The 144,179-nt window shown below is 39.2% G+C and overlaps 4 protein-coding genes across 4 annotated transcripts; 1 reads left to right on the top strand and 3 right to left on the bottom strand.

Annotated features, from left to right (window-relative positions):
* Positions 1-78,996: 78,996 nt before the first annotated feature.
* On the bottom strand, positions 78,997-89,204 carry MAT2B (methionine adenosyltransferase 2 non-catalytic beta subunit). The gene is made up of 7 exons (XM_069869069.1): positions 89,118-89,204; positions 86,614-86,808; positions 85,730-85,844; positions 85,272-85,424; positions 82,697-82,890; positions 81,596-81,709; positions 78,997-80,598 (listed from the first exon to the last, which is right to left on the bottom strand). The coding sequence occupies exons 1-7, from the start codon at positions 89,178-89,180 to the stop codon at positions 80,428-80,430; spliced, it is 1,005 nt and encodes a 334-aa protein (XP_069725170.1). The 5' UTR covers positions 89,181-89,204; the 3' UTR covers positions 78,997-80,427.
* Positions 89,205-93,258: 4,054 nt separating this feature from the next.
* HMMR (hyaluronan mediated motility receptor) lies at positions 93,259-107,298 on the bottom strand. The gene is made up of 18 exons (XM_069869070.1): positions 107,259-107,298; positions 106,108-106,206; positions 105,815-105,891; positions 104,913-104,993; positions 104,293-104,481; positions 103,938-104,024; positions 103,339-103,439; positions 102,064-102,138; positions 100,919-101,097; positions 99,962-100,110; positions 99,446-99,660; positions 98,744-98,860; positions 97,777-97,935; positions 96,165-96,305; positions 95,955-96,054; positions 95,554-95,730; positions 94,857-95,019; positions 93,259-94,214 (listed from the first exon to the last, which is right to left on the bottom strand). Exons 1-18 carry the CDS (start codon positions 107,296-107,298, stop codon positions 94,195-94,197), a joined length of 2,169 nt encoding a protein of 722 aa, XP_069725171.1. The 3' UTR covers positions 93,259-94,194.
* Positions 107,299-107,640: 342 nt separating this feature from the next.
* NUDCD2 (NudC domain containing 2) lies at positions 107,641-112,290 on the top strand. Its single transcript, XM_069869082.1, has 4 exons — positions 107,641-107,853; positions 109,646-109,694; positions 110,527-110,678; positions 111,579-112,290. Exons 1-4 carry the CDS (start codon positions 107,665-107,667, stop codon positions 111,660-111,662), a joined length of 474 nt encoding a protein of 157 aa, XP_069725183.1. The 5' UTR covers positions 107,641-107,664; the 3' UTR covers positions 111,663-112,290.
* A 219-nt stretch (positions 112,291-112,509) lies between these two features.
* On the bottom strand, positions 112,510-117,886 carry CCNG1 (cyclin G1). The gene is made up of 7 exons (XM_069869080.1): positions 117,776-117,886; positions 117,282-117,545; positions 115,891-116,144; positions 115,210-115,288; positions 115,031-115,129; positions 114,596-114,790; positions 112,510-114,047 (listed from the first exon to the last, which is right to left on the bottom strand). The coding sequence occupies exons 2-6, from the start codon at positions 117,543-117,545 to the stop codon at positions 114,599-114,601; spliced, it is 888 nt and encodes a 295-aa protein (XP_069725181.1). The 5' UTR covers positions 117,776-117,886; the 3' UTR covers positions 112,510-114,047; positions 114,596-114,598.
* Between the last annotated feature and the right edge of the window lie 26,293 nt (positions 117,887-144,179).

Genomic DNA, 144,179 nt, shown 5'->3' with positions numbered 1-144,179 from the left:
ACTTCTTGATATGGTAGTTAACTGGGGAAAACATCTAAAGGTTTCTCAAAAACATTCAGACCTTTGCTAACTCGAGAACTTTGTCTTTCCCAGGAGACTGCTCTGAAGGGCTTTTGTAAATAAGATACTAGTTTTATCTCTCTCACCTACCTGCTGGTAGAGTTATCAGAGCGCAAGCAGGTGCCCTTGCATCAAGTTCTAAAGTCCTTGTCTCCGCAGCCTAATGACATCCTGCCCATGTTATTCTCTCGGGGCAAAGCTCATGTAGACAAAGCAATGTCTGCAAGGAGCAGGTCTGTAGTAAGTCAGTAAGAAACAAATGCAGAAGAGGAAACAGGCAAAAAGCACAGAAAGATAGAGCATGCATTCAACTAGTTTCCAGGTCACACAGCAGCCATCTCCAAGCAGATGGATTCCTTGTCCAGAAAAGGATTTTTTCTTTCTGTTTGCTTTCACTAAACTTTAAGGGATTTTAACCTGTTAGTTTTTGGTGGTTTGTTTGGTTTTTTGTTTGTTTGGTTTTTTACTCCCCGCCTCAACTGCCTTTAATTACTATTGTTTGCTCTTACCTTGAATTGATCTTTGCAGAACAAAGGTTCCCTTGCTGTTCCAGTTTACCTCATTCCATAACCACTCACTCACCACACTGACAGAACAGAGAGAGATGCTGGATACTTTTTCCAAAGAGCTTTGGTGCACCCTGTTTTCTACGTCTATGCTTCCCCATGCCTTACACTGCTTGAACAGAGTAAATAGAACATTACTGCCTTGGTTTTTATCCCCTCATATTCTCTACTCTGTACATTCTCCTTTCCCTGAACTCAAACTACTGAAAAATCTTTGTAGTAATACATTTGCACCATTCAGCAAAACCCAGTAAAGATGTAAAGATGTACAATAATTGCTGAGACACTTCTCACTTCCCCAACCCCCCAACAAATGTATTTCCTGTCTGCAACCTGCAGATCCTCCCTCCCCACTGAGTCAGCGCACTGTGATAATCACACCACTAACATTCAGATAGAGATTAAGTGATGCAGCTGACTATCTCAACTCTGACTTTCAAGTTCACATTGCTCTTGGATGCACATATTACTGTCTGAGAAATAGAAAGCCATTTTTCCTCTAATGAAAATCATTTTTAGATAACAGTAGAACTAGCACAGATTTAGATAGGGAAGAAAGAACTCCAATTCACCTAAACATGGGGAAAAGGGTGAAATTCTGCTAGCTGTTCACAGGCACAGGTCACCTCAAAACATGCAAAATAACCACCCAAATTAATTCCCACTGCGGCTATAAATACATCACTTAAATGGCAGACATTTCCTAGGATTTGACATCACAGAATCCAGTTCACCTAATTCTCATGCAAGTGATGATAATTTCATCAGGTGGTGCATTACTACTCTGACCATCTATTTCATAACAAAGGTCTTGCAATTCCAAAGAAAATTTCTAGTTGTCATTCTTACCTGTGAAATGCTTCTACAGGGACAGTCTGTGGAGCTGCACAAACTCCGTTCTGCCTGCATCAGATTTATGGGGACTAAGCAATAGTCTCCATGCTAGTGTGAAAAGTCCAAGTGTCTACCTTCATAACTAACAGAGGCCCAGGGATTTATAGTCAGCTTTCCCCCTCATCTGCATGCATGTACCACTACCATCAGAGCAATTACATTTTAGATCGGCTAATGGCTTTAAGAAATGAACTGAAAGACTTCCCAGGGAACTATCTTCCCCCACTGCCTTCTTGAAAGCCTTCCCAATACTGGACTCGTACTCTTACAAAAAGCAGTTCTGTCTTGTTACCTACACAGTCAATAACTGAAGACCTACAAGACCACTACTGCGTATGTCAAATATTCAGAGGCTACGCAGAATGGCTATGACATAGCTAAACACAGGTACACAGGAACACATGTCCTGAAACACAGAGACTAAACTTGGGGTTCCCATTCTCATAATATCTGACTTAAATAACCTGACAGTGAACTTACTGGCTCTGTGCATTTTTACTTTAAGTCTTGCTCTATCCTGAAACACTTACTGAAGAGGGAACATTTGGGTTTGTTACTAAGAATACCAAACTAAGGGTATAACTTACCTTTCATGGAAGTTGTGTGCGGATACCCATGACCACTACTCTCATGGTCACTTCTCTGAATTTTAACAGCAAAGATTTTGGCGATTCTGGAACAGCTCACTGACAATGAAGTCCTTGGAAAAGCAAATACCTATAAAAAGCTCTATTGACTTCAGAGACACTGCTTGTTTAAGAATCAGTTCTATAGCCATGATTAATATGAAAAACATACCAATATCCTCTGTTTCTTCTCTAATTTGTAATAGCAGTTCAATCTGCCAACAATCACACCAGTTACCTAACACAAGCTCAAGTTAAGATACATCACCTTATTTACCTTATGGCTACAATGGTTTTCTTCATGAGTTGCCATGGACAGAATTCCAGGTTTCCTTATAATCTACAATCAAGTGGTATAAAATTGTATTCATCCATCTCATGCTGCTTTTATTGCTATGAATACTTATAAAGTGTCAGTACACTTAGAGCCAATATAACCCTAAATGAAGAAACATATCAACTTGGGCTTCAAAGCACAGCCTGTGCCCTCTCATTCACTGCCTGCTCTCCCTTTGCTATCATATAACAGCAGAAGCCTGGCTTCTAAATCAGCTGCTGAAACAATCATGGCCTGATGTAGCAGTGAGAGAATGAGGGAACCAGCTCTCCCTCTAGAAATCCAGTCAATTAAATTCTGCCCAGAAGGGATCCAATCTAATATCAAAGATGCTGCCAAAAGGGCAAGTTCCCTGGAGCACAGGGTTAATGATCTAGAGCGTGTCAGGCTGGCCTGAGGCACTGGAAATGAAGCCATACCTAAATAAATAAATAATGCATAAGGAAACAACCAAAACAAATACCTGCAGTAATTAAAAACAACAACAACAACAACAAATTAAACCAAAAACCCATGGAAACATACTACAGTAACTGGCACCCCTTTTAAGGGATATTCAAATTTTCCTGAAATCCCACCTTAATGCCTGAATATATTATTTCCCAAGATCACTGAAACCTAAAACACCAAGGAGTCTCTTAATACCCATGAAAAAAACAGGCATAATTCAATCATCTCTGAAAGTAAATGCAGTTCCTGCTAGGAGCAGGTGAAGAAATATTTTTACATTCAAAACAGAGACTGCAGGTTGAATGTCTTCTTTGCAGATTGTGATTCATCCTTATATATACACACTGTCACCAGCATTAAAATACAAGAAGTCTCATAGTCTCTGAAGTATTTATCCCTGAAATCACAGTGAAATAAAGGTGTCTGGTGATATGAAGATTCAATTTTTCTAAACTTAATATTCCAATCCCAATCTGTACAACTTACTGCAGTGAAGTCCAAGTGGGAGGGCATTGTTTGTTTTCTTAGGGTTTTTTTCCTAAATTTTTATTCCTGAATTTGCATTATTCTCACTGCAAGTGCCAGACAGGCATCTATTTTTTATAAATACAATTAATTCAGTATGCAAATATTAATACTACATTTCTTATGTAAAAGCCAGTACATGCCAGTTGTTGAATAATATTATGCTAGTTGAGGTTACTTTTAAGGCAAAGTCTTCCGTCTGTCCAGAGGGGAAAACTGTAAGGAAATAGTTTACAGGCCAAGATCTAAAATAATACAGTCTTGGATAGCTCCTTCTGAACCACAGCTGAGCAACATCTATGAAAACTACTGTTCAGCCAAACAGCAGCCAAGATGAGAATCTTTATTAGAATCATTACAATTCAATGCACACCTCCAGAGGCATAAAAGATACTGTTTTGACTTAGGTTCTGGACAAGATCTCACAATTAACATTTCTCAGTGTTCTAGTTCTCCATCTAGAAAAACAGGATTAAAAAATAGTGTCAAGATATTTTTGCACGCAATAATGAAATGCACATCTGCAAATGTGGATTTGGTAACATCAGTTCTTTGGAGTAGCAACACGGAACTGCTACTGCAGCAAGAAGTATTAGCTTTTTTAAACTGTCAACTCGGTGCTTAAAGGAGATCCTCAGGATACAGTAGAGTCACCCTGACCTTTTTCTTTTCTTAGGAGAGATGATTCTACCTCTCATTAAAGAATCAAGTGCTGCTGCACTAAGCAATGGATCTTGTAGTCTCTCCCACAGGCCATGCTCTGCTGTTAATAAATGAAAATTTATAATTTCTTTTTGAAAAAGAAACCAACAAACCACAAAAAAAAAAATTCCTTGCCCATACACAAGAGCAAGTTGTTATTGATGCAACAAGAAATGCTTCCACTTATCTCTCTTTCTTTCATTCAAAATGAAACATTTCTACTTAGGAAAAAAATGAGGGCTTAGCACTATCAAATAAATAACAACCAGGACAAGCTTAGAGAACATAGTGGCTCAAATCCTCGGCCAGAAAAACTTGTCTGCCCCTTTTCCATTTGTTCCAAACTCAGCTGCCAAATCAAGAGAGTTTTGCTCCCCAAAACCAGAAGAGAGTCCTCATTTTTCATTTTGTGAGCATGACTTGATAAGATGTTATGGTAAGGAAAATTTACTCTTGAGAGCCAGAACCATCAAAAGATTTGAGAGGTTATTTTGAACTATTGTAATAACACGTGAATGATTACTAAAGCAGCAGTAAGAACACACTGTACATGGAGTTCATGCCTATTGCAGTAATACCAGAAAGAGACAGGGGAATCCAAGGAGCTTGAACTATTTCACTAGAAGAGAAGAGCAAGTGACATTTTTAACTGCTGTATTTGAAGCTTATATGCAGTGTATCATTTATTTGTACATATTTTAACTTTTTTCCAAAACTTCTCCAACATAAACTTTAAATACATTTTGCTAAGAACATTTAGAGAACTATGGTAATGTTATCAAGTTTAACTAGAGAACAGCCATGGTTCTGCTGGCCTCATTCCAGTTAAATTACCTTCCTTTTTAGAAGGTGCAGCTACTAAGTTAACTGAATGAGTGGACTTAGTTTCCAAGATCATTAATAGACTGTGTTAAAATCGTCCAAATGAAACTCTCGAGAGTTGGACAGGTTTATGTTCACAACTGAAAAATATCTGTACATTTTGTCAAATCAGTTCCATCATATTTCACAGGAATACTGGATATTTTAGCTTCCACAAAAAGTATCCACAAATTTATAATTAGATCTAAACAAACCCCCTTACTTAGGAAATCCCCATGCTACAATTTGTACATTTTGCTTTCTTATGCTACTCTGTAGTACCTATTATCTCAGTATCTCAGCGCTCCAGTGCAGGAGAGTGTTCTTGTGCCCCCCTTATGTCCAGGGCGAGGTATGGAACCAGTTCAGAGAAGCTTCTAGTATGAGGTCAAGGGCCTGAACACGTGGCCTCCATAAGGTGAGAGCCAAAGAGACTATATTTCACCCAATACACTTGGAGAATAAATGTCTAACAGAGAACTGTTAATTAAAAACAAAACTTTCTTAATGAAGGACAGGACTTCCTGACTTCTCTTTGTTTCTGACTGACATCCCAAGCCGGATCCTCTGACATAAACAAGAAAGACAAAGCAGGGCTTTTAGATACTGTGAAAGAATGTCTGATGGTAGAGTAAATCAGTTCTATGATGTTAAGGTGAATGAACATGGTGGTGATGGACAAAGCATAAGAAAAAGAGAAGTCAAAACAGCTACAGAACAATCAGGTAGATAGATACTTGTTACCGTGGCAACCACAGGGCAGATGCTAGAAAGCTTATATGTTATTAAGAGCCTCTGAGAAATTAGAAGGAGAAATGAGAGAAACTACAAGGGTTTCAGCTACGCTAGAATTGAAAAGTAGTCCTATTTTGTATCTGCTAGTAAGATCATGACATGCAGACCATAGGACTCTATGTTACCTGATGACTAGGTTCTTTGGGAGCAACCACAGTACAGGCAACTCATGTTTGTCAATAAAGTCATGGTATGAATGAAGATGAAAAAAGAAAGGTTAAGGTTAATTCCCAGTTAAGACCAACTGTTGCTGTATCCCATCTGATTTAAAAAAAAAAAAAAATACAAACCTTTCTCTGGGTCTATAATGGGTTCTGCATATTAGCAAAAACTACTCATGTCTATTGCTATGGTAGTGCCAGACTAAATCCCAATTTGTAACCAGGTAACTCCTGTAAAATCTATGTTTAGTGTCTAGTACATGGAAGATAGAGGATAAAGATCTACTAACTAAATTTTCACCCTCTCTTTAAGAAGTCAGACAAGCTCTGCAGACAGCACTTGATGCCTCTATGAAGTGTCAGCAAGGAGAAAAACTGCCGGTGAGCTTAGTAGGACACTGCAACCTACATCACCTCAAGTCACTTGAACGCCCAACTCATTAGCCGCTCCAGGTTTTGAACCTCTGATCATCCAGGCATTTTAGCTTTCTAGAAGTAGTCAAATAGGCAGAACTTTTATTACCTCTTCCTTTGAAAAGGGGGAGAGAGAGAAGGAGCAGCCAAAGGTCCTTTGCTTTCAAGCACTCCTTCAGAGTTGAATATTCAATGTTGCAGTCATACTGTAAGCTCATTCCTTTACAAAAAAATCCTAGGGGAAGAAGCTATAACAGAAATACCAGCTGAAATACCCTCATCCTTAAGGTTAAAGGAAAAGCTATTCTTCTAAGCTCAATGAAAACTGTTCTGATGGATGCAGAAGCGAAAAAAAGTTGCCTACTGTATAAACACCTCCCAAGTAAATAAAACCCTTGAAGAGAAATGACAAAGTTAGAGTCAAGTGAAATAGCAAAAAGATAAATTATCTAAGAAAGCCAGATTCATTCTGTGCAAAAAGTCAATAACAGGACAAGAAAAGATTGGAAAGGTTTTAGTAGATCAGAAAAAAGGATGAACAGTCTGACCCAACAACTGTGCCTTCTCCCTCTAAAAACAAACAAAAAAAAACCCCAACAACAAACAAATCAAAATGACTTAAGACAAGTCATTGTCTTGTATTGCACTAACACTACAAATCTAATGACTTCACTGAGCATTTTAGATCATGATACTTTTGACAGGGGGTTGGAGGTGCTCATTTCGAACTCACACAGCAGATTAACATCCCACTTGAGAAATTAACAATGTGAAAAAAGGAGCAGAGTAAGAAAAATCAGCACAGCGATGGGAGAGAGCCACTAAGCCTAGTTCTCTAAAACAATAAAACATTTATTTGGACTGAATTAGTCTGGATTTACAGTGCCTACCTGAATGACGATAACCAGTAGAAATACTCCAATTGCAATGAAAATAGCTGACAGAAAAAAAATGAGTATCACAAGAGTTTGCTGTTGGTGAGGAAAGTAAACACCAGAAATCTTTCTGTTTCGGTGATGATACACAATTCTAGACACAAATTGTTAAGGAGATTATTTAATAACAGTATATAATTCATGGAAGCCCTGTTTTATTATTATACCCTGCAGCATTATTTTGTATGTAAAGCTGTATGGAGAAAAGAGCACTTCATAGCAAATACAGCGAGGCACAGAATGAGGATTCAGGACACCTGGTTTTTTAACTCTGTCACAACCTCCCTTTCATTAACCTCCATTTCCCTTTACATGTATTTCACCATCACCATATCCATCCCTCTGGACATATCCTAGGTACATCCCACTGTAGAGATACCCTTTGAGTATTCACTAAATACTTTGTGGGAATTTCAAAAGCCATGCCATCTGCTAGGAGGTTTTCACCAGAAATGCTCTAAAGGCAATAGCACTGCTGCCAACATAGCAGCTCTGTTCCCGTATACACCTCTACGCCTACCTTCACTCAACCCAACCAAAGACTAAGAGGCATTATCAGCATAAGTAACGCCACAGGTTGGTACATGGTAGGGTCCTCAGAGAACACTAACTTTCTGGGGCATTTTTCAAGTGCATAATGAGACATCAGTTCTCCTGTCAGGAAGCTGTACAAGATGAGGAGCAAATGTCACCTTTTGCTTCTGTTCTAACCCTTCTTAAGTAGTCTCAAAATTCTCTTTTTTAATGCTATTAATATCTTTAAATCTCCTCTGCGTTTTGCAGAGCTATCATGGCAATGCACAAGACAATCTTGTTCAATACTTACCAGACTTGTGATATGACAGGATTTAAATAAAAACAGCTCCTTCCGGTTTCATTTGAAAATATGACAAAGTCTGTTTATCAAATACAACAAACCCATCTATCACCTCCTAATTAGAAGCCTTTTTTTTGCCAACATGCCTGGTGCCTCGCTAATCTGTACACAACTTAATAGGGAAGTTAATAAATTATGCAAGAGAACTAATTATACCTATTTGTCAAAAGATGAGATAGTTAAACTGAGGACTTAAATAACAAGAAACAAGCATTTTATCCTAATTAGTTTGACCTACACTTGGGGGACAGGGGAAAAGAGGCATAAGTTTTTCTGACTCATATCCAAGTAGTAGGAGCTATTATGGTATGGGCAATACAAGGCCAAAAGGGCTACTGTTTTGTAAAACAGTGAAACACGAATTTGTTTCAAAACATAGTGTATCAGTCTGAAATGAACCTCCCCAGCTGTCCAATCTGTTTATGATAAAGTCCACAAAAGGAAAAGTTAATATTAAGCCATTTTATTCTCCTCCGCTCCTTGTTATTCTAACGTTGTTTATACACCAATCTCAACCATCATGAAAAGCAGCATTAAAGCCATTTTAACCCATACAAACTACATCAAGTGTGTAGCTGCAAACACATTTGTAGACTTATTGATTCTTCAACATTAGAAATCGGCTATGCCTCATGGAATATGTCAGGATCACACAGGAGAGTAAGAGTCACTACATAAATTAAAGATTTTACTCAATTTAATCATGAGGAGCTAGGCTGACTTTAACAAAATTCTATTCAAAAACTTACAGAAAATCTACATTGGTATCTTCCATTTAATCTCTAAAAACACTAAGAGATAAGAAGTGAATTACATTCTTCATTAAGAAAAAAATCACCTACTCTAAGCACATAAAAGACAGCTCCAGTAAAGAAAAAGTATCTGAAACAGACTTCTGCACTGGGACAGAAAAGATGCTGACCAAAAATAAAATGCAAATTACAGAACGTGTGACAATCCACTCAACATTTTTCCCTGCATTTGTTTTTACCTGCTGACTGCTGTGCTCAGATCAAGATAAAATTCTCTCTCTTCAGGTTGCATCATCTTATGTTCCTCCCTGTTCCTATGCTCAAGAGGCAAATCCGCATAAAAGACACCGATAAAATCTGCACAAAATTCCCTTCTCAATATATGTATTTTTGAAATACAGTTCTTATTTAGGTGACCTCTCTTCACTACAGCTTTGCAGCATGGGTACTGCATACCAAGTGATCAATTTAGAAAGAAGGCTAATATCACTTTTGAGGTGAACTCGGATGTTTTAAAGGTAGCATGTGACATCTGTGGTTCTCTAGTTAAGTATCTTTAAGTGACAAAAAGCAAGTTATATCCCATACTCCAAAAGAAACTTATAATTCAACATTTTAGTATTAAGATGGGCTAGCACCAGAGCTACTATTAACCTCTTTTACATGTCTATGGCACACCACAATCTTTTCAAGAAAGACTGTTTGATATCATACTTAATTCCTACACTTTTAGATAAAATATCAATATAAGCCTCAGAATCCTAAGAGTCTCTGTTCTAAGCTAAACCTCTAGAAGTAACTTTTACAAGTATGCAAAAAGTTGTTATTCATTGTAAATAACAAGGGTGTGATTTCCACAAGGCCAAATCAAGAGTGACACAACTTTTTGGTTGAATTAAGCTTCCAGCCACATCCTACAGACTGTTTCTCTCGAAATCTTGCACCAAATAGCACTACATACAAGAAGTCTGTTAACATCAGCCACCCGTTGCACGTGAGTATTTACAATGGAATTGGATTCTGCACAACCTACAATAGTGCATACAAGAGGATTTGAATGCTAAATCTCTACTAATCTCTTTGTTCTTCAATTAACTATCTTATTAGCAGAAGCATTTCTAAAAATATGTACTTCCATAATCTATAGATACTGTTAAAAACTACGTAGGGAGTAAAAAAGACATGCAAAAAAGCCTGAAGACCTGATCCAAGACTGCCTGAAGTTGACAGTTGGTGCATTTAACTGAAAACAGAGTTTCAAGAACACTTCCAGACAGTCTGAGGCACCAGTGCCACCAAAAGAGGTAATTTAGTCCCTTTACCATCAGTCTTGTTTCCATTCCTGTCTCATCCAATCACTTGTCCTGGCACAATTATTTGCTCCATGCAGTGAAGCCCAAGGGACTTAAGTGGCAGGAACAAACACAGAACTGAAGATGCTGAAGGGATGAAGAAGAAAGAAAAAGTAAAGGTCAGCTTTAACTACATTGAGTATCTCGCAGATATTTCCCTCTCTAATAGAGGAGTGTGAGGACAGAAACAAAGTGTAAACTGCAAGGGAGGAAACCCTAATTTAATCCTGCAGACAGTAAAGGGGCTGTTGCAGTCTTACTAAGGACATACCAGCCTAATTTTGTGAATGTTGCTATTCTGTTTTCCTACAAAACACACATTTACATATTATTCCATGCTGTTTCTTACAACCAAAATCGAGAAAAACATGTCTATATGTGGAATTTGAAGTAAATGCCCGATTTTGCTAGCAGCAAAAGGTATAAGTGCTTTTAGAATTAAGTGCACAAGTCCTTGCTTTCTGTCCTGCTGTCCAGTTGATTCAAAAGAACGAATTGTTGTAATTGGTTTCAGACCCAAGAAGGAGGAAGCTGCATTTCTCTCCCTTCTCTCACTACACCTTTCGTAAGCTGTTTTTCGATCTTCACTTCTTCTGGCTTACCAATTTTACCAGGCAAGTCTACATTTAGTGTTATGGAGCTGTTTCTGAAAGAGATGAGAGAACAGGAGGAAAAGGATAGTATTTACTGCACAATTTATGATTCACTCAGGATTGACCAAAACCAGTCACCTCTGGAGCCAGGAAGTATATGAAGGTGTTGAAAAGCAAATGAAAACGTCTTGATTTAATTCTACAAAGAAAATTCTCCCAGCATAGATCATCCATGGACATTCTCGACCCTGAAAGATGGGAAGTTTCAAAACTTTAGTAGTTATAAATGCTGGTGAAAGGTTAGAATAGAAACAGCTACTGTAATTATGACCCCCTATGCTGTTACAAGCATATTTACATGCAAATAAGATCTTTGACTGAGCTGATTTTTCTTCTCAATTCCGTTTTTATCTCCTTCTTCACTGGAAAGCTAAATTAAACTGACTTGCTTGCCTTTACTTTGAGTAGTGAATCGATATAGGCATAATGTTATAAAATTTGAGTCCCCAAAAAAAATTTGTTAAATTCAGTCTTCCTTTTTAAAATGTCTTAAGGAACAAGCCTCACTAGGACAACAAAGTAAATTTCTAACAAACTCCTGTCCAGCTACTGCAGATACTGTTTACTGGATGGTCACTACGATGAAGATTTAATTCTTGGCAAGTCCCAAACACCCAGAGATGGAGATGTTACCTTAAGGCAGCTGTACAGTATCTAACCCCTGTTCTTCCCTTATTATGTTATTGTTCAGGGCTGTCCTATAGATGCCAGAGCAAGTGACTCAGCCCTTACACAATGGTTGTTGATTGATTACAACAATCGTAAGTCTGAGTCTCTTCTTTGCCAAAGATGCTGTGGTTTGAATATCAATATTTAGCTGAGGTTAGCTTAAAGGTGCTTAAAAAATTTCATTCGGCTGATCCTAATGGAAACAATAGTGAAGTATCTGCATTAAGGACATCCTGATATCAGAGACTAAGATCTAAACCATCTGAGATAAATACAGCTATTACACTTAATTAGACTAAATTGCCTAAGCCAGCAAAAGGAGTGAGTGCCAAAGATCCGAGGCAATTATCATACCTAGTAGAATGCCTGTATGATCAATAAGCACAGAGACTTCCTTAGAAATCCGAAAAGAGCATTGGGCTCTTCAACATACCTGCTTTAAGAATACTTCTTTAGGGGTATTTATTAATAAGGACCATACTTATATAATAACTAAAACAAACAAAATCACCAACAAAATAAGCCACGCTAATTTAAGTATCAATTATGTTTTTAAGAAGGCCATCTCTCCTTCTCAGAAAACCTAATCTGTCCAGCATGAAATATTCCACTTGACCCTCAAGCCTCCCTCCAAAGCAGAATGTCTACTTTTTGATCTTTTGAAAGAGAGACAAAGGAAACCAACACTCCCCTTCAACTAATTACTAAACAGAAAGACAATCTCAGTTTTTTCTAATTTCTCTTTTCCAAACATAGGCCACTCACCCCTTGTCACAGGATCTAACCCCACGCCCTCATCTCTACAACTGTTACAAGAAAGGCACTTTGCAATAGGACATTTTAATATTTCTGGAAGCTATTACATATTGGGTATATAGGGTAACAATTATTGTCTGTTGCTTAATGTAGAACTAGTTACCACAGCCTTTGGGTTTTGACCTTACTACTCCAGCAGGCAGATGCATTTTTCTTACAAGCAGAATAGTTCCAGGAGAGACCAGCCATGCCCCACCTAAAACTTCTGCAAAATGCCTCTCATTCTGACTTCCCCCCAGAGAAAGTTGGAATATCACAAGCTCAACTTAGAACAGGAATTTAAATTAGTCTTGCATTCCTTAAGTATCTTTTCTCACTACCAGTTTGAAAATATTCCAAGTAGTCTATAGAGCAAATCAGTGGCAGAGTAGCAAAACTACTCAAGGCTGTTTCCACCCATTTTCTGCTACAGAAGTTCTGCAATGCTACTTACATCGCATACTAGATATCCTTGCCAAGGTATCTGCATGCTATTTAACAAAATATCTTCAAAAGTAAGTAAACAATGCACAAAAATTGCTGTTGAGTGTAACAATTCTCATTCTGTAAGAGGTGAAACACTAGTTTACCGCACTCAGCTGCTACAGACCAAGGATAGCTGGGAAAGACAAATCTTTGTTTACACTAAAGAGAGCAGAGTAAATCAGTAAACAGATTAATAAATAGTTTGCCTGCATATTGCATGTCATTCACATAGAAGACATAAAAGGGAGAGAAATACAGAGATAATTTTGTCCTCAAAGTGAATTTTAACACCATACTTCACTGGAGCTTGTTTCTCACTGATACACAGTCCTCCCGCTTCTGCAGACAGGACTAAAAATAGGTAAAAACTATTGAGCCGTTTTATTAAAGATCTGTTTTTACAGTCTACTCTCTCTATTAACTCGCTGGTAGTTAATTCTTTCCTATAAGCTTAATTACAACCAGTTAAAGAAATATCGTGCAAGTCTGTAAACAAAGCTTGGTCAATTTGAGGTAATGGGTAGTTGAAGCTAAATGAGATTTGTATTCAACTACGGTCACATGCAGCCTGTTCAAAACGTTCAAGATGACAGCAGGAGGTTCCAGAGGAACCTTGAATATTAACTGCCGAACTGGTACCCATAACAATCCATAAATTGGTACCTGTTTAGATTGACAGAACAAACAGCGTTGTTTAAACAGTCACCTTAAAGAAACCGGTAGCAGCTATGTGATCGGCTCACACGGCTGTCCTATAAACACTTCCTCAAATAAAACAGACAAACCTGGGCTCAGTTAAGGTGAAGTTTCCCTCCATATTATCAGAAGGTCATTCTGATCCAATAAACAAAGTATGTCTAAAGATAACAAATTACATCAAGACTTTTCCTAAATTTATAAGAGGAGGGAAAGCGACAGGCATCTGTTGTGAAACAATTTGAGAGCTGCAGTGAAAACTAGTCTTTATGGAAACTCAGTTCCATCAGCTTTCTGCTGTTTGAGATCCAACTCTAACACTCCTGAGTTCTCTGGCCGTGTGAATTCTAAAAGGCAAACGTAGCAGCAAGAGGCAAAGAACTAAAGGAAGGAGACAATACTTCGAAAGGCAAGGACAGGTTTCCTGAAGTATTCGCACAGTAAACAGCATTAGACTGTCCCTACATTTCTGAAGGTTCCCTGCCAGATATCTCCTCCTCACACAGTTCTGGGGCTCTACATTTTATTACATTCATGACCTGTTCAAGATATAATGCAGTGAAGGCTAAAAGCTTATCAAGTCCTACTGAGGGGCCGATTGTACTTTCACAGAAAGCAGAGCTCACATTCCAGTCCCTTCCTTCACTGCTATTCCTTTCTCTACTCACCCTACAGCACGTCCAAGCTGCACTGGCCTATGAAATTAATAGCTCACACTATTTATTACTATTTACTGCTTCGTTTTCTTGTCTTTAGATCAGATAAAAATACTGTTCTCCCAATGGCTCTGTTTGAGTTCATATGTACCATTTCAACTTTGCCTTTGGACAAGCCTAACATGCTTTAAAACCATGTTACAAAACAGATCTTTCAATGTAACCTACATAATTACTTTCCAGTACAGAAGTGATTTCAGTCTTCCTTAAATCCACGTGTATCCTTAAGCAATTCAGCTAAACAGAATGAGTTTGAGAACTGCAACCACAGTTCTCTGTTAATCCCAGTGTAAACTGATAAGTAGAGAGCCTGGTCAGTAAAACGTGCATTGGTCCAACGATTCTTCCTCAAGAGTAAGACTGCTACAGGCACTGTTGCTTGTAAAAGGACACAGTAAAAATTGAATGTCTGGTGATTAGTTTCCATTTATCAAATCAATTTTGTTCCCCTACAACATACACAGTTAAATCCTGAGGAATTATTCCATTACTGTAATAATATCCCTTTCAGACCTTTGTGGTGAGATACTTAGAGTCAATGTGCCAGCATCATGTTTCAACATTTAAAATCACACATTTCCCATTAATCAATAAGTCAACGGATTACTAATACATTTTTGATGTTGAGCAAACATTAATGCCTCTATTATAATGAGACCAAATACTGAACTATTTGTTTAAGAGCCTACCTATGAGAGCTGAAATCAATGCAGGTCAGAGAAATGATACAAAGCAAGTGAGAGTGCAGGAAGGCAATATGCATGGCACACCCTGAGCTTTGTACACTGCCCCACAGCCTGCTCCAAAGGCACTCATTTTATTCTAAGTTAACCTTGTGCTGCAAGAGTTCAGAACACAGCACCTTACCACTGCTAACAGGGTTGCTGGAGCAGAAGGAGTCTGACAGGGCAGTTGTTTCAGCTTGTTTTGTGCAGTGAAGAACTGCATCATTCCAATGGTTCCTTCAGACAAAAAAAAATAATAAAAAGCCACCTCAAAATTATTTGCTCCAGTTCACCTAAGACATTTATCCAATGTCCTGTGTTAAAGGAGCTTGTTGATGTCACCCTGCATGCAAAAACTAAGTTCCCAATAATATAAACAGCTGATACATTTTATTATTATAAAACTTATTAATAAACCAAACAATTGGGTTTTAGATGTTAAACTACTTCTTCATAGATCATCACTGAGTTTTCTTTCAAGTCTTGGCACATTTCCAGGAATTCACCTTTGCTGGCAATTTATTATAACTATTTAGTTGCAGAAGTTTTTCAAACAGTATTTTTCTATCTGTCGTCTTGTTTAAGCCCTGTGAGAACCTTTTAAGGTTATTTTTCAGTTGTTAAGATCTGCTGCTTCAAGTGTCTCATCACCAAAGCCTTAAAAAGTCAAACAGACTTGATGACTCCCTTTGGAACTTCGTCTTTTATCATCAAAAGCGCATAGTGTTATATATATATATATGCATAACATTCTCCTTTTCCCCCTGAAAGTTTGTAATTGTCAGCATCGCAAATTCAGAAGTGGCTTGCAAAACACCATCATAGACTTATTTTTAAGGCTACAGTAAGGATTCCATAGAACACTAAGGATACAGGTAGGTGGGATGAATGCAACAGTTAGACCAATAAATTAAGGCCATTTAGAGCCTGAGCCTTCTGTTCATCTTGCTTGAAAACTCATCTGCACATCTGTCTACCTAGACACACCCTCCTTCATGCATGTACTTGGCTTTGCACTAAAAGTCAAAATACAACTCAAGAAGAGGGAAGGAACAGATTTTCTTGTCTATGTATATAACTTCCATTTAGTGTGCAAAAAAAAAAAAAAATCACATTAGTTTAATGCAAACCAGTGCATGCAGGAAAGCAGCCCAGCTGTAACAAGATGGCAATGAAAGACAAATTCTGTCATAAAGACTTCTGGACTGCTGCATTAAAAAATTATTTCTGGTACCCAGCTAACCTCTTTAAAGTCAGCTTGTATGCAATTTGGAATATATACATGTTGCTAGTGTCTCTGTTGTAGGTTATTTCTGAAACCTACAGAGAAAAAAAAAGATTTACAAGAAGAAGCAGGATATACAGTTTACTTTTTCCATTACCATAAAAACATTCATTCCAAAGGACTACTATATTAATCCTCACTTAAAAAAAGGCCCAAAAGCAGAACGTGTTAACAGGACCCTGTAACTATGCAATATTAAACACTGAAACCAGATTCATGATGGGATAACACAGATTTCTGCCTCTGTGGTATCACAGCAACACCTACCCTTAAAAGTCATTGTGACCAGTTATTAAAGATAGAGTGGAAAAAAGGAAAACATTCAAAGCCTTGAAAATGCAAAAGAATAAAGCAAGCTGTCTTTTTTAAAAAACACCATACGTTTCCATTCCTTTTAACTAAGGGACATGAAGAGGGAAACAATCTTTTAAACAGTACTAACTTTACCTTAATGTATTAAAGTTCAGGCGAGCTGAAGTTTGCTTCTGCTTTTTTGAAAATAACTTGGGTACACATAGAATGAGAAACAGAAAAAAAAAAAAACCAGAATACCATCTCTGGTGTTGGAATATTCAAATTCTCTCTAGAAGAAATTCAGGGAAAGCACAGGATGGTACTTGCTTCTCCAATAACTGGCAAAGTTAAACCAGCATTAGGTTTAATAAAGAGGTTTTGTCTGACCTTTTGGTAATAGGGTGGGAGAAATATTGATAATTAACCATCTTCCTTAGGTTGATTCACCTTGTTGGCTTTTTCATTTTTTAAGAGTACACTAACATAGAACAAAGAGATGGAAAGAGTCATATGAGAGAGGAACAGCAACAGCAAAAGTCATTGCTATAATCAGCTACAGCTGAGGCCCATGAGATTAGCCATGCTAAAATCTTAGTTCAAGGTCACGGTGTAGCAAGGTCAAAAGCAATTGATCAAAGGATTTGGAAAGTAGGAAAGACAGTGAGAGCACAGGCCTCAAAAGCAGGTGTCTATTCATCGGTCATCAGGCTGTAATTCCCCCTGAGTGCTAGCCAAATGTAATATTTCATTCCTCTATTTGGCTCACTATGTAACTGACCTTGTGACACACCAGGCTGGTGTACAGCTTCTCCAGAGTGTCTTGCACTTCCTTGTGTGGACTACCCCAATGTAGCTAAAAATAATGACTGCCAACTTTTATAAACTAACTGGCACAACAACTTAACAGATCTTTACGCAACTAAGTGACTAAATCTAAGACACCATACTCTGCACGACATTTCTTTCCCTTTCTGCAACTATAATATCGTTTCAGGCTGGTATTACATGCAATATTAAATATAGGATAAGTAATTAAAAAAAAGGGATAACAGGATGCCAGATCCAAATGAAATAAACAGTAACAATTGAGCCCAAATAACCATGAGCAGTATCTTAGTAGAAAGGAGAGCGTGCAAAAGACATAAATCCTATAACAGAACCAGAAACTCTGACAAGTATCAGAAAAGGGTGACTGCAAACCAACACCTTTAGGTATGTGTTTTCAGTTTTGATTTCCCTATGCATTAAAGCTCGTTAGTCACATCTCCAGGAACAGAGGGGTTAAGCAGGTTCAGGAATTTGATTTTAATACCTAAAATTTTGTTGCACGAACAGCCAGATTCACACTTTTCTGCTTTAAAATCCATGAACAGGAAAGTGATATTTGTACAGATATTTGCTAAACACCTCATTAAAGGCTGCATATTAGGGAGCTGAAAAATTACATACCGTTATCTGTACGTGCCTGTCACACAAACCTTGTACTGAAAAAAACTACACTGTTGTAAAGTCATACACTTAAAAAGGTACAAGAAAAACTATAAAGTTATTGACAAATGCTTAGAAAAATACAGGCATTAGGGTCAGGTTTGCTGTCTTATTCAGCTCCTGTATATATTTATTTTACAAATATTTTACAGAATTCATTGCTTCCAGCTGCCCATTTAGCCACACATCAGATGCCAACACTTTGATCTGCAGCAAAAATAATTGGTCTAGATTCACTCCTCTAATGTTAAGCATGCACAAAATAGCAGTGCCTGCACAATCAGGGAGAAGGATGACAGAGTGGAGAGGACAGAGAGGACATACTGTGAGACGAAGTTAACTTCTTACACCAGGTCACATGCCTTTCCACAACTACACCTTGTTTCTCTAGAATTCCTAGATTCCAAACCGCAGTCTCATTTTCTTTACAAAGTTCTTGGCTCTGTCCCAAAGAGAGCATTCCACAGCTTTCTCCCTTTCCTGATCTCTATTAACCCTCTCCCATTCCAAATCGGTCATTTCTTGTCCAGTCTCATGGATCCTCCTCATCAACCATCCTATAATTTGGCTCCTCAGCCACTCAGATGGTGCAATTCTGCCTTCAACATGCAAACAAGAATATTCACCTTGCAAGAAAGCATTACCTTTTTTGCCATCATCATTCACAGAACCTCACAGGATGAAGAGCATAAATTCTCAGTATCAACATGGCTTCAGACTCTTCACTACCCTTTGGAAAAAACTATGCCTCCTTAGATATAATTGCATGCCTTTGGAAACAAAACCAAGATGATGGGGTTGCCTAGAGAGGAATGACCAACGCTGCACAACAAGTCTCAGATCAAGATCCCAGAGTCTAAGCAGATCGATGTGCTATGCAACAGTACTTAAATGGACCAAGCAAAAAAACATTCTACAGTTCTCTAATTTTTCTGCTATACCTGCAAGTACCTTCAACAGCTCTCTCCCTTCCTCTTAAGGAAGAGAACAGTCTCAGAGCAGTCACTGAAATGGTTTAGTCCAGTTTCAGGTTTGAGCTGACAGCAGGATCAAAAATCAAAAACCTGCAGTGCTTTCATATCCACATATTCTTTTTTAAATCCTTATCATAGATACCACCATCTCCTTTCCCTTCTGAGCAATATCAGAAAACTGTCCGTCAGCCACCATCTATTCTGACTCAGAGCAACAGAGCTGAAAGATGGTTGCTCAGAGTGCTGTATTTTAGACAGCACTTGGCAAACCTAGAAGAAGAAAGATCTGTAATTTTGGCGAGCCTGCAGTTCACAAAGCTAGAGTGGCACCAAGTGGCAACGGGCTGAATTTGGGTCTTCGGTCTATTTTTTCAGTCACACTACAAGCCACTTCTGACTTATTATGACTTAAAATAAAACAGCTCAGCAGCTCACATTTACTGGGGGATCCAGATTTATTAGAAATCCTACTTAATCCACACACATGCACAAATTAACAAGGGTTAGATCTTCCCACGGAGTAGTCCTCAGTGAGTGAAGTACAGAATTATTAAGTTGACAAAAAGCATATGAATGTTAGCAATGAGCAAGAAGTGAACAAAGGCATTTTCATTTTCATGATGAGATACAACCTCATCTTTACCAGACCATTTAACTTAGAACATTCAAGGCTACTCAATCCTCCATGCTGGAGTTGTTACATCTCTTACTACATTCTAAAAGGGAGCACCCTTTGTACTTATTTACCTCGTTTCTAGCATCTGTGACATGTACCACCACTCCTATTCTTAATATGTCCTGCATGTGTCTCTTCTCTTAGCAGCACAGAAACAAACAAAAACACACACACAAACCCTAAAACAAACAAACAAACAAACCAAGAACACTGTGTACTTTCAAAGACCATCTTAGAAAAAAAGATTTCCCCCTGTGGTTCAGAGTAATAACTGTACACATCTTTCCACTCCTTCTCGCCACAATACAATAGGCTTCTAATGAAATCTGGAGGAACAGAAAAGAAAGATGAGTATTTCTGTGAATAACAGTAAAGATAAATTATTAGCACCCACACCCTCCCTTATTCCTGTGCTGCGATTCTCAATAATAATAATAAAGAAAAAAACCAAAACCCTATAGCCATTTCAAGGGCACTAGCGCATTATTTCTATAGAAAATGAGAGATTGTTTTCATCATGCATTTGTACTGGCTAACACCTAAGAGGAGCTATTATTTATCCAGGCAGCTGACAAAAGTGCTCGTTCACATGGAACAAACTATTTGAAGTTAAACATTTGTTGGCTACTTTGGCCCAGTTTTTCAAGTAGTGAAAGGTAATTTCACCTTGTGCTTGGTATAACTGATATGTGGAGAATAGAAAAGTCATAGTCACAGGAATAGTAACTGAACCCAAAACTGACTGAATATCCTCCTCACAAATCTGAAAAAAGTAACTGATTACTGTCAGAATCAGACCCTTAAGAAGAGCACATGTAGGGGATGTGTTTGGAGGTACGTATAGTCAAAAAGCCAGTGACAAGGTCAGTTACACAGTTTACAAATTGTTTCAGTATTTATAGAAAAATAAGTTTTAGAGAAGTGAGGAACCGAAAAATGGAGCCCTATTAAAGCAGGTCTTTTTTGAACACACTGCATCACAGTAATGACAGGCGTATTTATAATATACCAGTAATGCAAAGATGACAGCCCAAGACTGCAGCTGGGGCGAGACTTCACTTAAGTAATTCAAAAATCTACAAAGTTCTCAGAGGTTTAAGCAGCCAGTCCCCGAAGCTTTGGACCCCTTTCAGTTGCACACGCCTTTAGGAAAATGATCACATTCCAACACAGTGAGGTTTTTTGCTTCCAAGTAGCAAGGCTCAGTCTTCACTTCAGAAGTCACATCACGCGTAGCCTGAGCTATGCAGATTTTTACTACAAAACAACATTAACCATCTCATTCTTTTTTTTTTTCCAATTTAAATTGAAGGTCAGATTGTTACATTCTGCATCTGAATGCCCCAACTGCAAATTTATGCTTTGTCCATGAGCTCTACTTTCTTTCCTACTTTTAACAGATGGTAGCAAGGTTGATCTACACATTTACAGCAACTGATTTCCAATTCCAAAACAAGTGAAATGATCTTTGTATCATTTCCCACTGAGAAGTAATTAATGGGTATTTACAAGCTGCTGGGAGATCCTCCAACAAGAGAATTTTTTTTTTGGGGGGGGGGGGGGGGGGGCGGGGTATTTTATTGGGGTTTTTTTCCTGTTGTTTTCGTTGGGTTTTCTCCAGTGCAGTGCAATTTCACAGCTTGTATTTCACAAAGTCTTCCACAGTTTATTTTGTGACATTTCAGTCTCTCATGCTTACCTTCGCTAAGCTTAGTTTCATTTTAGGCACCGTAACTTCACTTTCTGTCCCAGACCAAACAGCTTCCTTTGCCACAACTCAAAACCTTCTAAAAAAACCTAGAGAATAGAGACTGTGGCAGCCACACTGAGGCCCATTGCTTGATCACTTCTCTGCCTCCTCCAGCTCCAATTGACAACACTTTCCTGGTTTCATTACAAAAGACTTGGGACTAAGTGATGAGTTTCATGTAGTGTATTTGTACCAAGCACAGTAAGGTCCCAATCTAAGCAAATAGTAGGAAGCATGTGTGAACTTTGAAACTAACAAGGTAATATGACTGTGTTTCCCACAATGTCACAGGTGCCCTACTTGGTTCTATTTTGACCATTAAAAACAACGATGAGGGGAACACAGGAAAATATCCCAGTGTGCAATAAGGTTAGTACACAGTCATTTTATAAACTGTACAAGGACATCTATGCTTCCCTGGAGAAGTGGAAACATACAAAGCTTTACAATAGCACTCACCTCCTTGGAGATACGGCTACTGGTAGGCGAGTGCTTAAGAAAAAAAATATTACCTACCAATTTATTGTAAATGAGAAGATGCATGTTGTGCTTTATTTTGAATTCTCTCATAAATGAGCGTTTATCCTGGGATCAGTGGATGAATGGCAGACTAAAGTATCAACTGTTTTCTCAAAAGAAGAATTATCTGAAATCAGATCTTCTTTGTTGGATGAAACCTAAATTGCAGGGGGAATATTTAACCATCTAAGGAGAAAATCCATAGATAAGCTAACACAGACAGCAGTTAGCAGAACTAATTGTCTTTATCACTTCCTTTTTCACTTGAGCTTCTAATAGAATGCTTTCTCTAAATATCAAAATACAGTGTCATTAATACCCTCTGATGCAGATTTCTTGATAATTAGGCTTTCATGATAAGAAAGTACTAGGATTTGGACTGCTTAGCAGCTAAAACTTGTGCTTGCTCAAGAGACCCCTAGTTCACCCTTCTGCACTAAAGCAGAAAAATAGAACGTTCTGACAATAGCCCAGTCATTTTAGCAGCATTTTCAACCGCAGCTGGTAATACTGAGTAAACAAAACAGTAATCCTCATAAAGACTGATACATACTTCATCATGTTCGATGATGATTCTCTTTCCTGTCAGGCATATTATTTGGATATATTTTTGTTAACCTCTCATGTTCCACGATTCACATTAAAATGGTTCTCTCAAAAGCGAAGAGCACACATTCTGAGGCCACCACAGAGGGATTGTCAAGTGTATTCTAAAACATTACACATCTGTGCTGCATGTACTGTACACATCCTGCCTTTCGTATCTCCTTTACTTACTAATTACTGTGGGGGGGGGAAAAACCAAAACAGATTATTTGCTAATACCCACTTAGCACAGAAATATACAAGGCAAAGACTATAGGATATTAGAGCAGAACGGCTCGTTTCAGTCACTGCTGTCACATATGACCATGCTTGGTGTTATTTAATTTGCTTTCAGAAAGCATTACAACTGGCTGAAATATCAGAAAGGCCACTAATTATCCTTGTTGAAATAAAAGAATTACAAGGAGTTTCTCATAGAAGTCCTTTCACTTCTCCTCATTCTCCCTAATCACTTAGTACTTGTCTGCAAATGGATTTGGTCTCATACATAATAATAATGATGACAGATGTTTTTCTGCCAGTCAAACTTAACATTCAAACTTCACTTGATTATTATGAGTAATCTACAATTCCCTCCATAATTAAGGCTGCAACTTTGTTCCCATTAAAAAGTTCAATTTTGACCTCCCACTCACATCTACTAATGAAGGAGAACTTAAGTGATACGTGAGAATCGTGGCAGAAGAATTTTCCTTTCCTTTCAGAGTAAGTTGTAGTCCAATTGAAATTCCAGTTTATGGCAATGTATTATAGATACTGCCACCTGTCAGTTAACTGTCACATTATTGGAGGGAGAGAAAGAGGGAGAAGAAGAAAGCAACAGAACTTCATTGGACTCAAAGCATGTCCTCATGCACAGAACTGAAGCTGAGACAACAGAAGTCTGATTTTAAATGCAATTGACACCTCTTTACCAAGATCAGGATGGACTATGGGCTCAGAAATAACAGGCAACAAACAAGCACTATAACTATCTTCCCCCTACTTTTGCCTCATTAAAACAAGCTACCTTCCTCTCAGGCACAGAAATGCAAACACCATCAGTAAGTCGACCCAGAGAAAAGCAGAAAGTTTTCTGAAAACAGCAGAATTTATTTGGGCAAGCTGAATGTAGACCAATGATTACTGATTTATGACGTTTCAGTATTAGAGACAGTCACTCAATTTCTAAAAAATCTTCTTTGGGCAGCCTCTAACAGAGAGAGAAGGAAGGTGCTAAGACATAGTTTAATGGATTTATCTACTGAAAATCTAATGCACAGGGACAATGTTTTGCTACCCAGAGTCCAATTTTAAAAGTTATTAAGATTTTAATAGGCTCAGTAGATCGGTATGTTGACTCTGACAACCTAATTTAGGCTCACTGGCAGTTTCAGAGATGCTGCATTAACTGTTGGAGTTGGCCAGGTTAAATAAACTCCTTACTTCAGAACAGCCACAGACGAAAATAAACTCTTCAGAATAACTGAGGTTAAAGGATTTGAAAACAACAGGGGGACAGAAATAGGCAATACAGAGCCAGGACCCATAATGAATTTCTAAATAGCCCTGTATTTGTTATGCAGGACAGAAGACACAAAGGAATAGCCTTTTTGAACAAAGTAAGGGGAAAAACAGAAAGAAAAGAAAAAAAAAAAACCAACTTGGTTTCTCCTACTGCAAGAAAAACACTAAGTAGTAGCAGAAAGATTGAAATACAGCTTGAGGAAGCTTAAGATAAAGAAATTTGTTTTATAAAAAAAATGTTTAATTCCATAATCTGTGGTGACTCAAAAGGCACAACCATTTTTCAGCTGAAATCCCACAAACCAAAATTTTGATTACTGAAATGACTGCTACACAACTCCTATTTTTGAACAATAAGAAAAAAAAAAAGAAAACCTATTTTCTCTTTAAAGGCTTTATTGTCCGATATTTTACCTCTATATCATTTGTCTTTATCTAGTTAAAAACAAAAAAAAAAGAAGCGAGTGAAATAATATATAAGTAACAATATTTCACCATTTTGGTTTGTTTGGGGCTTTTTTTTTTTTTAATATTTATTGCAATGGAGACTTGGGACTGAGGACAATTAACTCCCTCACTAAAAGTCTTTCTAAAGGCTTGAGAGCAGCATGAGCGTTTATTTCACAAACTTCCCACTAGAAAAGAAACTGCCAAAACAGTCATCCGCTAACTTTTTTGTATCAGCAGCTGTGAAGTTTTCAATTCCAGAAAGACAGAGGATACATCAACTCATAATTATTATTACATAATACTATTCAAACATCTGAACCTGTTATTTGGACCTTTCTTTTCAGTACTTGGTACTCCTCCCAGACAGAACACTTGACATTCTGTGAACACACAGCACAGTAAGATCTTTAGGAAATGATAGCACAACCATTTCAAAACACTTACCAAAGCAAACAGTTGAAGCTTGCAGCTAATGCTGCACAGCAAACTGGGGAAACTCCCTGCTATCTTTTACACTGCACAAGAGATTATTAATAGCTACAAGTTGTTTGGGAGAGATTTATTTTCTGCAGTGTGAGACACTGAACCTGTTCAACAAATAATTCATGTTAAGGGTTCCTCGGTCATTTGAAATAATTCAGGAGCTGTCTTTTTACCTTGAGCACTTCAGTCTAACCCCATATTTACTCCAGTATTCCTAGTGTTTATGAGTCACTACAAAAACCTCAATTTACATTCCGCCGCCATACTTTCTGACCTTTTCCCTGCTAGTCGCTGCCACTGGGTTCACATGTCCACTAGTGGTTTAAGAGCATCTGCTTCAGAAGGTTTGTAGGTAACATTTGTTCACAGATGAAGTGAAGGAACCAGTATTCTTCTTTCCCTGGATGTCTCTGTTACTAGGTTATATGACTTGCCAAGGGAAAAGAAAATACTCATGCATCTGTATGATACACGAAAGGCTAAAGAGATAATCCGATGCTAAGAGTGGAAACTGATTGTTAGATGCACAGATGTCTTATTCCCATATTTTCATTTCATCACAGGCCAACTCTGGGTGACCTTGTCCAGCGAGCATTGCTTGGAATTCTGCTAAAACTTTGGCCTCAGTGAAACCTTGTTGCTTATTGCTTCATTGGCAATGCTCTCTCTTCCTCTTCAGTCAGACCATCGTGCTGTATGCTTTTCTTACAAAAGACCTGCTTTGTAAGGCAGGCTGAAAGTCATCCCTATATACCACCAGTACTGTCTCAGAGGCTTTGACTTTATATCATTTTTCCTTATTATTGCTTTGGATTTTTTGTTTTGGGCTGAGTTTTCTTTGCAATGCTTGTCTCAATGAAGACACATCACTGTCATTTTCTCCCTTGAGGCAGGAATAAGATGACAGTTCTAACATTTATATTCTAGATGGCAGAGTTCAAAGGAATGCCTGTCTTATCTGCTCGTGCTTTCTTGGTTGCTGCTACTGAGGTTTCTGCCATCTCTCAAAGTTCATCAGGCATATACTGAAATGTGCATTCTCCTTACTTCACCCATAAGCTCACAGGTGAATTTTATTCACTGCAGCATAAGATAGACACAGTTACCTAAGCTCCCCTGATTTTGCTATCAAAGTTGCTGCTTAACAAGAAGTCTACTATCAGCATGTGTCAGCAGCTGGTGAAGTAATGATACACAAGAAGTCCAGAGTCAGCTCCAGCCTGCAACATGCACCTCCACTAGATAAGACAGACTTTCAGTCAAGCGACCCATCAGTGGGACTGCTGCATTTATCACAGAGTAAGGAAGGACAGAAGGAAAGATTTGTGTCCCAGCAGGGACAGCACAGAACAAACAAACAAACAAATACTCAACCTGCTACATCAAATACAAGGATACACAGTTTCCCTGATGAAAATACACAATATGATTTAAATTAGTAGATGTCAGTCTATTCAGAAGCAGAACAGGCCAAGTCTATCTTCTCAGGTATAACACACACAAAAAAAAAAGAAAAAAAACCCACTGAAAGTCAAGCATTTATTCCCCTATTCACGATTTGATTCAATCTCGCACAAAAATTTCATGTAGCACTGTGAAGGTGCCCACAGTTTCTCCTGAAAAACAATAATTTGCATCTTCCACTTAATACACCCCATCCCTCTAAACAGAGCTGAGAAATCACCAACAAATTCAAGAGCTCTGTTAAGTCTCTCTCAACAGAGAACACTTTTACCTAATCAAGATATCTCTCCTTTCACACTCACAGTTCAACACCATACTTAACCATCCCTCCTCTTCTCAGTACCAAACCACAGCTATGGTCATCTTTGTTTCTTATCACTACAGCTAATCTGAACACAGCGAGCCCATTCACTGCAGTTCAAAGTAATTCACTTCTCCTTTCTGCAAGTGCTATGTCACAGGTAATAAAAAATCACACAACTAAAACCTTCCAAACAAAACGATGTAGCAGATGAATATGAGTCTGCTATCCTTAAACAGTCCTAACCCAGCCTGACAGGGCGCGGGCAGAAAGCTACGCTTCAACAGCGTTCTCAGGAAAAAGACGTGCAGACAAGCAAGCACTCTAAGTACTAATGACAGTTTTTAAACATCATACTGCTGCCATGAAACAATTAACAAAACTGCCATCTTAGGCTCCTAAGACAACAAGTAATATTAACATGGCTTTGAAATTGGTATTGCCCGATACCTAACTCAGAGATATCGCTTATTTAAGAAAAAGAACTATCTATGTGTGCATGACATCTTCAAAAACCTCTTTGTATACATCAGTGAGGAACGATGCCCACAATGTATTTTATCATCACCTGTGTAGAGTAGATCTCCCCAGCTGGGGAAATGGTGTATATGGAGCAGCAGTAGGGAGGTTCTGTTCCAGGGCACAGCAGCCTCCCTGCGTGGCAACAGCTACATTAAGGCAGGAAAGCTTCAGAGGACCGGCTGAGAGATGTCACTGACAAACACACGACAAACACACAAAAGTCTGTGTTAATCCTAATGCTTTAAGGATTCATTTTGTGGATTGGTGCATAAAGAGATACGCCTGAAAATCAAGTTCAGAACAAAACACCACTACCAAACATTTTAAAGTAGCTACTGACTACTCTGTAAACACCACAATAAATCTTTTGAAACCTTTACTTCAACAAAATAATTCATAATCTGTATCATCATGACGATGAAAATATAAACTATAACATATATTACACGCACAGAATATGTACATACAGATCTCCTTCCAAATCCCACACAAATTACCTGTCACAATTAACTCACTCAGAGTGAGGAGCTGATACACACACACCCCAAGCTAATTGTCTTGTGGGTTTTTTTCTTGTAACTAAGGTAATGGGCACGCTGCGGCTAGTGGGCAAATCCTGATCATACATTATACCATTTCCTAGCAATTTTGATGAAAACTACAGGTGGAGACAGATTATTATGGGAAGATCTAATTGAAATTCATCTCTGTTTTGCCTCAGAGAGAAGACATGCTGCTTGAGCCTTGAAACATATTCAATTTCATTCAAATGGTATGCAGATTTTAAGGCAAAACTGAATTAAAAAGTTTCAGAGTGTCCTAGAACAGTTCAGAATGCTTTAAATGCTTTATTACTGTATTTTCAGCATCTGTGTAGTCCTCTACCCCCACAGAAGTGCCTTACCAAGGCAGGCAAGAAGAGATACAAATCCCACAGAAGTCTATCCTTTTGATAGGAGTTTGACATCTTCCATTGACATGTTCAGTGTCACTTTGGGTCCTTGTGGATTCACTTGGGCATTAGCTGTTCAGTATGGTTCCCTTCAACACATTCTCATCAAAAAATAGACAAACCATCTGTCCTCTACCTTTCAAAATAATCTTGTGAGTCAAAATCGCAGCTTAGGCATTTGGTTTTGTTTTTCGTTTGTTTTTTTTTCTTGTTTTGGTGTTTTTTTAAAGTGAGAAGACTGAAGGCTGCCAGTTATACAGAAGATCTACAGAAAAAAAGCAAACAAACAATGTTTTTCCCCACCTCCATTTGGATACAACCCAGAAATGTACTACATCTTACAATAACAGTTTGCAGCAAACTCCACATTACTAATTGTCTAAGTCTGCATAAAGAATAAAAATACCGAACAAGAAGTTTGAAGCGGTATTTGAGGCAAACAGCAACTAGCATGGCCTTCCTCTTCCTGCTTCTCATTGATGCTATCTCATTTTAAGTTAAACTGATACGCAGCCTTCTCCATCATGCAAACTAATCTTTAATCCAATAACAAGGCAGAAATTAATAACCTATTGCTCATTCTAAGAATTTATCCTGAATTAAATTTCAGGGTCTGAACATGCCTTATGCTTAAGCATTTATTTTTTTTACTGCGTCTTATTTTGCTGTATACACACAGTGAGAGAGGAGTACTAAACATGCTACCCTTAGGAAACTATAGGTAACAGAGAAGCATTTGCTGCTATTTGAGGTGACAGTGACATCACAAACCAGCTTTCTATTACTGCTGTTTCAGAACAGAGAATTTCCCTTTTGCTGTTTATTATCTCTGAATTGATGCAAGATTACGAAAGCTAAACCTTGGTTTGTTCCCCTTCTCCTAATTTACAGAACAATCATTAATTAAAGCTGAAACACCTTTACACTTCATTTCTCCATACAATTTCTCATGAAGGGAAATATGTGGGAAGAGAAGACTGAGGAGTGTAATGATAACCGTACTTGCAACCAATTCTACCACACCCAGTTCAGAGGACAGAAAAGCTACGCAAGGTAGGGGCTAATAAGAACTACAGTTGTAGAACTCTTACACCTAGAAACAGAACTGAAATATATCTCAATTCTGGAAATAAAAAGAAAGAAGGAAGAAAAAAATAGTCAGACAACATCACCATATCCTAATCTCACTTTACACAAGGAACACTCCACCTCCAACCAGGATTCCAACTCATACTACGTGAAGAGCTGTACCATGCCAGGCCAACTGACTTAAGTGTCACAAGCACTGCACTCTGGATCTGAGAAAATTATTTTAAAAAGCACTTCTCAGGAGCTAGAAGAAGATTATTGGACAATTCCAAAGATTAAAACCCCTGGAACCTGGATTTCAAATTATGATTTGGCCACACATATGGAAAAATGTCATACAGTACATGCAGCCATCCAGCTGCACTGATGTGCTATCTTGAGCCATTTCTCACCTTTAAGAATTAATTAGCACTACAATAAATAAACAGTAATTATATAAGGAAAGGAGAAAGTGTTATTAAATGCTAGTTCCTGATGATACTGAGACAATTCAGTTGCCTATAACAGGTATTGGAGAGGCACACCTCAAAGCTAACAACGAAAAAATGTCTGATGTACCCGCAAGTGAATTATTGACACAGGGAAATCTTCTATACAAGAATCAGCAAGGATCTACTCTCTCTTGAAAGCATAAGCAGTCAGAATATGCACTAAACTGACCATCTGTTCCTCCCTGATAACACGTAATTAAGTAATTTATTTATTCAGCACTTAAACGCTCTCCTTTCTCGTCATATTAGTCAAGGATGATTATGCTAAATCCAGATGTAGTTAACATATTGTGCACTCTGGTGAGCAATGTCCTTACAGGCACATGACTTGCCTTCTGGCTACCCACCTTCCAAAGCTCAGCCGCATTGCCATGTACATCCTGCTTGTTACCCTCTTCTGTTCTCACTTGACCAGCAATTAGGGCACCTTGTATAGATTAACTGAATAATGCATAGAATTCCACACTGTCCTGAGGGCCACGGTAACCACACATACCTCAAATGATGTACACCTCTGGCTAGAGCATCTTTGTTTCTATAGCATGTAGGACTGCTGGTGACTTACAAGCAGAACAGAGTATCTTAGCCAAAACCAGCTTATTTCAGCATGGCCAGTAAACACTATTACTTTGGTACACTCTAATAGAGCCTCCTGTATATCTCCCAGACTTTTGGAGTCTTCCTGACATATCAGAAAGATCAGGATACCCAAGATTGTCTTTCCTAGAAAAATTAATGTCTCTCTGCTCTTCAGCAAGGTTTTTTTCAAGTTCCCAAGCTAAAGCTCAAGGGATGTAATTATCTGTCACATAAATGCAGCTGAAGATAAAAGAAACTAAACTCAAAACACGCTACACTCAGTTTTATTTTACGTACCTACAAGAAGCAAAAGTAACAATAAAAGAGTACCACGGAATTCAACACAACTCTTTTTCCTACTGGTCTTCCCAGCTCTTCCAGTCCTCTATGTCTGGCAGAAACTCAGTTTCTATTTCTCAACAGTACACAGTTTCAGACTCCAGAATTCATTAAGTTGAAAACATTTCCTCTAGATGTGTTCTCCCCTTTCCCTTATGGCTCCTCTCAAGATCATTTTAAACCTTTGCACTAGTGCAGTTTTAAAACAAGACATTTACCCATAGTTTTACAGAGTTTTCTGGGGTACTGGTTTTTGTTTGGATTGGGCTGGGTTTTGTTTGTTTCTTCTAAGATGAAGAAGCTGCATTGGGCAGAGATAATTAAAACAAAACCTCTCAGCAAGTTACTGAAGTCCTGCATCACAAAGTAACACATTTGAAGTCATGGAGGGCTCTGACAAAATGCCTTCACATACTCTGATGCTACACACAGACTGCCCTTCTCCTAAAAAGTCATTTCTGAGACAACACATTTTCATCTGTACTGGCTTTGCGATCACCCTCTAGGTCTTCATTAAAAAAAGAGTCCAGGTTTTCAATTGACTAAGGCAATTGCCATAAAGGTGGACGTGATGGAAGGTGTTTTCTTAGTAGCAGCTTCTCTTTATTTTTCCTGGAAGAGAATGCCAGCTTAAGATATCTTGAGCTAAGGTCAACCTTTATTCTGTAGGTCTGATTTATGACATTTCTACAGCCATTACTGGCATTTTTTCAAGGGGCCAAAAAGCCCTCGATTCTCATATATATTTAACCTTTTTCCTATTTGCTTTTACTATTAATGCATAAAGGCTGGATTGAACTGTTCATCTCACTTGTAAACCAAGAAGAACAAATTCCCATGAAGTTCAGCAGCTTACCAACATTTACCTTAGAAACTCACACATTCCTTCAAGGCAAAGTACTGCTTTAAATTGTGAAGGTGGGATTTACACCAGCTCACTAAGGGCTTTTTCCAAACAGTAATTACTTAGTTACAAAAAACTGCATTTTAAAAGTTTTTATTATTTTACCTGCAATTTACCAGCACATATTATTTCCATATTGCAAATATAAGTGTGATTTTTCACTGCAAATACATTATTTAGCTCAGATTCACTAAAAACTAAATCATGATTTATAGCAAAATACAAATTGTGAGGTACTCTTTTTAAGTGCCTCCCCACTTCTAAGAGCTTGGGAACTTGGGAAGGATAGGGATGAAAGGGGAGAGGAATTAAAAACAACAAAAAACATGTAAGCTTAGCAAAGGTAGAAGATAAGTTTTTAGAAAAGTTTATGTTGTGAAAATTAAAACTCCCTTACCTGGGCCTCCAGTAACAAATCAAAAACACATCTGTGTCAACACCAGCATTTTAACTTTCATCTCTAATGATTCCTATGGGGCTGTACAGAACAAACCACATATCTCAGCTGAATTAATAAAACAAAACTCAACAATTCATTTTTTATCATTTGTATGTCATTATATTGTAGAGGAGTGGCAAAAATCTTTACAAATATAGATTTCAAAATTAAAAGCATAAACGAAGATCTTACTATGAAATATAAGGAACCTGTACAGATGGTGCTTATAAGAACCTTCTGAATAAACAATGATGGAACATTCAAAGGAAGATAATACATCCAATATAAAAATATGGGGTTTTTTTTCCTCTCACTCTGTTTTCATATTCTTACTCTGTACAGGTTGGTGGGGTTTTGCTTTTTTTTTTTTTTTTTCCAATGGATTAAAATCAAGAAAAGACACAACAATCAAATAAGAATACATTTAAGCAAGTTAAAAGTTTCTTTGCAGGTGGAGTCAAAGACTGGCTCTATAATAAACTCTAGTTTTCCAAAACTTTGCACTTTCCATTTAATTTTGCATTGATTTACAAGTCAGTCTCCTGGGTGCTAACCATATAGAAAAGAAACATTAACTCAGTGCAGGCAACAGTTTGGGTTTTTAATAATAAAAAATGCATACTGTTTATACCATTATTGCTTAGGAAATTAGGTAACATCCCTTCTAATACCTTGAGCACAGGATACTGTAGCAAACCACTTAACTTGCAATAATAGAGTATTGACTCGGCACCGTGATATGCAAGACAGTGCTCACACCAGATTAGACAAGTTCCATGCTGTTAGAGCCTCTGTCTGTTACACCTTAACAAAAAACTTTTTCAAAGGAGATTATCTCCGAGGCATAAAAAAGCTCAAATTATCATGAAATAATTCATGATTATTTCATAATCGGGGTTCACAACAACCAGTGTTTATTCCATAAACAAAAATGAACACTTGCTTTCTTGTCCCAGTAATGGCTCTACGAACGGGATAACCTGAAGGTGCTGTACACACACCACAAGAAGGAGATACATGATTTCACACAAAAAGCACCCAGAAATACACTACTGCCACAGGCAGAAAGCATTGCACAAACCCTTGGTTTTCTAAGGCTTCAGTTAGTCCTGAACAGATGTGATCAGGCATATTTCACACAAGCATAAGAAGCTGTGTTTGGCTAACTGGCTCCTGCAAGCACAAAGCACTGTAATCAACGCACAACCACTGAACAGCACACTCAAGTTCCTTAAGCAGCTCTTAGGTGTTTCCCAGCTCCTCAGAACACTTACTGTGCTTCCAACGTAACACGGACAACATTTAGCTGCGGGTAAAATGAGCAGCTGCCCTGGGCCAAAGAAATAAGATAACATCCTAAGTCCTGCTGCCTCCTGAACAAGCACCCTAGAAGACCAATTCTTATCAGTGCTGCCACATCATGGTAACAGCATGAAACAGGGAACGTGGCGATACCTCCATTCCTCCCCTTCTCCTGTAGCTGTAGGTGAGCAAGGCCAACCTGTTGGGCTTCCCCCATCTTCACAGCACATGCACAACTGTGTCTCATCTCCTCTATGTATGGAAGAGCACAATGGAGTTGCCAATAATCATAATTCATCTTTTGTGACTATTCTCGTACGAAGGTACCTGTACGCCAATACCCAACAAGGACATGAACTACAAGTAAGTAATTCCTCCTAATCTTCATTTGCAATACATTCCCCCCACCCCACCCCAGCCTGTAAAATACTGCCTCATTAAGAGAAAGGACATCTTTTTATAGACAGCTGTACATGTTAGCGTGGGGAAAAAAAAATACTCTATGGAAAGCAAAGCCATCTGCTCCTTTCGGAGGGAGTTTATGTTTGCTTTACAAGGACAGAGAGAATTTGTGATATAGCCAAAGCTTGGTTGGTTGGTTGGTTATTTTTTCATTTTTTTAGTTTGTGTTTTAAAGAAGAATTAGCAGTAGCTTTATGTAAATTATTCACACTTGGGTCTTCCTGACAGGGGTTCCTCATTTTCTAATCACGGTTTCCTATTTTTTCTAAATATTTGTCTCCCACGCCACCACATAAAAGATACATCAAAAATTCCACAGAGGACTCACTGACATACAGGACAAGCAGCAACGCTGCCTATGCACTGAATGCTGTCAAATGCAAAAAGCAAAAGAAGTTATAAGAAAAACGTTTTCCAGATGCAATGAACTTGAAGTAAAGATTAAGGAAGTGTATTAGTCATAGATGTGGAAGTGTAAGTGTTCAGAGATAGAAACAGAAGAGGATAATTGGCAATAAACAAAGGAGAAATAATACTCTCAGCAATTTAATGCTTTTTGGGGGTAGGTAACTAGACAAGTACAAGTACCTGAAAAATTACAATACACAGACCGTTTCTCCCACAATACACAAGGTGTTTAAATATTTTGCACCATGTGAAATGTAGTTAACAGAAGGGAGACAAAGAACCAAATGTCAGCTCTCATGAGATTTCAAAATATTTCTATTTTCAGTACAACGATTTGAAGGCAATGGAGTGGAAGTTTTCTTTTTTTTTTTAAGAAAGGAAAGGAGTATCTGAAATAGATCACAATTGTTTTAGCTTTTCCAAAAAACTGGCTTTACTTAAAACAGTTTTTTCAGTCCAAATCTAAAACCTTAACTCATTGATTTTAAACTGAGTTTTAGAGCTTTTCCTTAAAAATGTCACCTTGTACCAGGAAAAAAGGCTGATGGGCATGAAGGCAACATTTACTCCCATGTGCAGGTTGTGTTCCCCCAAGAAGTCCCACTACAAAAAGCACATATCAATGGATATAAGTAATTTCCATCTTGAGTAAGGATCATAAAATGGTAGCCTTGTGTGCATTACTAACCACTTACAAAGTAACTTGACTTGAATTTTCTAACTGTTTTGATAGCTGTTCCATTTATAGCTATAAGCTAAAAAAACACTTCCTTTTTGTAGACCAAACATTATGGTATATGCACCTGAATGTTGATATGATACTCTTCCACTGCAAAATGTTACGAATCCTCAAGGAAGAGGATTCAAAGCTGCTTTGGGAGAAGGATCCTTGTTCCATTGGTGCTATGAGTGCAAGACAAGTCTCAAGTTTCAAATATTGCAGTAAAGCTTGTTTTGACATCAACAAAAATATTCCACATGAAAAAGACACAGAAATGTGTTTCTGCACTCAGGCAGCTGCATCCCAAACTCTTTTAATATCAAGTTAGCCAAGGGAGAAGAAGATACAATGAGCACCTGCTTGCTGTAAGGCAGCCCAAGGCCCTTTACTTGCTATGGGCAAACACCCTTGCAGCACTCGTCAGATGAATGCAACACTGCTAACAAGCAGGGCTCTGGGGAGAAAACCTCTCTGGCACTTGCGGTCATTCATCGTTTTGTTCTACTAGAGTTTAGAAGACCTTCCTTTCTCCAGTGCCAAACAAAGAAATAATATTTTGTCTTATTAGTTCTCTAAGACTACATAAGGAAGATTAACCTCACATAAGAATTCTGCAATATGTTCAAACAGAGGAAAAATGCAAGCTTAATGAGGAAGTTAGGAACTCAGGATTGCAGGCCGTCTCCCCAGGATTCAAATCTATTCCCATCTTTTAATTAATCTTGCTGCATAACTTAAAACAAAACACTTAACCCTTTTCTATCTCAGCTTCCGCATCTGTAAAACAGGAACATGACTACATCATATCTATGTTTCCAGGTGTTGCACAGCTTCTCTCACTAGCATCTACACAGTGCTTTTCAATTCCTTACTATGCATCAGCTGAGAAAAAGAACAATTGTACTGCAAATATGAAGATGTTTCTATTGATGTCTTTGGAGAGTAGCAAACGGTGACATGAATAAAAAAAAAATGCATAAATGTAGAATTAACATCAATTAAGTTATACAATTATCATAGACTGAAATACAACCAACTGCTGAACAAGCAAATATAGTGTACAATAGCTACTCAGCTACCACTGTTGAAATTCTACATCTGGGGCACTAATAGCCTACAGAAAAGAATACTTACTGAACTAAGAAAACTCTTTAAGAGTTAATCCAATTTTGGAAGTGATCAATTTTTTTCAAAAGCCCATCAGTCAAGCTGCCAGTACAGAAGGGATGCATCCTTCTATTGTCTATATGTAACAAGAGCTCTGATGTGATAATTCATTTGCTAGCACTGCTGTTGTTCCGAGTGAAGACAAGACAAATGGGACTCTGTGCAAATTGAACTAATCGGCAACACTCGATCAACTCAATTAGCTCAAATCAACGCAAGCGTTTCTCTGTCTACAGTTACAACTCAACACAGATCCACTCAGTCTGTAACTCGAGCTATAATGGCAGATTACATGCAAAGAAATGTGGATTTGCTCTGCCTGCCCTACAAGCTGGCCAGAGGTTACCTGGTTTCTAAGTTCCACAACTGTCTCTGCAAAACACGAGGTCCTGCTGAAGTAGCCTAATAAAATTCTTGCCTATATTCCCAAATATTCCCAGTGCATGTTCACAAGTAAAACATTTTGTTCATAATTAAATAAAACAAGCAGAAGTAGCACAGTATTAGTAATACAGGAACAATTTCTGCATAAAACCAGAGAGCATGCATACCTCATATAGGTTTCCACTATTTTAACACAGTAAGAGGACTTCTTTGTAGGATACAAAAATCACATGTTAACAACCTTATTGAATTACCAAATTCCAAGATGTCACCACGTGGAGGAGACAAGGGAAGAGAAGGAAATCTAACGAACTTGCCCACTTTGTTCTTTGATTTCTTTGCTGCCTAGAAATCACACTGACCACTGAGACATGGACAGATGACTATCCTGAAAAGTATTGGTGATTTTATTGACAAGTCTCTCAAATCATTACTAAAGCAATATAAGCTGTTCACTTCTCAGCTAGAGTCAAAAGGACTGATGACTGTTATCTCAGCCTTGGCTGAAGATAAATGAGGCTACCTTACCCATTCAGGTCCTTGACCCAAATACACAGTTAGTCCAGTGACCTAGGTAAAACATCTGAGAGAACAACATCTAATGATGCTTGTCTCTACCCACATTATTCCTGGGCAACTCCAGTTGCAACTCATCTGCCAAAACACATATTCTTCAGTTATCAACACTGATGCCAAGGCACTTTGACAAAGTCAATACTTCCTCCTCTGCCTTGTCTGTCCTCCATAGTTGACAAAATTCTTTTCAGTTCCACTGAGTACCTCAAACTGTTCTTCTTTGGCTGACAAAAAGAAAAAGATGAAAAAAAAACCTAAGCACAACAAAAACGAAACCAAAAAAACCCAATCAACATTGCTTTCAGTTAATTGCTTATAACAACAAGCCAAATGCTTATCTGAAATTACAATTTTACTGCACAAAGCAGTGTACAAAAGTAGATATGGCAAAGATTCAGATTTTGAAGACACCTAAATTGCACATAAAGCAGACAAATTACTGCAAGGTTTAATGAGTGAGGTCAGAGAAACGTTAGGGTAAGATTCCTGCTAAACATACAAAAGAACTCAACCTATAAAATAAAGTGCTTTCTGCATTTTAAATCTGGACACACTGTGGTTTGGGGAAGTGGGGTTATTGGTTTGGTTTGGGGGGTTGGAATTTTTTGATTTGTTTTTTATTTAGGTTTTGGTTTTGTACTTGGAAGAGCAGGGAGGTTTTGTAAGAGTTTGGGGGTTTTATGGAGTATTTCATTGCACAGCTGTGGCAGATTGACCTCTGCAGGACTCCTCACTTGCATAGAAGTACATTTGTGTTCAGCCTTTAGGGAGAGACAAGTCAATATTCTGTATTAGAAGTAAAGATGCTGGTGGGAAGCAAATATCTAATTCACTCTGGTGAGCTGACTATTTGACTTACAAGACTTGAGTAATATAACACAGTAACTGAACTGAATTTAAAGCCTGTACTGGTTTTGGCTGGAAGAGAGTTACATTTCTTCGTAGTAGCTTGTTTGGTGGTGTTTTTCATTTGTGATGAAAACAGGGCTGAAACAGTGATGTTTTTGATATTACTAAAGAGCACTCACTTAGCCTCAAGCCCTTCTCCCTTTCTCTACCTGACCTACCTACAACTGGTCTGGGGGTGCACAAGAAGTTGGGCGAGACACAGCCAGCAGGACAGCTGATGCCAACTGACCAAAGGTATAACCCACACCATATGACATCATGCTCAGTAATAAAAGCTGGGGAAGCAAAGAAGGAAAGATGGACATTCACAGATAGGGTGTTTGTCTTCCCAGGTAACTGGTGTGCATAATAGAGCCCTGCTTTCCTGAGGATGGCCAAAAACCTGCCTGTCAATAGGAAGCAGTGAATTAAACCCTTATTTTGCGTTGTGGTTCATTCATGCAGCTTTGTTTCAGCTATTATACTGTCTTTATCTCAACCCATAATTTCTCTCACTTTTATGTATCTGATTCTCTCCTCTATCCTGCTGGATCAAAGTGATTAAGTGGCTCTGTGGGGCTTACATGCCAGCCAGGGTTAAACCATAATAAATCCCTAACATCATTGTTTATCCACCCATCATTCCATCTTTCTTATTAAAATCTTTGCCCAGCATCAATTTCAACTACTACAACCACAGACTTAGCGTGGTGTACGTTTATAAGCTGTCTGCATAATAAGCTCATATTTCCCAGGAATTGAAGATGAACATTGAAGAGCCAAAGCAAAGGGAGGTTATCATCATCCCTCATAAATTCTGAAAGAAGAGACTTGAGTTCTTTCAAGTTCCCCTATATACCAAAAACCAAGAAATATCCCAGATATTCTAAAAGACTATGTCCCTGATTAATAATGATCAGATACCACAACTGCAGTACTTCCATTTTTTTTCTGGCTTGTTCCTGGAGTCTTGCAAATAATCACCAGAACTATCAGAAAATTAGACCATATAAATCTTCCAGAAACTACATTTTGGCATTGGCTCTGACAGTAATCACTTAAGCTAAACTAGAATCTAAGTTTAACAAAGCAAGTTTGATTTAAAAAAAGCTACAAACCCCAAGCACCAGCCACAAATGCAGCATGCTACTTCAGCGTTTATTAATATTCAAGCCACACATTATTATCCTCCACATAGCCATCCAAGCAGAAACAAACAGATATACCTTACAGGGGTGTTATGAGATTAATTAGTTAATAACTATAAAACAATCGGAAGGTATAAACCCATGTTACAGAAATGCTAAGTGCTGTAACATTATATATGTAGAAATGAAGGCTAGCTTGCCAAAAATTCTATGAGACTCACTGCGTGCGAAGTAATTACAGCAGCAGTTCAAGTTATTTTCTTGCTTAATATAACAATCCATGTCCCAGACCATCAAACCATTCTTTCCAAGGAATGAATATTGAGTGGAACTAACAGCTCACAGTAATGGAACTGTTCTCCAGAGAACACAATACATATCACTACCTCATAAGAAATAAAACTGGAACAAAGCAGACAAATTCAAGATGTGCATGGGTACCAGGCTGATGCTATTCTTTTATCCATGCAAGGACAAGAATAATTCTAAGAGACTCTTAAGAAAGGATTAAAGCTGTTCTTTTGGGATGTTCTATCTTTTCTGCCAATGCAGTATGTATTAACCTCACTTTACCTAGGGAGTAGAACATTAACTGCAATGCCTCAAAACCTGCCTGGAGTGCTTTAGGAAGTTTTATTTATACACACACACATACACATGCACACACATGTACATACACTAGAAGTCAAGGCTAGATTCAGGTCTCAGCTCTAGAAGATTGAACTCAAGCAGTGATACCACGCCATAGAAGTGACTATGCACTTGTCAAGAAATGAAATCATCTTCAAACCAGGGGCCCAGCTGTGAGCTTTGCAATCTTCAGAGCAGTACACATCTCCAGTTCAAGCCAGCAGTACTGCACAACAGCATTAACAGAGTGATGGAGTAATACACTTAACTGACTTTGAGAAGTGAAAAACATAATGATGGGGCAAAGTAGAAATGTAAATAAAGAAAAAAATAGTCAGTGTTACTTGTAATTTCCACATTCCTACATCATTATCCAGCCCCTTCAAGGTTAAAGATCCCTCTGAAATTGTCCTTTTGAACATTGTTACATGACATTACTGTGTAACCAGCCAATGATTTGGCCAGCTCCCCAAATCTGCACTTTTAATTAGTCACGCTGACCAACTAGCTTGCCTTAAATAAAAAAAATAAAATAATGAATTTTAGAAAGACTGATTTTTTTGCCTTTACCAAAATCAGACTTACTATAGTCCTAACAACATAGCTCACAAAATGAGTGTTTCTTGAAGAATGATTCTGCGAAGTATATATAACCAGTAGGCAATACACTCTTATACCTGTTAAGAACAGACAGCACTAGGAATTAAAGGGAAGTGGCAGCAGAAAGAGTCCACACTACTGCTGCCTCTTGAACTCTCCTGCTTACAAAATTAAATCTTAAACCAATCTCCCTTTAGAGACTGAACTGCCACAATGTACACAACGGTGGTCCTGCTCCTGCTGCATTACACCATTAAATAAGTACCTGGAACACAGCAAACAGCACTATAACTTAAGTGCTGTGCCAACTTGAAAACACTACCCTCTGCCTCTCCAATGGAACACACACATGTTAAGAGATGTCCATGCATGTAACGACAAATGCCTCACAAAATGTGGTCAGCATCTCCTACAATGACACGACAGGTGGTAACCAACTACTCTGTAATCCACGAGAGATGCACAAAAGCACCGATACCGCTATGCAAATAATGAGAAGACAGATGAAGAAGAGTTCACCTCTGAGACACTGCAAGAGATGAGTGGCAGTCTTTTCATTTCAGCTGACAGAGGGGCTAGCTGAGTTGCAAAGCTTCTTGCTGGGCACACTCCCTTAACTCAGCTATGCATTCAGATTGTCCTCATAGTTTAAGATTATTGCAGTAGATAACATCATTTTGTCAGACTGCAGGCACTGAGATCCAGTGAGACGAGGTCTAGACTACAAGTACCCACCCTACTGCAGCTGTTTGTTTTGTTTGTACTCATCCTAAATTAAATGTCCATAGAGATTTCTGTGCACACATTATCATCATTTCTAAAGCTTCACCTGAAACCAAAGCAGATTTAAGTGGCAGCAATAGAGATATATTCATGCTATATTTTTTGTTTTAACTTCCCTCAGTATTTTCTCAGTTGCTTATCATTTCCCCCAAAATTCACTGTACCACACTAAATTCAGGGTGTTCTCAAACCATATTTGAAAAGCCTCCTCGTATTAATTAGCTTTACCAAGTTCTGCTACACTAATCTTAAGTCAACTCCATGATCAGTGTGGCAACCTTCTCTTAAAGTTGAGGACAGCAGAGGTTCAACCCATGAAAAACTAGCGGGCAGAAGACAATCTCTCAGAGATTACTTTCTATAAAATTAAATCGGCAACATCTGCTCAATCTACTGTAGATAAACAGTGAACCATTTTCCAACTCATTAACTCAGAGGATAAGACATTAAATAAACCCCAGGGGCCTCACGCTTTGTTATCACACTTGCAGCTTGTCCCAAACTCACTAAATTACTTATTTGCAAGAGAGAACCCAAGAATGGAGTTGCAGTTACACAGCAAACACGTACCCATTTAAATCCCTGGATGACCTGAAAAAAATAAAAGTCCCTACTTAATCTGACTGTGATTCTAATTACTAGTCACTTAGCCTAAATTATTAACCGTGTCCTCAGCAGTGATGTATGGTACATGTAAATCTCCAAACAGCATTCTAACAGAATTATCTAATTCTATTAGACCACAAACAACTACCCATTAAAAATTTATTAGAAAGCTTGCATTCTCTCAAAATAGATTGGAATGTCAGCAAAACACTTTGCTAATCCCTTCTTCATTTCAGCCTTCTGTGCTAAGGGTTCAAAATGAGCTAATCAGAATCAGACTTAAGTCTGATTAAGTACAAATTAGTCAGCTAATAAAAATCAATAAAATTAAAAAGATCTGAAAAGAATTTACAGAGCAGGCTATGGATTTCTCTGAAAAAATACACTCAATTTAAATAAACAAGTTTGTTAAATTCAAGATTATTTGATTAAGTAAACCTCGTTAGCTTACTCTACCATAGGGCAGAGATGATAAATGTAGACTAATTAAACTTGTTTTGTATCACCAATGAGCTGCACTTCATAAAAAGAGAGAACTGTTTTAAAGCATTTAAAAGATTCAACACCATTTTAAGTTCCTATTGCAGTTCTTAGGTTGGGTTTTTCTACAGATTGCACAGTCTGACCTGGCACCAAGGCAAGAAGAGTATTTCAAAAAATAAAGGGGGAAACATTCACAATATTAAAAAATCTTCAAAAAAAATATTCTAAAGCATGCAAAAGAGCAACTATTAACCTTCAGAAGAAAGAAATGCTGAGGACTAGTAGAAAGAATGCAGGAGATAAGGTAACCAAATGCCACCTTCTATTCATAGTGGTTGTAGACAAGCTATGCAATCCCAGACTTCATGCTATTACATTTAAGGGTAGATCCCACCTTCTATCAGCAGAGTTTCACATATATTCACATACATGTTTGAGCCATTCCAACAAAACCAAGGCTGCTTACTGCTGAAGTGTAAATAGCTGACGTCCTCAAGAGAACAAAAACCTGCATTACCTGAGAGAGTGTAATTACAAAAATCCTTGTGCAAGTACCATCAAGTCCCTGTTCCAAAAGCAGACACAATTATGTGTTCCTGACCTGAATAATCGTATGAAAAAAAGCCAGTTTCTTCCTCCTCCCTTACTTCCTCAAAGACGCCTACTTGTCAATTCCTCCCATGTCTTATTTGGAACTTGTAGCTATACAAATTATTTGGGCGACAAACTCCATATCCCATCTGATGCATGTGTTAGAAGTGCTGCTACCATCCCACAGGTGACACTGGACACAGCTCAAGATTTGAGAGGTTTAAAATGTTGGCCTGAAGGTGCACGCTTTGCAGGGGAGGAAGAAGTAGAAATACTGGAACTTTTCCATGCTTAGATGCCTTGTACACCAATGCTGAAAAACCCAGAGAGGCCTAAGGAAAATCAGACAGATAAAGCAGTACATTTCTCATGTATTTCTCCTAATCTTATTAAGACTCCAAATGCTCTTTCATTTCTCACAATGGTGGCTGTCCACACACAATCAGAATAAAACTAACTGCTTTTTAAGTTATCTGGTTTAATTTAAATTCCCTGTAGTGGCATTAAAAAAAAATCAGAGTTAAATAAATTCATTTAGAAACGTTAAGACATACCGAGACATAATTTATACTACAGGAAACACTAGCATGAATTCTTAACAACCATGAACAGAAAATGCACTGAAATTGGCAACCGAGACTGAAGGTGATGCATACAGAAAACTGAGTATACAAAAACCCTACAAGAAAACTAGTCACTAGTTAGACTGGGCCAATTTTAAGAAAAAATGTAAGCTTCTACTGTCAGCATGGCAAGAGGTCAAAATTCCATTTTCAAGGTCTTTTTTTTAAAACCAGACCACATGATGTACCTTATAGGGGAGCAGCCACGTCATTGGCTCAGTGTCTCCCTCTGCTCTGATGTACAGTGCTATGCAGAGGCAACAAGCCAGCTTGCCCTGTAGGACGTGTTTGGCTGGCACATACATGAGTATGCTTATTTGTTTTCCATCTCTGCCAATTCCAAGGATCAAGAAACACTGTTCTACTTTTATTGAGTTGGTTGGAGTTTTTTCATTGGTTTTGTTGTTGTTTCCTGCCACCCCACGAGCCGGGCAACCCTGGCTGAAATCCTGGGCAGGGGCTGCAACAGGAATCATGGCAGATACTGTACAATGCCTGAAAAAATCTCACTCCAAACACAACAGAAAGACTACAAAGAAAGAATAAAACAAAAATTGAATCTTCCTACTCTGAACACTCCATAGACATATGAAATGTGCTCAGTTGCATTCTAGTCTTCTAACTGCAGGAGTTCAGCTCCTTGCTGAGCCTGATTGCCCAAGCAACTGCTTAGCAGAGACTTCAGACATGGAATGCGGATCAGTGTCCAGCGACAGCGAAGCAACCTGCTGCTATCTTGTCTCCTCTTCTGCATTTTCAGGGTGTGAGTCTTTCAGATGCCTGCCTAATGTTCCTATGGGCCTTTGTTAGCAAGTACAACTCCTTTGGCGCTAAGAAAAGCGGGCCTGATCCTGCACTGTGTGCTATTTCTTGTAGTCTTATAAACATGGCCCCCGAGATAAAACTCTACGTTCATAAATAGTACCAATTTATAGCCACTCTGAACTAATTGACTACAGAAAGCACAAGATGTGGAGAAGCAGGGCTGATGAGATTTTACAAAAGAGCAAGGCAAGCAAAAATTGGCCCTAATTTTTGTACAATAGCCAGCTCGTCACTTGTAAATTTCACAGCTGTGAAAGTTTTACAGGAAGGGAAAGGAATTAGAGCCCTACCAATGCAGGAAGTTAAATACTTAAAGTTTCATCACGCCTTCGACAGATTTTGTTACATTTTTTCATCAAGACCAGATGCTGCTCATTTTAATGCCTTATATTTCTGTATAGTGAGCTGGGATTCTCTTCATCTAAATGTCTATAGACTATATATGCCTCCACAAAAACATAGGGCTATTATTTCCAGAATGGGAGTATGTATGTGTTCACTTCTATATCTAAAATCCTGGAAAGAGTGCCTTTTGATCTCTAAGCAAGATTTTCAGAACCCATAAATCAGCTGTGGTAGTTTATGTGGAGTTCAGCACATCTACACAAAGCTGTATGTCATTATAGAAATTAAACTACTGGATGTGGGGAAACACACTCTCAACGTAAACTGACCTGACCTGTATACATGTCTAAATATGAACCCATGTCAGACAGAGTGCTTAGTGTTCACCCTTTTGTTTGCTCAGCTGTATGCACTTTATGGTATTATTTTATTAATAAGACCATTTAAATGCGTAGAATTGGAAGAGATTTGTAATAAAAGATTCTCTGCTAGGCCCTGTCCATCCCTCAGAAGCCTACTATCTGACACAGAATTATTCCACTAAATCCAAATTTCATTTCATATAAGGTCAATGCACACAAGAACACACAAACTGGTCAGCTTTAACAAAGCTGATCCTGAAAGTCTAGGCTATATAGGTGGTTTGGAGGGATTTTGTTGTTAGAGTCTGGATTTTTTTGTCTGTTTTTTTTTGGGGGGGGTTGTTTTTGTTTTTTTTAAATGCTGTTTTGTTTCTAGTCAAGTCCTTACTAGTTTTAGGATGTGGGTGGAACAGGCTTGAAAACTTATATCTCACTTCTCCTTAGCACAGTAAAGGAAGGCGGAACAAGGCTAGATTCCAAAAGTAATCCATTTGCCTATCCGCTTCAGATCAGTTATTGTTCTAACCCAAACCATTACTATACTAGCCAAGTTAGCAAAAAAAAACCACAAAAAAAACCCACCCAAAAAACCAGAGGAAATGCTTTTACTTACAAAGACAATGGTAAAACCATATTAAAAACTCTGTAAACTGATCACAAAATAATTCCCCACGTGTAACTGTCTCTCATTAGACACATTTCAGACATAGAGCTGCAGCAGTCAGAACTCCCACAAAGATGAAACAGAAAACAAAACATGAAAGGGCATTATGTAATTGCTGGTATGTCAGCAGTAAAAGCAAAAAAACATCAACCACTGACTGCACAAAACTTTATCCTGAAGTATCAAGACAGTCACAGATTGGACTCTTGGCAAGACAGATGAAAAACAACTACTGCCAATTTGAATCACAACTTAGCAAGTGAATCTCCTTAATGTGGGAAGTATCCTACAAAAGCATGACCTTCAAGAGCAGCCCGGCTAACAAAAACACTGTGTTGTAGGTACCTACCAAAACCAATGCTAAACAAAACATTATGCCTAAGTCAAATAATGTGAAATGAAAAGGCAACTTGCTCCGGAAACACACTATCTAAAAGCAGAAATCTTCATTGCTAAAGCAAAATCTCCAAGCCCATAACCATCAGGGCCACACATTATCTGACTACAAGGAGACAGATAAAGACTGAGACTGTCACTCCATGACAAGCAGTTGGAAGCATTTGCATAATAAACGGTTCCCCTCCCAACTGTCAAAAGCTGAAATGTTGCCTGTTTAATTTAGAGAATAAAGTCTGATATGGTATAATGCTTTTTTTTTTTTTTTGAATACTCTCTTTTTAAAGGGAGGAAGAACCCTAGATATCCAAGGGAGTGATAATAGGTAGCACCTTGGACAAGGCTCACCAAGATGAGCAAAAATGCTCCTAATGACCCACTAGTCATTGAATTCAACTTGTACATATTTTTACTTCTAAGTTATAACAAGATTCAGGTCATCAGCGGTTAGCTTTAATCCAATTTTAAATAAGTAATGTGAAACACGCCCATTTCAATTTCTTAGGACATAAAAATCACCCAAACATCTATTATCCACACTGCCCACCCCAGAAAAAACTCAATTAACCCTCTGACACCTATCAGCCATATCACTATTTGAGAGCGCTCTGAGGAATTCCATCCTAGTTTTCTTCTTCTAAGGTTTCCTGGCTTCTTTGATAAACACTAAAGCACATTAAGATTTAAGATATTTAGTTACCAAGAAAATTTGGTAATAAGCAAAAGATTTATATTAGTGTAAATGAAGTCCAGTTAATAATTTGTAACAGATCCAGTAAGCATCATACGTTCTGAACCACTAATGTTTAAAATAGATCATGAAGCAGTGGTATATACTATTATGCAAGGATAAGGAAAACTGAATAATATTTAATTAATTTTATTAATGAGTTTCACATCAGTAAATTCCAACAGCCAAAAAATGAGCCAAGGTCCAGCAAAAGGCAATCTAGCTCCAAGCAGAAACTAGGAGAAGAGACTCTAGGATGATCTCTATGAACTGAAACGTAATCAAACTGAAAACAGCAGTTGATTTGTCTGAATAGAGAAAGGAAAATGTGCAATATCTTTAATATATGGATGGTTGAGTAGACTAAATGACTGTCACACAGAAAGCTTATCTGTAAACACTGCAGAAAGCCTTATGATTTTACCACAATAAATGACTGGTTTCAATCAAATGCTGCTAAAGCAACAGGCATGGCCCACAGGAGTAATTACCAGTCTCTTGACTGAAACAAAGGGCAATTACAACAAGCTGAAGTATGCTCACAATAGTTGAGCACTTGATTATAGACTGCTACAGCAATCACCACGAAAGGAATGCTGAGGGAGAAGGCAGAGGAGGGCCTATGTGGTCCCATTTGATATTACTGCACTATGAGGGATGAGCTGCTACAGAGTCAAACCTAATGCCGAGCTTAAATTTTGAATTATAACACAAAAATATTCTAAGAATTTGAAGGAATTTTAAGTATATAAGACAGGAAAAAAAAAAAATCCCAAGGCAGGAGATGAGGGAAGGAACTCTGTGTGATCTTACCTACATCTAGTTGCGCCTGTAAAAAGCTGTAGAATTCCTGCTGCAGAAACTAGTATTGCATTGCAGTTCCACAGTGACGTGTTGCCATATGCCATATTGCCACAGTATTATTTTTGAGTTCAGCAAGCAGACACCATCTCTAGGGAAACTGCTGCACTGACACCAGTTTTAGGGACTCGGCAGAAACCTTTGCCTCAAACTCTGGTTGCTTGGGTTGAGTACCTGCAAGCAAGGTGAGGCATGTTTCCTTGGAAGACAAGGGTCCTGTTTGCTCCATTGCAAGGCAATGACTTGTACTCTGGTTGAAGTTCCATAGGACCTACAAGTCCTCATCTTACAGAGAGCCAAGTGGAAGAATACTTTTCCATCTAAGGTATTGCTCAGCGCACTAAAATAACTTGAGGAATATTGTCTTAAATGCCACAAACTAGAAGGGGAAAAAAAATCATCTGGGAAATGAGAGACAATATCACTTCTACACTACCTGCAATTTAGCAAAGGGAGCTGAAGAATCTCCCCATTCCCCGACTTCAAAAGATTTTTCAAGTGCATCTCCTCAGAAGGCTCACACACTGTATATAAAGTATTATAAAGAGTGCATCAAAACAATACTATCCTCTGGCAATTAGCAGAGGTACCTGGGAGGATCAGACTCCAGTCACGGTTGCAGGGCATGCTCAGTAGATGATGCCAGGTTGAGCAGGGTCAACAGCAGAGACTGAAAGTCATTATCCCAAATGCACACACTTGCTCAACCCAGCACATTCTCTCACAGATGCAGTTGCAAAACTCCTATGGAAGAGCTAATGATTATAACTCCTTCCCTTCTCACAGGGCGTAATACGCAGCACTTAACGTATTTTTCCCCTTGGCTTCCTCCAACTCCTGCTCATTTTATTTTAAATAACTCCTTATGAGCAAGAAATCATTCCATCTCCATTAGAGCAAATGCAGCCAGAAAGATTGCAGTCCCTTACCCATAAGCCACAGGCTCTAACTGTGAGACTATGCAAGAAATAAAAATGTTAGGGGAAGAAGTAAATATCTTATTTGTTATTTTTGTTCCTGGCACCAGACTTAAAGCTAATTAAACATAAAGCCTACATGTTCAAATTAGAGTGGAGACTATTTTATTTGCTATTATCAGCCTTCACAACCTTTCACATTTAAGCACATTCTGTGTGAATCCTATGGCAGTTTCAATTGTTTTACTTTCTTAGTTCATTTCAACAAAAACAAACAACAAAAAATAATCAATAAGTGGGAAGAATAAAAAACAGACAAGATTTAAAACATAGTAAAAATTATATTTAGTTTGGTGAAATTCAATTTGTCACTGTGAAAAGCCATGCTCTGTACTCTGCAAATTATCAAATATATTTTAACGCTATTATTCTCATATTCATTAGCTTTTCAGTAAGATGAGAAAGTGCAGTGAGAAAAAAATATTTTCCCATCAATGATTTTGTGCTAATTACTACAATATTAAGCATTCTGATAATCACCCCGCTCTCTTAAACAAACAAGTTTGACTATCTTATAACTTCCATTCCACATCATTCAGCTGGAATTAGAATAAATAAAGTTTTACAATGAAGGTCACAGGAACCTGTTTAAGTTGAAAATAATAGCAAAATAAGAAAAAAATAAGTCAAAGAAAAGAAAGAAAAAGCCAAGAAAAAAGTAGTTTGCTCATGCTAAATTCAGATCTGTTTATACCCAAGAATACCACAGAGCAAGTAAGCAGTGAACAGGTGAAGATGCAATTGATGGAATTTGGCACAACCCAAGCAGCATCCAAATAGAAGATGAAAATAGCATTTTCAGTTAAACTGTTCTATTCTCAATGCATGTGCTGCTCAATCTCTTAGCTCATCATCTTAGAAATATACCCATGTAATCAATATATATCAAAACATCACAAACCAAAACAAGCTAAAAATAGAAGAGTAAGTTACTAGCAGGTGGTTCTCAAGCTGTGGCCTATGTTTTTCTTTTCCTATTATAGACATGCAGTCCACAGCTTTTCAAAAGACACACAAAAGGACATGCAAACATACAGCAATAAAACCTGACATACCAAGTTATCAGCTCTAAATAGCAAACCTGTGCAACAACAGGACAGCTTCTCAGCTTTTAGCTTTGCAAAATACAGGTACACTGAACTCTGGATATAGTTTCAGACTGGTTATTTGCCTGACTTCAGTGTAAGTACTGAACCTTTCCAGCCACCCTCATCGTCTATCGCCCACCTTATTAATCTTTATGAACTTCAGTAATGTTCTTGTGCCTCAGTATAAAGACACATAAATTCGCATAAGCATATCATAAATGGGACGTAGCAGGAATGAATTCCTTCCTATAATGGGGTTTTGTCTGTGTGGCTTGGTCATTAGTAAACTTGATTGACTTATCTGTTGTCTATAAATGCCCAGAACTAGGTTAGCTGGTCACATTGAATCTATGACCTTTGTATACAAATGCAGAGGTTTCTGTGCCTTAATTAAAAGACCAGGACAGTTGCACTGAAGGCAGTTAACAGCATCTTTCAGGAGTCCAGGAACAAGAGAAACTAAGTCCTGTAGTAGGTTAGTATGTGCCATATTTATTACATGGGTAGGGCTGGCATTTTCTAAGCTGCATAAGGGATCTGAAAGTCTAATTCACATAATGCAAATAATGTTATTAGTAATGCAACATCTGCAGGCTCAATCAATTTTGCTCATTCAGGCAAAACTTCCCATGAAAATGAGGAAATATGAACAAGCTTCCATACAAATCTATCCATTGAATTAACCTCCAGATAACTTGCAGTCATCCAGCTGTTGATTCACTCCACTCTCTCAAATGCCTTTGCATACTTTACCTTTCTTTTGCAGTTTAATATCTGCCCTACTCTCTGCGGAGTCTGCTAACAATACTGCTGGATGGTATGGATCCACTGTGGGGTCTGCATTAAACATGCATTTCTTGTGCAGCTGAAGAACAGTAAGACAGTCAATTTTACCTGGTCTTAATAATACTGACACCCACCTTGAAATAACATGACCAATATATTCAATTCCCTGCCTCAAGGACTTTGCACTCTGTCTGAACACACACGATTGTGCATGTGGCCTTTGTGCCTTTCCTTGAAGGGTCATCCCATTTCACAAAGTACAAGAGAGACAGACAGAAAAAATAAGCTTTCACAGAGGAGGATGCTCTCAGGCTAGGGAAAGGGATTAGCTGTTACAGACCATAATTAAATGAAAGGGAGAGGGACAAGGGTCTGTCTGTGTTTGTTGCCATCACACAAGACAACATGCACAGGAGTCCAACATCACATACAATTAGTATTGTCACTAAAGCACTAATTAATCACTTCAGACACCTTATCTGTCTCCCACACCTCCCTGCCTCAACAGTGTCATCATTTACATTGTATAATGTCGCTAACTAAAAACAACCTAGAGGTTTAACAGCCCCCAGAGAAAAAGGCTTTTAAGCGTTAGCATAGTTTCCCTGCTCTATGTCCCTTTTATATAACATATAAATAAGGCTATTAAAACACCAAACACTTTGTATGGGATTGGCAGAAGCCTGTCACACACAAACACACAAACACACACATTGTCAGTTATAAAAGGGGACCAGAAGAGTAGTTAGTGATGCCTGCAACTACTCCACATCAGAAAGGCCACCTCATGGTCAGTGTATAATAAACTCTGCTTTCTGAGGTGCACACTGTGAAGGAAAGGTCCATATAATAACGTTTCTCAAAAAGCAAGAATATGCTCATGGCAGCAGTAAAAATAAGTAATCACCTCTGCAGTGGTTCACAATGCCTCAAAGACCTGAAAAACAGCTGATATCCAATATCCAACAGGATCTCTACTCCCCTCACCTCTGTGCAGGACTCTTGTGCTTTCCCTTCTCCCGCAGCTCCCCTCACTCTGGCACGTCAGCCAGGGGATCTGGTGGGGAGGGGTTTATTAGCTCCAAAGTATGAAACCAAACTTTCTGAAATGGAAGGAGAGGAAAGAAGGCTGATTAAGTTTTACCCAAACCAGCATCACTGAGACAAAACATACATTGTCTTCGTCTCTATAAAGGAAACTTATTTTTTGTCCATTTGCTGCGTAAGGAAGAGGTCAGCTCCTGTTTTTATTTATGTTATGAGATAAGACTGGTGCCACAGAAAAAAAATGTCTCCAACAGAGAATTAAACGCAATACATTTTTTAATGACTTAACTGTAAAGCCAAACTGTTCTTTCAGTATTTTACAGTCCAATTGTTTCCTTGGCACAGGAGAAGAGGACATGAAACTGCTTTGACCTGGTTTCCTGACCCACACTGTTTTGCTCTCTGTGCCATTCATTCCTCCTTTCCCACTTGTCAAAGAAAGAAGAAGCCTGTTTATATTCTGGAATGATTTTTCTACCTTTCTACTTCATCGTCCCTTAGGGTAGCATACCCAAGATAGGGCAATGATAGTAGCAGAGGAGACCAGAAGGAAACCTCCTCACAACAGTTTGACAAAGATAGTGCCTCTCCATCTTCCTCCACCTGCATGAAACCGATCTCACTAATTTTTTTTCTTCTTTTTCTACTGATCTCTTGGGAACCAGAACAGTTAGTTGTGCTAAAAGTTCAGAAAGGAAGAGAAAAATGTGATAAATAAGAGCACTTAGAAAATCCCTTACTTGACAAATAACTCTTCTGTTATACACTGGAAAGCCTAGAAACAGTAAAAGCCTTGTTCAATCTGGGGTTCCACTCTACCTATTAAGGTAGGCTATTAAGGAGCTAGAGAAAATGAGCCTGCTTTCCTCTGTATACTGTATCTTAATCAAAAGAGAGATGTTGCTTCAAATGTTTCACTTAAAGTGAACTGGCTGTCTTCCAGAGGAAGCAAAGTTCCATGGGAAGCTCTGCTTCATCTCCATCCAAAATTTCTTTACTCATCTGAATAAAACCAGTGCCAAAGGGACACAAAACTCTGACTACATATTAACAGACAAACATGAACATGTAGATTACTGTCAAGGACTGAAAGCAGGAATACGATGTATTTAACAAGTTTTCAAAGATATATTTAATATTCTGTTTGGGCCTATAAGTCTGTGAACAGACAGTATTCACTGCATGGGCGGATGTTACTAGTCCAGATGAAGACAACAGCAAGGATAGATGTTGTACATCAAAAAATAAAAAAAAAATATAGTTAGTAAGTCACAAGTTCTGTGTCAAGTTTGGAGACTCACCTCAAAACAAACAGAAAAAAAACCCAAACAAAAAAAAACCCCACACTCAAACAACATCAAGTGAGACTACCTAGATATCAGAAATGCAACCTTTCGTATTAACACATGTCCTGGTTTGAGCCATATCAGAACCAATTCACTAACTTTTCTGTTAATCCTTTTCAAAGAGGCTGCACTTTCTGACATTAACATGTTCTTAAACAGTGTCTGCTTCAAAAACTGATAACACTTGTTTTTCCTACAGAGGGGAAACTGACTATACTACCTAGTGTTTAGTTGGGAGCATTAAACTGGAACAACATACATGAAAGAAAATCTTGCATGTGAAGAAGGAAAATACAATCTCGACAGCAAATTAAAAACATTCAGATGTATAATCATATGGCTACATACAACGTTTAAATCCAATCCAATTGAAATCAGTAGATTGCCTTATAATCTAAGTTGGTGTGCTCTGTATTACATGAGCAAAAGTTATACAATAGTGTCGAAGACTAGCAAAACACTGTAGGTTCTCCAGGTTTGGTACAACATTCTTAATACCATTCTTTTGTTTCTTGACACAGTATCTAGCCGATGATCTTTTTTTTTTTTATTTTAGGTTTTTATTCATCATTTCAAACAAAGATGAATTTTAGAGCACTATTTAACATGTTCAGTTGTCAGCTGAATCTCCTAAATTCTCCTTTGCAAATGGCCTAATGGCCTTGAAACTGCTACAAACACCATTCCAAACTTGATTGGTATGCAGGAGCAGAACAGATTCAAATAGCCAAGTTGTGTTATAATCAGACCATTAAGCTTTTACTTTCCATCCACAGTTTGACAGCAGCCCTTCAAAACTCCAAGAGCTGTATCTTCTTCAAGATTAACAAAAATGCACAAGAGATTTTTTCATTTTCCCATGGGATATGAGTACCTGAGATATTGAAGTGGCCACATGCATGGGCAGATAAAATTGAAATGGAAACTTTTCAGAGGTCTAGTACTCTTTGACACTACTAAGCCTTTTAAAAATCTTAAACAACATAATTTCTATCAACAAATACATATTAGAGAAAAAAAATGCCATCTAGCTAAACTGCATCAGTAGCAATATGTTGGTAATGGTCACACAGCACCATAGCAGTAAGAAGACCAGAAAAATAAATATAGAAGAACAAGATCCAGAACAACGGGGAAAAAAACAGTGAGAAAATGAGTTATTTCAACAAAAAGCAATTATACTTTGAAGACAACAGGAGATGTTTTTTTGAACAACTGTCATGATGCTACAAAGAAGATTAAAGATTTCCCCCTATTTAAAACAGTTACTGGGACTCAGAAAAAAACTGTTATTTTGTTTTGATATTTAATAAGATTTCTCAATAGACATTTCCCACTTTAAAAAAACAGAAGTTAAAAAGAAACGGAAGGGATGGAACAAGTAAGTTAATTCAAAACTTTGATCTCAAGTCTTTTATATCCATTGTTATTGTACAAACAGGGAGGCTGTTTTCCCTGGGAATTGCATGCTCCACAGTATCTATCACTGACAGAAAATAAATACATTTGGAAGCAGGAAATCATTGCAAGTCAATGTGTGGAGTTAAAGCTCTGGAAAGCTAAAGTCATTTCCTTGAAACAAATCAACAAAAAGCTCCTATCAAAAAAAATCCAGAATCTCTTTCCAGCAAGAATAACTTCACATACCTCAAATAAGACAGTAAAAACCAAACCAAACAAACAAACAAAAAAAATGTAAACTCATTTGTAATTGAAAACTACATCAAAAACCTTTCTGGAATACTACTTCAATAACAAATATGTCAACCATGTTTAGAGTCCTGTTCTGCAAACACACTGCTAGTGGAGCATAAAGCTTATTGCTATGTGTTATGATTCAGAGTTTCTGCCTAGTTCATATGCGGGTATAGGAAATTTCTAAGCAGAGATGGAAGCCTTCTTAGACAGCTTTTATTCTCCTTGTTCAGGCATTTTAGCTGTTATGCAGGCTCCTTATAAACATTTACAAGAAGAAAATAGCCAGCTTATGGCTTACTCCAGCCCAGTATCACACTAAAGCTCATATTCCACTATACCCAAATTGTCAGAGAAAAAGCTGATTCATGGACTAGTTTCTTAAATTTCTGTTTTGCCCTAGATTAAGGCTTATATTGCTAATATATAGAAGTATCAGAGACCCAAATATCCCAAAGAAACAACTTATGCCTTTAAGTATGGCTGTGTATTCAGTCACAAAATCACCAAACAAAACAAAAAAGGTCATAAGGTCCTTAAAGATTACATTAACTTGCTGGACTGAGATAACAGCTACATGATTTGCATCAATTTGCTCTTTCATTTGAATTCCATATGCTAGCTTCCTATGATACTGAACACCAAGAAATGTGTTAACGTAGCCCTGTTCAAGAAGATTAAACACAACACTAAAGGCTGAGGTAATAAATGATCTGAGAGCTTAGAGCCTGAACCTTGGGAGCTTGAGAACTATGGATCAGTGACTTTTAGATGCCAAAGCATTAGGGAAGAAAAAAAAAAAGTGAACTAAGAGGCAGGACTGCAACAATCAAGTTGACAGAGCAGAAATACCTGTGTAATTAATGTCAGCAAACCAAGAATGACAAAGGCTTAGAGAACAAGGGAAAAACAACGTATGAGCAAAGCATCTTGTATCCACAAATTTCATTTTGACTCACCTTTTGAACTGGCTCTGACTTTTCCCTGTCCAATCCAATTCATAAAAAATGGAAAACTAAATATTGAATATGCTTGATATGCTTTCAGTATTTTAAAGGTTTATTTTCTTTCACAAGAGGCAGTTTGGCTGAAAGGACTACAGAGAGTTGTTAACTATACTTCATACCACTTTGCTCTGTTCAGTTAGTCAGTTTTGTTTGAATACCTGTGCAGGTGCTACATGACTTAACACCCAAACACGAATCCAAACTATTTCTTTTTTCCTCCTCACGCTCTATCAGCTGCCATCTCTGTTCTCTGCATTCTGTTGCCGTCACTGCAGTTCTTAACAGTTATTTTCAAGTCTTTGCTGATATGACCTGCAATTCAGCTAAACTATCATTTAAAGGGGCTTTTGGATCTCCACCTTCTCCAGATATGAACATGCCATTCCATCAAACATCCAAAGAATTTAAATCCCACAGTGTGTTGAGAAAACTATTTATGCAACAGAATAAATGTTTACAGAAAGTTCAAAGAGGAGACCTTTAAAACAGTGGTATTAACCTTCCTTGCTACATGTTCCCCCATCCCCACAAAGGGGACATGCTAACATATATCTTCCACAAAAAATAATTCAGATCTTTCCATTCAGGATCATACAGTCACAAATGAGAAGCGATGACATGCTAGGGCCTTTACTATTTTCCTTTCCTTAGGCCTGGATTTCTAGTGGATTATGTTCTACTGAATAACTTAGGTATCATAAATAAAGGTATTATTACCTCTCCTTTGGGAGACTATCTAGTGATATACTAACTGACAGGGTACTATTTTAATAGCCCATTTTATCATAATGACTTGATAACCATAACTGCCTGATGGAAGCTAAACCCTGACGTAAAATCTATCCAACTGACCACGTCTGCCTCTAACAGCTTGCGTGATTTGCATTTCCTGTTCCTTTCTTCACACCAGCTCTCATTTTTCACTTAGAAAATGCCCTTATACACCTTCTGTCTCCCCTTTTCTGCATGTAGTGTGGCACTGACCAGGCTGCCCCATTGCAGGCTCTGGGAGGACTGAGAAGCCATCATCTCAGCAGAATTTCCTCTCAAGCCTCTCTTCTAATTTGCTTCTTTCATAGGTTATCAGTAACCTGATGATACAGCTCTATTTTCTCTTCTTCCCCACCAGCTAAATTGTAGTGCAGCCATATAGCCAAGAAGAGAGACCTGATGCCACCCAGCCATCTGCTAGAATGAACAGAATCAAAGCCAATCACTTGAGCTTATTCCAAAATATTCATGCTTTAGAAAGAAAAGCCTAAATTCTTGATTTGTGGGTTCTGGTATTATCACAACAGAAGTGGGCAATAAACTCACCAAACCGCAGAGCGCGCCTGCCCAGGCTGAAATTTGATGTTGAAATACTCTCTGTAAATAAATATGTCTTCTTTCAGTCACACAGCACAAGTTATTTCGGGTGTTTGCAAATGGTACACCTTCTCTTAACAAATTCTGCTAGTTAACCTCAAAACTGAAACATCCCACTTAAAGGAATGGTCCTATTGAGACTAAGTATGGGATAACTGGACACTGAGACAGTTTAAGTAGTGAACTTCTCACATTCCTACTCTTTATTATTCAGCAATTTTTGTTGTCTCCTCTCTTATGACAGTTCATCTGCCCTGGATCGGAAGCACACTCAAAGTTGTGAAGTGTTCGTGAGTTGTTGTTTTGGTTTTTTTTTAAATTAATAACTTCAAAAGCAAATCAATGCAACAGGCACCCCAGAAAAATTTAGTTATTGTCAAACATACAATGTTTATGATCTACAGCAGTTAATAATGGATAATATAAAGAAATGCAGAGTTCTTTATCGCCAAAGGTCTCTAGTTACTGTGTAGATAGCAGTCTGACAAACTTCAAAACAGCTCTGTGACATGAAGAAGATGCCAGCAGACTGTCCAGCCATCCAGCCTACCACACACCTTAAGCTGTTGCTGAGGGGATAATTGGAGCCAGTTAAACCACAACAGCACAGAAGACAAGTAATGGAAAGGAACAGGGATGATGAAGCCACTGAAGTATGCAATCAGCCACGTTAATTTTTTTTATATTAATGCTCTTCTTTACCTCAAAACCAAGCTTTAACAGTCTTTTGTACCAGGTGATGGGTTTCAAACCTCAGAGGAAAGGGGAAAAAAAAATCCATTTCAGCACAGCACTGTAGTTTTGCTTGGATACTCTCAGTCAAGCATTTGGAAACTGTGACTTGGTTATGGGGCAATGGTGCCAGAAGGCCCACGTTTGCTTCCCAGCTGCCGCTCGCTCAGTGTGTTGTCTCTAACATCCCTTCATGAGTTTCTGCAGCATAGCACAAGGAGCATTTAGACCTCCCGAGACATGGAATAAATAATAGTCTGACCCATTTTTCTTTAAGAGGAGTATAGGAGAGCACAAAATTATCTGATTCTCTTTCTCACTATCCTCTAGAACACCAGCTGTTCTAAGTTTTGCTGCGCTACACACCAGCCAACTGGCCTTCAAATGAAAATTAGATTACCCCAACAGAAAAGCCTACAAAAACATGACAGTTATTCCTTTATTATTTGAAGAAATTTCCCCATTCAAATGAAGCATATTTTAAGCCAGTTGGTAGAAGGATATTGTAAGAAGCCTGGAACATCACTGCTTGCTCCATGACTAATTAAGGCATCCACTTGTATTGCTGTCAGTCAAGGAACTTCTGACTAGAATCAAAAGGGAAAAAGTAAGAGTTCACCCATCGCTTAAAGACATTTCATTAATGCATATCTTCGGTCATAAATTACTGTTTACGTGTCAACTGGGTTCAGAACACCCACAAGGTGTTCTTTGAAGTTAACCTCTTGGATTTAAAGATTTTTAAACAGCTGTTGAAGGACTGTCTGATCTGAAAATCTGAGTCTTTTGAAGTTGAGAGCTAATGGAAGATGGTTTTTTTTTCCCCGACAGTGATGAAGCAGTTCATGAGATCAAGTGATGAGAAAACATCCTGAATAGAATATACAGATGCATCTCATGGTTATATTTTGTTGTAAGGATTAACAAGAAACCCAGATGTAGACAAGGCCACATGAGGCAAAATGATAACAAGGAAGAAAATGAACTGTAGTCTGACACAGCTCTTTACCAGAGCCAGAGCTATTCTGCGAGTGTACTCTGCACCCCCCCACCAATGCATACAAAATAAAAACTTAAGACATCAGGGATTTGGCCTGTGCTGGTTTCGCATTCTAAGAGTGCTGGTCTCTGACACACGGCTAATACACCAGAGAAAGGGCACAGCTAACCAAAACAAAGATCCAATATAAATGAACTGTACACATGCTCTTCATGTTTTTAAAACCCATCAGGAACAGAGTTTTTATTATACCCCAAACATTCCAAGGAATGCCTTTTCAATTTAACAATTAAAATAAAGTGTTTCCATGTCTTTCTGCTAATATCAATGCATAAATCTTTGGAGACAGAGAAGCATCCTGCTATTGCCAAACAATATCCTGTGATTACAAGAGCCCCCTAGTACCATATAGCAATAGCTTAAGTTAGGTGCTGTAATCCACATTGGATATAGCACTAGAAAAATCAAGAGACAAGAAGAGGAGACTAGCAGTTCAAGGGCAAATGTTGCGCTACAGACAACAAGTCTAAGTAGTATAAAATAGGTAGCAGATTAATTACCTTATATTAAAATATGAATAAACAAAAACCATGGCTTTATCTATTATGAAATTTAATAAATCCACTTCCGGTTTTATCTGACTTGGCCTTCATTAGGCTTTGTCATTTTTAGTCATTTGCTTAAGTCAGAAAAAAAGAGTCTAAAAATACCAAAAAGCATTTTAATATGCCTCTTAAAGTAGGATCATAGCCTACGAAAGAAGGCTAACAACAACATACATTTGTAGTGAAACAAATTGTTTTACTCTCAGTTTTTGCTACTTTTTTAGAAGAACATGAAGACTATTTTGAGCATTATTAAAAAAAAAAACAAAACCAATAAATCCAGCTACAAATACAAGCCACATTTATTTGTGTCCTTCTTCAGATGAAGCACAGCATTCCCCTTGAAATGAGCACCTGAAGATGATGAATCAGTCAAAACAGTTGGTGAGCAAATAAAATGTTGAAATGTAAAGAAAACAGCCCCATAAAAGAACTTGCAATCTGGCTTGATAGCTTTGTGCACTCCACTTTAGCCTTCATAAGTCACAGTAAAATGGCAGAGGATTTCAGTCCTGCATCCTCTAAGGCTGCAATATAACAGTAACAGAAATGGCAAATAGAAGCTTCAGGAAAAAAAAAAAAAAGGATACTTACATTAATTTCCTTTACCACATTCTGTTCTAGGGCATGAATGCCAAGGACACTTGTAAGAGAAGTTGTTACATGACCTGAGCAAACTAGATAGAATTTAAATTCCACAAAAAGAGTGGGGAATAAAAATACATCTAATATGTAATTTAGAAACCATGCTACAAACTTGAAATACAATCTACTGCTAAGTGAAAAAAATTAGTTTTTACTGTCCTTCCATTATTGTTCACAAGTACCTTAATAATTACTAACTACATTTGTGTATGTTCTTAGAAATCTTCTCTTAATGGGATAGCTAATAAGGTAAAACCTCAGCCCAAAACACGTTTATACTCTTTAACATCCAACCTCCATAGTGCATTTCTTGCCAATATTTCCAGAACAGGGAAAAAAAACAAACCACACAACCATCCGATGCTCATCTAATCCAGCACGTCATCTCTAACTGCAGACAATACCAGATGTTTCAGGAAATACAAGGAAACCCTGAGGTCACATAAGGAAAGATACTTCTGTTAGTTTATGCTCAGCTTTCTCCAATGACCACTATCAGTTTCAAGCAGCAAACTGGTAATAGAGTAGTTGGACTATCAGCTATTATATTCACAATAATTTATTTCAGAGTTGCTGTTTTCAACACTTGAGGTAGAGCAGAAAGCAGCTGGCTCAGCATTCTCTGTTCAAAGGAGATAAGACTATTGAGATACAACGAAGAAGCAGTACTGAAGGGTGGTCACCAAACAAATATTGGAAGTCAGATGCATTCATGACCGTGCAAGCAGTAAGAGAAACACAACAATATTTCCTGATTTTTTTGTTCAACTGGTAGCAGCCTATAGAGACAGGTAGGTCTGAGGGAGGTTGACTTACTATTCAAAGTCGGGGGCAGAAGTCTAGCCCTAACTAGTGCAACCAGGAAGGTAACAAAGAACAAAAGAAAAGAAAAAAAAACAGGAGTTAAAGAACTGACAGGAAGGACTGAGCTTTGTAGTGTACAATGCCAAGGATAATTCAACCTTGCCAAACAGTAGATGAAACTGCTGGCATTTTAAAACACACAGCCTTGACCCAATACCCATTTCAATTTTGCAGTGACTGTAAGAAGATACTCAGCTGCATCCAGGTCAAGTCCAGGGGTTTCCTCAGCAGCTGAAACAAAGATACACCAAGAAGTCACACGCTCATAAAAAGCATCCTTACGCACATGTCTGAACATCTAGCTTTCAAAGGCAGCCAAACACTAGCTCTGCTATAGAAAAATCTTAAATTCAGTACCATTTCTTATGGAATTCCCCATTTTCTGATCCCTAGAGAAAAGAAGTCATAGTTAAAAACCTTACAGAGCTACTACAGAAAAATGATCGCAGTACTGTAGCACTAGTAAAATGTTACCTGCCCATCTGTAGAGCGTGCTGTGACAGCTACCTGTTTATTATCTAGATTCACCACTTGTACATTTCTGCCAACCTCCAAATACATTAAGTTCACTGTCCGGCTGATTTAAATGGAGCACAAGGCATGCAGACAAGCAGAGAGGTGAGTACTTCAGTCTTCCCAATTAAAAAAAAACTTTTAAACATCTAAACAGCAAAAATACATTACACTCCAATTTATTGGATACATAATGGAAAACACACCTACATTAACAAATCATACAAGACCACCAAGGTGAGGGTTATGACGCACTTAATTCTCTTCAGACAACCATTTCCTTTCATAATTGGTTGCTTGCATTGCCATGCTGAAGAAGCAAATTATTGCAATGTCTATTTGTAGGGGTCTGAAACCAACTGAATAAATTCAATATTATGGAATTCTTTCCTTATCCTACAGTTACTCATGTACTGTATACTTTTAACCAGTATTAAATAGTAATTAAACAAACAGAAAGCCAAGGTTGTTCTGTAAATGTAAACTCTTAATGAACATAAATAAGTAAAATGTACCTCGGGAGTGTGCTGCTGACATCAGACAACATAAGTATCTACGGAATCTAAAAAAATTGGTGCGCACTTAAGAGTTTTAAACAGGATGGGGTAGAAGACAGGTGTAATACTCTGCGGCAATTTTGTTCACATAAGCAAGCTTAGAGATTTATTTATTTTTTAGTACATCAGAATATTCCTATTCATATAGTCTTTGTCACTACTACAATACTTAAATGGAAATAGCAGTGCATCATCCCAGGTGGCACCCTTATTTGGGCAATTTCTGGTTAATTAGTACTAGATGATGTCTCACATAAGGCCCTCCTGAGCAAGCACAAAGCTTTGACAGTGATATATAATACATAATCCTACGGGTGTCTCAGAGGTAAGACTCACTTTATTGGACAAACCGGGAAAAGGACAAGGGCTGGACTGGTTTGCTTATATGAATATAGTGTTCCCTTAGCCTGTGCATTGCAAGTCATCTTACAGAACCTGACACTCCAAGAGGGAGAAAAAAAAAATGCCTCCAGTACAGAGAAGGCAGGTACTATGACACTATTAACCATTAATCACAACAAGGGGGCTGAAAGCCAATAAAGCAGCTCTGCTTCTTTCTCAATATATCACCAATGCAATTCAGTTGATTCAGATTATTAAAGCATGTTTTCTATCTTTTCCAAATTCCTTCATTATAAGCCCCTAATTATGCCCTGAATTCAAAACATTTTCCATTAAGTTCAAAGTAAAAACTGGTATAAACTGGCCAGACTGATCTGCTTCGAGTGCCTGCAAGATCTGGTATTGCACTGAAGTTTGGCAATTCAGTTACACTCACACAAATTGTCAGTGAGAAAGTCGTGAGAAGAAACATTCATGAATATGTATGCAAATTAAAGTAGAATTTTGATTTGGCTGCATTCGTAACACATATATGTTCATTTCTGTGGATGACCAGATGCTAGAGATCTATTCATAAAAATTAACTGAACACTCAGTCACCAAAAGGGAAGTCTGAGCAGCATTTTCAGCAGCAAGGTCTGCCAGTGCTGGTGAGCTACACAAGTCACCTTAAATCAGACAAGGGAAATAAGCAAAAAGACTAAAAAAAAATATAGTAATATAAGTAAATGTAGCACAAATAATAAATATTAACAGTGAGGCGTTGACAGATAAGCTGCTAATCAGTACCAGCTCATCATGGAGTGGAAGTTCAATGGTTTGTCCTGTATCTATCTGCAGGCAATGTAATGTGGCTATAGCCATTTCTGTAACAAAGCTCTTGGAAAGCTAGAAGTAAGAGACATGAGACAGAAGAGCTGGCTATCCATAAAGAAAACAGGGAATTGAACAACTTCTCTCTTGTCCTTTCACAAATAAAATAAAGATATAATAACTGATTATTTGTTATGGCAACTTGCACAACCCTTACACCACTATCTAGGTACAGACTTCAAGTCCACTATGATTTCAGGTTTATTGAACATCTGCACATGGATAAGGCGCAGCCTAACTGTCCTAAATGAAGAGATGATCTCCTCTGTTCTCTCATACAAAGGCCCTTCTTTGCACACTGGGCAGCCCTCTAAATGCTACATAGTACATTTGATCTCAGGTAGGCAAGTGGCAACTCAACATAGCCAGAAGCCATCAGAAGAGCTGCATCACACCACATTCTTCTTCAGATTACATGGAAATCCAACAACTTTGTTACAGGAGATTTAAGTTAGAGCAGTGCAGAGCCTCAACTGTAAGACTTCCTTACATTTCGGACTTTCAAATTCTTAAATTTGCCCTTTACTTAAAAAAGTCAATGATTTCACCAAGAAAGTTTGATTAGTTTCTTTTACTTTCTGTAATGAAGTGCCATCCTTTTTACACTTGAAAGGATCTTTGTAATAATGCAACATTGATCTTTTGAATACAGATGAGCTAACCTAGATAATAGGATTTGGTACCCAAAAGAAAGGGCTTCTGAGTATATATATATCTAAGGCTCCAGTGCCATCAAGAGGATTTTGAAGATAAGGCACCTTTTCATAAGCAACTGCTTAGATTTGGCATTGCAACGATACTCTTCATTTCCACTATATTTGTAGGTTACCTTTCAACATGAAGAAAAATTGCATGACATAAACGAGACTGTACTATATAGACACACAGAACTGATGGATGATGAAGAATGGCCATAAAGAGGCAAAACAAAGAAAGAAGCAGCCATTAGCAGCTTCTATGGGTAAGAATTTTGTAGTTTTCTTCTTTCTGGTAGTTCTCACCACACCATGGTACCTAGATTATTAACTGTAATACCATCCAAGCTCTGCCAGGGGAGATTTAGACTGGACATGAGGAAAAACCTTTTCACAGAAAGGGTCAATGGACACTGAAACAGGCTGCCCAGGGAGGTGGTTGAGTCACCTTCCCTGGAGGTGTTTAAGGCACGGGTGAACGAGGTGCTGAGGGGCATGGTTTAGTGTTTGATAGGAATGGTTGGACTTGATGATCCGGTGGGTCTCTTCCAACCTGGTTATTCTATGATTCTATGAATCTATGATCTTCTGGAGGGAATGAATGATTTGAGAAAACCATTAACTGCATTTTCCTCAACAGAAAAGAAAAACAAAGAATTTTGTATTTTTTTAATATATTTGTTTCTATTTTTAAAAGTGTTTCACAACAGTGACTGTGTCAACAACAGTGTCCAGCAGAAAACTGAGATGTTACCTGCTTTCCTAACAAATAACTCCCACTGACCATTCTCTTAAGAGTGCCTAAAGACAAATGCATCATTTTCAGCAAGTAAATCATGCAATTAGGTACCAAAATACTTGACTTTTCTTCTCAATTGTACTACATGTTTCTCGCATTCTTTTTCAAGCCAGTGTAACATATCTACATCTTTACTATCCCATCATCTTCTTCCTTATGCTCATTTATTTTCACAACCACCATGTAAAAGCATCAACTGTCACATGCTTACAACACACTTGTATTGTTAGGTCTGTTTCAAAATCTGTAATAATTTAACTTCTCTCAGCCCTTTGCAAACACAGAAGAAGTCTATCCCAAGAAAGAAAGCCACGCTGAAAACAGTTTTAAAAGCAACTCAAGATGTATTCCACGTTATCTACGATTGGTAACAGTTAAATGTTTAGTAGAACACCTGCCATATTAAGAAAAATAAATAAATAAATAAATAAATAAATAAAATTCAAAAGGCTTGTGCCAGAATGCACATTGTTTAAATATAACAGAAGTAAAATCCTTGCCCTCCTCCTCCAAAAGGAAAACATAGCCTCTAATATCTCATCCAAGTTCTTACCAGGCTGCCAAATCATTGTCGTAATGGAACAGCAAGAGCCAAGCTCAAACTGTGCTTCAACATCACTTTCAAACACAACTCTATTCCAAGTGTAGGCAGAGCCTTTCAAGAAGATAACGTGAAGAGTCATTTCAACTGGCCTTTCTAAAATCTTTTATGATACAGCCCATTAATAGGCTTATTGGGAATGCATTTTGCACGAGGAAGATTTGTATTGGTCTGAGTAACTTCAATTGGACTTTTCCTAGGCAGAGCAATCAGATTTTGCTGGTGACAGCACACATACACCATCATTTCAGCTGCAGCTCTCCAGGCTTTCAGACTACTGAAACACAATCATTCTGTATTCAGAACATCAAGAGCTTCTGTTCGACCATGATAGCAGCAGGATATCTCCCGATTTTTTATTTCGCTAGTGCCTTCAGGCAGCACCTATAGATTGGTAGTTTAAGAAGACAAACTGAGCCATGGCTTTAACTTGTAAATAGGGTCTTTGAAAGAGCAAAGGTGTGAGTTTCTCTCCAGTAAAGCAAACTTACTTTGCTGTTTGCTTTAGGCATTTCTGTGATAAATCTACAGAGTGGGAATGGATTTCCCGTCCATCTCTGCAAACTTGCCTTTTACTGAACCAAGCAAAACCACCAGAATTTTATTTCCAATGCCAACGTGTGTGTCAGGGTCAAAGACGAGGGGGCAAAAGTGCATTTCAAGATTAGGTGCATTTCTTTTCAGTGCTTAGGCAATCTGCTGTAGTAGGTGAAAACTAAAGACTAGGTTTCTAGTATATCAAAAGGCAGAAAGAGAAGGCTCTGGTATTTTGTTCCTGGCTTCTTTTTGATGCACTTCTATCATTACGTATGAATAATTGACGCTTCCAAATGAAGATAAACATGCCATTCAAAACAGAGATTTCACGCATGACTAAAGTAAGATTTATATTTTAATTGAGTAAAACAAGCTAAATCCTATCTAGTGTTTTCCATCCCAGAATCTCAGCAAGTTTTACAAGAAAAATCCCAAACCAATTGTGGTCATGATTTTCTTATTAACAGCTGAGAAAAGTACCACACAACAACTTACTCCAAGTCACATCAACTTAGACACTTTGGGCCACTGTTCTTGCTCCTCAGCTCTCCTGCACAAAAGGAGCAAGCAAACACATTTCTGCACACACACACACACAAATTATTTTATTGCCTCCAGCCATTCTAACCTCCCTGTAGAAAAACACATTGGAAACGTTAATGACAGGCTTGGCAGGTAGCATCCAGGCAGTGATGCAGACACACTACGAACTAAATAGCATCTCTTGTAGGTGTGTTACATCAGAGGGGAAACAAATGTCCTACTCACACCATTAGCAGGCGTCAATCAAACTGACAAATGGAGATAAATCAGCTACTTTGCTGCTTCTACCGATATAAATGCATAAAGAAATAATAAACATGATAAATTTTTAACTGGCTATCTGCTTGTACCTGCAAACACGAAATTCCCTCACGCTTCAATCAACGAAAAACCAGCCTCAACGAGGTCCAGCAGCCGTGCCGGGTGCTCCGAGAAGGCTGAGCAACCAGGGCAGCAGTTAGATGGGACAACAGCGACCTCAGGTGGCAGCTCGGCAGAGAAACAGCTCCAGCAGAGAACGGATCATCCCTGGGAACACCGGCACTCGTGCTGCCCTCCTGATCCACCTCTGCTGAGCCCCACACATGCACTGGGCTGTAGGGGAATTAACTGGGAGCTTCTGCTGCAGCTTTCTGTGCTGATTTATCTTGCCCTATAAATCTGTCTTTTATCAAGAGAGAATATTGTGAGAATTACTTGATAAGTTTGGCTGCAGCTGGTTTGTATGTTTAATTACCTCGTCATATAAATCTGTCTTGTAAGATGCAGCTATTTTAGGATAAGAAATAGCCTGTCTTAGGGCTGTGAGAATGTATCAATGTGCTTAGTTGCCTGGTAAGATGCAGCTGTTAATAACCTGAAAGGAGTCTCCGGACATGGAGAACAGGCCTTATGAGGAGCAGCTGAGAGAGCTGGGGGTGTTTAGCCTGGAGAAGAGGAGGCTGAGGGGAGACCTCATTGCTCTCTACAACTACCTGAAGGGAGGTTGTGGAGAGGAGGGAGCTGGGCTCTTCTCCCAAGTGACAGGGGACAGGACGAGAGGGAATGGCCTCAAGCTCCGCCAGGGGAGGTTCAGGCTGAACATTAGGAAAAAATTTTTCACAGAAAGGGTCATTGGGCACTGGAACAGGCTGCCCAGGGAGGTGGTTGATTCACCTTCCCTGGAGGTGTTTAAGGCACGGGTGGACGAGGTGCTGAGGGGCATGGTTTAGTGTTTGATAGGAATGGTTGGACTCGATGATCCAGTGGGTATTTTCCAACCTGGTTATTCTATGATTCTATGATAATCAAAAAAAAAAAAAAAAAAAAAAGCATTCTTTGAAGGTTTATATGTTTCTTTGTCTAAAACTAGTATATATAGCCCTGCCTTTGTAAGATGTCATGCATTTTTTTTAGAAGGGCATCCAATTCAGCGCTGAAATGTAAAATAAAAATATTATTGCCTTTGCTTCGAAGACTTTGTGCTTTTCAATATTTTATCACTGAATAAGCATTTCTCACAATATGCAGACAATCTCCGGACATGGATAAATTAACTGAAAGAATAACCACTCCCTTACAGCTGCAAGAATTTATTGATGTGCCCAATTGTGATGTAAGTGGTTTAGGTCAAGAGATCACCTGAATGATGTCTCTAGACTGGGTTAGATAACATCAGAAAATAAACTTTCTTTGGGGATTTCAATTCTTTTTTTTTTTTTTTCTAAAACTAGTATATACACCTACAGTTTCGGTAAGATGGGATGCCTTCTAAAGAAGGCTCTTCTCTCAGTGCTGGAAGCTGCTGCTCAAGGTCTCACCAGAGCCTTCTAGAGGCTCATCTTTCCTTCGCTTCAACCCTATCCCACCTCTTTCCCCGGGGAAGCCCCCACAGAGCTTTACAATAAACAAAATGGCGATTTGCCCACTCAACACAACCACAGGACCCCCTCTCTGCAACACACATACACACAAAATCAACCCACCTTTCTCATAACAGAGATGTTAAAAGCAAGAACAAGGGACTTAAGGAGCTGGGGCACCTTCCAGAACGAACTGGCCTGAAGAACTTCTCCAACAAGAGCTGTGGGTGCTCTTGCCCTGGAAACAGGCGCTGAGGGGGTTTGCTCGCACCTGGGGCTCCTTTGCCGTGACAGACACGGGCTTCCCTCAGGTGCCAGGGCTGCTCACATCGCTCATCAGCAGCTGCTAAGAGGAGCCATCAGCGTCCATCCTGCATCCCTGCTGCTTTTAGAGAGGAAAAGAGCACGGTCAAAGGGCAGCTATTGTTCTTGTAGGCTCTGAAATGATCTCTGACTGCACCTTGATGAGCCAATAAGACCAGGGAAGAGAGATGGGGTTTTTTTTCCCCGCTTGAGAGAAGTGGTGGAGATGTTTCTAACTCTCCATTCTGTAACCTCTTCCCTGCACAAAACTGAAATAAAAATATATTCCTAAGACTTGCTGTTAATCTACAAAGAGTGTAACTGGCATCTACAAATATCATCCACAGTTTGTTACAAGCTGAGGTCGAGTACTGCCATTTGGATACCGGCGATGACAGCCCTGAACCTCACTTTAAGTCTTGAGAGACATCTTATTACCTTTATTTGCCTGATGTAAATAACAACAAATACAGGGAGCAGGCAGGGTGTGAGGATACGCTAAGGCAAAGCGAGCAGTGTTACAGTAACCCAGTGCCCAGAGAAAGATAAAGCCACATCTACAGCCATAAACCCCACCAGCTCAGAACAGCACCTGTATTCAGGCTGCATATCAGGACAAAAATTTTATGGAAAGGGTCACTGGACACTGGCAGAGGCTGCCCAGGGTGGTGGTTAAGTCACCTTCCCTGGAGGTGTTTAAAAGACAGTGGATGAAGTGCTGAGGGGTAAGGTTTAATGGTTGATAGTTATGGTTGGACTCTATGATCCAGTGGGTCTTTTGCAACCTAGAGATTCTGTGATTCTGTGGTTATCTAGATTACCTTCTGCAGCACAAGGGCATTTTGAGTGTGTGGAGGCACAGTTAAGTCTCCCCAGAGGTCCAACAGCATCCCCAGCCGGATACACTAGCACGGCCACAAAGCTTCACACCCCAGGAGTCAGTACCTTTTACAGTGTGGAGAAGCCAGAAGTATTAAAATATTAGGGGGAAAAAAAATGTTTCCTCAAGATACCTTTTTTTTTTTTTTGCTTATTTAAAAGCAGCTCATCAATTATACATCAAAGTAAATAAAGCATATGGTGCCTGAACAAGCCCGGCAATTCCTCCTGACATTTTTTCCATAGCCTAACTTAGTGCAAGTGGAAGAACACGGTTACAGGAGTTCTGAACATTGTCCTAAAAGAACCCAAGATGCACATGGGCAAAAAAAAATAATAATAAAAATAAACCTGCAGCCATACCCTCCACCCACAGCTGCGGAAATGCCACACAAGACCCTTGACCCTCAGCTGGGCAGCACTGTGCTGGATTCCAGAACCATCCCCTGCCATCACAGCATCATTTTGCATTCCAGCACCATCTCCCACCCGTTGCAGTGCTCTCAGCATGGCAGGTGGAGGTGGTGGCGGTCGGGACTACCTACCAGTGTGAGGTGAGTGTCTCAAGTTGAACCTTCTGCTTTCATATTTCTCCTGTGGTTGCAGTTGTGATGCTTATGATGGGGTTTCATTCCCAGAAGATAGAAAATGGGAAGAAAAAATATCACAGGGTTCATCTTTTTTTAGGGAATTGCTGCTGTGCCATTTAAAGTGTAAAGGTGACTCAGGCCTCAGACTTAAGGATAAGTTTGTATGAAAAAGCAGCTGCATGCAGGAAAATAATTGTAAAGCATAAGACTATAGGACTATTTAGATTGGGCAAGACTTCTAAGATCATGGAGTCCTACCCTTAACCAAACCCTGCCACCTCCAACACTAAACCATGTCCCTAAGCACTACAGCTGCACATCTTCTGAACACCTCCAGGGATGGCATCTCCACCACTGCCCTGGGCAGCTTATTCCAAAGCTTGGCAACTCTTTTGGTGAAGTGTTTGGGTTTTTTTCCCACTATACAGTCTAAACCTCTTAAATAGAAGGACAACCTTGAATAGCAGTGTTTTTACAACATTACAGTCTGGCCAGCAAGAAGCAGGTGCTGTGTTTGGTTAAATATTTTCTCATAATGATAAAACCCCCATAAAATTGTTGACTTGATGCTTGAGAGCTAGTCAGTGAGACTGTCAGCCATGAAACTTACTCTGACCAGTTTAATTTCCCTATGTAAACTGTGTGAAGCCTTCAGTGTGGAATTAAAATGAGCTTTTGAAGTTATTTCAGTTTTAAAGCTTCAGGTGTTCCAGTGGTAGGACACTATCCCTGAGGAGTGCTAGATGCCTTACTGTACAAGTGGTGGCACTGCCAGCACTGAAGCCTTAAATAACAGAGCTCTTACGCAGGACGTGCTTTAGCCAGACACCAACAGCAACTGCAACTGAAACTACAAAAAACCTGCTGGGGTCCAGTCCAGGAAGAGTTTTCTAGCCCAGCCAAAGTGCTTTAAGGTGAAAATGTCTCTGCTGTGAGCTAAGTTCAGGAATTTTTCGTGTAGAATAAAAGCAAACTCATTGTGGCTACTGGAGATGGAAATGAAAATTAAGAGGGAGGCCTGGACAGTTATCCTGACTCCAGTGATTTTCATCTCTGAGTTAATGCAACACATGGTCCGAACACACATTCCAATATATCCCAAAAAGAGGGGACTTAAGTACCACCAGGGTCCTTGATGCCAGCTTGGATTCGTTCCAAAGGTCTGTGAAAGCAGATATTCGTAAGTGAATACAGAATCAAGCCACTGCTGTAGAAACTGCTGCAATGACTCAGGTTATATTAGGACAGTACTAAAGTCAGTAGAGGTTACTTACTTGCAATAATAGAGAGAAACACAAAGCCTCAGGGGTCCACTAAGCAGTCTCTGAAAATCAGATGGAGAATTTCTGTAATGAAAGTGTTACATGATATTTATGCCTGTTGTCTCTACCTGTCGTAATCCAGTCCACTAGCTATCTTTTCTCAAGCTATGTTTATGGACTTTGGAAATGAGTCATCCGTTGGTTTATATAGGATTAAGAATTTTCCCCCTCCCTCCCCATAATCCAGATAAATGATATCCACTCTCTCAGTCCTGCCTGCTCAGAGTTACCAAGCACATTTATCTTGCCTAATCTTCTTTTCCAGGATCCATGCTGACTATCCCTTAAGCAATTACATACATCTAAATGTTCTGTGTGCATAGTTTCTCTCTATGTATTTTCTGCCACTGCGATCAGATTTACAAGCCTGCAGTCTTCTCAGTCTTCTTCTAGCCATTCTGTGTCTATTCTCCTGAATAACAGGCCAAATAAGTTCATTCAGTCTACTGGTAATGACAGCATCATTTATCTTCAACTTTTCTTACTGGGTTTCTCCCAGTTATTTGCTGCTTGTAAAAATAAAATGTTGTTTCACTCATTTCTATATTTTCTTAATTCTCTTAACCTTTTTCTGGCATAGGATTGTAGGATAATTCAGGTCAGAAGAAACCACAGGAGGTCTCTAAACTGACCTCCTGCCCTAAGCAGGGTCAGCTCTGAGGTAAAGACAGGTGGATTTTTTTCCATCTGGTCTTGAAAATCTCCAAGGAGAGAGCTGCATGACCTCTCTGGGCAACCTGTTCCAGTGTCTGACTGTCCTCATGGCCATCCAGTCTGAAGCACTCATGTTTTATTTATGTCCATTGCCTCTTCATCAACAGCTCTTCAACGGCTCCCTGTCACCCAGGACCCCCAGGCCTTTCTTGCAGAGCTTCTCCCCAGCTTGGGTCAACTGCAAAGGGATCTTCCTTCCCAGGTAGACCACTTCTCATTTGTTCTTGATGAATTACTTAAGGTCCCAGTTGTGCATTTCAGCAGCCTTTTTAGATCAATCTGAATAGCAACCTTGCTGTTGAACATACCAACTGCTCCTCACAGTTTGTTGCCATCTACAGACTTATTGAGCACACAACTCATCACCTCCCCCAGGCTGTAGATTCTTCCCATTTGTTTATTCCAGCTGTTAAGGAGAAGGAAATAATTTTCTTTACAACATAAATAGTACATTGGCATTGTCCTTGCAGTGTTTGCCTCGGGGCTGGCGTTTGCCTCAGAAATGAGTTCTTCACGGTTATTGTTGAACTAACTGAACATACATGGGATATTTGTGCTACCTCTTTAAACCTCGTGAGTCAACAGCACTAATCGGCTAGAGCTGGTATCCAAATATACGCTTCTTTTTTATTGATTCTTTACCCCCGACTTCTGATAACTTTTTTTCTCACATCTTTTTTGCCCATGAATCATTTGAGGCTTTCTGAAACTACTGTCCAAATTTTCCTGTATTGTAATGAATCAGAATTTCCAAGCCACTCGCTATTAGTTGATGATCCTTACTTGTGAAAATTAGACTGTTTGCTTGTGAGTTAAACATAAAAATACACTGGTTGAATCAACAGGTAAGAACAAAATCTGATATTTGGAATTACGAAGTTCAGGGCTTTATAGGAAACTTGCCACATAGGCCACAGCAATAGACACAAGGTGAGCATCAAACAGAGCAGGAAGATAAGGTGTGTGTAAGTATATATATAAAATGAGCATCAGAAACACCAATTAAAAATTCTACTGATGACAGGAAAGATTTACGTGCTGGTTGAGAGAGGAAGAGGAAAGCAGCAGGTTGGAAAATGTTTTTGGATACAATAAAGAGTCAAAAGTCTATCAGCTTTGAAGCTTCAAAAGAAGCTTTTCCTGGGGGCCAGATGTGTCTTTCTGACTTCCAGCAGAGGGCCAGCCTGAAGGACTAAGAGTAACTGCTTAAGCTGTTCTCTTAGCTCAAATAGTAGAAGCCTCTGTGTTGGTACAAGAGGACCTTTTCCTGTATGTTTCTGTAATTACTCTACTACCAATAACTGTGTGAGCCATCAGCTTTCCCAGATGTTTTATAGTAAACCTTACAAGCTCTTTAGTCCATCCTTTGCCTTTTACCAGCACAACAACCCCATGAAATGCAGTGCAAGCCCTATCTGCACATATTATTACTCATACGGGGCTGGGGTAGGAGCAGCGGCTTAGAGGATTTGATCATGTCCATCCCCTCCATGACTACACTCATCGCTGTCACTACCAGTTCCTAGAGTGCAATGAAAAGACTTGGAACTTAACTGTTGACCCTTTCATTCTGATATGAATAATGGTAACCCCAGCAGAGTACTATGAATACTTAAAAATACACGTAATGGGACAGTCTGTGTCCTTATTCACCCATCATCAAGATTCTGCCAAGCTTTGATGCTTCAAAACTTTGTGCCTGTGTTTAAACATAAGCTTAGTAAGGAAACCTACTGAAATGAGTGGAATATTAAGCACAGACAGAAATGTTTTCTATAATCGTTTCCTTAATGCAATTCCTAATCCCTGCTGTCTATACATTTTTTCTTTTTTCCATTAACAATTAAGTACAATTTTTCATGCTGACAAATGCCCTGTAAGTTTACACAGTGGTCATTATTTTGGAAACCCATGTCACAGAACAGCCATTCCACCTCAAGAACCCTTTTCAGGTTATGAAGAAGCTTTTTCAGACAGAATTCTCATTTCTCTAAGGTTTTTATTAAAAACAAATTCAGGGAAATATAAATACTAAAATAAACAAACAACACTGCAAAGCTGCAAATTCCCTGAGCTCGAAACTACAACTCAAGTTCCCTCTAGACAGTACTAAGCTTACCCTTCAATTTATCGCTGAACTCCAATATCTCATCAAAACCAGTGTATATCATAGGAAGCTATGTATTTCTACTTTATTATACAGTTCATCTAAGCTCCTGTTACACTGTAATTCCTAGATGCTCAAGCATTTTTATATTTAAGTGACTGCTTATACAGTTAACTCATTAAACCATCAGACTAAATAAACTTGTGATATTTAAAAAGAATATTCAGTTTGATTTAATTATAGAGCATGTGGGACCAGAATGGTTAAAAACTTGGATAATTTTTATTACTACTGATTGAGAAGGAATTATTTTTTAATGAGATTGTTACGTGAATCTGTATTAAGAACTGCACTTACACTTTACATGAATACTGAGGCGAAGAACACCTGGACAGTAAGATGACTGGATTTTATGAGGGAGGCTGCTCACTGTACTTCACAGCATTTGAGATGTTCTCCAAGTGGCATCCATCTCATTATAGAATCTGCACATTAAAATCCCCAACCCCACTTACTGAACTGTAGAGCCCGTGTTTCCCAGCAGCCTTTTAAATGCAGCTTCTCAAAGGCCCATGATGGGTATGGGAGGGGAAAGCTGCTGATACGATTGCATCCTGTGCCAGCTGGGACGTGGTGAATCAGAATATTAGTTTTGAGTGGACTACAGAACAACTGTAGCCTAGCAGAGGGATGTGAATATCGGAATGTCATCTCTCCTTTGCTCAAGGATGCAGCATTTGGTGCGAATTCTTCTGCCTTCCTTCTGCTGACAGGTGCATCCATCACTTGGCGAGATCCTCTTCCAGACAGCAGATGGGGAAAATACCAACCTGCCATTTCACAACTCACATTTAGTTTTGTGTGATGAGAAATGTCACCAACTTCTGACAACCTGGTTTTATTTCAAATCTACTGTATAACATACAGTAGGAAATGAGAAAAGCTCAATGATTGTTTTGAACTGAAGTTATGTTTTCCTAGAGATTTTTCCATCAGTATGCAAAAATGTGGCTCTTAATAACCAAAAGGTTTTCATGCATCATCTGATTTTCCTGTTTTGCTTCCACTCCATAAAGTATGAATCCCAGAATACCAAAGCAGATGGGATATGGAGGGTCATCACTATTTTTTTTTTCCTTTCCTTTCAGTATTTAACAGTGAAAATTTTAGATTCTTCAATTGTGGAGAATCTTGCACTCCAGAGTCCAGGAAGTACAGTTCATATATTTCATTAAAAAAAAAAAAAGATTGCAAAATATTTAGCAAATTGTAAACTTGGAATGCAAGGAGGCAGCTTAAACCTCTGAAAAAAACTGGCAACAGCCTGTCCAGCATGAAAGTCCAGCTGTGCACAAAAGCCCTCGGAGATTACAGCCCTGGCCCTTCTGCTATAGAGCTTCTACTGGGAAGCAAACACTTCTTATGCCTTAGTGCTTCCCAAAACAGCCAAGAAATTTTCTCAAATGACTGCCTGCTACAAAATGTCAGGTTTGTATTGAACTCGCAGGAGCCCAGCTTTCTGGGAAATTGGTAGTAGATATTGCTCCATGGCTTCAAGACCACTGGTCTAATAAGAATTCTCTACCTTGCCCTGATGGCTTTCTAGTTTATCAGTTACGAGCAGAGAAGGATGCCAGTTTAGGAAGTGATCCATACATTAGTTGCTTACAACAAACTTTAAGAGTAAGTGGGGAGAATGACAACTTTGTCAGGGTTTACAGAGACAACATTTTTGCAGTGTGTCAGCCCAGCCACGAACCAGAAAGTTATGAGTTTAAAAACGCAGTTCTATCACTGAAGAACATGAAAGTCGTATTAGTGCCCAGACATTAACAGACATGACTGCCACAAAGCCATGCTAATAAAATTACCTTTGGAAGGCAAAGAAAGGACACAAGTGACATTTCTCTTGGAATGGACTAAATAGGTGGTATTAATATTTTTTAATTCCAGTATTGTATTTCCCGAGAACAACAGTGGAGACTTAGAAAAGAACTGAAAGGTTAAAAAAAGGCCAACTTCAACTTTGTTTTACTTCCATGCTGTTTAGGGACAAATCTGTATAGTCTTTTCCTCATCTTTATGTAGAAATAAATCAGAAGAGACCAGATGATATCAGAAACTTTGAAAATGAAAATTTGTCCTTTGGGTTTAGAAGGTCTCGAAGATAAAAAAATGAAGTGCATCTTTGGAGTCTAAACAGAAGATGAGACTTTAAAACCAGTAACTTGTCTTTCTTCATCCCCTTAGCTGACAGAGAGCAATGAATAAATGAATATAAACATCAAATAACCCTAGAGTGAGGATTCAAGGAGGACTGACTCTGTAATGCCATGCTTTCACAATCACTAAGCTGGCAGAAATTGGCACTGCTGCTTAAAAGGAAGCCATTCTTTCCTCTGCACAGAGATCACGTCTCATGCAATCATAATGACTTTGACACACAGTCACAATAACTTTGACCCCCGAACAGTTCCTGGCCTCCTGCTGAGCAACACAAATACCTACCGAGCCATGGAGTGGGAAACAAAGCCAGAGAGGCAAAGCAAAGAGTACGACCAACTCTTTCAACAGCAACATAGCTTAAAAGTGATTGGAAAACTGCAGTACTGGTCCCACTGTTTCCAGCAGTATCTACAGTGCCCTCATTGATAAAGGGAACTGACTGAGGGAACGGTGTCTGGCTAATAATCACAGAATGGCTTGGGCTGGAAGAGACCTTAAAGATCAAATAGTTCCAACTCCCTGCCACAGGCAGGGACACCTCCCACTGGATCAGGTTGCTTAAAGCAAAAGGGAAGAATCGTTGCTCAGTAGATTGCTAAATTTGATCATTAACATTTATCCGAACAAAATCCAGACCTTAACACACATTTATACGAAAGGACTGAATATCTTAGCTTGGGACTTCCCACAGCTTGATCCTCATGATCGCTTCCAGAATTTATGCGAAATTACCCCAAAACTCCTGGTCAAAAAGATTAATGTAGTGAAGCATCATTCTAGGTTATATTTCTGAGCCTTGCTGTAAAAGTTAATGAATGAAAGGAGCTACTCTGTTGATGGGAGCATCGTGGAATCAAACGCGGAGATCAATATGATCAGCGAATGTTCATTTTATTGAGCTTAGCTGTTTCTTCATAAACCCTTTTTGGTTACATAACTGGGTGCCCACGAGGGTATCTGCAGTGTATTATTGGTTAAAGGTAGCTGTCCATAAAGCTATTACTAACATATTATTGGCTAAACTACTGCACACGCTAAGAAACCAAGTTACACTAAAATTAACTATGTTGATAGTTGTCTTCCATTGTTTTACTTTCAGCTGGTACTCATTCCCACCAAACTAGCTCTTGTATTCCTTTCAGCTGGCCTTTGTTTATCTTTCAGTTCTCTGTTTCAAGGCCTTGTTAGAATTGCTCAGTATCAATCAGTCCCACAGCATCCAGGCCTTCTTCTCTGTAAAATGTTCCCACGCTACTCATTTAATACAGTTATAGTCAGCGTGACTTCCTTCAAAATATTTTAGCTTATTTTCCTTACACTTCAAAATAAATTTTGAGTTATCAGAACTGCACCTAAGATGTCTTTCAAAAGCACTACTAACAAGTCCTTGGACTGCGCTCTAGCTGGAAATAGTTTCCATTGAACTCAGCCTTCGAATATATCTGAACAACTTTTCACGGAAGCAATGCAGTAGGAGGTGGGAAGGCTCATCCCATTAACCTTCGCTTTTCCTGTATCTTCAGTCATTCAACTAGTCAAGAATGCAACTAGAAGAACCACGTTTTTTTTAAATTAATGAATTCACCTCCTTTTTGAGTGGAAAAATTTAAGTATTAGGCTGGATAACAACAGATAAAAGGTGCAACATACGCAAGTTGAACAGTATTGCCAACACCTTATAGAAAAATGTTGTCTGAAATGATGCTTGGGAAGCAAGAGGTCCCCTAAACCACCCCTTCCCATCTGAAAACTGCAGATTTTTCTAAATACCAAGATGATTCTGCAAATGTAGAACTTCAAGAAAAAAAATAAAGTCCACATATACACACCTTTGTTTTAACCTGGGAAGTTCCGCATACCCTAGGATGAAATGTAAAGATTAATCCAATTTAAGAGTGGGTAAAAATGGTAATTGCACCTTCTTGTAGGTGGAAGAGATTTTTCCATCATCTTGAAAAAAAAAATAAATCCCCCCTTCCTTTAAAAAAAAATGGAAAACATAAAAGACAAAATTGGCCACTTTCTTTTTTTTTTGACCTGGTAAAACCAATTTGACAAATTTAACAAAAAGCAGCAGTAAATGTAGAATGGCATTTACTGCCAACTAAATATCAATGTATTTTCCCACATTTTTAAAATGGAAATGAAGAGAACCGCTTAGCTAAATAATTGTCTACTTGATTTTAATAAAATAGTGTAATTTCTGGCTGTGTAGGCAAATGAAAAAAGAAATCACACAACAGAATAGCAAGTCTACAGTCCACCTCAGTGTCCCTTAAATTTTTCTTCCTGTGGCTTTTATGATCCCATCCTTGATTTTTCTTATCACTTTTAAATTTGCAGCCGTTTTTTTAAAAAATATGGTGTCACGCTTTTAATAAAAGTTCAGCTGCCTCCAAGTGGAGAGGATATACTCAGAAACTTCCTAATTAAACTTGGGCACAGGATGTGTCAAGGCTTCTATTTTCAAAACCTTCAGTACCATTTTTTTTCCTCAAGTACATTGACCCCATCCCCAAGGCAGTGGTGCAGAGACAAAGAAACAACCTAGTCTAACTTGGAAATAGTTCTTTGAATCAAGGGGAAGAATCACTGAAAGGGCACACAGATTTCCAAAAGAACTGCAAATATTTATGATTCAGGTAAACAAATCTTGATGATAAAGAAAGAATCAACAACTGTTTCTCATGCTGGCAATATATATTTATTGTAATTGTGGAGACAGGTTACCATATGTGTATCAAGACTTCAGGCTCAGAACAAATCAGGATTATGAACTCTTAGCATACATGATTTAGAAATTAAAGGAGTGAATGTAAAGCTGACCTTTAGGAGATCTTCACTTGTTCTATTTTTGTACGTCTTACTCTCCCATTTTAAAAAAAAATAAATTAAAGCTGAACACCTTCCCCTCCCCCTTCACATCAACCTCACAAAAACAAACGATTGTCCAAATGCAGCTTTTCCTACGTTTAATAATGATCTGCTGATAGTCTTGGAACATTTTCATTGTTAATTGCACAAATTCAGAAGAAAGTTAACTGCTACAAACGTTGTTCTTCCTCCACTGAATCCAACTGTAATGACTAGACTTAAGTAGATGCCAGTTCTGCTTATATTTGACTATTGTGGTTATGTTGTAGCAGTGCAAACCTTCAACATGTGCCCTTTGCTGCTCCAGACGAAGCTACATCAGTGCAAGATTGGACAGTCTGTGCAAAAGAAGCTGCAGTGCTACAAATTCTTGAAATATCTTACTCCTCCCTGTCACATGTATTGCCTGACAAACACCTTCTTCCTGCTCATTTCCCCAATCCCAAATACTACGCAAGAAAAAAAAAGATAAAGATATTGCATGCTTTTATAAAAAAGAAAAAAAAAAATCCAACTCAACTCCCCCCCCGGGAGAACTAGATCAAAACAATTTTTCTCCAGCCTCCCAACCCTCTTCTAGCTTTTATCTGTCACCATTATAACAAGTGCATACAACTTGCTGTACAAATATAAAGCTGCAGGCATTCAAGTTACAGAACGTTCTGAAAATATTTCAAGCATATAAAGTACACTTCAGAGTTGCAAAAATAAAGTTTCACTTTTTTAAAAAACATTTTGATCAGAGCTCAAGCAAAACAAATACTTAACAATTCCTACCTCAGTTTAACTTTGTAAGAACACCACTTTCAGAAGTTAAAATAAAAAAAATCAGATTTGTGTTGATAAAGTAACTGACCATGTCTTTTAATGAAGAGGAATGGTATATACAACAATGGCACAGATCTTAAGCATCAACAATATCTCAGCCAAAAATAAATCAACAAGTGATCCGAGTCATTCTCAGCATCAAATAGTAGCAACAGCTAAGGACCATAATTCACTAAGAACAAATGTTAACTTACACTGGTACAAATGAAAGGAAAGATTCAAGATATCAAACAGGCTCAGTTTCCGTCACTGAACTTCTTTCAGGCTTACTATTTCTCTAGTGCAAGACCATGTGTTTACCTGATTAAATGAAAACTCATCAATGTCACAATTTAGGAGCACTCATACAAAACTATTTTTTTTTTTAAAAAAAGTGCCACATAACATACTTCTACTAAAAAAGTTACAAACTAATGGAAGACTGTCTGCCTCCATCTCTTGTCAACAAGGAAAGGCCAAAGAGATTCTTTGATCCCAGCTCGAAACGGTGTTCTCTGACCTATTCCCAGCATCTCCAACCTGGAGCAGTCTAGCTGAGCATTCCTTGGACGAAGAGCACCCACAACCGGACAATCAGTAATCTAAAAATTAAACAGAAAAAGCCAAACACAGCAGCAAGTAATCAAAAGTGACAGAAAAATTCTTACATATGCTCATTTAGAAGTTTTCCTTCACAGCTTTCTATATATGTACATTTGCCTCCTCAGTTAGAACTATTTAGAAAGGATGTGGGGTTTTTTATTTGCTTGTTTTACAGTTCGCTACATTTCAATCTAAGAGATGTCAGACAAAACTAAGTGAAGTGTCTCAAGTGAAACTTTTCTCACTTAATAATTGCCCACAATTTATGTTTTCCTTTTTTATTCTGATTTTCACCCTACGACTATAATCACAAGGTAGGCGAATACTCTAAAATGTAGATAGAACCATGTCTTGATCAAAAGACTTGAAGAGAAATAGATTTGGGCAGGAAAAACGTAGACTAACATGGTGTTCTCCATTTTTTTTCATCTTCCAAGACACATTTCAGTTCCAATCTTTAGTAATTTAGAATCCTTGGAGTTTATTTTGGATATAAATAAAATCTTTTTTTGCATGTTATACTGTCATAACATTATCAGTGTGTTTTTAATAGCAGTCTTACTTTTAAGTATCAATAAAACTGTAAGATGGGTTTTAAGGAAAGCAAAAAAGATTTGAAGTTCTTCAGTGCACATCTTCGTAAATAAATCTGGGCACCATGAAGTGCTTTCAAGTTAATGTTCAGTCAATCTAAATTTTTTAAGGACAGAAATACTACTAAAAATATGATTTACTCATGACTAAGGAGAACTGTTCTTCAGAAATAGCATTACATGACAAACTACAAAACTGATTACTGACTGACAGGGTGATTTTCATAATTCAGCAGGTAAAGCAGCTGTTTTCCCAAGTTAGACACCAGACGGCATTCTCAGCGATACATCTGCTGTGCTAGACATACACATACAGCTCGTCCTGAAGAGGAAACTTACTTGCACAGCCAGAATAAAAACTACTGCTTTCATCTTGCTACAGGCCGAACAAAACATCACTTACTGGCCTCAAATGGCTGCTGGGAAGGTTGAAAGCATCGGCAATTGCACACGCCATTTCATACTTAGTCATCTGTTCATTGCCAGACCAGTGAAATGTTCCTTTTACTGACGGGTCCTATAGAAGAAAGAAGAAGGACTGGTTAAAAAAAGCAGCTAGCTAGCCCTCACAGTAATTCCTGGCCAAGAATCATGCAGAACAATCTTCTAGCAAGATCCTGTCCTGAAGGGCACATAAGAGCATCTCGGTGATATTATGGAAATGTCTCATGCATTTTCAAAGAACACCTGACTAGAGATGAGAGAGAACTGGTGGTATGCATACCTGATCTGACTTTTCACAAACAGTTTTTATTCCGTAGAATTAACAGGAGAGAAAGGAGCAAGCCAGCCAACCAACCAACCAAGGTCAAATACCTTGGGAAGAACAACTCAGTTATTTGATACTATTCACTTACTAAAAAAAAAAAAAAAAAAGAAAAGATACCATACATATTCTGAATGTTCAACTGCAAATCAGGTACAAGTCCTGTCAAACAAAATAATAATTACACCATGTCTACCATATAAGCATAGTCCATTTTTTCAGCATTACGTGTATGAAAAATAAAGGTGGTTAGTTGATTTTGTTACCTTGCAAAGGCGGTAATCTGAAGATGCTGTGGTGAATGAACACTAAAGTACTCAGGTTCTGTGACTTGCTTTTGCTACTTCAGTGCTCTTAATGTACTAAATAAGGGCACCTTTGAGACTTAGATTCAACCACCATATATTTATTATTTTTTACTCCAAAAAGGCAATTTGTAAGAAGTATATCAGAAGTTAGGTATTTGCCTTTCTCTCATGTACATGAGAAGACATAAGAAAATTTTCAGAAGAATCTGTCTCACCAATTCACTCGCCTTTGTTTGAAATACCAGAATACTCACGCACTATCATGTAAAGGGCAGATACTGCAATATTACAGCTAGTCCTTTCTTCCCTCACAGTGTTTCAGAAATACAAGGAGCAATGCAGGTTATATGCAGTTCTCAGTTGTTCAGAACCAAAGCCAAGAACTCAAACTGTTTTTATGGTCGAGAGGCTTGTTTCTTCAAATTCTTACCAGCATTCTCTTCTCTGCTAGCTGTCTGCAAACAGCTGCTACATCCTTGACATTAGTAGGAAATCTTTGTTGCCAGTGGTCCATGTTGGCAGATTTATTACTGAACTGCACTTTATCAAACATAACAGTCACAGTACTTTCCTCCAGTCTTTCTACCTCTCCATACAAAACAGGAATCCTCAGTACTGCAGCACCTAAAAGCAAAAGTATTAACATAGTTATGAATACATATGAAGGCTTTAGCATAACCTGAAAAGTGGTTTGGAAGAGTCAAAGTATATGTTGGTCATATTAAGCATTGACAAATCACAAAGAAAATCCAATTATGATGTTAGGCCTAAGAATATAATCTGCATGTGTAACAATTAGGACAGATGATAAACACAAAGTTTATATACTTATTTTCATTTATTCAGTTGATTTTCAAAAAGTTAACAAGCTTTCATTTAACACCATCAGAGAGAATAAAAAAAAAAAAAAAAAGGCTTGTTTCAGTAAGAAGAATAATTAAAAAAATTAAAGAACCCAGCTGTGTTATACAGTTATGCCAGCCCTCTCTATCCTCCTAGGGGCAGAGCAAGAACAAAAATTCCCACCAACCACAAACTGACACATTAAGGTATCAATTACTGACAAAGTCTTTTCACCCAGCACGCAGAAACCTCCTGTATAAGGATATTATGTACAAGAAAAAAAGACATGAATACTGGAATGAATAAAAAGCTTGATGAACAATCAACAGGCTCACAGAATGCCGCAGTAAACAATATTCAATCTCAAAATAGTGATTTGAGAAATTAAATTAACAGCAAACAAGTGCAAAGAGAAGGATATTTTATGACCAAATACATCATACTAGTTTATCTCGGTCATGAAGACTCAAAGTGTGTCTTTGAGGTGAAATCCAAGGCAGCTACAACAAATTCATTAGAAGTAATACAGACATTTTGCTTAAAGAAAAAAAGAACCACCTGAATCAGTCCTGAAATTAAAAGTGGAAGTCACCAAATCATTGCAATTCTTATAGATTTGTAAGAAAATGCCGTAGCTATTAGAAAGACAAAAAAAAAAGAGAAAGTTAACATAAAAATTACTGTCACAAAAAAATTTAACTGAAAGAAGTACTTACAGAAGAAAAACAAATACAATAAAAACCCAATACGAAGCCAATTTCCTGTTGCTGTTAATCCCTACATCATCAATTAATACACAGTAAAGATGTTCGTCCTCTCTTTAAATACTAGTCAAAAATATCTATTTTCAGTATATTAGAAGTATTTATTACTTCAGAAAAAGACTGCCCTGCTTTTGTTCTCAGAGAGCTATTTGAGACCTGGACAGCACTGTCTTCATCACCAATGGTTCTGAAGACCTACCGGAACATTTTAGATTCATAAAGCAGGAGAATTAAACGTAACTTGTATCGCCTTCTAACCGAAGTGATACATATTTTTAAACATTATTTAAAAAATAATAAACATTACGTTAAAAAAATGAATTATTAGTTGAGATTCTTGCATTACACAACAGCCATGGGTAAGGAAGTTCTTGACATCACTGCAGGGATTTGATAAGACTGACTGCCCCTCGAAGGAATGAGATCTTTTGTTGATGACAGATCGCTGTTCAGCCCCATTTGAATCCTCCCTGGATGGCAGCTGGCATGCCAGGCAACTCTCCTCTTCAGCAGGGATTTAGCTTAAGTTTAGCTTAAGTAAGATTTTAGGTAGAATAAATGATTACAGTTTACTGTGTGATTTAGTATGCTGTCTGCTTAGTGTAGCACAAGTAGCTAGACTTACTGAAGCACAAGGCTGCAGGCTGGGGATTTCCAGTTAGAAACTTTTTCAGTGAGTGCAACCTCCTCAGTCAAAACAAGGCCTCCAGAGTCAAGAAAACCCAGGAAAGTACAGAGACTTCAAGGGTACAGATTATCAGCACCAGCTGTGCTAAGACAAGACAACATCCTGTCTGAAAGACAGTGAAGGAATCCAATAAGGAAGGAGAAGATCCCAGATCCAAATATTACTGCTGGACCAAACCACCGTGAGAGGAGCGGGTGAGAGGTCTGTAAGGGCACAGTTGCCCCGGGACTGTTCACATGGGCCCTCTCCTCTCCAGAGCTGACTATGCTGCTGTATCCTTCTATTATTTATTTTATAAAATCCAGTACCTGAGAGTGTGCTTTGGGAAACCCTGGAGTAAGCTGCCACCTGGCATGGCCAGCAGGATGCCCAGATGGAAGGTGAGTGAATCAAGATAAACAGGATGCAACTTCAAAATCTCAGCTAAGTGACACAGGGAATCAAGTGTGCACATACAATCCTTCAGCTATAAACCATGCAATCCTTCAACTATAAGCATGTACAACCCAATTATCCCTCTGTATATTTGTTCCATGTACTAACAGTGTGACCTCGTCAAACTCTGTTAAATTGCACTTTCATCTAAAGACATATTTTATCTAAAAAACCTCATTCACAACACAACTTTACTACTGACTTATAAGTCTGTTAAGCTAACAGACAGGTAAAAATAGAAAGCTTCTCCAAAAAATGTGTGAGTGTATTCTTACCTTCATTATTTTCCAAGACTGCTTTTTCACCCTCCAGTTTGGTTTTACCATATAAGTTCAGGGGATTTGGTATGTCAGTCTCTTTGTAAGGAGGGCTTGTTCCATCAAATACATAATCTGTACTAATGTAGATCAGAAACGCTCCAACTCCAGCTAGAAAGAAAATGTTTATACATAGTCTAATTTAATTCATGCCTTTTGTTTGAAGTCTCAACAAACATTTAAACAAATCTTCCAAGCATCCCATCATCTTCTAGCCCCTTTCATTCCTGCTGCTTTGGCTGTTCACTGACCCTTCACACAGAGACGTGTGCTACCCTTACAGAAAAAGGATTGACAGCACACTGACCACAGAAATAACATTCAGTGCTTTGAGTAACTTATTTGTATTTATGCCTTCATATAAATAATTGCAGCATTTTATCAAAAAACCCCAAATACGTTAGCTGGTTCCTTACCTGCCTCTTTGGCCAAGTTCCCTGAAGCAGCCACATTGAGCTGAGAAGCAGCATCTGGTTGACTTTCCACAACATCTGGCCTTCTCTCCGCAGCACAATGCACTATAACATGAGGCTGGAAATTAAAACTAATTTTAAACAACCAACATTGGCAAGAGATGGCAGTTGCTCCTTAACTCCACCGATGAACTCCCTCAGGCACAAAGGCATTTCACCAAGTTGTGACAAGTACCAGAAGTAGTTTATTTTTAATCATGGCATTCTGAGGAACACAGTATCCTTAAGAAGTATAAAAGGACCATGCTGCCTCAAGATACCAAAAACCCTGATCATGAATTTTGCATTTATGATCTTCAGCAGCTTTAACTTTACAGCAAGATAAAAGCTGGGTTTGTTTCTCCTCTTAATTCTGAATAATAACAACAAGAATAATAATCTCACTCACAGACATAATAGTACTAAAAGCATTAGCCAAAGTATTCTTAGATAAGCCATTGGCACACAGCTTTTTTGCTATTTAAAGGCATTTCATAGAATGGCATCCTGTATATATTCCCTTTGCAAGTCAGACTGAAAGAAGAGTGAACTTACTGCACTGCATGCTACACAGTTATTGCTCTTGTGTTCAACTGTTCCTCAACTTCAAAAAAACCTGACACGTACAGCTGTTCTCTACGGTCTGTCTATGGTGATGACAGCAAGTTCAGAACCATCTGCACCCACAGAGCAAAGCTACACTCCAGATGTGGCAGAAAAGACAGCCACAGATATTTTGAGTCCATCAGCCTGAACTAAAGCCACCCAGAGTGTCAGAACAGTACTATCAACTAATTACTAGACGTATAAAGTACCCTCTCCATCTAATTAATATTCTAGAAACTTACCTGAAAATCATGGATAATGCCATGAACTGCAGCGCAGTCCAGAAGATTAACCTGTTCAAATCTGGGCTGAGCTCTCCTGTACCCACAGCCAACTGCATTCCAATTATTTTCATTGAATTCTTTAAACACTGCTCTGCCAAGGAGTCCTGTGGCACCAGTAATCAAAACTCGCCTACTGGGAACATGGACATCTTCCTACAGAAAAGAGAACAGGGAAAGTTTTCGTTCTGCAGTTATTTATTACTGCTTTTTTCTTTAAAAAGTATGCAAGGTTACAAGCAGTGCTACTGTGCTCAAGAGTGAGTAATTTGGAGTTTCTCAGGAACACAAACATCTGGGAGCACCCATACAGCACCTAGTCACATATTCAAACATTGTTTCCAAGATAATGAAAACAAATGTAAATGGGAAAGTCATTTACTTCCACAACAAGAGGGGAAAAGAAAGCAAACAAAAAGCAACCCCAAAACAATTATTTCAAGTTGCAGCATACTGCATGTATTTTTTCTCAACTCTAAATCTTCAGGAAAAGGATGACATTGCCACCAGTACCAGGTGGAAATTAATAACTTATATGTGGACAGTTTCCTGAAAATTACACACTACAGCAAGTGATGTGTTTAAAGAGTTGCCTTGATCTTTGCTGTCAATTTGACCTCAGAACACACATTTATTTACAGTTTCTTAAGGCTGTCCATGTTTCTCTGAAAAGTGAGAACATGCAAGTGCAGGGTTTGTTTTTTATGTGACATACTTTTTATCTAAGCAAAATCTGGACACAGCACCACAGGACAGATGATCAGTGGTTCTATAGCCAAAGGGTACCCGCTAATAAACACCAAAAACTTGTTGGAGAAAATAGAGCTGGAAGGTTCTCTGAAAATGTGTCACAATATCTTTAACAGAAATAAACAGCAGAAGACGCATGTAAAATATATAAAATCTGACATTTTCAAGCATCATTCAGCTAAGTCTGTTTACTCTACACATCATAAAGACATGACATAAGCAGCACAACCTGAACTGAACAGTCACATTTTTTATCAAGTACAGTTTGTGGCAGTTTGCTTGTCTGCAAGGTTGATTTAGTCATATGTTCCTAAGAAACCAAGATAAGCAATAGGTGTTTCCCGTAAGTTCAACACAAAGGGACTACAAGAGTAAAGGTATTACACCTTGCTGGAACTTAAACACCTGCACACACAAACTCTGTCCCCATACACTGCCTTGCTCCTTTGCAGTGTCACCCAGCTGCAAGAGCATTTCTTTCTCAGACCTAGTACCTACACACACCTCCACCACTTCCAAGTCCACAGGACCTCGGAGGTTTCATGTTCCCACCACCACTGTTTGCGGGTGCTCTCATGGAAGCTACTGCTGCTGCCTCACAGCTGCTCCCACACAGACAAGTGAATTCATATGAACAGCATCATATTCCCCAGCAAAACAACCAGGATGTCTCTAATAGTCACAGAGAAATAAAATTAATTTCTGTCCGTTGCTTTGCTTGCAGGGAATTAATCACATTCCTTTAGAAGAGAAGGCGGCAAAGCTCCATAGCTACTATATAGCATTATGTGTAGTTAACCAAAATCACATAATGGCTTAGAAACCTCTTTTCACTTCTGTTAAGAAATATAAAAGAAAATCAAAGTAAAAATAAAGTTTCTCAAATTTGGCTGAAGTATTAACAACGTAATGAAACTAAAAGATAAGATGGCTCATAGCTATCTCTGTAACAATCCAGAAAACACATTTAGAATTTTACACATTAGCACACACTAGCAATTTTATTCTTTATGTATAGCAACTGCCTAAAAGACAATGTGAAATTCATGTTGTCCTTCTGCCTGTGAGTTTTATGGGCCTAGATACAAGTTCTCGTTCAGACTGGCTTATCTGACAAATGTTTTCCCCGTGCTGATTAACTAAGGAGCAATCCCACTCAGTCAACAAACATGCAAAAAGTTCTCTTAGCAACTACTTCTGAATCATACTACCCAAAAGCACATTTTAGGGCTTTGTAACGACGTAAATGCACATTTTTGAGCTCTGCAATTAAGTACCCCGTTTCTTTTTGCTTTACCTGATGCTCACCACTAGAAATTAATGCAGTAAGAAATGATCGTACTCGGCACACATGCAACAACATAATAAAATAAAAAAGCAGTATTTGCGAGATCTAAAGGTGCTCTGTAAACACTGCCGACATCAAAGGGAAAAGCATAATTTACAACAAAAATAAAACGCGAAGCATTTCTGGGTGCAAAGCAAGACAGAAGCACTTTCTAAGCTGCCAGTGAAGGCTGGACGAGCCAGGGCTGCGCTCGGTAACGCCGGCTGGAGGGAGGGAGCGGGCCCAGGGCAGCGCCAGGAGGGGCCGGAGGAGCCTCCCCGAGGGCCCTCGCTCCAGCCCGCCCGACGGCCCCGCCCCGGGCAGAGCCGGCCGGACCCCCGGGCACAGAGCGGGGCGCGCAGGGGCCCGGCCCCGCCCCGCCGCGCACCTGCACCAGCTCGCAGCGCCCCGGCACGAAGCGGATCTTGAGCTCCTTCTCCCGGCCGACCATGGCGGCGCCTACGTGGGGGGCGGGGCCTCCGGCACCAACCATTGGGCCGCGCCTTCCGGCACCGCCCCGCGCCGCGCGCTCATGGGCTGAGGGGCGCCTGAGGGGGCGGGGCCATAGCGCGCTCCCATAGGGCCGCGTCCGCGCTGATTGGGTGAGGAGCGCCGGGGAGCCGGGCCCGCAACGCGCGCTCATTAGCTGAGGGGCGGCGGGGGTGGGACCAGAGGGCGCTTAAAGGGGCCGCGCGTCGCCCCCTTGACCCAGGGTAACCGGCGGATCGTGCCCGGGGTGGAGCGGCCCCAGCGCCCCCTCCCTGCCTCCCTCCCTGCAGCAGCGCCCGGCACGGAGGCGGAGAGGCTGATGTTTCAGATGTATCAAAAAGCGAAGGAGGCTCTGCCGTTGATGCAGGTGAAGGTCTCCGCGAAATTGAGAGAATTAACGGATAAGGGTAGCCGCAACGGGTTTGTGCGTTTAGTTCTCTTCTCAGAGCTGGTTTAGGTCAAGAGAGAACCTGGTTTTAGGCTGCGAGAGTTAATCGATAGGCTCAGTTGTCTCATAATAGAGAGATATTTTAGGTCAGGTAATCACAGAATAGTTAGGGTTGGAAGGGACCTTAAAGATCATCCAGTTCCCCGGCCCCTGCCCTGGGCAGGGACACCTCCCACTGGATCAGGCTGCCCAAGGCCCCATCCAACCTGACCCTGAACAGCTCCTGCCATGGGGCAGCCACAGCTTCCCAGGGCAACCTCTTCCACTGTCTCACAGCCCTCATGGTGAAGAAGTTATTCCTAATGTATAGCCTAAATCTACCCCTCCCCAGTTTATACCCATTCCCCCTCATCCTATCACCAGCAGCCTTTATAAATTGTCCATCCACTGCTTTTTTGTAGCCCCTTTTGGGTAGTGGAAGGTCACTATAAGATCTCCTCAGAGCCTTCTCTTCTCTGGGCTGAACAAGCCCAACTCTCTCAGCCTGTTCTCATAGGGAAGGTGCTCCAGCCCTCTAATCATTTTTGTAGCCTCCTCTGGACCCCTTCCAACAGTTCTATATCCTTCTTACATTGAGGATTACAGAATTGGACACAGTACTCCAGATGAGGTCTCACAGGAGAGGAATAGAGGGGCAGCATCACTTCCCTGGACCTGCTGGCCACTTCAATTTTGATGCAGCGCAGGATACATTTGGCCTTCTGGGCTGCCAGCTCCGGTTGAGCTTCTCATCGACCAGCACCTCCACGTCCTTCTCTGCAGGGCAGCTCTCAATCATGTCACCCCTCATCGAGTACTGAAAAGGGGGATGGGCCCAACCCAGTCTGAAAAGAGGCTACAGACATGGTTGGATGACCAAAAAGAAAAGGAGCATTTACACCATTCTTTGTCTAAAATTAGTATATATATAATCCCTGCAATTCAGCACTGAATTGTAAAGTAAAATATTATTGTCTTTGCTTCAAACACTTCGTCCTTTTCACTATTTTGCCAGTGAACATGTGTTACTCACAACACCAAAGCATCTCAGCCAGGGGCTACACCTGGCACATCTTCCACAGCAGCTCCTACCTTTGCCTTTATAACAGAGGGAGATAAACCCTGCATCTCTGCAGCTTTAGCTAGAGCTTTATATAAAAATAAACCACCCCAGGAAAGAGGCTGCCTTGGAGATGGCAGGTGCTGCTCATCCCTGGAAGCATAAAATCATGCATACAAAGTTTATTTTTTAAATGCAAGTCTTTGCCAGAGCATGAAGCTGTACATGAAGCTTCATAATAGAATGCTTTAACCCTGTATAAAGGAAAGGACTGCCTTTCTTCTAGAGAGAAATCAGATAATCTGTGAAGAACTGAATCGCATCATAGAGCCAATCACCTTAACTTGGGAAACAACAGACGTTTACAGAACAGAAAAAAAGATCCCTATATAAACCAGTTTTGCTAGTTTCCGCTTTCATGGGATACAAATGCTCTGGTTTTCCTTATAATAACCTAAGGACACGTATTTCCCTTCCATTAATCAGAATTCTACTAAAAATACCTGTAATTCAGGACCTGAACTATAGAAGAAAACTACAGAAGGGAATAGTGAACAGGGCAGCAGCACAGAGTCTGCAAGTCTCCCTCTTCCTCCCCACAAAGACGGGAAGAGCTGACTAAACATCTCACCAGTAACAAGATGGAAACAGTTTTGACTTCCAAGGACAAGAGGACAATAAGGAAAGCACTAACAGCACTGACACTGGAGTCCCACCCTAGATCCATAAACTGGCCTGTAAAATATCTTAACAACAGTTAGAAAAACTAGGTGCAATGTTATCTTTGTAACAAGAGAGGCTTTTTTTTGAAAATTACTTACACTGAATTCAATAGTGTTCTAGATTGCATTTTCAATTTATCATCATTACATTTATTTTATGTAACACTATGATTTATAGTCCATACCACAATCATTTAAGCATAATGCATTGCCGGGTGAATAAACGCACCACTCATTAAATCAACATTTTAGACTAATTTGCAGAGACTAAAGCACAATTAAGTCTTTCTCCCCTCCTGTTGGCTTTTCCCTCAATTCTGTAATCAAAGTTTGGCAGCAATCTATTAACACAAATATCCAGAGCCTTACCTGCTCCATGCCCACCAGCATTTCAGGCATTGCCTCAAACTACAGAGGGAGTTTTCAGCCTAGGAAATTATAGCAGTTCAGCTGCACATTCGTCCCTTTGTCTGTTTTCGCCTGCAGAGCACATGGACTGGGAGAAGCAATAGCTCAGTTAACCTTTGAAACCAAAACGCTAATCCAAGCCCCATATCACGTGGGGCTCTGAATCCTGTTAAGCTTTTGGGTTATTCCCAGTGGTACCATTTAAGCAGCTCAGTACGAACCTAAATTTTGACTTCGTAACAAGCAGCATGAGCAAGTGCAGCCATTGTGTATAAAACACATTCAAAGCACTCCCACAGAGTCTTGGGCCGTCTTCTTTTTATACCAAACAGGAGGAGGGCTCTAATTAGATCAACCCAGTTCAGGATTGTAGCTGCTCTTCATTTCACTTTTAAACAGAGAACAACCCAGCTCTTGCTACAATACAGGGAGGTGGGCAAGCAGAGAAATAATTTATGGATAAACTACGTGCTTTTAATACATAAAGGTATACTCCACAAGATAAAAGTCATTTACTCCTGCAATGAATACTTAAAAGTCAGTTGAGCGACCAGTACCAAGGCTCCAGTTTTTAATAGGCATTTCTTGTGCATGAAACTGCAAAATACACTCAGATTGAAGCGCACAAAGTGTGCAACTTGCAGTGATACATGAAAGACTCCATCTTATAAGAAACTCTGCTATAATAGCTATAGAGTGTTACTTCTTCCATTTTCAATTTTTTACAGCTTTTCACCACCTCTACCTCTTTGCTCTTGTCCCTGCTGCTCACTTCGTGGAGTTTGGTTTCAGGATTTCTAGGAAAACCACATTCTCAAATCAGATGAATGCACACGTCATCTACAGTTTTCTTTTATCCCACCTAAATATTTCAGACAAAATAACTTGTGTCTTTTTCTCCACAAGAAAAGACAACTCCAGTGTTTAAATCTTTCAGCAACTTCCTCAATAAAATACTCCTCACAGCACTTTAGGCAAACTGCTAAATTGAACACAGTGTTTTCTCAATTCAAATACCTGAAGTTCATCTTCTTCCTTGGTCTCTAGAATTTCACATAATGCCACAGATACACAAGGAAGACATTAATAGTTGTCAGTTCTCCACCTTTTTAAGGGGCAGTACGTTCCACATGCTGATCTTTGTGTACAGTTCCATAGTCGAGTTCCGATGTTTAGTTTTTATTTAAGAGAAATCCACAGGACACCAGAGTCAAAGGGAACTGCAGGCTTTAGGTACCACAGTTCATCTTAAACAACTTCCTTAAGGTTAAAGCATACATCATCTGTAAGGCAAAACTAACATTGGGCAGTGTTGTAGAGATTTAAGACTAAAACATAGAAATTAAGGTAAATTACACAATGTAGTTTGATATTGGTTTCTATCCCTCATTTATGAAGGAGATCTATTCTCTCATTTAACATGTTTATTGTGCTAGACAGTTCTTTATTTTCCATGCAGTTAAACAGCTGCTTTCACCTTGCCAAAATCCAACACTTGTACAACGAACGCACATACAGTAACTACCTTCCCACCCAATTAAGACAAGTTACATTGTTATTGCCCTTCGCATAGCATTGATCAATTAAAACAGCTGGCAGCAAAGATATGACCATTTAAGGGTCCAGTGAGCACAGCATTTATATAATAAACATTTCTCTTAAGACACTAATCTTAGCCACAGTATGCAAACATTTAGGTAAAAGCAGTCAAGTTGAGGTTGAACTGAAAATCCTCTTCTGAAGATGAGCAGCTGCAGTTTCTAGCCCCTGGACTGACACTACCACGTCCTGAATATAGATCCCACTAATAATACTGAAAGTAACTGTACAGTCCAGTTCTCTACATCAATTCTCTACTATGGAGGTGTTTGAGGGAAAAGGGTCTCCTGGCAGCCTCCCTGCCTTTAGAATTAAAACAAACATAAACAGCAAAGTTAAAGATTAAATGTAAACATAATATAAACACAACAAATCTTTGATATAAACAGCTTTAATTTGTCATCCTTACTGTCTAATGCTTATTTAATCTCTTCTGAACTTAAGCTCTTATGTTCAAATCAAACTAAGTACCTTTAGCGTTCAGAAATCCCAGTAAAACAAGAAACACTCGTCTGAGTAGGCGAGTACGATGATGTTACCGAGAGTCTGGAACACAGCTACCTGTGGCTTCTCACTATGAGTATGACCAAGTGTAGTTTTCCTAAAATTGTCGTAATTTCAAACCATTCCTCTGGTACTCCTACTAATTGGTGTTGTAGAGAGCATCCAAGTTCATGATGAACAAGTCGTCTGTTGAAACCTTCTATAGTACATTAAATTATTGGGTAATTACGGTATTTTTTTCAACACCAAGTAGAGGTTAAATTCTGTTTTTAATACCTGCAATGGAAAAACATGACTAAGTTAGAGTTTATCACTATTGTGTCCATTTCAAGTAATTATTTTGTCCTCAGGGGGAAGAAGGCACTAGACTCCACCTGACAGGCAAGCCAGAACTTCAGACCCTGAAATATACCATACAACAAATGTCTGGTTGAGATCTACACTCTCCCACACTCTTCTATGCTGCTTTCCTTTGTGCACACCTGTGCTCTTGCCAGTTTTCCCTCCACTCCACACTCATCTGAAGGCCTTTTGCAGCTAACAAACCAAGGCTTAAAAGGAAAAACTTTATAGCAAAGCTGTTGGTAACAGACAGTAGCAAAACAAAGTTCACATCCTGCAAGATATGCAAACCAGCTGATTTTCTGCAACCCACTCCTTCCTCTTCCACACTCAAACCCACTCAGTTGCCTAAGCATACCTACTGCCTGCTCTGGCCAGGCTATGAGAAACCGGGCTGTAAAGCACAATAGCAAACTGTACAGTGGAAGGGCCCCATCCATGCAACCTTCTAACATCTGCTAAGAAACACAACAGATGCCCATCTCTCTTCCTTCCCCAAATGCAGCAGACTCAGCAGGACTGCTGTACTTAAGTTCAGAGGTACAAGGACATAGTCACATCAATATCTAAATTTACCTTCTTTAAGAGGAGTTTTTGGAGGAATATTTTCCTTGCTGTTATGCTGGAAAGCTTTGGAAGGATCAAAACGTCTGATGCCCTGAATTGCATTTAGTTGCTCCTGAAGATCTCTGCTGGTTTGCTTTTCTTTTGCTAGCAACGCACGCAGTTTTGAAACATCCTAAAGGAAACATAATAAATGGAAGTCAGATTAAGAACAGGAGAAAAGCCTGCTTTAATTTTTACTGTTAGAGACCTTCCTAGCAGTGCTAGTCACACACAGACATGCGCAATTACTGTTTATGGTAAAAAACAAGCCTAGAGCAAACAGGCAGGTGTAGAGAAACTAGCACCACAGTCTAATTTTATACCACAACTAAGCAGTACAGCAGCCTGAAACTTTCAGGTGCTACTTCCAGCAGATAGTTTACTGAATAAAGAAACTCCAGAAGAGGTAAGGAAATGCAACCACACTAAGAGCAGAGGAAGTTACTTGCACTAGTGATCCCTCCGTTCACGTATTCATATATTCAAGTGAACACAAAACAAACACTCTTGATTTTTCTGGAAGCCTGTGGTTTGTTCTCATTTAGCTCCTGAAGGGAATTCAAGAACCATGGAAAGCAAATAGTTTGCAGGATTAGTTTAAGTATTTAAAGCAACAAAGGAATTCACAAAATAAATAATTTAGAGATTTGCAACTTCATTCACAAACCTGCTTCAGGTGAGTATTTTCTTCCTTCAACTTCATAACATGTTTGATTTTTTGCTTCTGGTTCTGGTGGCCAAGGAGTTTAGCATAAGCTTCACTTAGTTTGTTCAGTTCTTCTTGGGCTGCACCATGCTCATTTAAAAGTGCGTTCTTCTCTGCTTCAAATGCATCTAGTTGTTGCTGAAATACATATTGTATGTTTTAGAAATCTTGATATTAAACATAGGTTTAATACAGGTTTTGAAAGGGTACCAGCTGGCTCAAGGGACAATGACCTAGAAACCACTGCAGGACACATGTCTTAGAATAGGCAAGAGCACATTTAGTTATTAAGAGTAGAATTTGAGTCAACAGCACAATGCTTAGGTCAACAGATTGTAATAAACATCTAGTTCATAACACACCTGAAAAGGCTTAGTTTTGTTGTGCAAATCTTCATAAAGATTACGCCAGGTCTTTATCTCTTCTTTTAAGCTAAAGGTCTCATCTTCACTTACGGTTTTCCTAAAAAGCAAGAAATGGAATTTCATTGTGTTCTTTTTCAGCTCTCAGCACTTCCTCACAGGAGAGCTTTGATGAGCTATAACATGCAGATCTAGTTTGAGAAAAGTCACCTTGATCTTTCCACTTCAAGTTTTCTTTTCAGATCCTCAGTTTGCTCTTCCAGTTTTCTTATTTGTGCAAGGCAAGACTCACTCGTTCTCTCTGTTTCTGCTTCTTTCAGTGCAAGCTTGGTCTGGACTTCCAAAAGCATCCTAAGAAAAATATCGTACATCATTAATGAACCCTTAATTTATTTCTGTTTGCACTATTCTAAGTCTTAACACACAATTAACTGTGATTGAAAAACTGTTAGTAGAAGTGAAATAAAGATTTGCACAAGCAGTGGTACGCAAGAAGACCAATGCAAAACACAATCAAGTTTAAGATGTACATTATTTTTAACTTCTACTATGAGGAAGCAAGCAGTGCTGTAAGAAGTAAGAACTAAGGAACGTGATTCTTTCTAAGTGCGTAATGCCAGCAACTTTCAGTGGAAGATGCTTTATTAGTTAGATTTTGCATTCAGAGTTTGCTTAAGCACAAATGACAAGTCAAGACTGTTCAGTGTGAATATACGCAACGGTTCAAGAACTTAATGCACTGCCCTCCTACTCCAACCTCAGCTGTTGGTTATACCACCTAGGTGGAGGCTAAGAATCCCTTCCCTGCCACACTCAACCAGCAAATCAAACTGGAAAGGGCTCTTGAGCTGCTTTCCTTTTACCAGTTCTAATGGAATCAGGACACAATGTTAAGCAGGTAGGAAGAAAAGAAAGGGCAACATCCTGAGCAGCCCAAGTGTTTTAAATTAAGGTGAGGTAAGCTGTAGTTGTCCTTTGGACAATCTGAATATACTGGTTGTGGGTGAGCAAGACAGCAGAAACATTACACAAGTTAAAAGGCATTTTATAGAACTAAGAGAGAGCTGGGAAGATCAGAATTGCCCAATTCATTTTAGCCAAATACGCATTTTTGTGGCTGAGCAAGTAAGTTTATCCACATAAAACAATTAAAGATTAGAGCATATTTGTTGACTTAAATTCAGCTTCCACTTCAGAAGCTAGCTAGGAACTACATTAAAAGAAGTGGGGAACACCTCTAAGCTCCTGTTGGACACTAAAAGATGTGCTTAGCTAAGGGCCCGAGACAAATTCTTGGGAGTTACTACTTGTCAGCTGTACTTATCAGTGTGGTGTTTCATATCAGGCAGAGAGATGACCTTTGTCTACCTCACTGCAGTGTCGTAACTTATGGATGGTTAATTGGCATCTGCCTGCGAGCAGAATTAGAGGTGAAGTTATTCAGTTTGGCAAAGAGTGAAATTTGCATTAACTATTTGTCTGCCTGCCTCCATGGACCTGATTTGCGCAACAGTCACTTGAACTGATATTTCTGATGAAGATAATATTCTAACATATTTCAGTTAAATGCTTTCCTTTTCCTACATGTTCTATGCAGAAGAAAACCAAAACCATCAGTCTAATGCACAAGTTTTCTAATGCATATAAACCTAATAAATTTTATCGATCTGTATATTCAACCCTTTGCACTGGGAAAAGAGCCGAAAACTTAAGCTTACACCAAATACTGATTTTATTTTGTAGACCATCATGTTAAGTTCTAGTTTAGAAGGCAGGCCTTCGCTGGCATTATTTAGCCTAAAGAAATAGGTTTGTCTAGTACCTTGCACATTCTTCTTTTGCTTTGTTTTTGGAGTGTTCTGCCTCCTGAAGCAGTTGCAGATGATCTTGGCATATTTTTTTAAGGTTGACAGCTTCTTCTTGGAGAGAGGCGTTCTCCAGTTTAAGACTGCCTATTTCTTCAGCTGTTGTATTCTTGTAGCTTGTATTGAAATACAAATGAGAAAAATCTTATTACTTTAAACAAAATACAGATTAACATGTTCAGGCCTTACAAGAGCAATATAAGTTCATGGTAACAAGTATAAAACACTTCATAATCCAGAGATACAATACTGTTTTGGCACTGATAAATCCCAAGTTAAAAAAAAACAACACAATTTTGTAAAGGCATACACAGAAATTCTGCTATACGGGTATTTCCACATTATGGCAGATACAGCAAGTCTTTTGTGTTTCATTTATGTAAAGCTTATTTTAAACACCAAAAGACCTACTATCTGCAGTGTGCATTAGCAAATATTCCACTTGATCCTTCCTGCATGCTTTGCATACTTAGCAATAAGACCACTTCTTAAATACTTACACGACCTGAGTATTTTGAAAAGATCTGCAATAACTGTAGGAAAATGATCTTGATTCACTACAAGTGTTGAGCCTAAACAAAGCCTTTTTTCAAAAGATTTTAGCACTAAGAACATCATTACTAGTCTCATTGAGATTGAAGAGCATTTCAGTATTCTAGTTGGTTACACTTTGGAAGAAAAAAAACCCAACAAATACCATACCTTTTCTGCACCAAATACTGAGTACATCATTACACTTGATTTCTACTCCAACAAATCAATTGCTTAATGCCATATCAAATACTCCATCACAAGATTCTCTGCTTAAATACTGTACCAATGCTCATACATAGCGTTAAGTACCAAGGCACACGAAAAAAAGAGCACATTTTCTTGTAATCTCACAGATAATCGCTGTCCTAGATTTTTATTAAATTGAACTACCTTTCAAAGTCAGCAACAGTCTGTCCAAGTTTACGCAGTGTATTGCTATGCTCTTCTTGGACTTGCAAAACAGCACTGCTGTGCTTTTCATTGATATGCTCCAACTCAGCGTTCTTCCTAAAATAAAAGTTAAGCATAAGATAAAATATGTCTGAACACATTATTGAATGCTGTTACCCGTTACAGAAGCCTTGCAGTAGCAGCAATTAATTAATTCTGACAAACCATAAACTTGTCTGCCATAACTACAAATATGAAAACAACCTTCACAGCAGATTGAAATAAGCATTTCCCCCACAAACTTACTTCCACAGATAGTTACAAGAAGAGACTGAACACTAAAAATGAACTCCTCATATGTGAAAGGAAGAAATGACTTGCTTGAACACCTTGACTAGTCATTGCCCTCCCCAGGGCAGAAACATCCAATACATGCACGTAGCCTACCCTTCACAGCAAGGTCATATTACTACCATACAGGCATTTCAAGCCTGTGGTTTCAATTTAAGAAAACATAAAACTGATTCAAATCACTTAACTAGATTAGATCCAAGCACTATCAATAATCAACAACCAGCCAGGAATAAGCTGATTTCTCTATAGGTCTCTAAAACCTGAATTAGACACAGAAACTTAGTTTGTACTACTGATTTGACATTTTTCCTTGCAAAGCTTTAGAATCAGAAAGCTCATTTCACAAACCCTTTGAGCTTGACTTCCATCTGTGCAAGTTCAAGAGCTTGAGATTTTATTTCTTTTTCCAACCGCTTCACTATCTTTTCAGCTGTCTTCTCCTTAGCATGTAATTTATTCAGCTCTTCCATTGTATCATTAAGCTCTTCCTCAAGAGCACGTCTCTCACTTGTTACTTCCTCTTGTAACTCAAGTAATTTCTGGTGCATCAATGTGGATGACTCCTGCACAACAGAGAAGCACAGACTTTAAAACCACCAGTACTTTTGTAGATATTAAAAGCTTATTTGCAGTGATCAGTCTTGAAAGCACAACGATAAGGTCAAATCTACAGGAGGAACCAATCATGGCAGCTATGATTCTTAAGAGCCATTGGACCACAGGTAGTTTCTGCTGGCCAGCACCCACACATATATTCCACACGTTAGACCACTATAAATACAACCATCTCGCACGTAACCAAAATCAGAACCTTTAGTCTAAAAATAGACTAATGACTGGCACTGATTTAAAGTTTATACTTGCCTTCTCTTGCTGCAGCTGAGAGACCACCTCCTCATGTTTCTCAAGCAGTTTTTGGCGTTCTTGTTCTTCCCAATCGATTTTATTTTTCAGGTCTTCTATTTCTGCATTCATACTCAGGAATTTTCCTTTACTCTCACACAACTGTTGCTCTGCATAGAGATATTGTCAAAGTTGACACAAATGCCCTACTCTGTCTTCAAAAAACTACAACATATATTCTTCATAGTACTTCTACTCTAGCTTTACAGTTAGTTAGGCAAAGGTGAAAAAAAACCCAAATCAAATAAACCCTAACCAAAACCCTATCTTTAAGCCATCTGGAAACTCCTCAAATTGAGTGAAAATACACCATTTTAAATATAATTTTAACAGCAGGAATCTTTGGATCAAGCCTTCATTAGAACAGCGGTGTAGCTGAGGAAAAAACTAAATGATTTCCCCAAAGCTTCTTTCACATGATACTAGCTCATAGAAGCCAACTGGTACACAGAAAGTGAATATCAGTCTCAGGCTGCCAGGTTGCTGATTTCAGTGAAGAGGGAGAAGTCAGGTGATGAAAAATTCCCTAGACACATTCCAGATAGCTCAATGAACTCGTGCAGAAGCTGCCAACAGCTGATTGAGACAATATTGTACTGCTTCTCAATAAAGAGTAAGGAACAAGTAGTTTTTATTCAGTTTACAGATTAAAGCCTTTCCTAAGCAATTTTCATCTATACTGTCTACCTGAGTAAACCTCCGTGGAAATAAGAACGTACACTTAAGAGATGTCAGATTCAAGGTAGTTTCTGTAATTGTTAGAAATACACCTAGCTGTTTTCAACTGGAGCTCCAAGACAAGATTTTTAACTTGGAACAAACCAGCCTAAAAGGACATTTTAGTACAAATGTATTTGAGATGCTTAAAGACACAGTGATCCCACATTATGCAAACAGCAGATAAGCATTAACAATTACCTTTTTCTTGTTCAAGTGATAGACACCTTTCATTAAGTTCTTTTATCAGTTTAAATGATTCTTCCTCCTTTGTTTTAAGGGTATCCCTCAGGATCCCAATATCTTGGTCTTTCTTTATGATTGTCTCCTCCATCTTAGCAACATCTAGTTTGTATTTATCAACTGTTTCTGCAACACTGCTGTAGGACAGAAGTCAGATATTTGTTACCACTAAATTCTGTTTGTAAGCATATACCTAATCCCAGAGAAACTTTATCTCTGAGAAATCCGTATAAAGGTTTATTTTCAACAAGAATACATCCTTCACCTACTTTCCCAGACACGTTTTTGCACCTTAATATATGTTAATTAAAATAAAATCATTGATGTTTTATGCTAAAACAAACTCACACTATGACATACATAAAATATTAATATTTAATTAAAACAGAAATAGTCACTACAATTGATTTAGAGATGACTGCTACATCAAGTTTCTTCACAAAGCAGAGTTTTGGCATGCACTATAACTAGATTCCACAAGAAGAAACAGAATCTTAAGATACACAGCCAGTTAAAGAGCAGTCTCTTAATGCTTAAATTGGCAAGGGAGAAGAGCGAACAAGTTAAATGTAAATACTTCTGGATTGCCACCATGTTCTGAGCTACGGATACATTACTATGAAGACTAGATAGAGTTTCGATCAGTTACGAAGCACTGGATTAGTAAATTTTACCATCAGACCAATGCTCATACGTACATAATTCATTACAACACTTAAATGCAAACTGGAGGACTGCAAAATTCACTGGAAGCCAAGTCCGAGGGGTTTTTTGTCCTACGGTATAAGCAAGGGCTAAAAGGCACTACTGCCAATACCTTACAAGAAATGGATTTAAATTGATTGATGTATAGATAACTCAAGCTAAAAATACAATTTCAATACCCTAATATTAAACTCCTCCACAGTATTGCTTAGCACAGAGACATTTAGGAAGATGATAAAAATAATTTTACCATACCTTTCCTTTTTGTGGAAAAAAACCCAACATTTCTTTTCCTACTCTATTTTAACACTATTAAACAAATTTGTTACCAAGGTTCCACTTCACTAGTCATAAACAAGAACTTTAGCCAGTCCAGCTCAAGAACAACGTGTTGTTACCTGAGCTCTGTGATATATTCAAGGAGCTTTTCAGTGTCAGACTTGTCTTCAGCTTTCTCTCTCTCCGTAGCAGACCTAAAACCAGGAAGTTTTCATGATGGATGTCTTAAAATAATTCAAAGCTACTTGTAAGCTATCTCTTTACAAATAAGCACATTAAAAAAAAATCAAAACATCAAATCACTACTTGGTAATAAAACATACTTCTCATACTACAGTTCAGCTGCCAAACTTATTTGCTCCAAAGATGATTCTACCTTCTTTTATTATTTGTTCAATATACCTTTTTCATTTGTGCTAAACAAGCTGAGCTAGATGCTATCACAAACAAGCATGCTAGAACAGCTCTATTAGGTAGACAAACGCATTGCCTCCCTTTGTAAATCACTAACTGCATCATTATGTTTGTATATTTTAACTCATATGTAGGCATAAAAATTCTGATCATACTTGACACAGTTGGATGTTAACTGAATGCTGAAAAAGTAATGATGATACGGCAGTAGCCATCTTGCAAAATTGTGGCAAAACGTACATTTTGAAGTTCACTCTTCTTAGGTCACCATCCTCAGAAACAGCCTGTATCTTAGTGCGCTGTTCCTTGGTGCAGCAGATAACATGATTTGGGCAGAACAGAAAACATTGATTTGGAACTCTCTGTTCCTACAAGGAGCTGCTACAGCCAAGACATCTTGCAGTTGCCTTGCTTCAGAAAAGGTGGCTACTACAAAGCAACTCTGAAGGCACCACAGCTGCTCTCCACTGCACTTAGGGGAGAACATACACGTTCATCAAATCTGTGTCAAATGCCTGGCTACTTAATTAGTATCTCAGCTCCCGGTCCAATGCTTTTTCATTCTTGCTCATTCCTAACTTAATAGTGTGAAGGGCCAGATACTAAGGTACCTTCTTCCAAGACAAACCAACCACTCTTCTCTCAAGATACTCGTCTTCTCTCCCCACCTAATACCTAAGAAAACCCCACCCGTACCACAGGGGAAGACAGAGGTATGAGATGATATGGTTTCACTCTTAGAAAAAGGTTAAATACCCTCAAGGAGCAATATTTCCTATGTTCATCTTATAAGAACACAGCAGTTCCTAAACTTGAATCTGCCAAATTTATTCCAGGCGAAAGACTAATAATTTTTGTTCCTTCTGAGTAGGGAGACAGCCTTTATTTTCTCTAAACTATGTGCTTACTGTAAGATGTAAGCATGAATTTAGAAGTATGATATAATATCGTCTAAGTAAATGGTCTTCCTCACTACTTACAGTTTTTCTTTTAACTGTGTTACTTTCCCTTTTGAATGCTCTAGATTCCTTTGCACTTCCTGCAGCTTCATTTCCATGTCTTCCTGCTTTGCAAGTACAGCCTTAAAAAAAAAAGACAAATATTAACACCAAAATCAGATTTAGACAAAAAATCCATTGCCTAATAGACAGCAGTAAACTGAAATCAATTCGTAACTGCAGTTTAACGATAGCACTTGCTACTATGACAAAAGTAATTCAAAGCATCCCTCTCTAAAGGTAAAAGCAACCACTATCACCCAAAACCAACAAGCATCTTAGAGCTTCAAACTACACCTAGGACTACGTTTTTTTAAATATTCTGATGAACAGACAGATATTATAACAGAGGTGTTTCTAGACTTCCTTACATGACCTCATACTTACTCTGCCCATCAACACCAAAAAAATAACATGGACTCTTTGATCTCTCTTTTCCCATTTCCACTCTATAGAAAGTACAAGAAGGAGCCAAGTTGAGGACAGAAGCAAAACATGATTTGCGTTTCTGTTCAAAGCCCTTTATTGACTGTTTCTGAACAGCTCAGAATTAGTATCCTGCATGCTACCCGTGGTCATACCTTCTCCTTAGCATCCCTCTGGTTTCTAAGCTTCATTAACTCCATGCACAGGCTGCTCATTTTCTTCTGCACACCATCTTCAGACAGCTTATTAGAGACAAATATAAAACCAATAAGCAAAACTCCTTCATACGAATTACTTCTCACGCAGTGCTTTAGAAGGGTCACCCTCCCACCCACAACACTGATCTCTACCTGCCCTTGAGATGGGTGATAGCACATCCCACTCTGTCTTTCGACAGAAGCACACAAGATGCCTAACCAGACAGGAGCGATACCAGTAGCTCAAGTTTCCTCTTGCCCAGGGAAGTTAACAGCACAGGAAAAGCAAATATGTGCTTATTTGGCTGAATACCTTTGACTTGAGTACTTCATTGGTTCTTGTTAGCTCCAGAAGCTGTTTTTTTAGACATGCAACATTCGCCAAAAGCGATGTTTTCTCCTGAACTGCTGCACTCAGTTTTGCTTCAGTCTTGACAAAATCCTCATCCAGAGCCCGAAATTTTTTATCCTGCTCTCCATGCTCTCTCACTAGTGCACGAATCTAAAACAAAAGAGGTATTTTCTTAATTTCCCACTTTTTTACTTCAATAGCTTCATTAGTTTATGCCTGTGGTTTTTTTTGAGAAGCTAACTATACAGACTGTATTAAACTCCATTCAGAATACGCATCTGTGCACAGAGGAAGTGTAGAACTGCTGGACAGGGAAGCCAGGAACACAGTTTCCCTCCACCATGGGAAGCAAAGCCTTAACCCTTTAGCACTTGTGTGACGGAATAAAATTTAAAAAAAAACCTTAAAAGCTGCAGTTTGAGGCTCTGGCCACTCACACCACTTGCTAAATTCCTCTCAACGGTCCACTAACAGGGAACCCTACATACACATTCTCTATGGACCCAAGGCAACTAAGTAAAGGTTCTATTTCTGTTATGGAAGTGAGAAACATTCCAGGACTGCACTCGAATTATTCATACCTCCTTCTCCAGCGCCTTCTGCTTCTTTTTCTCTTTCATAAGAAGAAGATCTTTCTTAGGCCTTAGAGTTCCATTAGCTGGCTTTTGAAAACAGATGTATTAGCAGTATGTCTAGTGGTATCCTAGTTTAATAACGCAGTTAAAAATAACACTGGATCCCTTCATACAAACAACACTACTAAACACACACAAACCAAACAGCACACATGCACCTCCCACATACAGCAGACAAGTAGCAAGTTAAGATGGTTTTTAGGATGGGTTTTAATACTATACTCACTCATGATCACTATTACAGGAAGGACATAAAGAAAACTTAAAACGTTAGCACCCCCTAGACTCCACAAAAGCCAATTCCATCTCTTAACCATAGGTTTGTTAGCAAAACTTCATCTTACAAGTACTCACAAGTATTAAGACACTAAATTAAGTCAAAGAGTTTTTTGTACTTTTTAACTGATGCTTCTTCAAACTCCCATCCTTATACACTGCCCAGTGAACCTATACACTATCACCCTCTCTTTCGTTTATTGCCAACAGGTTTCTGCTGTGTCCTGTCCACCATATGAAAGAACAAACAGAAACATGATCCTCTTAAAAAGAAGCAGCTATACCATAATAACATGGCGAGCAAGAGGTAAAAAATCCCAACAGTAACACCAAAGACAACAAGCCACTCTATAGCCCCAAGTGATAATCACACAATCCCCACCGATACTACAATTTCTCATTTCTTTCTTAGTTACTAAGGAATACAGGCACAATAACGTGTTTGCTAGTTTCCTCTTTGCTAGTTTCCTCAAGTTGGTCACGGTATAAAACTCATAGTATACAAGGGCTACATGATTTTACTAGTCATAGTTACGTTTAGCAGTACTACAGACACCACAGAAGAGTCTTACTGTTAATCTGAGAGATACATGTCTCCTTCCAGTTACAGGGGTTGGCGCACTCTTCTCACTGTTCACATTTGTCTCATCTGCAGAAGGATGCAGAAAAGAATGAAGGAAGAGGGTGTGCACGCACACAGAGAGGGAAATTTAACCTAATTAGACAAGGTTAACTCATATTTCATTCAAGAAATAACATGCCAGCTGTTTATTAAGCTGTCCACTTGACAACACACCATCAGCTGTTCTCTTATTGCATTGAGGCAGTTCACTAGCAGTTCTGTGCAGCTTTTAGGATTACTTACTGTTCTGTTTCCTAGCCCACTGACATGTTTCAGAAGACAGAGAACTTCTCAGTGCATCTGAAGATTTCTCGTCAGCCAGTTTGTGCAGGGGCGTACATACTAGAAATGAGAATTTCAGAACCAAGAGTTAGTAAAGTGCACCAAAAGCGTTTCAGCTTCCATGATTTGAGGCTGGTAACACATCTAAGTTACATAAACCTACTTCAAAAAAACCCAAACAATAACAACCAAAAAAACCCCAACAACTAGAATCTCAGTTCTCTTTATTCTCCCCACAAACATGTGAAAAATAAACAGCACATATAGTGGGGAAAGGGTTGGTTTATAACAGCTCTATCAGAATTAGAAACAGTCATTCGGACCTTCAATGTTACGAAGCACATTACTAGGGATAGCAGTGCATTAACTGCTATAAAGGAAAAAAACCAAATGGTTAGAGAATCTTAACGGTAATGGGGGAAAAAGCCAGTCTAAAGCGTTAAAGGATAAAAAGCAAATTTTCATCTTTTTATAAGCATTATAATCCAGTTTAGAAAAGAGTACTTAGACGTTAATGTTGAAGTTTACCTCCAAAAAAAATGTAAGGTAATACTCTATAAAACAAAAGTTTCTTTAAAGAATTCAACAGTTTCAAGGCAAACGGCAGAAAGAACAGGATGCCTACAAACTCTTCATGCAACTATCACAGAGTAGCTTGCGTTGGAAAGGACCTTAAAGCACATCCAGGTCCAAGCTCACTGCCACGGGCAGGGACACCTCCCACTGGATCAGGGGCTCCCAGCCCCATCCAGCCGGACCTCGAACCCCTCCAGGGACGGGGCAGCCACCCCTGCTCTGGGCAACCTGGGCCAGGGCCTTCGTCGTGAGGAATTTCCTCCCTGTGCCCCGCCAGGGCCCCTTTCGGCCCCGCCCGGCAGTCGGCCTGAGGCGCAGTAAGCGCTAACCGGCTCCCCTCAGCTCCCCGCCGGGCAGGGGCCGCGCCCGAGCCGCTCAGCCACCGCCTGCGCTTCGCTTTCCCAGCCGCCCCCGTCCGGACGCGCCCGCGGCAGCTCCTCTCGCGGCTCCGCACGGCGCCATCGGGAGAGGAACGAGCCGCGGGCCGTCACCGCTCCCCCCGACACCCACCGCCCTCCCCGGCCGCCCACACGCACCGGAGCCGCGGGGCAGGCGGCGGCGCGGGGCAGCGGCCATGATGGCGGCGAAAGCGCGGGCCGGCGGCGTTCGAAGGCACCAACCAACCCCGCCGGGCCCCGCGGGGGCCGCCTCAGCCAATCGTATTTTCTCCTGCGGAGCCGGCTCGGCCAATGGGATCGTCCGGTTCCGCCTCAGCCGGTCGCCGCTCCTCGAGCAGCTCAGCCAATCGCTTCGTCCCGTAGGCGGGGCTGGGCCGCCTCAGCCGATCGTGTTTTCCCGTGCGGGGCCGCCTCAGCCAATCGCCTCGACCCGAGCGACTCGAAGCAATAATCTCGTGGCGTCTCGGCTCAGTCAATCGCCCGGCCCCGTGCCGGCTCAGCCAATGGGTCTCGGCGCGCGGGGCGGGGCGGGGCTGCGCGGCCCATGTCGGCGCCGTTCGAGGAGCGCAGCGGGCCGGTGCCCTGCGCCACGCCCTGGGGCCGCTGGTACCAGACCCTGGAGGAGGTGTTCATCGAGGTGCAGGTGCCGCCGGGCACCCGCGCCAAGGACGTTAGCTGCAGCCTGCAGAGCCGCCGCATCGCGCTGTCGGTGCGGGGTCGGGAGGTGCTGCAGGTACGGGGAGCGGCGCGGGGCCTGTCGTTCCCTGCTGCAGACGGAGGGGTTTCGGTGGATTCGTAGAGTTACGGATCGGTTTGGGCTGGAGGGGACCTCAAAGCCCATCCAGTGCCCCCCCTGCCGCGGGCAGCGACACCTCCCACTGCATCGGGTTGCTCCCAGCCCCATCCAGGCCGGCCTGGAACCCCTCCAGGGACGGGGCAGCCACCGCTGCTCCGGGCAGCCTGGGCCAGGGCCTCCCCGCCCTCTCAGGAAAAAAAAAAAAAGTTAATTTCTAATCTATATCTCTTACGTTTCAGCTGAAAAACCATTACCCTTTGTTTTGCCTTGGGTAGCCTGGTCCAGTGGGGTGTCCCTGGCGAGCTAGATCTTTCAGGTCCCTTCCAACCCTAACTATTCTGAGGGTGTCCCTGCACTCCCCGATAAACTGTCCCTCCCAGCTTTCCTGTAGTCCCATCAAGTACTGGGGGAAGGCTGCTGCAAGGTCCCCCCGGAGCCTTCTCTTCTCCAGGCTGCTCTCTCAACCTGGCCTTGTATGGGAGCTTTCCCGGATGAAAAGTGAAGTTTATTAGAAACTTTTGTCAAACTGCCAATCTTTTAAAGGCCGTAGGAAAAATAAAGGCAACAGCTTTGCTTGGATTTGCATTGTTTTGTAGTGACTTGGGCAACGCTTAACTGCATAGCTTTGCTTACAGCTTAAAGTCAGAAGGAAATGATCAATGATCTGTACTCGGCACTGGTGAGACCGCTCCTCGAATCCTGTGTTCAGTTCTGGGCCCCTCACCACAAGAAGGATGTTGAGGCTCTGGAGCGAGTCCAGAGAAGAGCAACAAAGCTGGTGAGGGGGCTGGAGAACAGGCCTTATGAGGAGCGGCTGAGAGAGCTGGGGGTGTTTAGCCTGGAGAAGAGGAGGCTGAGGGGAGACCTCATTGCTCTCTACAACTACCTGAAAGGAGGTTGTGGAGAGGAGGGAGCTGGGCTCTTCTCCCAAGTGACAGGGGACAGGACAAGAGGGAATGGCCTCAAGCTCCGCCAGGGGAGGTTTAGGCTGGACATTAGGAAAAAATTCTTCACAGAAAGGGTCACGGGGCACTGGCACAGGCTGCCCAGGGAGGTGGTTGATTCGCCTTCCCTGGAGGTGTTTAAGGCACGGGTGGACGAGGTGCTGAGGGGCATGGTTTAGTGTTGGATAGGAACAGTTGGACTTGATGATCCGAGGGGTCTTTTCCAACCTGGTGATTCTATGAAACTGCCAATCTTTTAAAGGTCATAGGAAAAATAAAGGCAACAGCTTTGCTTCAATTTGCATTGTTTTGTAGTGACTTGGGCAACGCTTAACTACATAGCTTTGCTTACAGCTTAAAGCCAGAAGGAAATGATCAAAAGCAGACTTGCTCTGCCATTGGGAATGAACAATTCTTTCCAGCGTCATGTACGTGTGTTACACCAGGGCTGTGTGTCACCCTTGGCAGAAACACTGGTGTGTTCATGGCGAGTCTGTTAAAGATGGCATTGCCTGCTGACACACACAGGCCCTTCCAGTGATTTGAGATACTGAATCAGTGACAAGCATCGTTACTGAATTAAATGCCTAAAAAAAAAAAAATTGTGTAACAAAAAATAGGTTTTTGGTATTCTGTGTGCAAGTCCATGCTTCTAAGGCCAGATCATCTTGCTCATTTTCAGTAGGAAGCAGGAAGGTAAGTTAGGAGTAAACTTGCACAATTCAATATGAAGTGGACACTGAGCAGGTTTTCCTGGTTTGTAACATTGTGCATGTCTTTTGCAGGGTAAACTTTTTGACTCTACAATAACTGATGAAGGAACATGGACGTTAGGTAATAACCTGCAACTACTATGACACTATAAGGGCAGTAGATCTTCTCAAAACATGCTGCAAAAGTCTTTACACTTTTTTTTTTAATGGGAACGATAACATTCTTCCTTGTACATGGCTTCATAAAAAAGATAATTATTGCCAGACAAAGGAACTGACGTAGTTCCTTTCATTAGGAAGGCCCTAGACATTAAACATGAAAACTACAAGTGTAAACGAGCATTGTGAAGCCTCCCCTTTTCTAGTATGGGAATAATCTTCCAAATACACTTTATATTGCTGGTTTTGTTCAATGAAGTGAAACTAAACCTTCTACATGTTTACTTTGAAATGTACTTCCAATATGTTGTCTGGGCACAGAGGCATTTATTCAAATAAACTGATTATACCTCCATACGTGCCTAAAACTTACTTCTGATTTTATTGGTAATAACTCTCTTTAAAGCCTTACCTCAGATCTCTCATTATTGTCTTGGCTGAGTTGTATATATTAATAGATTAGATCTTTGTTGTGAACTTCTCTGAAAGTTTAGTTTACGTTTGCAATAGAAGTACTTTAGACATGTCCTTTTAATCCCTTGAAACAGCTTCAGCATTTTACAGGCCAGGAAGGGGAGAGGAGGCTGTATAGCCTATCTTTGCTTCAGGTTTTCTGTTTCTTGTTTATTTATTTTTCCAATAACCCTGCTGACATTGCCATTAGGAATTTAAATTACCTCATGGAAAAAGTTCTATGCTTGTAAATGGTGAATTCACCAAAACAAAAAAAACCCTTAACTGGCACATAGGACTGAGTTTAACAGTTAGTTTCTGTGTCCGTTTTCATTCAACAGAAGACAGGAAGCTGATTAGAATTGTTCTAATGAAGACAAATAGAGATGCTGGAAATTGTTGGACGTCTCTGTTAGAAAACGAATACGCCGCTGATCCTTGGGTGCAGGATCAGATGCAAAGGAAACTGACACTGGAGCGATTCCAGAGAGAGGCAAGTTAAAGACCATAATTGCTCCTTACATTTTGTGTTTGCACACCGAGGTTATAGCTATGAAAGCTGAGCAAAATAGTTTTGCTGTAAAGTGCCATGGGAACACAAACTTTAGTTCAGTATTTATGTGAAGCTTAGAAGTCTTTCTCAGTGTACTTTCAAGAGGCTCTCTGTAGCCTGTGTGAAAGTTTTCTGAGAAGTTCAGTTGCGGGTATTGCTATTTAGGCTTTGTTACACAAAACAACTTTTCATTCAAGTTAGGCTACATACAGTTTCTATTATTAGCTAGAATTAAGGCATAGCCATATTTACAGCAAACTTGTAATGTCAAGCTCTATAGAACATGTTTGTTTACAACCTCAAATTGTGAAGAATAGTTAGCTGGAAAATGTTTCCCTTGTGATTGCTTACATTGGTTTGCTACACCTTTAACGCACAACTCTTGCTCTGTGTGTCTGCAGAACTGTACAATTAGAACTTATTATTTAACAGATGAACTTGTTAGCCAGTATGGCAGGTACTTAGATCTTCAAATAACAATTTTAAGGGACATCAGAGGCTAGAAATTTTTCTTAAAACTTATCTTATTATTTCCTTATTGGGAGATGTAACTGCTTGCCAAACCGAGAACAGCATGACAAAGTCATTTCAGCAATAGGCAACCTAACTGTGACAATTCACGGTTTATTTGTTTATGTGCTTACCAAGAACTTCATCGCCAGGACAAAGGACAAGTTAGTTGTAACATGTCCTTGTTTGAATGGTGGAATATCAACATAAAAAGTTTTGGGATTTTCGTTTGTTGTTTGTTTGGGGGTTTTGGGTTGGTTGTTTGGGTTTTTTTTTTTTTAATAAGCATTTTTATCAAGAAACTACTCAACTTTTTCTTATCTCTCTCAGAATCCTGGGTTTGACTTCAGCGGGGCAGAAATTTCTGGAAATTACAGCAAAGGAGGACCAGATTTTTCCAGTCTTGAAAAGTAAACTGTTTCGTTATTTGTTGAGAGGAATTACACATTACGCTTAAAGACTGGAATCATGGATCTGGCGAAGACATCAATGATCTCTTCAGCTATCTCTCAGCTGACTATTGCCAAGTAATTACTTGAATGAAAAAAAAGATTTCTTCCAGTAGCATGAACACCAGCTGATGTAAAAGCTGCAATAACTTTCTAATACTAAGGCAGAAGCTATAGAGAAAGGCGTAAACAAAAAATTAACATCTTAAAGCAGAATGTTGGGTAGGGGTTGGGTTTTTTTCCATAAACACTATAGTGAACTAGTCAGTTATGAGTATACCATCCGTTTATGTGAAAATTTCATATTCACCATTGAAAAACAGATCTTGGAAGCATAATACTTAATATTTTCTCTTGCAAGGAGAAGGGTATTGGGATGGTATTGGGATAAGGGGAAGAGACTTCGACCTTCCTGCTATAGCAGCCCTCTGAGAGCTCATTTATTTCATTCCAAAATAATCCTTTAAATAAATAAACCACCACATCTGGCCTGAAATAAGGTTTTGCAGTCGATTGTTGTGTCAAATATAGCACTAATGATCGATACTTGCTACTAGGTAAGTGATACTAGAAAATAAAGAGGTCAAGTTCAAGTCTGCATGTAAATAATTTTACGTGTTAATGTAATATAGCCTCTCAGTACAAGTAATTAAAAATTTTGAAATTAAGAGAATATAATGACTTGAAAGGAATATGAAGTCCCTGTATCTCGCATCTGTTTGTCACCAACATACAGCACAGCTTGTGTTCCAAGTCACATTATAGGTTTCCTACTACGATGTTTTATAAAAAAGGGGAAGGAAGCTACACAATTTAAGCACATTTCAATGTTTAATTGAAAAGTACATATCTTGAGACACGACAACACCATTAGAACTGCACATTGCGTCTTTTCCATCTCTCTCAGCAGGCTGATCACACCTTTTGTTTCAATCATTTATATGTTGCTCAGAGCCCAGCACAATGCACAGATAGCATTATCACTAGCAGATGTAAAACCTCATTCTGTGTTATGCAGTGCAATCATTCCCATGAGTTCATGGGAAGCCTCGATTTGTCCAGTATAGAGCTTTGGTATTAAGTTTGCGCTGAAAGGTTTAACTAGTTTGAGATAGGCAAACCATGTTTTCCCCATCAGCTATTACCATAAAGGGGGAAGGGTTGGTTGGCTAACATCTAAGCCCATACTACTTTCAGAACATTCCCATCTGTCCTTCACCACTAAATCAGTTCATGCAGCCATCAGGTAACAACCTATCGCAAATAGCCTCTGCTCTCCAGTGACACAGAATTCACAAGATTATTGGGAACATACCCCCAACGCCTCTATTCATCTTACGTACAATAATACATTCTTAATATTCACTTCCTTGTTCGCAAGCATGATACTCCTTATGTATTGATCTGATCTTCTTAGAATGAGTTGTATTGTATAAAGCTTACCATTAAAGAGATCGGGGTTGAAGCAGTCTTCAGTGTTAGTCATACTGCCTCTACATACAGGCCAAGAAGAGGCTGTAAAAATTACCTGTTCAGCATCAGCATTTACCTCTTACACAGTCAAACTTCAGCAAACTAGTGTCAGGTCTGGGGCACAGGACCCAGTACTTTCATCCAGCCTTCGTTAGGTATCAAAGCTTTTACACTCTATCAATTTGTAATCACAGTAAACTACACCTCTTACAAGAAGCTACTGATGCTGTGTTAGTGACTATCATATGCAAAGCAATGAAACAAACTCACTCCTCTCTCCCGCTCTATCTACTTGCCATGTTCAGTGGGTATCACACAGCCTAGTTTTTAATGTGTGTCTAGCTAGGAAGGCCAGTGCCTTGTCCAGGGGGAACACATAGACACCAGACTGCCCAAGGTCCCTGCAGCCCAGGTGGAATGACAGGCTTCTGCTATTGTTATCCATATTAGTCTTTAGTTTCTGACATTGCAGCACTGTGCTGCTGTCCAAGTTTTCCTAGTGTCACGCGATCTTTGGAAAGTGAACCAGGTTTTTAGAATTTAACATATAATTCAGCTCCTGCAGTTATAGTAAACCAAGGTTAGACTACACAAGCTGCCCTAAAAACTACAAGGTGTCAACATTGCTTTTGTCAGTGTTGTGGTATTTCACTGAACAGCGGTCTAACACACAAGACTGAAAGCTGATACTGAAGATTGTTGTCATCATCATGAAAAGAACGTATATTTGCTGGAAGAATCTTTTCTCTGAAATTATTTTGTATTCTTTCCATGAGTTGGATTCTTCATTAATAGTATCACGTTTCAGACTTTCTTTCTCTAATATTCACGTGTCTGTTAACAAGGTCACAGGTTCTCTCCTTATTCTGTTGCTTTCCTGTAAAAAAAAACAAACCAAAAAACAAACGAAGACCCATGAACCAAAAGGCTTTCTGGAAGAGCCAAACAATGCATCAGATTTAATGTAGCAAGACAACAAGAAGACAGTTGTTAAAGAAAATACGTAGACTTAGGAATTCAAGTCTAGATTAGGAAGTAGTTCACAGAACCAATAGAGCAAAAACCCAGTAATACAAATAACTTGAACAGGCAGTTATACAAGTAAAACTGTATAAAGCTATTTTAAGTGGTTTAGGTGAACAATTACAAGAAACTCATTCTAATAGGCAACCGTTTTGGATAATTCTTCTGAATCAAGTTTTCTCTGTGCCTTTTCACCGGTTTTACTCTACTTATTAGTTTGAATAAGGTCCCAATGTCTGTAGCACGTGTCTACTTCCACAGCACACCAAAGGATCAGTTCTTTCTCCAATGTTTATGTATTAGGCTTGTCACTTCTTTAGGTACAGCACTGATTCAAGCATGAACATGAGAGTATACTAGCCTCTATGACACGCTTACTACATTTATTCTACAAGGAATTACCTTTTAAGAGCTCATCTCTGGAATTGTAGGGAGGTGCGTTATTTTGTAGTAGCTATGTTTAAGCTGCCGTGCAGTACGTCCAGACACAATCCATTTTAATTTCTGGACGTTTGGTTTGGAACACTTGCTTGAAGAATATTCTGTAAGGCACTTTAACACCAATTCTTTCCAGAAGGTCAAATCTCTGTTGTTTATCTAAACAGCAAGACAGAACCTTGTATGTTAATAAATCATTAAATTCTTATTTCGTACGTGTGTTTTCAGCTTCTTCACATAAGATAGAAAGCCAGAGATCTGAAGACAAATGAAAAGTAATCCCAACTCCAACCAAGCCACAAAAGAAATCAGTATGCCAACAGCCCTCCCTCTGCCCACTGTATAGGCCCTGGCGTGCATTCCTCCTCCTTCATCCCCCAAAACTTTATGTATACATACCTTGGAATGCAACTGCAGAAATTCCAGTGCCTCTGTCAACTCTGTTAGTTTCTGTTCTTCTATTTCTACTGCCAAAATAGCCAGTGCCAAGACAGAAGGCTGGAGAGAGAAAATGTTTTCAAACAGTGCTTTGTTAAGTTTCAGTAATCTAATTGTCTTTGAGCCTTCAGGACATTTACCTTGGCTTTAGAAAACATGATTCTGCAGTGACATGCCTTAAGGTGGGTCTCAAGCCTCTCAAAATTAAGGTATTTTCTCCTGTAATAAAAACAGATGAGCAAATGTAGAGGAAGAATGCAAGCTTGATCAAGGCAGCACCAGCCTGGGAACTCAGAGAAGCAGCTGGAATACTAGCTATCCAAACAAAGGCCTCATTTGTCCCACAAGTTCTAAGGTTACAGACAAACAGGTGTTCAAATGTGCAGTCCTTACGCCAAAAATCAATCATATATAACATTGGAAAGAGTGGCATTGTCAAAACACCCTTACCAACAAAGGATTTCAATGCTTATTAGCAAAAGCAATCTCTTTCTATGCTGGATTTTGTAATCTTTGCTATGAGGCCATATTTAACGCAGCATAAGCAGAGATTCATTATACCATCATTATTGAGCACATTTGGTTTTAGGCTCAGAAAGCAATACTCTTTAGATCACTTCATGCAAACAACATTTAAAAATAAAGTAATACTATACCACAGGTATCCACATTCATGACATTTGCCAATAAAGGGAGAAAGTTTGTGGGTGGTTTTTTTAAGCATTGAAAAGCCACTTAATTGAGTAATTTCCCTTCTTAATTTTCTACATAAGCTTCCTGATCATATGCAGTCATAGCAAAATAAGTATTAGATATTTTACTTTTCACAGCTTAAATTCTCATAAATGAGTGAATGATACAATTGTAGAAATTGGAAGGCTGTTGTAGCTTTGACTTTCCAGGACAGCTTCTCCAATATGATTTTCTCCATTCTCATCATATCAGAAACAGTGAACCTATACTGGCTTATTCGAATTAAGTCCGTGGCTAAGGGAACATTTATCTCTTCTTCCGATGCCTTCACAGCCAAGTAGAAGCAGCTAAGTCCAACACAGCCCAGATGTTTAGGTTGTACCTAAAGAAAAATAAACTGTTTTTACTTTTGAAGAAAAATGCCTTCAATGAGCCATTTCAACATACAAGTACCAAACCAGATGGGCACAAGTGTATTTTAGAAAAAAAGATGGGGGTCAAGGGGAGCTATTGTTTTTTTCAAGATCGAGAAATCAGTCTTTTGTCTGTTTAAATGCCCATCTTTGTTTAGTTAAATGAAAAGGCCATCACAGAGTACAAGTTCTGCTTCATTCATCTAAACAGCAAGACTGCTTAACAATGTTTTTTTGATTGACATAAAATAGGTTTCTTAATGAGTTTCTATAATAGTCTAATCAAGATTTTAGCACTTCAAGTGTTGTACATTTTGGCTTGTACAAAGAAACTGTTGTTTCCACTTTTTTTCTCTATGTATACACGCACATGTATATACATAAACTGACTTATTTTATTCCATAAGCATTACGGTCCCCATTTTTACTGCTTATTTTGGATTCAGAAGTCTTTCAAAACATCATTTTTCTGTCCACTCCGTCCAGCATTCTCGTTTTTGTTTCAACACGCATGGAAAACAACCTTTTGTTCTTGACTCAATAGTACAGTGGAAATCCTGTCACATTAGACAATTAGAAACAGCCCAGGTCAGCATGCCATATATCCACAGCAGAATGAAGTGTTAACCTAAATGTTGTGCCAGATTCTAAGTGCTGAAGAGCATCAAACCTCTTGAAACACACAAGCTTTACACGTACTCTGAAAAAACAGTGAAGTAAAAAGCAATTTCAAGTGTTGCTCTAGACACGTAGCAGACAAGACAAGCTGTCTTCACCAAACCCATCAGTACGGCCTGTATATACAAACTCATGCGCATCCTTAAGCTGAAAATGAAGCCGTGTTCCCCCTCTGCTCCAGAAGGAACAGTTTTCTTAACACCACTAAACTATGATTAAGGAAAACATCTTTTTAGCTCTCATGCAATCAAAAACTCTATAAGGAGCTTAAACTTTAGCTGTCTAAACCCAAAATCATAGAAACATAGAACCACCAGGTTGGAAAAGACCCATCGGATCATAGAGTCCGATGTTATAACTTTTAGTAGAAACAAGTTTACAATGTGAAGAAGCTAATGACCGAGAGCTTAGGCTTTAAAACGCCATACCTTCATTTTCGACAGGAATCTATCTAAGAAATTCACAGCTAGGGAAAACGTCTCTGCGTGGAAGCCAAAGAACTGAGTTAAGCTGAGGAGATCTTTCACTTCGAAGTCTCGCAGCTTGGAGGTCATTCGGAGGCCGTTGTCGTGAGCAGCTTCGACCAGTCTCAGCCCAGAGGCCTTCGGCTGACACCGGAGCTCCTGTTCCGACAGGGCCGAGAGCTGGCATAGGAGCTCCTGGGCTTCAGGGGTTACGAGCGTTTTAATCATCTGTCGGGACAAGCAAAGCTAAGAGCGGCAGCGGAAGGGAGACACCAAAGCCAGGAAGGAAGCGGCCCCTCCTCGGCAGGGCGGCAGCCGCTCCCCGCGGCCCCGAGCGCCTTTCCCAGCCGCAGCAGGAGCGCGGGGCCGGCGGGGGAGCTCCGATTCCCAGCGCCAACCCCCCCGAAACGCCGCCCGCCCCGGTGACCCCCGGGACACGCCCGGCCCGCAGCGCTCACCGCGGCCCCGGCGGGACCCGCGCCGCCACCCGCGGGGAGGAGTCACTGCAGCGCGGTGCCAGGTGCGGCCGGCACCGGCGGACGGCGGCGCAGCTCCATACGGCCGCCGCCCCGCTCCGACCCGCCGCCTCAGCGCGCGTCAGCCCCGCCTCGCGCCCCGCCTCCGCGCCCGTCCCGCCCTTCGTCCCCGCCCTTCGTCCCCGCCCTTCGTCCCCGCCCTTCGTCCCCGCCCTTCGTCCCCGCCCTTCGTCCCCGCCCTTCGTCCCCGCCCTTCGTCCCCGCCCTTCGTCCCCGCCCTTCGTCCCCGCCCTTCGTCCCCGCCCTTCGTCCCCGCCCTTCGTCCCCGCCCTTCGTCCCCGCCCTTCGTCCCCGCCCTTCGTCCCCGCCCTTCGTCCCCGCCCTTCGTCCCCGCCCTTCGTCCCCGCCCTTCGTCCCCGCCCTTCGTCCCCGCCCCGTCCCCGCCTCCCTCCCCCCCTCCCCGCCTCCCTCCCCGCCTCCCTCCCCGCCTCCCTCCCCGCCTCCCTCCCCGCCTCCCGGGCTGCGCGGCGGCCCCGTCTCTGCCCGGGTGGCGTCTTCCCCGGGCACATCACCAAGCGTGTTAAAACGCCTTTCGGTCCCTCGTGATGCCGTGAAAAGCCAAACTCAACAAGCAGTGCCGATCTGATAATCTATCAGGTATTGCTTTAATAAGCAGCGCTGGATACACAAGGCGTAACCCACCTAATGTGTCCAACTATTGAGACTGGTTACACGACTTTTATACTGGTAAAGCAAACGTATCCGTATAGATTCCTGGAAACATGTTACATAACCATTGTTTATCCAGGAACTTTTTATCATGGTTTACTACCCACTCTTGTATGTCACCCACATCACATTTTCTTTGTGTTTTCAGAAGCCTCTGCTGCTCTTCATCCCCTTCCTCACTACATCCTTTTGGTGAGCTCAGGACTGTCCTTTCAAGATTTGATTTGTTCCTTGTTTCAACTAGTAAACAAGCTAAACTCCTCTTATGATCACATTCTTTCTAACTGCGAGGTGGCCAAGATCTGATTCTTATTATTCTTATTATTCCTTAAGCTAAACCTTTCCTTAACGTAATGATTTCCTTCTTTCAATTGGACGTATTTTTGTACAGTCCTGGAAAATCCCAACTAGACGAAGGGTCCAACCAAAGTCTTGCCTAAAGCATCTCGTGTTGATGAGCTTTGCTAGGGATGCAGGAGAACCCTCACCCTCTGGTTTGTTTGCATTGGGCTGGGTGGAATAGCAAACACTTTCTCCTCAGAAATCAGGCAGGTGTCACCGGGCATTTTGGTGAGAGGAAGGTGCTTCTGGTTAGAGTTAATTTGAGATAGTTGTAGGTGTTCAGCTGTGCATAAACTTTGTTTTGTCATTTGAGGTAGGTAGTTACATTACAACATTTGGAAAAGCTATGGTGTTGTTAAAAAACACTTGAAATGGAGTTTAAAATTGTTCTGGGAGCAGAAAACAATCAACTTCTGAACTTGAGGCAAGTAGGGGGAGTTGCTCACTATGGAGACTTCTTGTTCAGGGTGTCTTCGAGGTCCAAGACTTATTTATTTATTTAATAAGTGTTCCATTATCTGTTTGTTTGTTTTGGTTTTTTTATCAAAAGTGAATACCAGTTTTTTTATAAAGGTTTAGAAAAGGCTGAGGGAGGCATTTTACAAACCTGTAATAGATGCTACATCTTTCAAATGGGTTAAAGGTCCTTAAGAATTTGCTTTCCTAAAACTGTTGAGGTGTTATTTCTATTTCAGTTTAGCTTCCAAGCTGTTCTGTGATGATCACTTTCAATCATTTGAAAGGCTTAAAAAGGAGTGAAATGATGTTTGCTGTAGTGCAGGTTTTTTAGGAATGGCAAACCCCTGAGCTTCAGTTGATTTTCTGACTCCACAAAGAAAACATATGTTGATACGTGACTAATAAATGAAGGGGCATGCAGCCCTAAAGTTTTTTTTTTTACCACTTAAATATAGTGATAGTAAACATACATGTATCCTGAAGACAGGGGAAAGTTCTCTAAACTGACACATGGAATCAAACTTCACAATTCAGAAGAATTGTAAAGCAGGTATGTTTATTTCTAGCACTGGGGCACAAGGGGGTTCTCCTTCTAGCCTGCACACTGAGAAACAAGAGAGTCACCTATTTATTGGATTAAGGCATGCATATTCATTAAATTTACTGGAACAGGTGTGTCTATTACGATAATTCCCCAGAATTTATTTACATAGATCTCTTCGCTTTGGCGCACATGCTCTGCCGTCCAGGGGTCTTGGGCAGGGGGCTTCTGGAGGAAGGTTTGCAGTCTTCTTCACGGTCAACTCAACTTTCTTTCTTGCACGTGCTTTTAGACAGCTTGGATACCCTTTCAAGGTTACATCTGGTCCTAGCTATTTCTTCTTCTTCTTATCCTGGCCTTAACAAGTTCTTCTTTTACTTATCATTGCACTAGTCCTTTTTACCTGGCTTAATTGGCCAGGCACAGGCAACAATGTTTATTATTGAGAGCAAAATATGCTTCTGTAAGCAAAATAGCTACCTTAAAACTTAAACAATCAAAGCATTGTTACAAAGCAAGTGAGATGGCTACTTTAAAACTTAAAGTGAAAGTTACTTTAAATTTAAACAAAGCATAGCTAAACATGTTATAATGCCCCTCTTCAGAATCTTGAAAGGGCTTTTAAGCTTTTGGAAATAGTCTCTGGAATTCCAAGATTTCAGTACAGCCCAAGTGATAACTAACCTGAGATGAATGGTTTTCTTTTAGCAGTCTATCACCTTGTCTGTTGTTGAAAAATATTCCTGAATGTCTGGTTGAATGCTTTATTTAGCCTTTAGGCAGCGTTCATCGCACCACTTTTAACTATCTGCACTGACAGTCTACAACTGAACGCACAAGTCAAAGAAGTCATCCTGTGCCCTCTGAGAGAGGATGTTGTCTTGTATCTACGTTTTCTGCTTACGAACGCGTTCGGTTTGCATTTGCTGTAAGCATTATTTTTAAAGTACTTAACGCCTTTCCTTAAAAATGGAGGGAGGACAAGTTGCACTTTAACTGGTGGCAAATTACAAGCAGCCAACACCTGTTCCAGGCAGTATTTCACCCTCCCTTACAGCACAGCATTTTCTTTTTAATAATCAGACCATTAGAGCTCACCACGTTTGCCAGGAGTAGAGGACAGGATGAGTTTAAAGCCCTTTGGACTAAAATTAGCATAATAGTTGTGAAACAAGCGAACAAAAAAGGCATGTATCCACTCACATCAGACAGTTGAGCTGACAGACGTGGTAGATAATACTGTAAGTATTCAAAACTAAGTACTTTTGTTAGTCGAGGTAAATCTGTAGTTGCAATCAACAAGGAACCAGTGAGCATAAATGCTGGTCCCTTCTCCCACAAAGAGCACTGTGCCTTTTTTCACAAGTACGTCTTTGCATTACAGCTATGAGAAACTGCAGTTGTTTTCATTACCTTGAGGTACCGAGCAGATTGGTTGGAAAATAAAAATTAGTTGTAAGAGATTTTTGTTAAGCAATAATTGTTCCTATGTGCGCGGTTTTTATTGTTTAGACATATTGGCTAAATACTGGTTAGATTATTGTGTTTTCACCAAAAGTTAGACTCGCCAAAGCAACAGTCCGCCTGCGTTACTGTAGATACTGAGATCCGAACTCGATTTTAACAGCACTTGGCTCATCCTCCCCCTTTCGGTGTTAATAGTTGTCATTACCAGCTTTCATCGATCCATTGTCACACAAGCAGAATAAGACGAGGGTGTTCCTGGGAAGCCTCTGAAGTTGTGTTCCGTCATTTGAAGGAGTATGAGTCTAAATCACAGACTGTTGAATGCATTAATCAGCTTTATCATCTTATTAACTTAGCATATGCATCAAAAACTGTATTCATCCTACTCTTCTCCCATTGTACTTCTTACTGATTTATTATGGGTTTATTTTATTCTTCCTATGACTTACCTTTTGAAATTAATTGAAGTTGGTTTTATTAGAAGAATCTTTGTATTTCAGAAGGCTAGAGCGAATAAAAAAGAAGGCAAAAGCAGAAGCATGGTTAGAGATGCAGAGAATTTTGAAGAAAAAATGTTTTGCATAGTAAGTGCTTAGTTTTCTAGAAGGCTCCATGGAAATCAGTATGATGGCACTTGTGGGAGCTTTTGGATGTGAAGGTGGAGTAACTAAATTAACGGGTATGCCTTTACCCTCTAAAGCACCATTCACTTGCATAGAATCTAACTTCTGGTTTTCCACTTATTGTCTATTTACTTCTCTTCCTCAGACCTTTGCTAACTACTGGTAGAGTGAATCCATCTAAAAATCACTGGTTTGACCCTCATTATTATGACCTTCATTTATATGTGTATTAAGCAAGAAGAAGTAATTTGCTCAAAAAAGAGGGTGGAAGCATCAATCTTCAATCTTATGCCACAGCCCTTCTAAAAGAAAATGAATTGGCTTTCTGTGATACAAACTCTTAACTATAAATCAATCTGTTGCTACTCTATGAGATTTCTGTATAATTGCCTATGAATGCAAAATTAAGTACTTCTAAGCATTTGCAGATGCAGAATATCAGAGATAAAAATTGTAGTAAATCAGATCTCATGAATATGCATATTTTGTTGCCAGTAAGTAATCTGAGTTATCTAAATTAAAATTCAGAATTATGTATTGGAAAGGAAGTGTTCTCCTTTTTTTTTTTTTTAAGATTTGGAAAACATTTGCTGTAGTCTTCCCATCATTATTATGCACATAATAATCATGTGAAATAAATGATACTACTTTTAATGCTACTTGTTTTAAATAGGTTTTATTTCTTAAACTGCTGTTAAAAATAGATTGAGAACTCCAGAGAGTGGTGGGCTGTGGAGGTGGTGGGAAGCCAGTGACAACACGCCAAGCCCCTCACCTATTTTGTGTTTTTACAGCAAAGATTTCAGACTGAAGCGACAGTAAGGAAAAACAATATATGTTACTGAAATGTAATGCATAGGTTTTCGTTTAAAAACATTCCTAGGGCTTAGAAACTTAGTGAGGGGAAGCCCAGAACACCTTTATCAATGTATGTCATTAACACCCCTCGTGCAGTGCCTAGGCTGCTGTTAGCCACTTGAGCAGCAGCTGTGTCAAATTTCTTGCTCTAAGATGTCAGACACTGTGCTGAAACAAGTGCACACACTCTCTCTGTTATGTAGTCTGCTCTGTGTGGGTAGAAGACCCTACAAGAGTGTGGCAGCAACGAGGGCACCAGAAACTTATTCCATGTGTTGCAGCTGCTCATTAGTCCTTCTGGCAGATGTGAGGTAAAGGGTTAGGACTGGATAGTTTAAGATGTTATATCTCTGCTAGATGTTTATTCTACCTTTTTGGTGGTTATCATGCCTGAAGCAAGAACATCAGGTTTGCTTGTGAATGGGTCTGATGGCTGAAGGCACTTTTGTCCAGTATACATGGCTGTGCCAGGCTGAGGAGCATACTAGTCCTAGGACAGCTACTGTGTTTGGTGTTGATCCTGCCTTAGAAGCAGAGTGGATAGTTGTGGGAGTGACATCTTCACCTGTTGTCTGTTTAATCTGTGTCTGTATGTCCTTTGGAAAGCTGCGTAAATGTCTTTTTAATGCCTTCTGCCAGAGTCAGAGTATTGGGAGTTCTTAATTACCTGAATCAGCCTCACCTGGGACTTCCACCCACACTCCATGCCCAGGGCTCAAGGAGCCTCAGTTAAACTGAGAGCTATGATCTAGGAAGGACTGTGGTCTGGTTTGTTTTCTGCTTGTTTAGGCTCGTTGATTGGACTTCCGTGGTTGAAGGTGAATTTGTCGCATCAGTTCTCATTTGTTTGGGAATTACAGAACTGTTAGTGTAGGCTGTGGCTGTCACTAGACTGACTTTGCTTTCTGCTCTGTGGTGGTGTCTTTGGTAAGGTCAAGCTCTTTTTTTGCCAGGGTTGTTTTCTGATTCTGGTTAGTCTTTTCTGGTTCTTTCATCTTTATGGAGTTATCCTCAAAACTTTTGTCATAATGTAGTACCTGTAAACAATCAAAAATGTACAGAAAAGATTGTGGGGCAGAGGAAGAAACTGTTTGAAAGCATTCTCCTTGCCGTACTCTACAAAATCAAGCTAATACCCTGGCAGTACTGTTCAGGGGAATTCACCTGGATTTGTGTTGCAAAGATTAGGTGCTCTCTGAAACACTGGAATGGAACACATTGAAATGTGGGGTTAAGTTTCCCATCATTCACTCTTCTCAGTCCTGAGCTGTTTTTTCCACACCACCCCTGGAATCTGATTTCAAGGCCATTTTTGGTTTTGTTAATAAATGCTTCGATTTCAATATCGAGTAACATTTATAGTTTAAGCTTTTTTCTCTGGCTCTAGTTCCATCCAACCTTGAGCTATTAACTCAGATGTATTTGCAAATAAATGAAGTCTGTCCTGAAGTAATTAAGCTTTTTGATTGAGAAATGTAACTACCTAATGATTCTGATGCAAATTGCTTTAACTACCTTTAAAATTAAGGGATTGACAGTGTGTTTCCACACCAATGTGTTGGCTCTTTTCCGTGATTGCAGGCAAATGGCCTGTCTTGGTCTAGCTTCAGCAATTATGTGGCAAGTTAGACTGGGGAGCAGTTTTAGTTGAAGCCTTTTTTTTTTTATTTTTCCCTAAATAATTTTATTAAAGCAACAACAGAACAGTATCCTTAAGGGCTATAAATGTTACGGTTATGAATGTATTTGTTTGATGGAAAGGAAGAATCCTTCCAAGCCAGGCCCATACTGGTACCTTGCTGATCACTGTCCTCGGATAAATCTTGTTGCTGTCTTTCTCAAAAGTGGAGCTCTGTCACACTGTGCAAAGTGTTCCATAAATAATCCGAGTATACATAAGATTCTTTAATGTCAGAGTGGAATAACTCTTTTTCCCAATGCTGCAGGCAAGCGTAATGCATCTTTTTTTTAAGAGGAAATAGTCCTGTTGTTTGTACTGGATTTCCAAGAAAAGAAGGTCTAGTAACTGTTTGTAATTGCTATTGTACTTTACCCTGAATGAGTTAAGTAGTCCAGGTAGTAGTTAAAACAAGGGCTGAATATCATTTTCCAAACCATAGGCTTGGAGTGCAGCAACTTGCAAGTCACTCAGTGTCTGTGCTCTTGTGGGGGCTCAGTGGTTAGTACACAGCTCAGAACGTGAAGCATAAGGATATTTCCATGGTGTTCAGAGCTACATCCTTCTTTTCAAAAGCTGTTTTAGGAGAAAAATGGCCTGTTTTTCACAAAGGCAAGCTATGATTAAAGGACAGGCTGCTTTCCTGATGGACTCTTTTGGTTTAGTAGGGGAGATTTTCAGATAACCTAATGAAGCGGATTTTGTTCTTGCAGTGGGAAACCATAGCAACCTGCCACTTTAGAATGCATGGTATATAATCTATCTGTCCTTCAGATAGTATTTTGCTGTCCAGAAATAGTCATCGGTTCCTAATGTGTGAATGTACAATGTCAGACGAATGTAGCCAGAGTGACAGTGCTATCTCTGAGGTAAACAAGAGCCCTGTTGTGCTGTTTGTCTGGTGCTGCATGTTTTAAAAGCAGGTTCCACAGGAGGGCAACGGAAGTTTATTTTTCTAGTTTTACTTTTCAATAAATACGTTACAGAGATGCTCTTAAATTGGCCATTGAAAGAGCTTGTGGCAGTCCCCTTAGTGCCCACTGTCCCCTGCCATCCGACTCATACATGTCCATACTTATTTCTGGCACACTTTTCTGAAGTGACATTGTTTGGAGTGCAAAGATTTTTGGTCACTGTATTTATTTTTTTTTCATATCGCTTGGTTCAGACACAAATAACTGTAGAAGTACTTGGTAATTGTGTAGTGGGGTTAGTGTCTGGCAACTTGCTTGCAGCTGGCCCAAGCTGCTGGCTGTGCTTGATGAATACACAGAAAGTATCGTTACTTGCTTAAATAAATTAAATGTGTGTGAGCAATTTCACTGACCTCTTTTTGTGTCTTGCCCCCTAAGTTCTGAAAAAAAAAAAGCTGAAATATTTTCTTTAGAAACCAACATTTATTACTGAACAGTTTAATTTTAGCTTAGGAGTCTTAGAATCTGCTGCCGGTTTTAGAGACTGGGCTACCACTCTGGAAAGAGACAACTTAGATCCTTGACCTCGGATTTATTTTCCAGTTTAAATGAATCTGTGCAATGCTCTTTGTGGATATACGTTTTGTGGAATAGAGCCATTTGAAGTGTTTTTTGATAAATCTCATTGTTTGTGACACATCAATTTCTTTAAATTTAATAGTTAACTAAATTTTTCTTGTCACTTATGCCTCCATTTCTGTGCCTTTTCTGACTTTTTTTCTTTCAATCGTATCTGTTAAATAGTAATTTTTATACCCGTACGCCCCCCACCCTCTCATCAACACACCCTACCCACATTTATTTTTCATCTGTCTTTAAGAAGTTATTCCTTATTGTCAACAGTGGAGCATTCCTAAATTATTTGTGTACTCATTAATTTTTGTTCCAATACTTCTTTACATGTGATCTGAATTGAGGTTGTTTCCAGCTTTTGAAATTTTTTTTGGTTGTATACTTGTTACTTGCATGTGTACATAGATGGATTTAGCACTGAAATAACTTGTGAACACTTGTGTCTAAGCAAATGCTGCGAGTTTCTTGTTTTTTGTTTTAGTGCACTGGCAGGTTTTTCTTTGTGTCGTGTTTCGGTATCTAATAAAAATCCCTGTTGTTGGGAGAGGACACTTAACAGTAAAATGAAATGTAAATGATAGTACACGCACTCAGGTCTATAATATCAAAGCTAATAATAAAAACAATTGTGTTGGAAACTAGAACAAGTTAAGAAAGAAATGTCATCTTTTACTTTCTTCCAAATGAGGGCAGTAGTGGCACATGATTTGTATCATCCTTACTCATGTTTAATGTAACACTCCTTAATGAGTGTGAGCTTTGGTATATTTATATTAGCTGTTTCAGTGGATGTGTTGTGGAATTACTTTTGTAAATTCAGAGCTGAGAAATAAGAGACTGTGAAGGAAGATATTTTTATAAAGAGGACTTTCAACTTAACCTCCCACTTGAATGGTTTTTTGAGTTCCGAAGGGAAGAAAATACTGTCATTTGACAAGTACAGCTGGCATATCTGCACTTCAACTTTTCTAGGTTTCCAGGAGATGGTTGAGTTTTACAGGAATTATTTTTTTTTCTTTTCAATACACAGTATTTAATTTTATTGTTCAGTTCAAGACCCACCAAAGTCTATTTGTATGTACTTAAATAGTATGCTTCTGTTAAATCCCCACATGATTGCTTTGCAGCAGCCATCATGGAAGTATTAAAGGAATAATTACTCCTCCCTCTTCCTTAACATAAGACCTGTCATGATTTCCTAACAATCTTTCAGTATTGAGTGTTGTTAGTTTTGTGGGAGATCAGTACATGTTGGTGTAGTGTCTTAGTGAGTGTCAACTTCTGAAGTGTCAGTTCTCTACTGATTGAGGACTTTTTGATATGGTATGTAGTTAAGATTTTGGGGGAATTCAGTATAGCAGTGAAGATGACATTGTAACTGGACAGATATCTTTTCCATATTGCGCAGAGACTGAGCTAGTGGAGTGAATAATAGAAGTAAGTATGTAGTTGGGTAGTATGGTTTTAGAAAACTGCTGATATGATGTCCAGTTTGCTTTTGTTTGTTCTCTGTCTCTGTTCAGTTTTACATAAGCTTGTTGTGCTTTATCTCCACTGAGTCTGCAAACTGTACAATTGCAAACCAGTAATCATGTACAACGGTGGATCAAGGTTTTTCTGCAGAGGACTATGTAGACCTATTAAATAAAGTGAAAAGAGTAGCCCCAAGCAAGCACAACTGTTGCTGACTTGTCAGTGGTGGTGTGTGTGTATTTGCCTGCCTGCTAACACCAGTACAGACTATAAAAGTTTCCTGAAGGCTTTGTTAAAGCAGTGGGTAAGATGTGTGTCTAATCCTTGGATGCTGCAGAGTGGATGAGTGGAGTAACAGGCTGTGGCCTGTTGGAGGAGTGGCTGTCTAAGGAGTAACTACAGGCAAAGTGTTGTAATGTGCTGTTGTGTGGTTGTTTCCTTCATAATAGTTACAGCGACAAAATGACACTTTTTAATTCAACTTTGCACTCTTATGTGGTAATTAATTTGTAATACAAATGTACCTTGTGTTTTGAAGCTGCGATTTCGGTGCCTGTACATCTTCAGCCACTCTGCAGACTTTCTCTTTTTAAAGAATGTGTAGGTTTTAGCCTCCTTGCTGGTCACTTGAGTCTGAAGCAGTGTGGAGGGCACAGTGTGCCACAAGGGCACTGAAGCCAGGAGGGACTGGCTTGTTCCTTGGAGGCTTGGTTAGGACAGAGGTGTCAGTGATGGGAGTGGGGGCATCTTTTTTTCAAAATGTAGACAGGGAATACAGCCCTTTCCTGAGCTTTGTGGATGCCTGGAGAATCCGTGCTTCATTAAACACAGCAGGTGTAAGTTGTCAAGCCAGCTGAAACAACTCAAGTTGTTTAGTTAAATAGCTGCCCAGTGGTGACTGGAAGTGTGTTGTATTGTACCATAGTGTGTTTCTTGGTTTAAAACTATCCTTATCTCAGTTTGGGAAGCCCTTCGTAGTGGACACTTAAACCAAACTGACAGCTGATATGAATGTAGCAGAAGTGTAGGTCCAAGAAACAGTAGTAAACATGAAGAGACTAGGACAGCTGAACTTCTCTGTATGCCTGAGTTATTTTTCTTTTTACTGGAGTAAGTAGAAGTGGTTTGTCAGTTTACCTGAGGTTTGGCTCTATCTTGCTTGTATGTTACCAGGATTAAGGTACCATTTTGCTTCCAAGTCTTCTATTTAACACATAGGAGTTTTGTCTATCAGTAACTCTAATAGCCAGTTGGTGGTGTACCGTGTTCTGTGTGTGGTGGGCATTTGTGGGACCAAAGACTGCATTTTGGAGCTGTGACTGGTTATTTGCGTTTTGTGGGCTCAAAAACTGTCCTGTGGACAGTACTCCTTCTTGTCATTTTGTTTGCTCTGCATAACCTCTGGGAAGCACAATTAGCCAATTAAAAGGCTGTTTATTAGGTGTATGATTTAAAAGAATTTTTCTATAAGGTTCCATTTCTATGGTCTTATCTATCTCAGCTAAATTACTGTTGATTCCATCACTTTCTTGTGTGTCACTTCTCTCTTTCAATTTGTTCTTTGCTGCTTGTAAAGGAGCTTAGATGTTATGCATCTAGAAGGTTTGTTTTTTTTTTTTTGGTGTTCCCATTCAGAGTAACTTCAAATACATGACAATAAGTGTTTTTCGGGAAGCCTGTCATATTGGTGTTCTCAGACATTTTGGAAGGTTAAAACCCTGTAGCTGGCTTGAAGATGAGAGCATTCATTGTAATGGATTGCATAGAAAATCAATAAGAATATTATTTGAAAATGTTCTTTCAAGCTAATGTCAGATTAAAAAATATATATTAATAGGGCCTGTTGTACTGCCTGATGACATGAGAGCATATGGTTTATTCAGTCATTCTGTTTATGTACTTAAATTTTTATTTGAAAGTAATGGGGATTCTTATGGTTTTGCTTATCCAGCCTCTACTTTCCTTGCGCATGATGTAATTTCATTGCAACATTGAACCTGTTTGAGATTAACGGAAGACCACTTGTAGAGGCTGTCCTCCCAATCATTACCAGTAGATAAAGGCCTGCAGCATGCAGGAAGGAGTTTTTGCTTTTCTTTCCCTCTGTGCTCACCTATTGAATGTCCCGGTTCCTGTTGAGGAAAAAAATTATTTAAAGAAGAGATGAATTAGCATTAACTGATTTTCTCATACCACTAAACAGATTAAAAGTATTTCCAGGTTGTCTTGTGGAACCAAGAATTCATTTTGTTAGGAAGCATTTTTAAACTTTTAACAGAAAGAAAAGCAAGGTCACCAGCTACTTCAATAAACCTAGTAGCAACTAGTGTCTCAAAATTTGCCTAAGAATGGAATAAGATGAACAACTGGTGAATAGAGATAATCTAAGGGATTTTAAGGACTATGAATCGCGAACAACCTAATCTGTAATTTCTTGGGTCCTACGGTCATGTTTCTTTGTTTCTGGCAGGACTTAGTAGTCAAGGTCTGTAATATCAGCTGCCTTTGCCTCTCCTGGTCCAAGAGTCATTCTCAATGTTTCGCCTGTACTTGCAATTTCCAGTGCTTGTTATGCTGATAAATCTGCATGGACCTGTATGCTTCTATCAAGGGCCAATTTGCATGGTAGTGCTGGCCTACCCTGCTACCGGGAATGTGACAAGGATTTCTGCTTTGCTGAAGGTGTTCAGCTTGCCTTTTTATATACTTTCACCTAGAGCTTTGCTCAAAATCAGTATTGCTGCTTGACAGTGAAGTGTGAGCAGCATCTCAATGTGCTGAGGGCACACAGTTTGTAACCAGGTAAATTTGCCATGGTTAAGGGAGGGTTTACTGAAGTGAAACTATCTTTGATGCTTGTATTCAACTCTTCTCTGTGTATGGTAAGTCATGAACCTCCCAGGATCTAGCTGGGAGCTCTGATATTTGTCTGCAGTCCCATCCTTTTTAATAGTACCTGCAGTCATCACTGCACCAGTCATAGCTTTTACCTTGTAAAAAAGTTAAAAAACCCCAGGCCTTTCCAACGAGCCATTCACAACTACATTGGCTTTTAGGTCAGTATGTTGAAATTCTCATTTTCTCATTGATACTGTGCTTCAGTTTATACAAGATCTTCATTGACTGCATAATTATTTTTTGAAGCCTCTGACAGAAACCAGTTTATGTCGACTGTGTTCCTGCAAGCCTACAGTCTATGTTTACATTTCTTGAGAGTTTTGTTAGTTTTCTCAGTCTTCGTGCTTTCTGCTGTCTTAAAAGGACTGTATTGAAATATTCCTCATTTTCTGTGACTTGTGTGAGGTGTTAGTGGTAAGTATGGAATGCTTTTACACGCCAAGGACTTGATTTTCCATATGTGTGTTGTTGAGCATTCAGGACAGCTGAATGCAGTGCACATACAGCATATCTGAAACAGGCCCTGAGGCTCAATCAGGCTCTTACTGAAACTGGTGAAAAGACTGGCAGCACTGGGAGCTGGACAGAGGGCAAGAAGTCTTTTGAGGTAGAAGTTAGAGTAGGAATATAATGAAATTCTGGGCTTCTGTCCAGCTCCAGTGCTGGCTGTTGTACAGAGGTGGTCCGTGCTTGCCTGCCAGCCCTCTGTGCCTCTGTTTCTTTGCTTTGTACAATCATTTTAGTACTTCCAAATGTACTATTTGAGAGCTCCTGCTGGCACAAGCCGTGTGAAGTGCATGTGTGGTAATGTTTTGTGTCTTTTTAAGGGTGTGCTGTGAAAAATGATAAAACTTAGGTGCTGTTTGTTGGTTTAAAAGGTGTGGACTTGATAGGATTTTTCATGAGAGACGGAAGCAGACAGGCCCTTGCTGTAAAGCAGGTGAATATATAATGATATGGAGACTGTTTTGCTCTTGTTCCCCTCAGCATTTATTCCAGGTCTTTTTTTGATGTTATGTTCAGCACAGTGCATCTTAGCCAGACTTTCTGGTTAGTGTCCCAAGGAAGTAATTACAGGAGACGGGCCTGAGAGGCTTCTCTGTACTCTTGAACAGACCTTCGAGTAGGTGAAACCTCTTATGTATCTTTTGCATGTAAGCAGTAGGAGCAGGGTTTCCTGTGCAGGCAGTACACACTGAGTTCCACTGTAACTTAGGGCTCTTTTAAGTAGAGATCAGCTCCTGTTTGTTATCGCAGGGAGCTGAGTTGCAATGGGGCCCCAGTCACTTGTAGGCACAAGGTTTTTTGGGGTTTGTTTGTTTGTTCTTTCTTTTTATGAGTCAGCGCTTTACTACAATAACTGATCTAGATAATTTCAGAGCCCCAAACCATAACACCTGTGTATCTTTGTACTACAAATGAAAGAATGTTTGGCCAATCTAAACTGATAGTTGGTTTTCATTCCTTATGCTTATTTAGTGATGATTAAACTTTTAAATCTGTGCATGTTAACATTTTTGTCAGCTATCATAAATAAATATTTTCTTGTATATACATATAGCAACTTCTAGGCTCTTATTTCTCCCTCTTTAATAAATATAAGCATTGTGCTCAAACGTATGTGTTGAATTGTTAGGGAGATGTGTGAAAGCATGCTAGTCTTAACTACTTGAGTGAGATAGGAGTATTTTTAGTGAAACTGTATGGTGTAGCAACAGCAACAAAGAGTATGAAAATTAGCCTTTACAACACGAAGTGCAGAATTTATGAGTGAGAGCTGCTTAAGAAACTTAACTCTTCTTAGTATAGACCAATTTAAACAAAAGTTGATGTGAAAAGATCAAGGTCTTTCTTCTGGGATGAACTCAAAGAAGTAGTACCATCAGGAGCTCATATCCTCTACTTCTGTATTTATAGTAATGGAGAACATGGACTAAACTCTAGGCTAATTGGACACCTCTGAAGTAGAGATTTGAATGAGTCTTTTCTACCAGCCCTGGTGATAAATCAGAAGACTCTACTAATATTGGGTCTTTCTGGATCTTCAGAAACAAATTCAGTGGATGGCTTTTAAGTGTCTTGAATTTAATCATATGAAGTCTGTTTTGGCTAAATATGGATATGAAAAACTCTACGCTTGGACCACTGTATTATGATTGAATATTGAGGTGTTAGGCAGTATCACCTCTGGATACCTCAGTGCCAAATGATGGATCCTTCCATGGAGTACCAGAGGTAGTTGGAGAGCCAGATTATCACTGCTCTGTTATTTTCTTATCTCTTCCTGGTAAGCTTCTTTGCTTCTTACCAGAAGCAAATGTAAGTGAGAACTAGTGTTGCTTTAAAACACTAATTCCATTTATCTCTTTCCCAAGTCTGACCGTGTACTCTCCAACTAGTAAGGGATCCCCCCAACAGGGAACGTCTTCTTTTACTCGTTTTGTCTCTGGATCTCATGTAATTCTGTGACTGTAGCGATAATGTATCTGCAAAATAAATACTCTTTATTCAGGAGCTTAGCTAACGCTTGTTAAAGGACTGTATAGTCCTCCTAAAGGTATTCCAAGTGCCTGAATGTCTTGTTTTGCTTTGTTCAGCACTTTGCACAGTCTGGAAGCTTTTAGAAGAAATTGCTGTACGAATGACAGTCACTGAGATGAAAGTGACAAAAACAAAGAGTAGTGCAAGGTGAAGTGTGGGAAGCATGATAATATTCATAGTACTCTGTGGTATTGCAGCTCACAGGGATAGGATCAGTGTTTATGTGGTTTAGACCAAACCAAGTTGAATATGCTGATTTAAATGGTGATCATGATATAAATATAGGTTGATCAGATTCTGCTTTTTGTTTGAAGTTGGCTGTATGTATGTGTGCAATGATGCAAATGACCATTGTCACTCACTGGACTGCAGAAACTCTACTTGCCTGTGGCTTTTCTTGATCATGTAGTAGGTCTTAATGTTTATACCTATTACCCTGCTACATTTTGAACTTGGCCCAAATTCATGTTACCAGTGTCCTAATCACAGAAAAAGGAGGGTTCTGTGTTCTGGCTTTCTCTTTGTAGTACTGGAGCTATTAACAAATTAGACCTGTGTTTCAGATACTATGAAATAAGGCAAAGAAATTATTTTTAAGTTTTTCAACAGCTTCTGCTTAAAAATCAGAATATGATGCCAGTTGACATCTTGTCATTTGATGCCAAATATAATTTAGCCTCATAGAATTTGAATCCACTGAAGTGGTGAGAAAGCAAAATTAAAAATCAGCCTACTGCTGTTACTTAGAAGCTTTCAAGTGTTTTTGGAAAGCTGAGATCAATGGAAACCTTTACTGAAATATCAAATTAAAAGTAGGGATTATCTCACTTATTTAAAAGCTTATTTAAAAAAATCCTTCTGCAGGAAGGATTTCTATTCCATAGTGGACTTCAGAAGTTCAGTTCATATCATTTCTGGTGAAGTTTTTGTGCTTCAGTTTTTCAAAAAGGGGAATGATGGGGAATAAAGTCTTCCATGTTTACAAATACCCAGTGGAGAGCTGAGTACAACTGCAACCTTTTTTTATCTTTACAGCTTAAATACGTGTGAAAAGATTAAACTTTTCAGCAATACACTGTAGATAATCTAAAACGTCCCCAAAGTAACTTGCATTTGTTAACATCAGGTATTCTATTGGTGCGTGCATAAAACTGATTCTTTAATAAATAGTGTGAAATTCTGATAAAACCCTTTGTGTGGGAAGAAAAATATTTTTCTAAGATGTAGTAATCTAAACCAGTGAACCTAATCACAGGGAAGCGATTCACATGCTCAGAGAATTGTATACTTAAAGAAGTACAGGGTCGTCTTAAAAGTGTGAGAACTTTCAGTCAGGAAAAAGTATGGATGATATCATGTCTCTGGCAAAGCAGCTTTTCTTTTATGCAGTTGTCCTTGGATGGGAGTTGCTATCACTACTGCTGGTGTGTGCTGCCTGTAGAACTTTCCTGGCTCCATCTGTCCAGGCACAGAAAGTAGCTGTGGGATGGGAAGGTACAGCTGAGACCACCCTGGCACATCATTCCAGCTGAGCATCAAAGGGACAGTTGGGAAGTATGTAACACTACCAGTAGTTACCGTTGCTGTCATGCTGTGCACGAGACACCAATGTCTTATTTTGATAGAGAAATTGACTGTTTGAACATTAAGTGTGAATCGGAGGAGTTGGAGAGTTTACTTTAGGGGTTGGTGTAGGAAATGGGCAGAATGCCACTGTAACTTCATTTTAATTGGAAGTTTTCTTCTGCTGTGCAGGAAGTACAACTTTTGATGCTTGTGCTGTTCCATCACTGGAGTGTCTCTGGTACTGACATATGGAGTTATGAGACTTCAGTGTCAAAACCAGAGCAGCTCTTAGAGAAGCCAAAAATGGAGTTCAATTCAGTTTATGTTAGGAGAATGTGGTTTTCATCCAGAAGAACAGAACTCCTTGCAGGAGGAGACTGAATTTTTAAAACCTATAAAACTGAAGTGGAGTCCTAGAGTTCCTTAAAGGCATAAGAGTCTGAAAAGTAGTCAACTTTATCTGCCAGCTTTGCTTACTAGAAAATGAACAAAAATAAAATAATAAAATTCTTTTCCCAGAAAGTTACAGAAACTTGGGCTTATAATTGTGTTCAGTGGAGAAAGAGCATATCAGTACCTCTTTTTATGTTGTGAAAGAATGTGCATGGGGAAAATTTCTTCAGAAGAGCCTTCTAGCCAAAATAGTCTATGGATCCAGGGAAGTGTGACTAAAGCTCAGATTAAGAGGGAGCAGCCATTTATTAAAAAGCTGATGTTAGAACCAGGTATTTGGTTTCTCTGAACACCCCCTAAGAATGCAGAGTTCAAAAGGCACTCTGTGCTTTTTTTAAAACTGAGGATTTAAATGTTTACTTCACTTGAGCCCTCTATTTCTTTTTTCTTTCTATGTTTCTGTTTTTGCTCTTGCTTTTCTTGTGCAAAACTGTATGGTTTACCAAAGGAATTCACCTTTTTCCATTTGTGAACCACTATTAGAAACAACCTTTAAAAAATTGTAGATGTTGTATACAGTATTAAAAATAATAGTTTGCTACAGAATTTTAAGACAAAAGTAGTTGCTTTAAAATTCGATGTAGACATCGTTTTTTATCATGTATTGTTATAGGGAGTTTCTAATTTGTTTGGCTTTCCTTGATATCTAAATGTGAAGTAGGAATATCACATGTATTAATGTTTTTGAATTGGAATGGCTTGCTATGTTCTCATTTGTTTTCAAATTCATGTGCCAGTTTTTTCCTTAATACTGAATTTCATATTTGATTTGTATAGCTACTTCATTTTATACTCTTTGCATCTATTCCCAAAAGACCCCTTTTAAAATGATGAGTGCAGCATCAAGAGTATAGAGATTAAAATCCATTGGAAAACAAGCATGTGGGACTTCATTTTTTTTTTTTTTTTAAACATAGTGATAATTAAATTTCAGGCAAAGTTTCATTTCTTGCTCGTGCCACATACAGCAGTTATAAGTGTTTTCATGCTCCATCACTCCTTTCTTTTATTAGCTTTTTATTTAGAGTAGCTTTTTGGAAAGCATCGCATCTTCATAAGAATCATCTATGAAGCAAGAAAGCCAGCAGACTTCACATTACCACTCTCTTTATACAGGCGCTTATCGTTTTCCTGCCGCTACTGTATTCCACAGTGCTCTGATGTTGGCAAATAGCTTGTTTTTAATGGCTGAGTTTTGACTGACAAAAGAAGAGAGGGCATTAGTGTCCTGTCACAAAAATACCAGGATTGGAACAGACTGAATAGACACGTAACAGGTTGAAGAGTTTTTGGGAGGAATGTGCTGTTCACTGGCATCTAGGATCAGCATTAGCATTCCCTGGCTGTTGCAGATGCTCTTTAAAATGCCATTTGCCTTGATGACGGTGTAATAGACATCGCTCCCCAAGGAGCTGTAGGGATTGTAGGAAGCTCAAATCTCGGGCAAAGTCATCTGTTCTTGGGACTCTTAAATAGTCTGAGGTCTTGTTGGTAGCAGGACTTGGATTATTGTACCCGATCATCCTAATAATACAGGGCCATCAGTATTATGGCTCTTTTCAAGTTCCCAGTAGTATTTTTTGTTAAATCTAATTGAACATTAACTTCGTAATTAGCATTAATGCTTCATTCTATTGGGCAATTGACTGCATAGTTTTGTTTTGAATGGCTTTTCTGGAAGATGTACCGTAATAAACTTTTACAATGAAATTAATAACTTATAGAAGGCTTCATTATTTCAGCAGTAAAAGCAGTAGGATGTGCAATAAAAATGCTATATTTGTTTTCCGGAGCTCTGAAGGCTAGGTGGTAAGGCAAGTGTACAAATCAATGCGTAATAACTACAGAAACAAGTAACTTTAAGTATTAAAAGGGACTTCAGTAGGAATTAATAGAAAAAAAAAGAGTATCTTGGGCCCTATGCATCATCAAAAGCTTCAACAAGGTTCTGCATTCTAGAATATGGTTAGAAGGTACATCATTGTAAGTTTGCTGGTACATACAGTTGGAGATAACACTGATTTGGCTGTAAAAGTTAATATCTGATGCTATTTCAGTACGTGCTATTTTTTTTTTGGCTTGTGTCTATCATAAGACAGCTGAGAGATCAAAAGTTGGTTGCTTACCTAGGAATTAAATACATGACTTGTACATCCATGTATGTGTTGAGTGAAATGATCACTGTAATGAAAACAGTACTAGAACAGTGTGGGATAAGTGCTGACTTAATAAATCTGAACAGTCTTAAGTGTGTTTTACTTGTCTTTGGAAACAAAAGCTTTAATTTGACTTCAGTGAAACATACTAGATGAAATTTTGATCTGATACTTAAGTGCAAATTGGCAGTAATTTCACTGAAGGCTTAACTTAATCCTACACTGAATCAGCACTAAAAATTAAATTAGATGTTGTCTGTCCAGACTTAGTCTTTTAATCTACAATTTAGATGCTAAGTCTACTGCCCTGAAAGGAGGTACTCTAAGTGAAGTAAAGCTCTTGGAGATGAATATTGGGCATACTGATAATCTTGGGCACTCGAAAGAGAAATTGCAATAGTCAATGATTTTTCATGTTTATTTTATGTAAAGGTTGAAATGTAATTTCCGCGCAGTTAAATATTACCATTAACATGTTCAACTTTTCTTATCTGTGGAAGATGTTTAAAAAACCAGCTAATAACTATGATTAGAAAGCTTGCTTAAGACATAAACCAACCATGTTCAACATAAAATTATGGGAAGGAGATGGGAGGGAATAGGTGCATCTTTTTGCCTCAAATTTTATCACGTATTTTTCCTTGAATTCCAAGTGTTTTATGCTAATGCTATTGGGTAATCAATTATTGAAGGCTTAGAAGTGGCTGTAGAGGGTAGGCAGTAGAGTTTGACAGAGGATTTTTTTTTCTTGGAAGTCTAAACGTATGATTAAGTAAGAAAAAAACATCAGAGGAACGTGGTAAGAAAAGCAGCCAATTTTGGACTAGCTAGTATTAAGATTAAAGCAATTTAAGACACAAAACCGGTGACAAATTCACTCTCCCCGGCTTCCTTTTTAGCAATCCAAAGGAAACATTAGTGCCTTTTTACAGTTCTAAGAGTGACTGATGCGCCATTAGACGATAGAGTGGAGGTTGGAGGCATAACATAAACAGTTCTAGTACTTAAAAGATTGCATTATCTGACATAAGGCCAAGTCGACTACCTAGTTAAGCCGCATCACTCTTAGTTGCCCTTTTCTTTTTTTTTCCCATAAGTGTTTGCACTGTACTATTGTTTGTCTTTAATAGGCAATGATATGTAAAATTCATTTAGGTGGACGATGCCTACAGAAACACCACTGTGGTGAATAAAATTATTTAATGTTGGTGTTTCCCATATAAGTTGTTGTTATACAAATATTTTTGAACAATTCATACGCTGGCATAGGTGAAAGGTAATAGTTGAGATTGGCAAGTTCTGAATCTGCTTGCTTTTACAGATGCTAAAAGTATATTTGCCTATAACTTGTAGTCTTTGAATATCTGAATTAAACTGTAAATGCAGGTAGTGACAATAACTCAGTGCCATTTGCTCTCTTCCCGTTTTTGTTGGAGTAATTTGCAATTGTAATTCTCTCATCTTCAAGACTTGCTTTAGCTGGAGTAATTTAATGTTACAGACAAATGTGAGAAAATATTTATTGTTCCTGTGTTGTGGTTACTATTCCACATCTTATTAGACACAAGCTCTTTATTCTTTCCTGCGAGAGTCTATTTTCTTTCCACTCTTCCCCCATCTCAAATGCAAGCCTATGCAAGTCACATCTAAATTGATTTGCAAGGTCCAAGACAGGAAAAATGCAACCCTTTGGTGTTTTTTCTTATATCTATTTTTTCTGGTTCATTTGGATTGCTGCAGGCCAATACTTGTTTAGAAATGGCAAGTTAGTTTGCATCTGTTATTATTGCACAATTGATTGTAAGGTTTCACTGGCCTTGACAGTCACCATTTTGATAATTCAAGGCCAGTTACTTTTTTCTCCAGGTTAATACTGGATGACTTGGACTTTGACTGTCAGATGTAGAAGAGGTTCCCTGTTTCACTTGGTAGTGAGATCAAAAAACTGTAAATCACTTTTTTTGTGTTCTTTTCTTGAATTTTCCCTTTCAATTAATTTCAATTTATTACTGGCTTAATTAGTTTATATAACTTCTATTACACTGTGCTGGTATGCCTTCTACACAGAGAAGTTGGAGGGACACATGGGATTAAATTTTTCCAGGTGGTATCTCTGATATGAAATATTTCCCTCAATTTTCAAGGAAATAAGCATGTAAAAGCTACACCGTGGTTAAAATGATATAAGTTGAGCCCCTCAGTTGTTTTCAGTTACAGATCTACAGACAGAGACATGTACTCAGTGAACTGAATGCAGAACCAGGAGCTTGTGGTTTTCAGCTTTACATGTTCTCTCAAGGCAGCCACATGTTTTTTCCCAAGTTTGGTTTCTTATTTGACCTTTCTTTGGTTCTGCTCCATCTCACTTCTGTTACCTGCAGTGACACTTGTAGGCTTTTCAAAATCCCAAATTCACAGTGTAACGGTAGGAGTCATCACAGCTGGATTATGTCCAAACAAAGGTGACTTTGTGCTCAACTTCCAAAAGAAGGCAGGCAGGACATGGATGACACCTTCCTGCTGTGTATGTATTAAGTGGCGATTCTTTTTCGCATCCACTAAGAGGTAGCTGTGTTTCAGTGAAGAATTGCTGCTTTTTCTGTTATCTGTGAGTATGGATTTAAATACTGGATGGCTGAACAGCAGTGCAGTCCACATAGGTACCGTTCAAAGATGCCAGAAGTATGCTGCACACACATAAAGCTGTATCAAGCAGTGGCTTAGGGTGTCTGAGAAGAGCAGCTGCTTTTCATAGAACTGCAGATGCCCGCACACTGACTGCAAATCAACTGCAGTTTTCTGTTTGTTTTCTATGAACTTAATTTTAGCACCTGATAGTTGTATTTGGCTCTGTCTTGGTGTCAGGATTATTATTATAGTTTGATGATAGGAATGTTATTTCTCAAGAACACAAACAAATCTGCCATATTACACTGGTAAATGAGCCTGGTTAAAAGAAAACTGGGTCTGGATTCTTCCTTGAAACTTCACTTTCCTTTTTAGCTTGCAAAAACAGGAGTGCAATGAACAGAGTATTACTAAGCCTCTTGGCAGAAATGCAAATGTCTTGACACTGAAATGCATGTCAATGCAGAGAGAGAGTGCGTCCTTTGTTGCCAAGTTGCTAATTATTCACAGAAAAGATAAAAGCAGGGTATAGCTTTCCCAAATGATTTCGTATTATACTCTGAATTAAAAATACATTAAATACAAATGCTGATGTGGTAGAAAGGATCTTTGTCAGTACAAGGCTACAAGATTGTAATGGTATTTCAATTAATAGAATCTGACAGAACAGGTAGAATGGTTGCAGGAAAATATACTGCAGCAAAGCAAATGTTCTTGTGATGTCTGTCGCATGTACTCTGTTGCAGAATGAATGACTTAATGCTGACCAGCTCTTCTTGCTTCAAAAATGTGGTAGACTTTCATACTTGGGAGCAATCTGTACGTGTGTCCAGGGTTCCTCTGCAGTTCTAGCTGTATAGTTGAGGTCAATTTGACTCAGAACTGGTTTACAGAATTTTGATTTCTCAGCCTGCAGTGCAAGATAGCATTCATTATTATCAAACCTAATGTTATAAGCAGAAGTTTTAGTTGAGTATAATTTTTGGAAAGTAATTGTTCATTTTAGACTTTGCTGCAAATTATGCAGGATGTGTAAAAGATGTTCCTGTAAGTGTTCTAATAGTATGTCTTTTTAAAATCAATATTATGTATTAGAATTTTCTTTTATATTGTTGAAGCTGATTTATCTTGAAGACAGTATATGTTACTCTGAGACTGCAGAATAAGTATTATGTGCAGATTGTCCCACTCTGCACTGCGCTGGTGTGGTTTCGTCTGAAGTACTGTCTGCAGTCTTGGATGCCTCAGTATGGGAAGGATGTTGAACTGTTAGAATGTGTTTAAAGGAGAGCAACCAGGAGGGTAAAGGGCAAACCTGATCCCAGGTAATACTTCGGTGTAACCACAGGTATTTCAATCCAATTCATGTGCTAAATCTTGCACACTTTGTCCGCTTTTCTAGAAAACACACTACTAACATCTGCTTCCTCTCCCTTCATAAGATTACTTTCTTCTCATTGGAAAGTCCTAGCACCTAGAAGAAGGATGAACTTAAGGGCTCAGGGATTATGATTCTGAGATATTTCATTATTTTTCCCTTTTCAGTCAAAAAAGCCCCAAAATTATTTGTTGTCTCTTGTAATTTTCTCAGTCTCTCTCAACATCATGTTGCTATTCTCTCTCTTGAAAAGAACAAGTGATATTTCTCTACTTTGAGAGATCAAACGAAATATCATGACTTTTCTTTTCCTGCCTTAGGGCTCTGTTTTGTTACTAGTTTGGTCCATTTGCAATTATATCTGTGTGAAGGTTTTTCTGCCGACCACTACTTCATCCTATTGTATGTCGCTGACTCTGATCGGGTATGTCTTCTAATAATTTGTTCTGTGTTCTCTGTTTGTAGTGGCTAGTAGCAATCACTCAATGTTTCTCTTGTCACCTTTTTCTGCTTTGTGCTTTTGATTAGTGTTCATGTTTTCTGCCTCAGGCTGTAGATGATGGCTGGGTAAGTTAGTCTTCCTTCAGCCAGAAATAAACAACAACAGTGGCTGATAAATTGTACAGAGCTCAATTATGGTAACTTCTTGCAACCTGCTTTCATGCTGGTGATTTCTCCTGATGTTGTGACTGCTCAGTTTATGGTTTTCTGCTTTAAGAAAGGCTACTATTTTGCTGGTAAGCCTCATTTTCCTATTGCTTTCAAAGACAGATCTTCCCTAACTGTTTCTAAACTAGTCATGGGTTTTAAGACTTGATCTTGAAAAGGGCTCAACATTTCCATATATTTCAGCTGAAGGTTTGGTCTTCAGCAACTCTCTCATTTTTGTTAGTGTTTATCTCTCTGTTTGAAATTAAGCAGGCTGTCAGAATAAATGTTTTGTAGGATGAGAGTGGGTGTTCACTGAGCTTTTTACCACTACCTACTACTACCACACTAGTCACTAGCAGGGTATGTTTTTCTGAGTTAATTGATCTTTCCTCATAAAGAGGAGAAACCAGTTCCTGACCAAGTCACTGTATCATTGTAAATGTATAAACAACAGTTGATGGTTTGGTTTTGCATCAGTTTATAGTAGCTTGATGCATTACCAGTGTACTTGCTTACTCTTTTATAGTTGGATCCTGTTTAAGGTAGTTAGTTTAGTTTTGAGAATCTGACATTTGTGATGCTTGGTTTGTAGGGAATATCACTTTCCTTGTAATGTTTGTTGCTCTTGAGCCACAGTATCGGCTACAAGCCATGACTTAATGTAGGTCTTTCTCTTGAGGATTAGAATTGCCCCTGTTGAAGTCTTTTCCTCCAGCTTGCTTGGTCCTTGCAGCAGAACAGTGTTCAGCATTATCGCTGTTCCTTATATATATATGTAAGTAGAACGGACCATTTTCACTCCTGCATGCCTCCTACTAAGTTGCCTCCTGGTTATCTTTTTGCCAGCTTTTTCTACAGTATCTTACTGAGAAAAGGGTAACAGTAAAAAGATTTTTCCAAATTTATGTTCGCTTGAAGTAAACAGAGCATATATGAAGCGAATCTCTGGTGCTTTTTCCTCTTTGTAAATAATATCATGTGGAATTGGTATTCGTTCTGGGTGAACTGAGATATAGGTTTTTATCTGTAGAGGCAGGCATACCGATAGTTTTTGTAAATACTATTTCAGTGTCAGTTCCAGTTAAAAACAATGATAAAAAACTCTTATCCTTCTCAAAGTCAGAGTGGACCCAGTCAATTTTATGATAATCTTGTCTACGGTGTATGAGAGTCCTGCTGGGTATCTTCTTAGGTTCTGCTTTATTACCAAAATATGAACAGGGAAAGCAAAACTTAAAAAAATTAAGAGCCAAGAGCATATCACAATCTCCTGGAGCTATGAGAAAATGATAAAAGCTGGGGCATGAATATGTAGCAGAATTTACTGAAAATGTAATCATTTTTATCGTGTCTACTTAATCTCTCGCTGCCCAGCACACAGAGCTTAGGTAATACTCTAGTTGTGAACCGCACATTTGTGCTCTGAGTCCAAGTATTGGGACTGGGAATAAAACAGACGTGAGCTTGTATGGAAATGCAGCCTGTTTCATGGTTATTTTCCTTCCGTTTCGGGCTGTTGGGTGCCCGGTCCTGCAGGTGGCAATCTCGTGCTGTGCTGGGGGGGCGATCCGACCCTCCCACCTCCCGGTGGGAATGCGTGGGTTGAGGGGCAGGGATAGGGGACAGCAGCAGATGAAACGAACTGGTTTATTTATTTAAACAAAACCTTCTGGTTTTCAGTTTTTAAGGCTTGCTTCCTTCAATATTTCCTCAGAACTCCTTAATGCCCAGGATTTAGTGTAGCAATTAGTTTGCGAGGAAGCAAGGCAGCTGTGCAGCAGCTGGAGCGGGATGCTCTGTTCCTGCCTGGACCCCAAACCCTCCCTCCAGGAGCTCCTCAGGGCTTGAGTGGGGGATCAGTGAAGGAGTCTTAAGGTTGGGTTTTTTTTTTTTTTTATAATTTCCTCATGGAACGTGGCCCCAGTGTTCAGGAAGTTTGGAAACCACTTTGGCACAATACAAACAATGCCTTTTAACATCTCTGCCAAATATATAAATGGATCCATAGGAGGATGGTTGAGGAGGAAGCATAGACCATCTTGCATTTTATGATTATTCATCTTCCAGCCTTTGTCAGCAGGACCTAACATAGTCAAAGTCAGAATTTAGAGTACAATTTGGAATAATATAATAATTTTCAGGATGAAGCTAGAAAAGAAAAACTTTCAGTGACCAGTTTTTAAGAGAAGCGTCTGACATCTTAGCACTGTATTCAGAAATGATTTCTGGCCTATATTATTTTATATTACGTTTTCCTGGCTTTTCTGAATGACTGAAGTTATAAAAGTAATTCCTTTTTTATATATTAGGTGATTACACTAGTATTAAAATCTTAGTAACTGTGATTGAATCCTAGACTTCACTGAATCTAGAAGTTGCTATCTGTGAATAGCTTTTC

The sequence above is a fragment of the Phaenicophaeus curvirostris genome, chromosome 15 (genome assembly GCF_032191515.1).
Source record: "Phaenicophaeus curvirostris isolate KB17595 chromosome 15, BPBGC_Pcur_1.0, whole genome shotgun sequence".
Classification (NCBI taxonomy): domain Eukaryota; kingdom Metazoa; phylum Chordata; class Aves; order Cuculiformes; family Cuculidae; genus Phaenicophaeus; species Phaenicophaeus curvirostris.
This window is presented reverse-complemented; position numbering and strand designations above follow the sequence as displayed.

Coding starts and splice junctions, on each gene's coding strand:
- MAT2B (XM_069869069.1), bottom strand. CDS start 89,180: ATGGTCGGCCGGGAGAAGGAGCTCAAGATCCGCTTCGTGCCGGGGCGC. Junction 86,809..89,117: donor GGCGCTGCGAGCTGGTGCAG/GTGCGCGGCGGG, acceptor TCTTTTCTGTAG/GAAGATGTCCATGTTCCCAG. Junction 85,845..86,613: donor GCATTATCCATGATTTTCAG/GTAAGTTTCTAG, acceptor TTTAATTTCCAG/CCTCATGTTATAGTGCATTG.
- HMMR (XM_069869070.1), bottom strand. CDS start 107,298: ATGGCCGCTGCCCCGCGCCGCCGCCTGCCCCGCGGCTCCG. Junction 104,994..105,814: donor ATGTATCTCTCAGATTAACA/GTAAGACTCTTC, acceptor TGTTTTCAAAAG/CCAGCTAATGGAACTCTAAG. Junction 102,139..103,338: donor ACACAGTTAAAAGAAAAACT/GTAAGTAGTGAG, acceptor TCCTGGTTTTAG/GTCTGCTACGGAGAGAGAGA.
- NUDCD2 (XM_069869082.1), top strand. CDS start 107,665: ATGTCGGCGCCGTTCGAGGAGCGCAGCGGGCCGGTGCCCTGCGCCACG. Junction 107,854..109,645: donor GGGGTCGGGAGGTGCTGCAG/GTACGGGGAGCG, acceptor TGTCTTTTGCAG/GGTAAACTTTTTGACTCTAC. Junction 109,695..110,526: donor TGAAGGAACATGGACGTTAG/GTAATAACCTGC, acceptor TTCATTCAACAG/AAGACAGGAAGCTGATTAGA.
- CCNG1 (XM_069869080.1), bottom strand. CDS start 117,545: ATGATTAAAACGCTCGTAACCCCTGAAGCCCAGGAGCTCCTATGCCAG. Junction 115,289..115,890: donor GAGAATTTAAGCTGTGAAAA/GTAAAATATCTA, acceptor TTTTTATTACAG/GAGAAAATACCTTAATTTTG. Junction 114,791..115,030: donor TTCTGCAGTTGCATTCCAAG/GTATGTATACAT, acceptor CTTGCTGTTTAG/ATAAACAACAGAGATTTGAC.